The following is a 141,042-nucleotide window of genomic DNA, read 5'->3' as shown; positions in this document are numbered from 1 at the left end:
TGTCACAAACTCCAAAAGACAGGGGGAGAGGGAGTGAGGAGTGGGCTGGAGCGGAAAACACAGGGGCCAGTCCACGGGGGATAGACAGAAATACAGCTCTCAAGGAAACCCAAATGTTCTTACAGCTGAGGACAAGGAAAAGCCTATGGCTCTGAAAACACCACGTTTCTGCCATTACCATACAAGTCTTACAGATGCGCGACGAGTCACCTGACTTGAGGCCAGAGGCTGCGCTTACAGCTCACTGCGACCGTGAACACGCAACCCTTTCCGTTGAGGATTCAGCAGTGGGGTTAGCGCAGTCCAGAAGCTCAATGTTGGATTTGCAAATACAGTTTATTTTACAGAAATTCAACATTATAAACAGCAGGCACCTCCCACCCGCCCGCCCCCCTCCCCCACCCGTCCCACAGGGTGCAGGCCATGCGATGCGAGAGTGAGCAGTGATGCGGCCCTACTGCTTTGGAGTGAGATTCGAGAACGGTGGAGCCGGCCTGCACCACGTTGTGCCTGCCCCGCACACGCACACGCCTGCCCGCTGTGCAGGCCACCAGAGTCTGTCTGGGCCCAGCCGCGCTGGACCAGTTACATGGATCCGGCCCAGTTCTCTAGTTCCTTCATGTCGTCGTCTTCCTCTTCCTTCTTCTTGGCTGTGTGATGAGAGACAAGGCTATTTAGAGGGTGGGGGCAGTGCTTTCACCACAGCCTGGCTGGGCGCTAGGGCTGCGCCACACGGTATCTGCTTGGCAAACGGCCTCTTGGTGCCTAAAAGCTGTGCAACAAGGCTCCAGGACACCAGGCACTTTCCCTGCACCTGGCAGAGTGGGACCAGACAGGCTTCACAAGCGCGCCCATCGGGACTCCGTCAAAGCCTCCAACCCAGAGCACCCAAGGCGGGATCTGGGGACAGAACAGCACAGACAGCTGAGCCTGGCCAGCCCAGCTCCTCAGGTGGCCTGACCCACCCCTCCACACGCCTCAGGGGGAGGTGACTGCTCTTCGGGCCACATCACACTGCCCCTTCTTTCCTAGAAGCTGTGTGTGGAATCCTTCTACCCAGGGAGAGATGTTGTGGGAGGGGAGGAGAGAAGGAACAGGAAGAAGGAAGTGAAGGTTTTGCAGAGCATGTCTCTGAAAGAGCCGAAGCTGTTTCCTTCCTATCGAGGGGGGGAGGGGTCCATCCCAGGGCCTGGGCTTTTACCACTGTGCACAGTACAGGGCACCACGCAGGCACAAGAGCTGCCCTGGACTTGAACTCTCGCACCTCACAGTGACCGGAGCTTTCTCTCGTTTGGTAACACAGAGGGGAAAAAGAATCACTCTAGAATAGAGGCTTTCAACTGGGTGTGGCTCCTGCTAGGGACATGTCTGGAGACATTTTTGGCCCTCACAACTCAGGGGAGGGTGGGTTGCTATTGGCATCTAATGTGTGGATGCCAGGGTGTTGCTAAACACCTACGGTGCACAGGACAGTTTCCAGCTACTAGGCTAAAGAATTATCTGGCCAAATCCAAGTACCAAGGTTAAAAAACTATGTTCCTGGGATCAGTGTTGTGGCTCAGCAGGTTAAGCCACCACCTCTAACACCAGCATTCCATACGATCGCAGGTTCAAGTCCTAGCTGCTCCACTTCCAATCCAGCTCCCTGTTTGGGCCCCTGCCACTCACATGGGAGACCTGGATGAAGCTCCCAGCTCTTGGTTTTGGCCTGGTCCAACCACAGCTATTGTAGTCATTTGGGGAGTGAATCAGTGAATGGAAGATCTCACGCCCTCTCTCTGCTTTCTGTAACTCTGACTTTCAAATTAAGAAAGAAATCTTTCTTAAAAAAAAAAAAAAAAAAAAAAAAGCTGTGTTCCAGAGAGAAATCAGGAAAAGGGCGTTTGACATCGTTTCTGTGGCCATCACACAAGTCCTGTCGGTTCTCGACCCTGGGCAAGCTCAGAACCCACACAGAAGTGTGGTCAAGATCGCCCACCACACACACCAGGACTGTGCCTGGGCTCGGGATAGGCAGTACTCACTGGGTTTTGACGGTAGGGCTATAGAAGGAACATTTGGTAGAGGGACTGTTTCGGGTCCACTGATTTCCAGCAAATTCTTGTCTAGCTCCTCCTGTTCTAGTTCTTCCAATTCAGCCATGAGTTCATCCTGGTAAAAGGACACACAAGAGTGAGAGCCCTCCCTGGATTCCCAGCCCCTGTGCCAGGCCTCTGACCTGAGGCTCGGTGCACACACATCCCCTTCTGAAAAGGCCAGAGAGGAAAGAACTCCGGGTTCTACTCCGAGACTCAAACGCCCCCAACAAGCTCCTTCTGGTGGAGGAACACACTGTCGAGCAAGCACTGAAGTACACGTCCGGGTCTCACACCTGGGGAAGGGGCTGGGGTCTTCTCATCCCCGTTGCTTTATCTCAGAGCTGGGTACAGCAAGTGACGACTCAGGAGGGTTTGTTGAACTGAAACTAGCTTGATGCTCAAACTCTAATCCAAAAACATGGAAACCATGGTCCTGGGAGCTAAGGGTGAGAGCGTTTCCTCTCCTATCCAATGGGAGGCAGGCAGGACAAAGGACCAGGTTCTGAGGAGAGGAGCTGACCTCCTGGTGACTCAAATCTAAGACATAATGGGGGGCCAGCATTGTGGCACAGTAGGTTAAGTTGCTGCCTTCAATGCCAGCATCCGATATGGGATGCAAAGATGGCCCAAGTGCTTGGCCACTGTCATTCACACTGGGAGACCCAAATGGAGGTTCTAGCCCTCTCTCCCTCTCTATGTAACTCTGTCTTTCAAGTAGATAAATAAATCTTAAAAATAAAATCTAAGATATAATGAAGCACCACCAACAAAGGCCATTATTGTATTTAAAAAACTGAGAGACTGGGGCCAGCTGTGGCACAGCAGGTAAAGCCACCGCCTATAGTGCCAGCATCCCATATGGCCACTGGTTCGAGTCCCAGCTGCTCCACTTCCCATCTAGCTCTCTGCTATGGCCTGGGAAAGCAGTGGAAGATGGCCCAATTCCTTGGGCCCCTGCACCCACGTGAGAGATCCAGAAGAAACTCCTGGCTCCTGGCTTTGGATCAGCACAGATCTGGCCGTTGTGGTCAACTGGGGAGTGAACCAGTGGATGGAAGACCTCTCTCTATGCCTCTCCTTCTCTCTGTGTAACTCTGACTTTCAAGTAAAATAAATACATATTTAAAAAAAAAAAAGAGAGAGAGAGACTGGGGCCAATGCTGTGGCGTAGCAGGTAAAGCCACTGCCTGTAGTGCTGGCATCCCACATGGACGCCAGTTCGAGTCCCAGCTGTTCCACCTCTGATCCAGCTCTCTGCTGTGGCCTGGGAAGGCAGTAGAGGATGGCCCAAGTCCCTGGACCCCTGCACCTGCATGGGAGACTCAGAAGAAGCTTCTGGCTCCTGCCTTTGGATCAGCCCAGTTCCAGCCATTGAGGCCATTTGGGGAGCAAACCAGCAGATGGAAAATCTCTCTTTTTTTCTCCCTCACTCTCTCTGCCTCTGCCTCTCAAATAAATGAATAAATCTTAAACAAACAAACAAACCTGAGAGATGCAAAGTTCCAACCTGCTATAGTAGAAATTGCAGGCAGCCATGGTGGGTCAGATGTAAATGCCCTCTCCTTAGCTTTACCCTGACTCCAGTGCAGGGCTCTCTGAGGGCAAATCCTGTAAACTCCCCCAGGGCTCACCACTTCTGCCACTGGAACTCTGCACACAAGGATGCACCTTGGAAAGGTGCAGTGTAACTACTTGCAAAAACCAATCAGTGACCCGGGGCCTGCCTAAGCGTCCTGATGGAGGCTCCTTCAAGCCACCCTCTGCCAACCGGGGAAGCATCTCTCCCATCCAGAAGTCAGGGGGGTGAGCAGCACGCCTGGTCTACACCCAAGCCTCTGCAGAGGGAAGAGCTGGTACTTCCCAAACCACATTCCCAGTGCCTAAAGCCTTCCAGAACATGTAAAGGGGCAGCCAGGTGTCACCTGTCAGGCTTATGAGATCTGTAGGAAGCCACTCACCTCGTCAAACTCTTCTCCAAAGCCTACAGGTTTGGAAATAGCTGTGGAAATCTCCTCTGCGAGCTCCTGCTGGTCGGCAATGTCCTGCATTAACTCATCGACTTTATCGATGTCCCTGTAAATGAAACGGACACACTGTCACACGGGTGGATGGGTCTGGGGAAAGAGGGTCTTCGAGGCAGGGAGAGAAACTCCACTCCGCACAACCTGCCTCCCAGCCCCCCATGCCATCACTCCCTGTGACCATCACTCTTGTCTTCCTTACTCCTTTTGTTAGGTAGGAAGTTAGGAATTAGTGGGGGGGAGGGGGAGGTTTGAAGAAAATAAAAATTTCTTCAGAGAGGAATGTCACAGCCTCAAAGCGCACCTTGGAAGCAGCCCAGTATTTTACACTACAAAGTCCTGCCCATACCCAATATCTTTACAGGTGGTCTCGGCCTTTCCCCCCAGGAGAATCCTCCCAGCACCACATTGGCTACCTGACCTGATAACACCGGGCGATAAAGCCTCCAAAGCTTCCCCCAAGGATGGCACCCTAGGGGAAGCTCCTCTGCCCAGCTCCACTGGGCTACCCAGTCTGACGGCACCCAGGTGAAACCTTGGGAGGAATTTTACCTAATTCACACTCAGCAAACTCTTTGTCCTGGAGAAGGAGGAAGAAGGGAAGGAGAAGCAGCAGGAAGAACTGGACCCATTCCCTTATAAGCCTCAGCCTGCATACAGACTGCATGCTCAGCTCTCAGCTGTTTCCTGAGCTGCCCGCCTGGCCTGCCAGGTGTAGCCTCTCCACTAAACCATGTAACCTTGCTTTCTCCAGGCTGATTGACTGGGCACACTCTCTCTGATTTGGTCTGGAGAGGGGCCCATTGTTCTGATGGATTCCTTACCCCACTAAACCTTGCCACCTTGCTCATCACCCCTGTCTGTCTCATGTCTGAATTCTTTCTTAGACAAAGACAAGAACCTATACTATATTACCCATCTCGGCTAACATTTTCAAATCAAGAGTCAGCGAATCCAGGGGGAAGGAAGTGTCTGTAAGATAATTATTTCATCCAACACCCTAAGGAAACAAGGCTTAGCAAAGTCAGAGGGCAAGGTGCCACATGCAAATCAGTTATGTGTCAGATGACACCACAGAACTTTAACTTCTGGGCCAACCACTCTTCTTTCAAGGGCAACTGTCTACAGGGGGAGGTAAAATCATCAAAGGTAAAACACAGTCATGCACCTGGCAGGCCATTCCCATCTACTCAAATCCATTCTGGCTCCTCCACTAGGTCTCAAAGTAAAGGCAAATATGCAGAATTTTTATATTCACTGTCCATGCCAGCACTGTGGTACAGCAGGTTAAGCTGCCGTCTGCAACACCAGCATCTCACTTTTGATCCAGCTCCCTGCTAATGTGCCTGGGAAAGCAGCAGAGGGTGGCCACAGTGCTCCCACAGGCCCCTGCCGCCCACATGGGAGACCAGGATGGAGATCCTTGCTCCCGGCTTTGGCCTGGCCCAGTCCCAGCTGTTGTGGCCATATGAGTAGTGAAGCAGCGGATGGAAGATCTCGTTATCTCTGCCTCTTCCTCTCTATCACTCTGCCTTTCAAAAAAATAAATAAATCTTTTTAAAAAATATACTGTCAGTCAGACCAACAGACACATGTACTTCAAAGCATACCCAGTCCTGACTTGTCAGGGACCATGCAGTAGGTGGCCTTACCTCTTGGTAATAGAAAAACCTGGCGTGTCAGATAAAATGTACTATAAGCCATGCGCCTGTAACCGCCCTGCCCCCCTCCCTAATCTTGTAGAAGCCATGCGCCTGTAACCGCCCTACCCCCCTTCCCTAATCTTGTAGCTTCCCGTAACAGGGCCCCTTCCCGTAATAGGGCCCCGCGGGTTTTTCTTGATTGCGTCAGCACTGCAGTAGCGAAGACAAGCCCTTCCTCTTTCCCATGCCTCAATGATATATAGTGAGCAGTTCAAAAAATAAAGTTGCAGCTTGATCAGCACTTGTCTTGCTGCCATCCTTGTGTCTCCTGCCCCTCTCATTTCTCCTTCTAGGTACTCGACCCCAGTTGCTGTCCCGCGGGTCGGGACACTGACTGAGATGTGCTCTGGGAGAACAGAATGAGGCAGACGGGGTCCCATGGAGCAGCGCAGTCCAACGGACTCCCACCCTCAGGCAACACCTCACCTATCTGAAGGCTGCTTTTCCTGAAGCCTCATGCTAGAGAGGATTCAGCAAACCTGCCCTGTAGGGGCCAGAGAGTAAATATTTTAGAATTTGTGGGCTATAGTCTCTGTTGCAAACACTCAACGCTGCTGCACAGCACAAAAGCAGCCCCAGCCAATATGCTAATTAATGGGCATGAGTGTGTTTCAAAAAAACTTTATTTACACAAAGAGGCAGCAAGCTCCCAGGTTGTATTTTGCCAACTCCTGTTCTAGAGCACAGCTGAGCACCCAAAAGGAACCACAGGGTTCCAAACCCCTGGGCATGAAGACCTAAACAAACGCAGGAGCAGGATCTCCTTCACAGGAGAAGCCCTCATTTGGAGCCTGGCCACCCTGGCCTTTATTGCAACTGTAGCAAGCTTGATCCTCTTAGGCTTCTCTTAGTTTCTCAGGCTACTGTATGCGAGAAATCAGTGGCCAAAAAGAGGAAGAAACAAAAGTACCAGGAAAAGCGGTGTCAGAACACAGAGATCCAAAGCCCCGAGATAACCAAAACATTTCAAGGCCCTGACAGCATCAGGTTAAGTCACAAACACTGAGTCTAACCCCAGTTCTGTGCAAGCTCCCTCACAACCCAGGACAAGTCAGCTGCCCCCTCTGGGACCCAGGTCTCTCCACCTTGGTAAGGGGCTGGGGTGACAGGACATGGAAGGCTTCTCTGGCTATGAGCAGGCTCGTCCCAACAGCCCAGAATTACTCAGGTGGTCTTTTTCCGTTCCATGAGATACGCTTCCAGAGGCAGAAAGGTACATAATCCATGTAGAAAGCTCCAAAAAGAGAGCACAGTAGAATAAACTCGGGTGTCTGAACGGGGAAATAAAGGGCTCCACCCAAGGCCACAGCATGGGCGCCAGGTATTGCCAGCCAGCAGTGCCCTGCTGAGCGGGGGTCTCCCGCCACCAGTGGTGAGCACGTACATGTTGTCGTGGGCCGCCTTCATGGCCTTGGCAGCGTAGCCCATGTTCTTGAGCACCTCGGTGTTGGTGTTGGCATTCTCCAGGGCCTCCCGCTGGAACTCGATGGTGGACAGCGTACCGTCGATCTGTGCCAGCTGCTTCTCATACCTCTTCTTGCGCTTCAGAGCCTGGAGGGCCGCTGCAGGAGACAACACAGGCTCTCAGAGAGTGCAGACCCCAGGGAGCCCGGCAGCTCACCTTAGTCTTCTCCCCAGTTGTACTGGATACCACTGAGCTTCCACCCCAACAGAGGGTTGATAATCTCTTCTATAAAAACAGCACATTCAAGTTGCTAAGAAAATATCCCAAATTTACACTTCAAAACGTAGCCAGGAAACAAGCACGGGATCAAAAGGTGACCAAACACTAAATCAAAGAACAGACTGTGCCCAGAGACAGAACGTGTTGAGCACAACCTGCCTTAGGTCCAAAGCCCAAGTCAGACCTCAGTGAGCTACTTAACTTCTCTGATAGTGTGCAGTGAGGAATAAATGAGATAACATACGCAAACACCCCATTCCTTAAACATAGTGGATACCCCCAAAACCCAGGCAGCTCTAATTATTACAAAGCAATTTTAAAGTTCCATTGTGGGGCCAGTGCCGTGGCATAGCAGGTACAAAGCCACCACCTGCAGTGCTGGCATCCCATATGGATGCCAGTTCAAGACCCAGCTGCTCCTCTTCTGATCCAGCTCTCTGCTATGGCCTGGGAAAGCAGAAGATGGCCCAAGTGCTTGGGCCCCTGCTACCTGTGTGGGAGACCTGGAAGAAGCTCCCGGCTCCTGCTTTTGGATTGATCCAGCTCTGGCCATTGCGGCCACTTGGGGAGTGAATGAGCAGATGGAAGATCTCTCTGCCTCTGCCTCTTTGTAACTCTGCCTTTCAAATAAATAATAACTAATGGCCATACCAAATACTAGATCAATTTGGATTAAAATGATCTTTCATGCATCATAGGAGGCAGGAAATGACGTCTCAGGTCCTTGGGTCCCTGCCTCCCATGTGGGAGACCAGGATAGAGTTCCTGGCTCCCATTCTTCAACTCCCCAGCTGTTGTGGGCATCTGGGGAATGAACTCCTCTGAGGAGTGAATCAGTGGATGGAAGATCTCTATTGCTCTGCCTTTCAAATAAGGAAAACTGTTTAAAAAACAAAATGCTACACAAAGCCAACTATTCTTTTTTTTTTTTTTTTTTTTTTGACAGAGTTGCAGTGAGAGAGAGAGAGAGACAGAGAGAAAGGTCTTCCCTCTGCTGGTTCACTCCCCAAATGGCCACCACGGCTGGCACTGTGCCGATCCAAAGCCAGGAGCCAGGCGCCTCTTCCCGGTCTCCCACACAGGTGCAGGAGCCCAAGCACTTAGGCCATCCTCCACTGCCCTCCAGGTCCACAGCAGAGAGCTATACCAGAAGAGAAGCAACCGGGACTAGAACCAGGTGCCCATTATGGGATGCCGGTGCCGCAGGCAGAGGATTAACCAAGTGAGCCACGGCACTGACCCCGCCAACAATTCTTAAACTGTGACAATACTTTTGTGAAGTTAATACAGTGACACCCAGGAATAACCTAATGATGTTCCTGTACTGATACAGTAATTTCTTCTTGGAAATGTCTTCAACAAAAGTGAAAAGTCCTAGGCTGAAAAAAACATTATCTATCACAAAAAAAAACAACAACAAAAAAAAAAAAAAAAAAAAAAAAACAGAACAAAACAAAAAAACACCACGACTAGAGATAGAACTCCCTGCCACAAGCAAATCCAAAGTGGGACCACTTGGTCAAGTCATCTGTCTTAGCCGCTTAGCACGTTAGGGCTGTGGAGATCACCTGTTCTAAGGTGCAGTCAAGACAAGCAATTGACTAAGGTAAATCTATGGCAAAGTTGGGGCCAAAACCACATCTGTCTACTTGAAACTCAGGCTTCCTGTCTCAATTCCCTTCTTTCCACTTAAAATTTTCTTCAACACACATCTTAGATGGTCGTCAAAGCCAGGGGGTGGGGCTGGAGTTGTGGCACAGCAGGGATGCTCACGCCCTGTATCAGAGTGCCTCTGCTTCCACTAAAGCTGCCTGCTAATGCACACCCTGGGAGGCAGCAGATGGAGGCTCAAGTGCTTGAGCATCTGCCACCCACATGGGAGACCCAGAGTTCTAGGCTCCTGGATTTGGCCTCACTAAACCCTGGCTATTGCTGGCATTTGGGGCAGCTCTGCCTTTCAAGTAAACAAACATTTAAAAAACAAACAAATAGGGGTTGGTACTGTGTTAGACCCAGCAGAAACTCCTGGCTTCTGTCTGGCCCAGATCCAGCTGTTGGGTCTATTTGGACAGTGAACCAGTGGATAGAAGACCTCTCTGTCTCTTCTCCCTCTGTAACTATGTCTTTCAAATAAAATAAATAAACCTTTAAAACAAACAGGAAAGACAACCTAGATTCAACTAGAAGGAATGGCTGAGCTAGACTGGGCAGTGTCAAGAAAGCTGCCCAGCCCTGCTGCAGGCTTGGACAGCACAGGCCTCACACACTCACATGCACATTCCAGAGTAGCAGACCAGTCATATCCTGGCTGTGGTCACAATCACCTCCCCCACAGGGCTGTGGTTTCTCCCTATATCACATGAATAGCTCGCATACTTCGTCCACACATACTCTGGGAGCCTAGGGCTCTCTCCTGAGAACCATATGCCAAGGGAAAATGCCTGGGCCTGAATGTAAAAGCTACCCCACTTGCTCCAAAAGAAACATAAAACCAGGAGAGGGGGCAGGCATTCAGCCTCACTGGCTAGGACACCTAAACCCTGATCAGAGTGCCTGGGTCCCATTCCCAGCTCTGCTCCTGATTCCAGCTTCCTGCTGCAGATCCTGGGAGGCAGCAGGGACAGTTGGGTTCCTTCCACCAACATGGAAGACTTGGATTGAATTCCCAGCTCCTAGCTTCGGCCCCCTAGCTGTTGTAGGCATTTGGGAAGAGACTCAGCAGATGAGAGCACTCCTCTCCCTCCCAGCCCCATCTCAAATAAATAAAAAACAAAACTACCAGCAAAAAATCCCCCTGGCTAAAAGGTAAAGCAAGCTAAAGAGAACTTGCAAGAAACCCAGAACAATGAAATGTTCCATAATCCAATCTGAAAGGTCAGCTAATCTGTTATCTCCTTTGATTCTGATATGAATGGCCAAAATGGCCCATGCCTTCAAGAAATCCATCCTGCACGCAGTCCTTGCATCTCCAAAACTCGCTGTGCACACTACACAAGTGTCTGTGAGCAGCAGCCCTCTATGTAGGAAAGACCACTCCTTCCAGTAGAGAGGAGACTGAGGTTCCGTGCAGTCATGGAATTCAGCCCAGGACACCCAGGTGGTAACAGGCAGAGAGGGATTTAGGCCAAGGGTAGAACCCCGAAGTCCAGGCCCTGCCATTCCGTTTTACCTCCCACCTGATGAAAACTGCAGGCCACTGGGGAGGGTCATTTGGTCCAGTGGGGAGTGTCCAGGGGACCATGGGAATGTAGAAGGAATGCAAATCCAGTTACTTTGTTTCAAGGTCCTGTGGAAGCAAGTGACAGACTGCCCTCCACAAGCCCAGGTCCTGCAAGCCCAGCATCAGGTCTTAAGGACGCCTTGACAACCACAGCAGAGAGAAGACATCCTGGGAGAGGCCACTAAGTGCCTGGTACTACTGACCAGCGTCCTTGATAACTTCTTTGCGCTGTGTTGTCTCCACAGGAAATGAGCTAGACACACCCTAATCACCAGGTGACTCTCAAGCCTTCTCAGGCCAGGTACCTCTTTCCCATGGCCCAACACAGCACTGTCCACCACAACAAGGTGAATGCCTACTGCGTGGTAAGCAAGCAAGGTGGCAGCCCCATCACCTCATTTCTTTAATCCTCCAGCCCCAGTGGCTGGGCAGAGACCCCAGGCCCATACTAATGAAGACACTGGGGAGCAGAGAGGTGAAGCAGCTTATCTAAGCCATCCTGCTGTGATGAGAGCTGGCAAGAGCTCAGTCACTGGTCTGTTAACCCCCAGCCCTCCACTCTCCCCGCCCCCCAACAGGCTTAGCATGATGGAAGCAACTCTAGACCAGTAGTTCTCAGGAACACACACTGAGAGCGACCGATCAGCCCTGCACTGCAGTGTCCTGAGAACGGCAGGAGACTGTGAAAATGCTTATGAAAGTGACTTCATACAGTCAGCAAAACCTGACTCTTAAAACTGAAGTGATTTCCCTGGCTTTTGTTTGTTTCTTTAAAAGATTTATTGGGGCCCATGCTGTGGCTTAGCAGGTAAAGCTGCTGCCTGTGGGGTGACAGCATCCCATGTGGGCGCCGGTTCAAGTCCTGGCTGCTCCACTTCCAATCCAGCTCTCTGTTGTGGCCTGGGAAGGCAGTGAGGGGATAGCCCAAGTCTTTGGGCCCGTGTGCCCACATGGGGGACCTGGAGGAGGCTCCTGGCTTTGAATCAGCTCAGCTCTGGCTGTTGTGGCCATTTAGGGAGTGAACCAGTGGATGAAAGAACTCTCTCCCTCCCCCCCTCTCTCTCCCCACCTCTGCCTCTCTGTAACTCTGCCTTTCAAATAAATAAATAAATCTAAAAAAAAAAAAAAAAAGATTTATTTGAAAGGTACAGTTACAGAGAGAGCGCTCGTATGAGATGCCGGCGCCACAGGCGGAGGATTAACCTAGTGAGCCACGGCGCCAGGCCCATATGATTCATCTTTACAGTGGCTGCATGTGGTACACACTGAGTTCTTATATTATACTGAATCTCCAATTTCACCCATATATGTTTTTGTATGTTCTACCCAGGGTTCTTCACATGCGGTGGGCCCACATTTCACTTCCTGTGAACCTCTGACTCAGAGGCACTGATAATGTCAATGTTGAGACACAGGCTAGAACACTCATTAGGCAGGACACTCTCCCTGCATCCTCCCAGAGCACACAGCAGGAAATCATCCCTCCCCCCTGCCCCCCCACGCCCCCTGTCCTGCCTCACCCTACGGCACCCTCTCAGCCTGGCCCCAACACCCCTTCCTGCTGCAGGTCCATGCAGCCTCTTCCTTCCAGGCAGTGGTCACTACAGCCTCATGCCCAGCAGGGACTGTCAGTATTCTTTAAGATCTAACTTCCATCTGTATTTCTGAATAAGCTAAAAGTTCCAAAGAAAAAGAGCACATGATAAGTTCTCCCCTTAGAAGCCCCCAAACATCATTTCTAAGTAAAGTGACCCTGAAACAGACAAGCAGTCAGCACCTGGGCTATAGGAGTCTGAGTAAACCAAACATGCACAGCACACAAGCCACTCTGCATCTTAAAAATGTGGGCACCACGGTGAGGTAGTCTGGGGGCAGACTAAAAGCTTAGAGGGACAAGGGTACTGTGACAAGTAAAATGTCTCTTCTGGACATCACGCATAAAGCAGAACTCCCTCCAGCCCAACTTTATTTTAGACTTCAGAAATTTGCTTCGACGTATAACCAAAGTCCAAAGGACCAAGCCCAGTGTTTACATATACACACTGGCTCTTTCATCTTTTTTTTTTTTTTTTAAGACATTTATTTATTTATTTATTTTAAAGTCAGAGTTACATAGAGAGAGGAGAGGCAGAGAGAGAGAGGGAGGTCTTCCATCTGATGGTTCACTCCCCAACTGGTCACAACGGCCTAAGCTGTGCTGCTCCGAAGCCAGGAGCTTCTTCCGGGTCTCCCATGTGGGTGCAGGGGCCCAAGGACTTGGGCCATCTTCTACTGCTATCTGAGGCCATAGCAGAGAGCTGGATAGGAAGTGGAGCAGCTGGGACTCAAACTGGTGCTCATATGGGATGCCAGCGCTTCAGGCCAGGGCGTAAACTTGCTGTGCCACAGCGCTGGCCCCCACACTGGCTCTTAAAGTCCTGTCTTAACTTTGCATTCCTGACAGCTGGGTTAAAAAACAACAACAACAACAACAAAAGGGCCAGCGTTGTGATGCAGCAGGCTGTTCCACTTCTCATCCATCTCCCTGCTAATGTGCCTGGGAAAGCAGAGGAAGATGGGTACCTGCCATCCATTTGAGAGACCCAGATGGAGTTCTAGGCTCCTGGATTCAGCCTGACCCAGCCCCAGCCACTGCAGCCATATGGGGAGTGAACCAGCAGATGGAAGATCTGTCTGTCTTTGTCTTTCTCTCCCTTTCTGGAACTCTGCCTTTCAAATGAATTAAAATCTTTAAAATTACAACAAAATACCAGGTTAACAAAGAGCTGCTCATCTGAACCAAATATTCACACAGAGGCATCTAAAAAGCTCTCTTTCCTGCTGAAGAATCCCCAGTTTCATTCACAAAAACACAATGGCTTCAATAATTGAAACCTGGGGCCGGCACTGTGGCTAGTAGATTAGCATCTGGATATGAGCGCCAATTTGAGTTCTGGCTGCTCCACTTTCTATCTAGCTCTCTGCTATGGCCTGGGAAAGCAGTAGAAGATGGCCCAAGTCCTTGGGCTCCTGCACCCACATGGGAGACCCGGAAGAAGCTCCTGGCTCCGGATCAGTGCAGCTCCAGTCATTGGGGCCAACTGGGGAGTGAACCATCGAATGGAAGACCTATCTCTCTCTGCCTCTCTTCCTCCCTCTGGGTAACTCTTTCAAATAAATCTTAAATAATAATAATAATAATAATAATAATTGAAACCTAACCCAGGCCAACAGAAGTTTAAGAGGCTATTTTCAGATGGAAAAAAAAAAAAAAAACAGTCCTTGGAATCTCCATATTTAATTATACCTTTGCCAGTTCCAAGAGAGTAATTACAGCAGCAATTACAGAATCTAATAACCAGCTTTATTGGCTCTGAAAGCTGAAGCAAAAACAACTCCAACCAAGTTGAAATAAACACTGGTCTCTCGACAGTTGCTTCATTTAGACCCTCCCAACAGCTATTTGGAAGAAAATACAGAAGATATACCCTAAAAAGCAGAGGCGTTCAGCTGGGGTGGGAAGCCCTTTCTGTCCAGCACCTGTCAGTGACCACACAGAAACCATCTTCAGAAACCTCATCAGTTCAGTACAGCTAGACAGGGCGCTCCTCACTCACAGGCAGAGCAAACCCAACTGCTCTTTAAAGAATTGCTGAGCAGGAGGGCAACTTCACCTGCCTGGATCTGGGGGCAGGAGAAACAAAGAGCCCAGGGCATCCCAATGGAGGCTAACGAGTTCTAAGGGTACTCCCTACCAGCATGGAGGTTCTGGAATGGAGGGCGGGCAGGTCCAGAAATGTGCTCCTGCTAAATTAATGACAAGGTCCACTGTCCTTTCAGACTTAAGATCCCCTAGTCAAAGTCACCAGGGGTAGGTTTGGGATTGGAAGCCAAGAGGAGTACCACTGCCTTTCAACTCAGCACAATGACAGCAAACCCCACACTCTCCAGAGGACTGCTGCACAGGAATATACCGTGGCACTTCTGCTGCAGCACCCTGGCCACACTCAGCAGGGCCACAGGCAGGCCCAGGCAGCCCCACTTTGCCTGCCTCCGCATCATATGGCTCCTCCTTGCTGGTTCTGGGTGCAAATAAGCCTCAGCTGTTCAGGGTACCCTGGGCCAGAAGAAACACACATGGTCCTCAAGCTTTGCCAGGCAAGTGTTACACGTGCACACAGGTGTGCCTCTGTCATCTGCCCTGTGTCTATGAGCCAGAGGCCCAGAGTCAAAACAACAATTTAACCAATGTGGAAGAAACCCACCCTCCTATAGTAACGAGTATTCGTAACCACCCTTGCTCTACACAGCGGCAGGGACCTCACCAAACCTTGAACAAGTTAGAGTCACAATCTTGGTATCAAGAGCAAAGGGGGGGCCGGCGCTGTGGCTCACTAGGCTAATCCTGCGCTGCGGCGCTGGCACACCAGGTTCTAGTCCCGGTTGCTCCTCTACCAGTTCAGCTCTCTGCTGTGGCCTGGGAGGGCAGTGGAGGATGGCCCAGGTTCTTGGGCCCTGCACCTGCATGGGAGACCAGGAGAAGCACTTGGCTCCTAGCTTAGGATCAGCACAGCGGGCCGGCTGCAACGCGCGGGCCGTAGTGGCCACTTTTTGTGGGCTGAACCAACGGAAAAAGGAAGACCTTTCTCTCTCTCTCTCTCTCTCTCTCTCTAACTCTGCCTGTCAAAAACCAACAACAACAACAACAAAAAAGAGCAGAGGGGGACTAGCTAGCACTGTGGCGCAGAGGGTTAATCCTCCGCCTGTGGCGCCAGCATCCCTTGTGGGCACTGGTTCTGGTCCCAGCTGCTCCTTTTCCAACCCAGCTCTCTGCTGTGGCCTGGGAAAGCAGTAGAGGATGGCCCAAGTCCTTGGGCTCCTGCACCCACATGGGAGACCAAGAGGAAGCTCCTGGCTCCTGACTTCGGATCGGTACAGCTCCAGCCATTGCGGCCATTTGAGGAGTGAACCAACGGACGGAGGACCTTTCTCTCTGTCTCTCTCTCTCACTATCTGTAACTCTAGCTCTCAAATAAATAAAATCTTTAAAAAGAAAAAAAGAGCAGAGGGGCTCAAAAGGACACCTGGATACACCAAAGTCCAACCCCCCTCAAATAACTACGGAAACTGATGCTCAGAAGGGCTGGTATAACCCGCCAGGACCCGGGCGAACAGAGGAAGAGTCAGGACTAGAATCCAGGTCTCCAGCCCCGGGACTCTTTCCAGCACCTCAACTCCAATCTCTGAGTGAAGCTGCCATACATAAGCCAGCAATGGCTCCTGTCTTAAGGAAAAATCTTTCATCCAACTGCCCTTTGCAAACACCACTCGAAGGTTCATGATGACACAGGAAGAACCAGAAAGCTACCTGCTTTGCTATTCTAAGTCCCCAGTCAGAAGAAAAAGAAAACAGAACACAAAAGAGGTGCCAGTCTACCTGGTTTGGGAGTATTTTTCCCAGAGAGGTCTGATGATCCTGCCTGCAGAATGGAAACAGGTAAAGGGCTGGGCTCTCGTTTTTCTACCCTCACAAAGTTGACAGGAACAGTGGGCTGACAGGACCGAAAGAAGTTTCTCAAAACTGAAAGTGCTCCTTGGCAGCCAACTGGGGGCAGTGTGCTCAGACAGTGTCCAGGCTCACCTGCAGGGCAGAGGGCTTCATCCTGCCAAAGCCTTGAAATGCTGTCCCCAACACTGTGGCATTTAGGCCCACACAGCGGGCAGTTCAGACGAGAGATGCAGACACATTTTTCAGAGCAGCCTCCTTCCCCATGCTGCCTCTTCCTGTTCCCCTAATTTGCTCTCAGTGGCCCGGAGCTAATGAGCCCCATTTAGAAATGGCAGTGTGACCAGGAAATCAGTCTGAGACCCTGCTGACTTCATCAGCAAACACACAGGGAATACATAGGGAGTACAGTACTTGCTGCAAGGGAAAATTTTAACAGGGACAAAGATGAAGACACCCCACAGCTGGTGTCGTGGTGCATTAGTTTAAGCCATCGCCACCTCCAACGCCAGCATCCCATAAGAGTGACACTTCGCGTTTCAGCTACTCCACTTCCAATCCAGTTCCCTACTAATCAGCTTTGAGAAAACTGCAGAGGATGACCCAAGTGCCTGGGCCCCTGCCACCCTTGTGGGAGACCCGGATGGAGTTCCAGGCTCCCGGCTTCAGCTTGGCCCAGCCCTGTACATTGCAGCCATTTGGGGAGTGAACCAGCAGATGAAAGATCTCTCTCAGGGACGGCACTGTGGTGTGGTGGGTAAAGCCAGCATCCCATATGGACGCCAGTTCAAATCCCAGCTGCTCCACTTCTAATCCAGTTCCTCGCTAATGCACCTGCAAAAGCAGCAGAGGATGGCCCAAGTGCTTGGGTCCCTGCTCCCATGTGGGAGACCCAGATGAAGCTTTTGGCTTCAGCCTGGCCCAGCCCTGGCTGATGCAGCCATTTGGGGAGTGAACCAACAGATGGAAGACTCACTCTCACTCTCTCTGTAACTCTGCCTTTCAAACAAATAAATCTTTTTTTTTTTTAATATTTATTTATTTTGTTTGAAAGGCAGAGTTACAGAGAGGCTGAGAGAGAGAGAGAGAGAGAGAGAGAGAGAGAGAGAATATGAATATGTATCTTCCATCCGCTGGTTCACTCCCCAGATGGCCATAATAGCCAAAGTTGTGCAAATCTGAAGCCAGGGGCCAGGAGCTTCTTCTGGGTCTCCCATGTGGGTGCAGAGGCCCAAGGACTTGGACTGTCTTCCAATGCTTTCCCAGGCCATAGCAGAGAGCTGGATCAGAAGTGGAGCAGCTGGGACTCGAACCAGTGCCTATATCGGATGCTGGCACTGTAGGAGGTGGCTTCACCCACTATACCACAGTGCCAGCCCCTCAAATAAATAAATTTTTTGGGGGAAAACATTTCTCTCTGTAACTCTGCCTTTCAAATAAATAAATCTTAAACAAAAGGAAGTCCCACAATTAACAACTTCACAGAATATCAACAGCTCCATAGTCCCTGAAGAGCCTGCACAGAGTGTGTCCTGTGCAAAGCATGAGAAAACACCTCCACAAACACGCTTGGCAAGGGCTGGGTCACGTCAAGTTACCACGGTCATGTAGGGATCCAGTTGTCCAGCTCCAAGTTTCAGCTCCACCATCAAGTACCCTACACAAGTGACTTAACCTCACTACCCCTCATGATAGCAGTACCACCACCTACAGGGTGACTGAGAGGATTCAATCGAGGGAGAATACATGGAATGGGCTGGCACAGGGCCCGACCTGTGCAAGTGCTCAGTCACTGGTATTAGTAACTACAGGACTTCTCAGAGCCTACTGTAAAAGGAAGAGGACACAGCACCATCACCCTGCTAAAAAGAAAGAAGAAATCCCCACACACGAACACCAACATCTGCCAAACACAGCGGGGGAAAAACTGGTTTGAAACCACTTTGATCATGAGGTCAGCATCTGCCTGATCCTCTACCTTTGGCTGATGCTGTCCAGCACTGGGCACAGGGAAAGGAGTTGGAGGCCTGGCATTGCAGGATGGGCCAGAATCCTGGTCCTGACACAGGTGAGCATCAAGTGAGTTATCCACCTCTCTGAATGTTTCGTTAGATGCAAAATGGGGTGCTCCCACTCACCCTGGGCAGATGAGAAAGAATCCCGATGATGGCACTCCATGACCGCGAGCATTCTGGCCACCCTCCCTCAGCCTCTCTTTTCTTGCCTGTGTGCAACATGTCCTCTGAGGATCTCATCCCATCTCTTAGCTCAGTGCATCTAAGGAAGTGGACACAGCTGTGGCACAATGAGAACCACAGATCACGTCACTGTTTATGAGGGCTCCCTGGGTGCCAGGTGCCGTTCACTGGTCTTCTCAACAATCTCCTGAAAGCCATACTATCACTGCCCCGCCGAAAGGTCAGGACACTGGGCACTCAGAGTTTACCACTGAGGTGGGCATGTGGGGCAGTGGTTAAGACTCCACCTGGCATGCTCACATCCTATATCAGAGGACCTGGGTTTGAGGCCTGGCTTCACTTCTGAATCCATCTACTGCTAACGCACACCCTGGGAGGCAGCTGTGATGATGGCTCAAGGACTTGGGTGCCCACGCCCACCACCCACACAGGAAATCCGCACTGAGTTCTAGGCTCCTGGCTTCAGCCTAGCCTAGCCCTGACCGTCGTGGGCATTTGGGGAATGAATCAGCACATGAAAGACTTCTCTCAATCTATTTCTTTCTCTGTTTTTCTCTCTCTCTACCTGTCAAATAAATAAAAAGAAACACTAAAAAGGGGGTGGGGACGATGTGGCACAGAAAGTTCAGGTGTTGCATGGGATGTCCACATCTCACGTAAGAGTACATGATCTGAGTTCTGTCTCCACTTCGGATCTAGTGTCCTGCTAACTGAACACTCTGAAGGCAGCAGGTGCTAGCTCAAGTACTTGAGTTCCTGCTACCCACCCAAGAGATCCAGATGGAGTTTCTGGCTCCTGGCTTCAGCCTGATCCAAGCCTGGCTGTTGTGAGCATTTGGGAATAAACCAATGGATGTGGCATGTTCTTCTTTTTCTGTTTATCTGCTTTCAAATAAGAGGAAAAATTAATTTTTAGAAGAAGAAAAGGGGGCCGGCACGGTGGCGCAGTAGGTTAATCCTCCGGCTGCGGCGCCAGCATCCCATGTGGGTGCCGGTTCTAGTCCTGGCTGCTCCTCTTTCAATCCAGCTCTCTGCTATGGCCTGGGAGGGCAGTCAGGGATGGCCCAGGTCCGTGGGCCCCTGCACCCACATGGGAGACTGGGAAGAAGCACCTGGCTCCTGGCTTCGGATCAGCATAGCTCCAGCCATTGAGGCCATTTGGGGAGTGAACCAACAGAGAGGAGACCTTTCTCTCTGTCTCTCCCTCTCACTGTCTGTAACTCTCTCTCAAATAAATAAATAAAATCTTAAAAAAAAAAAAGAAGAAGAAGAAGAAGAAGAAGAAGAAAAGAAGGAGTATCTTCTTCCCTTGGCACCTGTCCTATATTCACTGGATCACGAGCTCCTCAAGGGCAGAGCCTACATCCCTGTGCCCCTCACAGCACTGAGACAGACTTGGCCCTGTCATTTCTGCACCTGTCAGTGCCCTTGTTCTCTCATCCAATAATGACCTCTAGATCTTTTCCCAGTTCTAAGATAACCTTCCTCCTATTTGTTGGAAGGAGTTTGTAAGGTTTCTCACACTTGTCACTGTCCATTTTTTTTCCTCTGGGATTCCTAGAACTTTTAACACTAAAGGGGCCAGACCCATGGTGAGCTGGGGACCACCCCTTGACTACACCTGGAGGGCAGAAGCAGACACACAGGAAGCAGCAGACTGTTCAGACTAGGCCAGGAGTGGCCGAGCCATAAGAAGAGACAATGGCCAAGGGGTCAGGCCGACCAGAGGGAACACACAAAGGCCTATGTGTCTCCCTCCTATTCCCAAAAGGGCAGCTGCGGATTCCTATAGTTCTATTGCAACTGGGTTCAATTTGGGTAGAGGAAGGAGATAAGGAACTCTTAGTGACAAGGATATCCGAAGGCCAGATGGAGGAATTAGGATCCTAGGAAAAAATGCTGATTACTAAGGGACACAGTAGGACAGCCTGTGCTCTGGAATCCAAGGCCAAGGTTCTTTTCCTATAGCCAGTTAGCTTGCAGCACTTCATTCAAACAGTTACCAGAAAGTAAAAAGAAGCACCTTGGGCTGAAGTTGTAGGGTAGCAGGTAAAGCCGCCATCTGCAATGCTGGCATCCTATATGGTACCGGTTCAAGTCCTGACTGCTCCACTTACAACTCAGCTCCCTGCTAATGTGCCTGGGAAGGCAGCAGAGGATGGTCCAAATGTTTGGGCACCTGCACCCATGTGGAAGACCCGGATGAAGCTCCTGGCTCCTGGCTTTAGCATGGCCCAGCCTGGGCTGCTGGGGCCATTCCGAGAGTAAACCCAAGGATGGAAGATCTGTTTCTTCCTCCCTCTTGCTGTAACTCTGCCTTTCAAATAACTAAAACAAATCTTCAAAACAAAACAAACAAACAAAAACAAAAAAAAAACAGGGCCCACTACTGTGGCACAGTGGCTAAAACCTCTGATTATGATACCAGCATTCCATATGGGTGCCAGTTGAGTCCTGGCTACTCCACTTCCAACCCAGCTCTCTGCTGATAGCCTGGGAAAAGCAGCAGAAGATGGTCCAAGTGTTTGGGTCCCTGCACCCATGAGGGAGACTCAGATGAAGCTCCTGTTTCCTGTCTTTGGCCTGGCCCAGCCCTGGCTGTTGTGGCCATCTGGGGAATGAATCAGCAGATGGAAGATCTCTTTTCTGTCTCTCCCTCTCTGGAATTCTTTCAAAATAAATAAATCTTAAAAAAAAAAAAAAAAAAAAAAGGAGCACCCATGTGGCCAACAGAAACGTCTTAATTAAGACATGTCTTGAGGCCAGTGTTGTGGTACAGCAGGTTAAGCTGCCGCTTGTGAGGCCGGAATCCTACATGGATGCCAATTCAAGTCCCATCTGCTCTACTTCTGATTCAGCTCCCTGCTAATGGCCTGGGAAAGCAGCAGATGATGGCCCTAGTGCTTCGGCCCCTGCATCCACGTAAGAGACCTGTAAGAAGCTACTGGCTTCTGGCTTTGTTACAGTCATTTGGGGAATGAACTAACGGATGAAAGACATCTCTTTCTCCCCATCTCTAACTCTGCCTTTCAAACAAATAAATACTTAAATTTTGGCCGGCACTGCGGCTCACTAGGCTAATCCTCCACCTGCGGCGCCAGCACACCGAATTCTAGTCCCAGTTGGAGCATCAATTCTGTCCCGGTTGCTCCTCTTCCAGTCCAGTTCTTTGCTGTGGCCCGGGATAGCAGTGGAGGATGGCCCAAGTCCTTGGGCCCTGCACCCACATGGGAGACCAGGAGAAGCACCTGGCTCCTAGCTTCAGATCAGCACGGTGTGCCGGCCGCAGCGTGCCGACCGTAGCGGCCATTTGGGGGGTGAATCAACGGAAAAGGAAGACCTTTCTCTCTGTCTTTCTCTTTCACTGTCCACTCTGCCTGTCAAAAAAACAAACAAAAAAACCACTTAAATCTTTAAGAAAAAAAAAAAAACAACTTAATATATAAATCTGAATGTTACCTATGCCACACAAAGCCTCATCTTTTTGGTTCCTCTGCAAACGCAGAGTAGCTGGCAACTCTGACGCCATGCTGACACCTGGCCTCAAGCCCCTGGAGCAGAGAAGCAGCCATCCCTTTGATAGCCAAGTGCTTGGGCTCACGCACCCACGTGGGAGACCCAGAAGCAGCTCTGGGCTCCTGGCTTTGGATCAGCCCAGCTTAGGCTGTTGCGGCCATCTGGAGAATGAACCAGTAGATGGAAGATCTCTTTCTTTTTCTCTCTGTCTGTAACTCTACCTCTCAAATAAATAAATGAAATAAAATAAAAATTAAAAAAAAAGAAGGGGCACACACATCCCAGTTCACCTCAGAGCCCACAACAGCCCACTTCCTATACTTGGCCATGTGACTCATTTACACGTCCTGTCCAGTCCCTGTAGCACTTGATCTTAATCTTAGATTTTGATGAAACGGTTACGAATCATCTCATATAATTTCTTGCCTTCAGGCAGTTAAGATCGTGCCCAACTTAGACAGACAACTGAAGTCACAAAGGTTCAACAGCGTACTCAATGTCACAAAATTCGAGGTAACGGACAAAGAGGACTCTGAGCCAGAAAGCCAGGAGGGACAGAAGTTGCAACGAGGCTCATGTGATCCTGCATCACGTTCTACTTCCATGACCAAATTATGTCACTGAGGAAGGCTCCTCCCAGGGCCTTGGACTCCTCAAGGAGAAAGGGGGGATTCTCTCCAAGTCTTCCTACAACTCTAACAGGATATGAACACAAAGGTTCTTCAAAGAGCTTATGAAAATGTGTATCATGAAAACTATGCGTGGATTCCAAAAATTTCTTGCATTAAAAGCTTATCTTTTATTTATTTTTTTAAGTTATCTATTAATTTGAAAGGTAGAGTTGCAGGGGGTGGGGAAGAGACAGAGAAAGAGATCTCCATCTGCTGGTTCATTCCCCAAATTGCCTCAATGGCCAGACCTGGGCCAATCCAAAGCCAGGAGCTTCTTCTGAGTCTCCCATGTGGGTACAGAGGCCCAAGCACCCAGGCCATCCTCCACTACATTCCCAGGCTCACCAGTAGGGAGCTGGATCTGAAGTGCAGTATTCAGGACTCAAAGCAGCACCCATATGAGATGCTGGCTTTGCAGATGGCAGCTCTTCCCACTACACCACAGTGCCAGCCCCAAAACTTATCTTTTTTTGTTTTGTTTTGTTTTTTTTTGACAGGCAGAGTGGACAGTGAGAGACAGAGAAAGGTCTTCTTTTACCGTTGGTTCACCCCCCAATGGCCGCCGTGCTGTGCTGATCTGAAGCCAGGAGCCAGGTGCTTCTCCTGGTCTCCCACACAGGTGCAGGGCCCAAGGACTTGGGCCATCCTCCACTGCACTCCCGGGCCACAGCAGAGAGCTGGCCTGGAAGAGGGGCAACCGGGACAGAATCCGGCGCCCCGACTGGGACTAGAACCCGGGGTGCCGGCGCCGCAGGCAGAGGATTAGCCTATTGAGCAGCGCCGGACCCAAAACTTATCTTTTAATTTCACTTTCCTCAATGAACCAAAATTTTGAAGTACTCGCATATGAACCCATGCATATTTGAGATCCCCAGGACTGAAATAAACAGTCTTTTTCTGGTTGACCCTGCTGTGGTCCTCAAAATGTTATTAACATCTTGGAGCTGGCCCCATGGCACAGTAGGTTGATCCTCCATCTGTGCACTGGCATCCCATATGGGCGCCAGTTCTAGTCCCGGTGGCTCCTCTTCCAGTCCAGCTCTCTGCTGTGGCCCGGGAGGGCAGTGGAGGATGGCCCAAGTGCTTGGGCCCTGCACCCGCATGGGACACCGGGAAGAAGGCACCTGGCTCCTGGCTTCGGATTAGCGCAGCTCTGGCCATTGCAGCCATTTGGGGAGTGAACCAAAACGGAAGGAAGACCTTTTCTCTCTTTCTCTCTCATTGTCTGTAACTCCACCTCTCAAACAAATAAATATATTTTTTTTAATCAGCAATTTTTTTTTTGACAGGCAGAGTGGACAGTGAGAGACAGAGAGACACAGAGAAAGGTCTTCCTTTTCCGTTGGTTCACCCTCCAATGGCTGGTGCGCTGCGGCTGGCCAGTAATTAATTTCTTAAAAAAAATGCTATTAACATCCATGTACTGCATTTCCTGAGTATTTCACATAGTTGAGCTTTTCTTGCCCAATGACATTGCAGCCTTTTCTTTTAACTGGCTTTACAAACTAAGACCAGTGACTCCTACTGGCCTCTGAATTCAGCTGCTCAGCTGGGCACAGAAGTCAGCTCTTGGGTCCAACGGCAGCTACAAACATCACTGGGGAAGGTGTCACTGTAGCTACAAGGTGCATCCAGAAGCCTGGCCTTCTCTCCTCTGTTGCCCATCCCAGCACTGTCCACCTTCACTCTGAAATTCTGGCCAGCCAGCACTGGGGACACCTGAACCTGGTCCTTGCCCCCACTGCCATGTCTTCTCGAGTGTTTTTCTCCATCCTCCCCTCTCTTCTCTATTCCCAATGCTTGAGCTCAAACATTGGCATGGGCTCTTTTCTCATTAACTTGAACTAACACCTATTCAGAGCCTTGTGTTTTCTTCTTTCATTTAGTCCTCACAATAAGGAATTAGTTATGCTGGCCCATTCTACAGAGGAAGAGATTTGAGACCTAGAGAGACAAGGAACTTGTTTAAACTTAGAAAGCAGTCAGGATTCAAATCCACATTCCTCTTCCTGTTTCAGCCAAGTTAGGACGGCAGTTCTAACTTTCCACTCAAGGTCAATGGAACAACAGTTTCAGGACACAGAGTATCAGGCAAAAAACAACAGTGACCCCTTGAAGCTAGGAAACAAACAAGGTGAGCTCTACGATTATCTTTAGCTCAATCATTGCTTTAAAAGTTTCCAGGCCAAGGTGTAACAAGAAAACCCAGACAAGCCTAGACATGTTCCTGAGACAGCAATAGACCTAGAGTCCAAAGCACCCAGAGCTGACAGGGGAGAGGAGGGGAGGGCTGCAGGGAGATGAGGACCCTGCATGGAGGGTCCTCCACAGGGATCAGCAGAGCACAGACCAGCATGAGTGGATGAAGAAGCTACCTACGCCAGGAGAAGAAACACTCAAAAGGATGCGAGAGCAGCAGTGACTGCTCACATGGGGCCGGGGATGGCGCCTGTCTGCAGCCAGACTGGAAAACCCTCGTAATTCAATTCTTCAGGAGGGTCTTGTCCCAAGAGTAGGAAATAACTAGGCCTACACGAGATGAACACTGTTCTGGGTCTTCTTATAAGGAAGACCCAAAAGGACAAACTGTAGCCAAGAAAATTGTGCCCAAAACAGAAGTAAAGAATTTCTATAGGAACACAGAAACATCCAGTACCCAGTAAGCTAAAATTTACGTCACATCCAATAACAAAAATCATCAGACATGCAAAAATGTAAAGAATACTCATAATGTGAAGGAAAAAAAAATTGTCAAGTAACCCAGAACCAACGAACAGGTAGGAATGTGTGCTAACATTCTCTTTCTCTGTCCCTCAAATAAATTTTTTTTTTTTGGACAGGCAGAGTGGACAGTGAGAGAGAGAGAGACAGAGAGAAAGGTCTTCCTTTTGCCGTTGGTTCACCCTCCAATGGCCGCCGCAGCTGGCGCTGCGGCTGGCGCACCGTGCTGATCCCAAGGCAGGAGCCAGGTGCTTCTCCTGGTCTCCTATGGGGTGCAGGGCCCAAGCACTTGGGCCATCCTCCACTGCACTCCTGGGCCATAGCAGAGAGCTGGCCTGGAAGAGGGGCAACCGGGACAGAATCCCGCGCCCCGATCAGGACTGGAACCTGGTGTGCCGGCGCCGCAAGGTGGAGGATTAGCCTGTTGAGCCACGGTGCCGGCCCTCAAATAAATATTTTAAAAATTAAAAAACAATGGCCAGCGCCCCGGCTCACTAGGTTAATCCTCCGGCTGCGGCACCGGAACCCTGAGCTCTAGTCTTGGTTGGGGCGCCAGATTCTGTCCCAGTTGCTCCTCTTCCAGTCCAGCTCTCTGCTGTGGCCTGGGAGTGCAGTGGAGGATGGCCCGGGTCCTTGGGCCCTGCACCCCATGGGAGACCAGGAGGAAGCACCTGGCTACTGGCTTTGGATCAGCCCGGCGCGCCGGCCGCAACACACTGTCTGCAGCGGCCACTTGGGAGGGTGAACCAACAGAAAAAGGAAGACCTTTCTCTCTGTCTCTGTCTAACTCTGTCAAAAAAAAAAAAAAAAAAAAATTTAAAAAAACTGGGGTAAGTGTTGGAGGATAGTGGGTCAAGCCATTGCTTGGTACATCCACACCCCGTATCTGTGTGCTGGTTTGAGTTCCAGCTACTCCACTTCCAATCCAGCTTCCTGCGTAGGAGATGTAAATGGAGCTCCTGGCCCAGTCCCATTTGTTGTGAGCATTTGGGGAGTGAGCCAGTGGATAGAAGATCTCTTTCTATCTCTCCCTCTCTGTCACTCTGCATTTCAAATAAATAAATCTTAAAAAAAATACAAAAAGCAAAAACCTACAGAATTGCAATGAGAACCAGACATATCAAAATTAAACTCAGATTTCAATACTCCTTCTCAACAGATGAAAGAATGAATAGCTAGGAGATCAGAGAGGCTACAGAGGGGGCCAGCGCTGTGGTGCAGTTGGTTCAAGTCCTGGCTGCTCTACTTCCGATCTAGTTCTCTGCTATGGCCTAGGAAAGCAGTGGAAGATGGCCCAAGTCCTTGAGCCCCTGCACCCAAGTGGGAGACACATTAGAAGCTCCTGGCTCCTGGCTTCAGATCGGCGCAACTCCTGCTGCTGTGGCCATCTGGGGAGTGAACCCAGTGGATGGAAGATTTCTCTCTGTTTCTCTCTCTCTCTGCCTCTCTGTAACTCTGCCTTTCAGATAAATAAATAAAACATTAAAAAAAAAAAAAAAAGGATACAGAAGCCTTGTACCGAACAGTCAAGAAACTTGACCTAACCTACACCTATAGAACACACCACCACCACCAGCACAATACTCATGCTGTTCAGATACACAGAGAACATTTCCCAAAACATACCACACCTTGAGCCATAATACAAGTCTCAGTACATTTTAAAAAAATATTTATTTATTTATTTATTTATTTGAAAGGCTGAGTTACAGAAAAAGAGGAAGAGACAGAGAGAAAGAGATCTTCCATCCACTGGTTTATTTCCCAAATGGCTGCAACAGCCCAGGCTGGGCCAGGCTGCAGACAGGAGCCAGGAACTCTATCCAGATCTCCCACATGGGTGGCAGGACCCCAACTACTTTAGCCGTCCTCTGTTGCCTTCCCAGAGACATTAGCAGGGAGCTGGATCAGAAGTGAAGCAGCCAGGACTCAAACCATCTCTACTCATTTGGAATGCTACGTCACAATGCCAGCCCCGTCTCAACACATTTAAAAAGATTTGAGTCATACAAAGTATATTCTCTGGGACCAGCAACTACAGCGTAGTGGGTAAAGCGGCTGCCTGCAGTGCTGGCATTCCCACTGGTTCAAGTTCCAGCTGCTCTACTTCCAATCCAGCTCTCTGCTAATGCACATAGGAAAGCACTGGAGGATGGCCCAAGTCCCTAGGGCCCTGCACCCATGTGGGAGATCTGTAAGAAGCTCCTGGCTCTCTCTTAGCTCTGGCTGGGACAATTTGAGGAGTGAACCAGTGGATGAAAGTTCTGTCTCTCCCTCTCCCCTCTCTCTTTTTAACTGTACCTTTCAAATAAGTAAATAAATCTTTAAAAATAAAAAGTATATTCTCTAATGACAATGAAATTAAGCTAGACATCATAAACAGAAGATTTATAGAAAATCCCCAAATACTTGTAAACTGAAGAATATACTTTTGAATAACCATGAGTCAAAGAAGAAAGGAAATGGGGAATTCAAAACTATTTTGCACTGAATAAAAATGAAAACATCCCAAAATTTGTGGGATGCTGCTTACATAGTATGAAGAGGAAAATGTGGGGGCTGGCGCTGTGGCGCAGTGGGTTAACGCCCTGGCCTGAAGCGCAAGCATCCCATATGGGCGCTGGTTAGAGTCCCGGCTGCTCCTCTTCTAATCCAGCTCTCTGCTATGGCCTGGGAAAGCAGTAGAAGACGGTCCAAGTCATTGGGTCCCTGCACCTGCATGGGAGACCTGGAAGAAGCTCCTGGCTCCTGGCTTAGGATCGGCACAACTCCGGCCGTTGCGGCCATCTGAGGAGTGAACCATCGGATGGAACACATGTCTCTCCCTGCCTCTCCTCTCTCTGTACCTCTGACTTTCAAATAAATAAATAAATCTTAAAAAAAAAGGAAAATGTGTAGCACTAAATGCCTCTACTACAGAAAAGATCTCCAATCAGTGACCTCAGCATCCACATTAAGAAGCTAGAAAAACAGCTAGTGAAACTGAAAATAAGTAGAAGGGAATAAAGATCAAAGTGAAAAAAAAATAAAATAGAAACCAAAAGCAACAGATAATTAGATAATGACAATAAACATCTGGCTCTTGATTTGAGCAGGTCAATGAAATTAAACTTCCAGGCAGATTTGTCAGGAAAGAGATCACCAATATCAGGAATAACGGATATGATGGCACAGAGTCCAGTCCACAAATATTAAGAGGGTAAAAAAGGAGTATTATGAATAAATTCATGCCAATGAATCTGACAACTCAGATGAAACAGAAAAATTCTCTGAACATTCCTTCTACTGTATCAGGAATCATATCTTGCTCAGGACATTAGGGAACCTGGGTCAAACATTATCTAGGCTCAAGTCTGCAGAAGCTCACAGGCCAGCAGACAGGCATCGTGATGTGATGACAATGCAAGTACAGGGCACTGTGGGAGCCCAGAGGAGGGGAACCTAACCTTGGACGTCATCACAGATTGTGAAAGACGGTAAAGACAGCCTGGAAATACCTATCCTGAGCAGGGGGAACACAGAGGCATGAGGGCGCGGAACGATAAAAGGTGAAGAACAGACATGGAGGCCTTGTTGAAGAGATGTTGGACTTTCTCCCAGGGTTAGTGGGAAGCCCTTGAAAGATTCTAAGCAGGACAGGAACGTGATCAGATTTGCATTTCAAAAAATCCCTCTGGCTGCTGTGGAAAGAGAAGACTGGCAAGCACTGCAAGAGTGTAGTGGGTGTGGACTTAAAGGGCCTGAACTGAGGCAGACCAGGAGAGAATGAACTTGAGATGCATCAAGAGAGAAGACTCCATGGCCTGACCCACCTGTTTGAATGTACAAGGAAAGAAAATGGAAAGGGAACACCCTCCAGGTTCCTGGCTGGGGAAACCAGCTAGTGGACATGGCACTTCTCAAAGTAACTAGTGACCTGGGGAGGACAGGGTATGGAGGGGAAATCATTCTACCAGGTCTTTTTGAGTAACTGGAGGCTTCAAAATGCAAACTAGCACCTGAAATTAGAATTAACATTCTCTAGGGGGCTGGTGCTGTGGCGTAGTAGGCTGAGCCTCCACCTGTGGCGCCAGCACCCCATATGGGTACCAGTTCGTGTCCCACCTGCTCCTCTTCTGATCCAGCTCTCTGCTGATGGCCTGGGAAAGCAGTGGAAGGTGGCCTAAGTTGATTGACCCCTGCACCCACATGGGAGACCCGGAGGAAGCTTCTGTCTCCAGGCTTTAGATTGGCCTAGCTCTGGCCATTGCAGCCATTTGGGGAGTGAACCAGCTATGGAAGACCTCTCTCTCCCTTTCTGTCTGTAACTCTGCCTCTCAAATAAATAAATAAAATCTTTAAAGAAAAAGATTTATTTATTTATTTGAGAAGCAGAGTTACAGACAGTGAGAGGGACAGACAGAGAGAAAGGTCTTCCTTCCATTGGTTCACTCCCCAGGTGGCCCCAATGACTGGAGCTGTGCCGATCCGAAGCCAGGAGCCAGGTGCTTCTTCCCGGTCTCCCATGCGGGTACAGGGACCCAAGCACTTGGGCCATTTTCCACTGCTTTCCCAGGCCATAGCAGAAAGCTGGATTGGAAGAGGGGCAGCCAGGACTAGAACTGGCACCCATATGGGATGCTGGCACCGCAGGCGGAGGATTAACCTATTGCGCCACAGCACCAGCCCCATAAATAAATCTTTAAAAAAAAAAAATTAACATTCTCTAAATCCAAATGACAGAGATGGAATTCCAGGACTTCTGAGTGGGTCAAATCTAAATAACTTCTTACAAAACTATCAAGAGTCCAGAATTCAAAGGTAGACGAATTGCTAACATACATGTGTGTGTGTGTTCTTGTCAGAAGAATACACAGGTTTGCCTGAGTGTAAGCACAGAGACTATCTCAGGGAAGGGCAGAGAGGTGGGGGCAAGGAAAGCACCCTTCAAATTGTGTACCATTTACAAGACTACCTAAAAAAAGGACCAACAAAAAACTCACAGCCAATTTCTACCTCATCCCCAGACATGGAAAGGAGCTATATTTAAAGCAGCAAACATTTACTAAGAACAACCTAACTATGGTACTGGAGCTGTCTGAATTGAGCTCCTGCCTCTACCCACCAGGTCCCGGAAGGAAGCTCTAAGCCACACTTACTGGAGGTGACCAGATTCTTGGCTTGCCTGCCCTTGGTTTCCGTTCCCAGGCCAGGATACACTTTCTTTTCCAATTGGCCTTTTTTTCCTCGGCTTCTAGCTTGAATCCATGCCAACCAGAGCCCCCTTCTTCCTAAGCAAGCATGAGCGCACCCTGGCAACGGAGACCTCAGTAGAGGTCTGGAGGCCAGGGACAGTTGCGGGAAGTGGGAGAGAATGAAAAGTCAGCAGAAAAATACCCCCAGCAGGTGCGCTTGTCAGAAGAGCAAAGCAAGAGGGAAACCAAACCACAGTCAAAGGAGACACAGAAGCTGGTTCTCTTCTGGAAAGAGCTAGTCTTACCTTTGTCTACTAAACACAGGGCACAAACTCCCAGAGTCCTGAAACCCTTCTGCAATATCTCTTTTTCATACTTATGCAATTTAATCAGAGTGTGAGCTTCAGGAGGGTAGAGATAGAGTCCTCCTGTTCACCTTGGTATCTGGCACACAAGAGGTGCTTCGGGAGAATGGCTGGTTAGACAAGCTTTCTTTCTTTTTTTTTTTTTTTACTCGACAGGCAGAGTTAGACAGTGAGAGAGAGAGACAGAAAGAAAGGTCCTCCCTCCCCTGGCTCACCCCCAAAATGGCTGCCATGGCCAGCGCACAGCACCAATCCGAAGCCAGGAGCCAGGTGCCCCCTCCTGGTCTCCCATGCGAGTGCAGGGGTCCAAGCACTTGGGCCATCCTCCACCGCCCTCCCGGGCCACAGCAGAGAGCTGGACTGGAAGAGGAACAACCAGGACCAGAACCCGACGCCCATATGGGATGTCGGCGCTGCAGGCAGAGGCTTAACCAAGTGAGCCAGGGCGCCGGCCCCTAGACAAACTTTCTTACAGAGTAAACCCAACCTTGTATACAGACAGGAGCCTCGGCCTTCCCAGGGAGGGACAGGGAGGGACAGGTACTCAGTAAACTGAGGCAACTGAAGGAAAACCTGGTGGAGAGGTGGGTCTAGGAGCAGAACATAGGGCTCTGCCTAGCCCACATGCTCTGCTGGGGCTGGGAAAGAACAGGAGCAAGTGTACTGTGCTCTATCAGGCAGGAGGAAAAAAGTGAAGGAGCCACTGTTTTCTTAAAAAGCAGCCCCCTCAAACTCTAAGCGTTTGCAAATAGGCCCTGCTTCCCGGGTCACAGGGTGGGGGAGGCATGTGATCCAAGCTAAGCTACAGAACACCCCCCATTATGGTCACTGGTCTGGTTGAAGCACATGATCCCAGAAGCCAATCAGAATCCCTCCCCGGGATTGTTCTGATTCTGACTGGGCTAGAGAGACGTGGGTGAAGAGAGGTGAAGACTTCCCCCCAGAAACCAAAGCCATAAGCCAGAGTTGCCTGCAGCCCTGGCCCAGACTCATGGGGAAGTATGACAAATGAAGGCAACTGACAGTGGAGCTCCACCCTGTTATTTCCCAGTCATGTGAATCGATAAATCCCCTTCCTGAAAGGTAAGATGGAATGAGCTGCGGTTGTGTCACCAGCAACTAAAAAAATTGCAGCTATTACAAGTGATGCAGCCAGCATTCAAACTCAGTTTGTCTGACTCTCAAGCCCTTCTTACTGTTATATTCCCATTTTATAGATGAGGATATAGGCTCAGGGAAGCCAAACAGCTCATCTTAATGGCAGAAACCAAACATAAGCATTATTCCTCAGAAGAGTAAAAACAGATGGGGCACAACAATGTGGATGAACCTAATACCACAGAACTAAACATTATGCATGGCTCAAGTTGGGGCCAGCATTATGGCGCAACAGGTTAAAACCCCAGCCTGCAGTGCAGGATCCCATGAGCACCAGTTCGAGTCCCAGCTGCTCCACTTTCGATCCAGCTCCCTACTAATGTGCCTGAGAATGCAGCACATGATGACCCAGGTCCTTGGGCCCCTGCACCTGCATGGGAGACTCAGAGGAAGCTCCTGGCCTCGGATCAGCTCAGCTCCGGTCATTGTGGCCATTTGGGGAGTGAACTAGCAGATGGAAGATCTCTGTCTGTCTTGACCTCTCTTTCAAATAAATAAAATAAATCTTTAAAAAATAAAAAAAAATGGCTAAAATGATCAATTTTATGCTATGTATATGTCACAACTGAAAAATAAGAACAGGAGCTAATATCATAGCACAGTAGGTTAAGCTGTTGTTGTCCCATCTGAGGCTGGTTCGAGTCCCGGCAGCACTACTTTTTATCCAGCTCTCTGCTAATGCACCTGGGAAAGCAGGGTAAGATGGTCCAAGTGCTTGGGCCCCTGCACCCAGATGGGACACCTGAATGAAGCTCCTGGCTCCTGGCTCTGGCCTGGCCCAGGCCAGCAGCTGCAGACATTTGGAGGAGTGAACCAGCAGATAGGCAATCTCCCTATCTCGCTGTCTCTGTCTCTCCATCTCCCTGTGACTCTGCCTTTCAAATAAAGAAATAAACCAAAAAAAAACAAACCCAGAATGGTTGCTAAATTTGCGATTCTGGTTCTACTGAACACTTTGGTTAATGTGAAAGTTGTCAGAATCAAGATGGAGTTGTTTGTGTCAGTCCTAACAAAAAACAAAGCCAGGAGGCTATGAAAGAAAGGTACTTTCGCATGACTGAGTGACTGTGATTATCACAAAAGACAGCCAGAACCACAAGCTTACACAAAGACCATCACAACCTCATTACCGAAAGTACTTCTGCAAGGACATCTGCCAGCAACTGGCTGTTCAACCTTGGACTGATGTCACTCTTGTTACTAGTCACTGTGACCCGAGATCATTGTTTCAAAATACCTTGTGTAATCCTCATTTTGCCTTTAAAAACTTCCTCTTATCTCTTCGAATATGCCCATAGTTTACTATGGCACATGAGTTCTCACTGAAATTCCATTCTCAGTAAAATTAAAATTTGATTGTTAGCCTCTTTGTGTTTCTCTCGTTCTGCACTTAAAACTGTGTATGTGAGAATAATAAAACTGGAGGACTAACTCCAAACTGCACAGAATTACCAGACCAGAAACACAAGGCAAACACAATCTCTTTTCTCAAACAATTCATAGCAGTGCTAGATTATAAATTGTTTAGAAAAGAATATAAAGTGTCAGAAAGCAGGCTTCTGACCAAAGAAAACAATGCCTAAAGGATTCTTAAGTGGTTAATCAGAAAACAAAAGGATCGAGTGCCATGGACTGAACTGTGTTCCCCCCACCATCCCAATCACATGCTGAAGCCCTGACCCCTACATGACTGCATTTGGAGACAGGCCTTTAAGAGGTAACTAAGGCTAAGTGGCCCTTGTCTGACAGGACCGGTGGGCTTATAAGGGAGGCCTCTGTCTACTTACTCCCAGCAGTATGTACACATCCTAAGGAAAAGCCACATGGCGACACAGTGAGAAGGCAGCTATCTGCAAGCCCACCAGAAACCAAATCCCCCAGCACCTTGATCTTAGACTTCAGTCTCTCCAGAACTCTGAGGGGGCAACATTCTGTTGTTGAAGCCACCCAGTTTGCAGTATTTTGTTAAGGCAACCTATGCTAACAAATACAAGGAAGGTAAACAGTGAACATTCCCCAGCGTTCCAAAAATCTTTTTTTCCCACGAAAAGATAGGTTTATTTCAACAGTAATTTTGAGACTCTTACCTTAAGCAAGGCTGATACAGTAATTATACCAGGAGTAGATAATTTCCTACACTGTCAAAAATGGCAAAGTTCCTCTCTTCAATGCTGATCAACAAGCAGATTCATTTGTTCTATCTACTGAGTTAACCTGAGCCGCTGCTTCAGACTCTGGCCTGAGGGAGACCTCTCCGAGTCACAGACGAGCCGCTACAGTGCCAGCAGAGTCCCTTCCATGCACCTGTAAGTCCTACTCTCTGCAAGGCCTGAGAAGCACTGCTACCCTTCTCTATTCAACAGGATACCACAGAACCAGCAGGATGAGGAAAAGTCGCAGATTCCAGCTACGTAACCTGCCACAAATGTCAAAAATCTTAATCCTGGCCATAGCACCCCCATACCCTCTTGCTGTGGGGGCTCCCAAGGTGCTCCTTTCAAATGACTGACAGCCTCAAGGTCTTCCCTGCTTCCCACTGTCGCCTCCCCAACCTCCTTCAGCACCTCATTCGTCCTTGCTCCAAACACACTGGCAAAGGAGAGGCAGGGAAAGCTTTCACCACCCCATTCACCCCCATCCTTGCCATCAGCCTCTCCAGCCAAGCTGCCCTGCAGACCCTCCAGAGCACCTTCACATCCACTCGCGTGAAACCTGGTTCTGCTTCCAGCTCTGCTGCCAGCCAGCCCTGGTCAAAGAAAAGTCTTATACTATGGCCAAAAAAAAAGATCCTATATGAAGGATCTCGGTTAATGAGACCCCAGTGGAAAGAAGGGGCCATCAAAGAAGTATGTACTTTTCTCTGAAGGGAGGAGAGAACTTCCACTTTGCTTATGGCCTTGCCTAAATACTGACAGAGACTGTGGACTTAAAAGGCTTCCATAGCCTTGGCAGCGCATGTCAAGAGCCTTGGGTGGGGGCTGGCGCTGTGGTGTAGCTGGTTCAAGTCTTGGCTGCTCCACTTCCAATCCAGCTCTCTGCTATGGCCTGGGAAAGCAGTGGAAGATGGCTCAAGTCCTTGGGCCCCTGTACCCATGTGGGAGACCCAGAGGAGGCTCCTGGGCTCCTGGCTTCAGATTGTTGCAGCTCCGTCCGTGGCAGACATCTAGGGAGTGACCTAGCGGATGAAAGACTCTTTCTGTCTCCCCCTCTGCCTCTCTATAACTCTGCCTTTCGAATAAATAAATAAATCTTAAAAAATTTTATAAAAAAAGAGCGTCGAGTGATCACTGACATCATATGTAAGAGTGCTAATTGTTAAATTAACAACAGGAGTTATTGTGCACTTACTTCCCATGCAGGACCTCTGTCCTCAATGAGGTGTACTATGAGAATTAACTGTAAAACTTCTCAGTTTTCATATTTTGTGTGTATGTGTGCAAATTATTGAAATCATTACTTAATATAGAGTTGGTTTTCTGTGTATAAAGTTAATTGAAAACAAATCTTAATGGAGAATGGGACTGGGAATGGGAGAGAGAGGAGGGGATGGGGTAGAAGTGATGGTAGGAGGGTGGGTATGGTGGGAAGAATCTCTATATTCCTAAAGTTATACTTATGAAATTTGTACTAATTAAATAAAAGGTGGTTTTTGTTTTTTTTTTAAAAAAAGCAAAGTCTTGGTTTCCTCATCTGTGAAACTGGGTCGGGGAATGGGCCAAATGATCCCTCAAGTCCCTGTATTTCAGACACAGTAACTGAACCAGGTTCAGCCTTCTGAGCCATCGCCCTCCCACCGCTCCTATCTACTATCTACACATGTGCCAAGATACGGCTCTACAACACTCAGATGTCCCAGGCTGTTATCTCTTCATGGTTACCCCAGCCTGGACACTGGTCTTAACTCCCGTAGCAGACTTTCTTTAAAGAGAAGAATCACCATGTGTCTGTCCACTTGGACATGGCCTTCTTCCCTCCTACCAACCACAGACCCATATACTTTGAAAACAAAACAAAACCTGCTTCTCATATCTGAAAAGAATCAGAAAAGTCTTTCATGGGTCTATTTTCACTTAAGAGGTAGAAATTTTTGTATTTTAAACTATTCCACCAAAGGAGGCAGAGAAATTCAAGCCACAAATAAACTCACAGAAGATTTATAGTCTGACAGGCTTAAGCCCCTTGACAAAGCAAGTCATCTTAGAGCCTGTAGGGCAAAGAACGGTGGCAGTGACTCTTGACTGCTTTCCTCCCTGCAGCCCGGGACCGCTCCTGCCTCCCAGGGAAGACAGGCTGAGCAAATAGCCTGGATGTGGATTTTCAGCTGGGCCCACACCTCTCTAAGTGCCCTAAGTGCTTCCAGGTGGGCGGAGGACACACAGAACTAACTGAGAGAGCTGGAGTTCCTAGTGTTTTTTTTTTTTTTAAATCATTTATTTAGTTGAGAGGCAAGAGAGGAAGAGTTCCCACCCTCTGGTTCACTCCCTACATGCCTGCAACAACCCCCGACTGGGGGGCAGGAACTTAATCCAGGCATTCCACAGGGTGGCAGGAACCCAGTCACGGAAGCCATCACCTCTGCCTCCCAGGGTCTGCATGAGCAGGAAGCTGGAGTCAGCAGCAGAGCTGGGGACTCAGACAGGAGACACGGGCATCTCAACCTGCATCTCTACTGCTAGGCCAAAAGCTACTGCCCCTGATGTTCATAATCTCGGTCCCTTTCCCGTGTTTACAAACACTCAAGGCACTGGGAACAACTCCGCATTTACAGATACACATCCGGTCCTTTCCTGGCAAGAGGCAGCCACTCTCCAGTCTTCCTCTGAAAGCCCATCACACTTTTTCCCTTGGGTTCCAGTCATTATCCTTGACGGGCTGTGAGTCCAAGACAGCTAACAATTCCTCTTTCCTGTACTCCTGGCAACACCCTACACAGTGCCCTGCACTATAAGGTGTTTGGGAAACACACGGACAGAATAAATGGCCTCTGAGATTCTTAAAGGGGCCAGAGTAAGGAAACACTGCTCTCTCAAGACCTGAGCAGCTGGGGAGCTGGAAACATTCCCTGCCTTGATCTGGGTGGTGTTACACGGATATATACATTTGTAAAATGTATTGAACTGTGCACTAAACACTTGTCTGCTTGACTATAAATAAGTTATACCCCAATACAACAGGGAGGAAAAGGCACCAACTTTTCACCAAGATGGCAATGAAGGTGAAGAAGGAAGCTCTTGTCCCTCCCAAAGCTGAAGCAAAGCCAAGGCTTTGAAGGCCAAGAAGGCAATGCTGAGAAGTGGCCACCGCCACAAAGAAAGATCTGCAGGTCACCCATGTCCCAGAGGCCCAATATACTACACCTCCAGAGGCAGGCGAGTATCCTCGGAAGAGCGTCCAGAAGACACAAGCTTGACCATGAGGACGCCATCGAGTTTCCCTGGACCACTGAGTCTGCCATGAAGAAACAGAAGACAATAACCTGGGGCCTTCACTGTGCCACAGCAGGTTAACGGCACTAGCACTCCACATGGGCACAGTTGGAGTCCTGGCTATTCCACTTCAATCCAGCTCCCTGCTGATATGCCTGGGAAAGCAGTGGAGGATGGCCCAAGTCCTTGGGCCCCTGCATCCACATGAGAGAACTGAAGGAAGCTCCCGGCTTTGGCCTGATCCAGCCCCAACTATTCCAGCCATTTGGGGAGTGAACCAGCAGATGGAACCAATCTTGCGCTCGCTCGCTCTCTCTCCTTCTCTAACTCTGCCTTTCAAATAAAATCTTAAAAAATAATATGACGATAATAACACACTTGTGCTCATTGTGGATGTCAAGGCAACAAGCACCAGATCAAACAGGATGGGAAGAAACTCTGTGACACTGGTGTGGCCAAGGTCAATACCCTGATCAGACCCATGGAGAAAAGAAGGTCTATTCAACTGGCTCCTGATGATGGTGCTCTGGATGTTGCTGTCAAAACTGGGATCAGTCCAGCTGGCTAATTCTAAATATGTTTTCTCACCATAAAAAAAAAAAAAAAAAAAAAGGCCGGCGCCGTGCCTTAACAGGCTAATCCTCCACCTTGCGGCGCCGGCACACCAGGTTCTAGTCCCCGTTGGGGCGCCGGATTCTATCCCGGTTGCCCCTCTTCCAGGCCAGCTCTCTGCTATGGCCAGGGAAGGCAGTGGAGGATGGCCCAAGTCCTTGGGCCCTGCACCTGCATGGGAGACCAAGAAAAGCACCTGGCTCCTGGCTTCAGATCAGCACGATGCGCTGGCCGCAGCGGCCATTGGAGGGTGAACCAACGGCAAAAAGGAAAACCTTTCTCTCTGTCTCTCTCTCTCACTATCCACTCTGCCTGTCAAAAAAAAAAAAAAAAAAAAAAAAAAAAAAAAAAAAAAACCACCAAAAATTGCTGTTGATATACTAACTCTCTTAGGTCTTTATTTTATAGATTTCCCAGTCCTCTCTAGAGTCCTGTAAAATGGGCTAAAAGTAGGAAATATTCCAATTCCTTCTATACGAGGAAGCTACAATACAGAAAAAGACAGTACCTTGTCCAGCTTGGCCACATAGAGTCAGAAACTTAGGAGCAACCAGACCCTGAGGGTTCTGATCCCCACCCAGGCTGCTCCAAACCACCAACAGCCAGCTAGGACCTAAAAGAAAACAATCCCTAAAATAGCCACTGTTTGCTCCACCTCTCCTGTCAACTGGCTTTCTGCATGGCAACTTTCTTTTCTTTTTCTTTTCTTTTTTTTTTTAACAGGCAGAGTGGACAGTGAGAGAGAGAGACAGAGAGAAAGGTCTTCCTTTTGCCGTTGGTTCACCCTCCAATGGCTGCTGCAGCCGGCACACTACGCTGATCCTAAGGCAGGAGCCAGGTGCTTCTCCTGGTCTCCCACATAGGTGCAGGGCCCAAGCACTTGGGCCATCCTCCACTGCACTCCCTGGCCACAGCAGAGAGCTGGCCTGGAAGAGGGGCAACCAGGACAGAATCCGGCACCCCGACCGGGACTAGAACCCGGTGTGCCAGCGCCACAAGGCAGAGGATTAGCCTATTGAGTCACGGCGCCGGCTGGCAACTTTGTTTTCAAAACCATTCTGGCAGGGTTGGGGTCATGCCACACCAACATCTGCTGAAAGCAATGAGGCAGCAGAACTCGCTGGAATGAGAAGACAGGAGCATGGGATCCAGTCCCAACTTTGCCAACAATGAGCTGTGTCACTTAAAACAGTTCTCCTACTGTCTCTGGACCTGGGAGTTCCTTATCTATGAGTTCTAAAGTTGTGATTTTCCAGAGCTGCTAGGATGCTCCCAGGAATGTTCTGTAAAAATTAATAAAAGCAAGACAGGTGGGGGCCAGCGCTGTGGCACAGTGGATAAAGCTATCGCCTGCAGTACCAGAATCCCATATAGGTGCAGGTTCAAGTCCTGGCTGCTCCACTTCTGATCCAGCTCTCTTCTATGGCCTGGGAAAACAGTAGAAGATGGCCCAAGTCTTTGGGCCCCTGAACCCAAGTGGGAGACCTGGAAGAAGTTCCTGGCTCCTGGCTTTGGATCAGCGCAGCTCCAGCTGTTGAGGCCATTTGGGGAGTGAACCTGCAGATGGAAGACCTCTCTCTCTCTCTCTCTCTCTCTCTCTCTGCCTCTGCTTTTCAAACAAATAAATAAATCTTAAAAAAAAAAAAATAGCAAGAGGGAGGCCATTTGGCACAGCAGCTTGGGATGCCCACACCCTTACAGACGTGCCTAGATTCAAGACTTAGATGCACTCCTGAATCCAGCTTCCAGCTAATGTGCACCCTGGGAGGCGGCACAGGTGTTGGTTCAGGTACTTGGGTGGGTCCCTGCCACTCACACAGGAGTCCTGACTTGAGTTCTAGGCTCCTGGCCTCTGTCTAACCTAGCCTTGGGCATTTAGAGTACAAATCAGCAGATGAAAGAATAGACAACACCCCCAGCCCAGTGCCTCTTTCAAATAAACAATTAATTAAAAATTGTGTATGTACTGAACATATATAGGCTTAAGAAAAAAGAAGAAAAGGGAGGGCTGTTTGAATGGGCCCTGGTAGGGAGCTGAGGTTTGAATGGCCCTAATTTAGAACCAGCTGGGTAAACATGTTCCATATTCCTAAGAGGCTCAGCTGCTGCTGGTGGAATAGGGACCTGAGCACAAGACCTCTGCAGAAAGGCCACAGCTCTCCCCAGCACTCCCAGTCTCACTGATCGACAAACAGCCATCCTAAAGGGCAGATTAAAATAACTCAAGTCAGGCCAGCCCTTAGAACCTGGTGTTTCTTCTCCTTACAGAGGAGACAATCTCCTATATCCTATGCCCTCAAAGGTGGGTCACTGAGGAAGTCAAGTCCTGCCATAAGGATGCACCCCAGTGCGTTTAACTAACTGGTCCCTGCTGGGTTGTAGGCCAGCAGGATTTGAGCGTACTCAGTCCAGCAGAAATGCTTCATTCACTAAAAAGCCACAGCAATGGCTGAAGCAGGCTACTGATCCGAACGAGGCTTAGGTGCCAGAAGAGATGCCCTCTGGCATCCAGGCTGCTTCCATGCACAGGCTCAGGAGAGCAGCTAAAATCCATTATTCAGCTCTGGCCTCTGAACCAGGGACTCAAAATGGGAAAATGTCCAGCAACTTTGACAAAACAGCCTGTGGCTGCCCTCCACTTTTACAATGAGCAGGGATGTACCCAAGCTGTTAACAGACAAAACAAATGCTGAGCTACTATTTTTATGCAGCAAAGCTGCTTGGAGCAACACTTGGCTCTCTGGAGGGTTACCGTGATATGGCACTTGTTGACTCAGAGTGTTAGAGCAGAAAGGAATCTTCACATTCATTTAGTCCATCCTTCTGTGGTGTTGAGAAAACAAAGGCCCAGTGAGAGCAGGCATTTACCCAAAGGCACCCAGTGGCAGAATCAGAACTAGAATCTGGGTGTACACTGTCATAAAGCCCAAGGGCCCTGCTTGACCATTCTGGGCGATGGAGGCAGCACCCAGGGAGAGGAAAGCTAACAGGAAGCTGGGAGCTCAGAAGCTGGGGGAGAGGAGTTCTCAAATTTGGGGGAATGGGTCAGCACACAGTCTGGGATAAACCTGAAATGTATGGCCTCAGAAACAGGACACAGTCACCCAAGAGAAGTAACTAGCGCTGTCTCCAATCACAGCTAAGCATGAAGGGAAGATTAAATAATCCCCAAGATCAGAACTAATTGAGCCAGGCAGGCTGCAGGGAGTGAAACACACAACATGAGGCAGCTGTGGACTGGATTAATAAACGAGGCTGGGTCAAGGTAGTTTAAACAGGGAGGAACTGCCTGCTCACCTCTGGCGTGTGACCTGAGATACTCCTGGAGTGGAGAAAAGTCACTGCTCTGCCTCTACCCAGCTGTCAGGAGGTGCTGGGCAGAAGGGGGAGCCAGGAGAAGTAACAAGAAGGGGTTTTGATCCACAGCATTGCCCTTCCATGGGAGCAGTCCCTCTCCCCGCCTCGCTCCCTTAGGCTTCACATGGGGGCTGCAGAGAGGGCTGCTGGTCCCCAGCCAGCTGCTCTCTAGAGACAGAAAGCAGCCATTTGTGCCTCACTAAATTCAACCTCAGACAAACTCTTCAACCTGGCAGCCAGGGCCTTCTCAGGAAGATTGCAAACTACCTTGTCAGGCTCCAACCCTCAATTACCTGGGTCATGGCTGCCCCTCCCCCACACCTTCTCCTGGAGACACACAAGCACATGCTAATCTCTGTACCTTGGCTCCCACAGTTCTCTCTGCCCAGAAAGGTCCTACCCCCCTTCCTCTGTCCCAAATCCCATTTATCTGTCAAGTCCCAGTTCAAAACCCCACCCATCCCTGGCACTGACCCAGAGGATCCCCATTGGAATTCACTGCTCCCTCCCTCCTTCTCCTGCCAGACTTTGGCTGAACACCAATGTGTCTGCTCTCCCCAGCCCTCACCAGACTGGGAGCTCCCAGACAGTAAGAACTCTGTGGCCCATACAGTCCCTCCATGTGAGCTTGTACAACAAACACTCAAAATGTCTGCCCATTTGAGAGGAACTGAATTTAACAACATTTTTCCTTTTGCCACAGTCATCTGATAGAAACAAACAGCCTCACCCTGGGATGTCGGAACCAGAGAGGAGCTGGGCCTCTTTCAGGGACATTTGTGTGGCCAGGCCACTCTGCCTCGTACCTCAAGATAATAATAATACTTCTTGTCAGAGGACCAAGTGCTTCAGGACAAGAAGCTCTGCAAACACAGATTCTCAAGTTCGAGGCCATTATTTTAAGCTCTCCTTAGAATCATGCATTGGGGCCGGCACTGTGGAGTAATAGGTAAAGCCACTGCCTATAGCACCAGCATTCCACATGGGCACCAATTGGGGGCCTGGCTGCTCTGCTTCCAATCCAGCTCCCTGCTAGTGTGCCTGAGAAAGCAGTAGAAGATGGCCCAAGTCCTTGGGCCCCTGCACCCGCATGGGAGGGATTTGGATCAGCTCAGCTCTGGCCATTGCAGCCAGTTGGGGAGTGAACCAGCAGATGGAAGACCTCTTTCTCTCTCTCTTCTCTCTGCCTCTCTTTTCTCTCTGTAACTCTGGCTTTCAAGTAAATAAATAAATCTTAAAAAAAAAAAAATACTGAATGTATTTCCATGTTCCTGGCTTTTCTCCTCAAAAAACTTTTCCTATTAATTCTAAGTTCCAAGCACTCACATATTTTACATTCTTTCCACTCTTATATTCCATTACTCTCCAAAATAATGATTCAATAAAATATAGACTGCAGCTTTCCAACAAGTCTGTTCTGACTACCTCTACTGAATAGCACATACTCTGAATTCTGAATATGCTTCTAGAACATATTACATTGTACCCTGATTATCAGTTGTCTACCACTCTAACTACACTGTAGGCTCCTCAGAAGTAATCACCTGTGGGGCTGGCGCTGTGGTGTAGTGGTTAAAGCCACCGCCTGCAGTGCTGGCATCTCATATGGGCACCGGTTCCAATCCCGGCTGCCTCACATCCGATTCAGCTCTCTGCTATGGCCTGGAGAAGCAGCAGAAGATGGCCCAAGTCCTTGTGCCCTTGTACCCCTGTGAGAGATTCAGGAGAAGCTCCTGGCTTTGGATTGGCATAGCTTTGGCCATTGCGACCATCTGGGGAGTGAACCAGCATATGGAAGACCTCTCTCTCTACATATGCCTCTGCCTCTCTGTAACTCTGTCTTTCAAATGAGTGAATAAATCTTTAAAAAAAAAAAAAAAGGTAATGACCTGCTTTCATCAGCATTTACCCAGCAACTAGGACAGTATCTGGCACACAGCTCAAGTTAATACTTGGCAAGTGGATTCATGAACTAGGAAAATTGTCCCGCTACCTTCTTTTAAAATGCACCACCTGGAGCAGGCATTTGGTGTAGCAGTTAAGACACCACTACATCACTTGGGATACCATATCCCATATCAAGGTGCCTGGGTTCGAGTCCCAACTTCATTCTTCATTCCAGCTTCCTGCTGACGTGCATCATGGGTTGTAGAAGGTGACGGCCCAAATATCTGGGTTCCTGGTACCCACATGGGAGATCCAGATTGAATTCCTGACTCCTGGCTTCAACCTGGTCCAGTCCCAGCTGTGTTGTAGGCATTTGGAGAGTGAACAATGGGATGGGAGATCTGTCTCTTTCTTTTTCAAATAAATAAATAAATTTTAAATAAATAAACACACCATGTAAAATTAAATGCAAATGCCTAAGCATTAAGAACAAAGATTTGGCATCTCAACATCAGAGCCCTCAAACACTGCACAATATCCAAATCTGTTCCAAAATCTGTCAAACTTTAATGGGCATAGAGACAACTTGGGGAACTCATAATAAGGTAGGCTCTGCTTCAGTAGGTCAGGATGGAGCCTAAGAGTTGCATTTTTTTTTTTTTTAAAGATTTACTTATTTCTTTGAAAGGCAAAGTTACAGAGAGGGAGAGGTATCTTCCATACACTAGTTCACTCTCCAAATGGTTGCAACAGCCAGGGCTGAGCCAGGCCAAAGCCAAGAACCAGGAGTTTAACCTGGTCTCCCACATGGGTGCAGGGACCAAACACTTGGGTCATCCTCTGCTGCTTTCCAAGGCCATTAGCAGAGAGATGGATCAGAAGTGGAGCAACTGGGACTTGAACCGGTGCAAATACGGAATGCCAGCACCACAGGCAGCAGCTTAACCTGCTATGCTACAGAGCTGGTCCCTAGCAGTCTGTATTTCTAAGTTTCCCAGAGGTGACCACACTTGGAGTGGCAAGGCTGAAGATACTACAATCGGCCTTTGTAGCTGATGAAACTGACACTCACACATGTGAGGGAGCTTGCCCAGGATCACAAAAGCAGCAGTGGCAAAGGTGGAATAAAAGCTCAGGTCTTCTGAGCCCACATCCAACACCTTTCACACTGTCCACACCACTAGCCTTTTGAACCAGCCACAGCAAAGAGATTTACAGCCTTCCTCAATCCCTCCTCCGATAAGCTCCCCGAAAGCTCTGCTCTGTAAGGAGGGAGGAGGGCAAGCTAGAAATACCAGCCATGGGAGAATCAAGCAAGCCAGACGCTCTTGCTAAGAACTTAAATCATTCAATCCTTCAGCTAAGACTCTTTAAGAAGGCCCAAATGAACGTAAGGGGTTCCTAGATGCTCATTCCTCTACTAAGAAATGACCACAGGAAAATATTATTGCTTAAAGAAAAAAATCTGGCACACAGGAATTATCAGGACTAAAGGGCACACAATCAAATTAACTATCAACAAATGGCTCGGACCTGTGTGTTGCTCCAGCCGTGGCTGGAATATTCAGAGTATTCAGCTCTGCCCACTCCACACCTTAAGAGCAACACGGATGAATAAGAGCACAACCAATGGAGGGTAACAAGAAAGGAACAGAAGCTGCAGGCAGGGCAGGTGCTGTGGCACAGCGGCTAAAGCCATTGCCTGCAGTGCTGGCATCCCCTATGGGCACCAATACGAGTTCCAGCTGCTCCACTTCCAATCCAGCTCCCTGCTGTGGCCTGGGAAAGCAGTGGAAGATGGCACAAGTCCTTGGGCCCCTGCACCCATGTGGGAGACCAGGAAAAAGCTCCCAGCTCCTGGCTTCAGATCAGCATAGCTCCGGCTGTTGCAGCCATCTGGGGAAGTGAACCAGCAGATGGAAGACCCATCTCTCTCTCTCCCTCTCCCTCTCCCTTTCTCTCTGTGTAACTGACTTTCAAATAAATAAGTCTTTAAGAAAAAAAAAAAAAAAAAAAAAAAAGAACCGTCACCAATGTCACCAATAAAGGGAAGACAGGCCTTACAGCGATGCATGCAAGCTTGAGACTTAAGCACCAGCTTTCTCCATCTGTGCTGAAGGGGATCAGACCTGCTCTTCATGGTCCCAACAGGCAGAATTAGAACCTGTTTCCCAGTTCACAACTGTTTGGCATGAGAGCTGGGACTTGCCCCCAGCCTACTGACCCCAAATCCCACATTCCTTCCACCAACCCAGGCTGCTTCCCTAGGTAGCTGCACTCCGAAAGACAGAACTTATGCCAAAGAAAGGTGAGTTCACAGAGCTGCCCACAGACAGGACTGGAGTGCAGAGGGCAGAGCCCCTAACACAACTCCTGTCAGCAGAGGAGTTCAGTCAGAGGTTAACCGCTTGGCAGGAGTACCATGAAGGGAATATGGGCACCGGACGGGTGGCTGGGTGAGATGAACTGGTCAACCTCCGAGAGGAATTAATCTCTTCCTGGTGCGTTTTCTCTAACACCTCACTCACATACTGACTACGGTTTGCCTCTCATCCTATCTTGTACCTGTGTGTGTCTTCCTCACTGTTCTGTGAGCCCTGTGGGGAGAAGGTGGTGTCTTATCTCTCCTTACAACCTCACGGTGCCAAACACCACAAGTGGTAGAGCAAGGGGACGTTCACATCTCTGCGCACGGGCACTCTGCACACGTCAACTTGGACCATCCTCACAAGAACCCTATGCAGTGGTGGCCGTCCCTTTGTAACAGACGGGGAAACTACAAGTCAAAAGAAGCTAAGCAACTACTATATGGTAAAGGTGCAAACAGAATCCTTTGCCTCCCGCCTTAAAGGAAGACAGTAAACGTCTGCCGACTTGAGCAAACACCTTAAAAGCAACCACAGCCATGTCCAGCTAGGTCTGCTGCTTCCTGCTGCTGCGCTCAAGTCCTCCTCCTAAATATAATCATCCACGTTCAAGGTGATCCATCTGAAGTTGCTGGGTTTTGAATATCCTCCCTCACACAGCCTTTTTTTTTTTTTTTTTTTTTTGACAGGCAGAGTGGATAGTGAGAGAGAGACAGATACAGAGAGAAAGGTCTTCCTTTTTGCCGTTGGTTCACCCTCCAATGGCCGCTGCGGCCGGCACATCGTGCTGATCCGAAGCCAGGAGCCAGGTGCTTCTCCTGGTCTTCCATGCGGGTTCAGGGCCCAAGGACTTGGGCCATCCTCCACTGTACTCCTGGGCCACAGCAGAGAGCTGGCCTGGAAGAGGGGCAACCAGGACAGAATCCGGTGCCCCAACCGGGTCTAGAACCTGGTGTGCCGGCGCCGCAAGGCGGAGGATTAGCCTGTTAAGCCACGGCGCCGGCCTCACACAGCCTTTTAAAGACAACAGCCCAACACAAAACAATTTTGGGTAAGAGGAGAAAGGTTTCGTAAACCTCTTCCACCCAAAAGAGTTGCATCCCTTCCTCCCGGTGGGCTGACTCCATGCCGGCCGGGGCTCTGGACCACGGGAAGCAAATCAGAGCTGGCTTCTGCCTCAGAGATCAGTGGCCGGCACACACCCACACAGGCTGTGCTCCGGGACTTCGCTCCCCACACTCAAACCCAACGCCGAGCAACTCTAGGTTTCCCCCAGGAAAACAGGGAACTCTAAGGGCCTCACATTGAAACTGCCAAACAAAATCTTGAATTTCAACTCACGTCACAAATCTACAGTGACAGCCGCTTAAAAATATGTAATCCCCCTGCCAAATGGGGCAAAGAAAAGAGTTGTCATTTGAGTCAAAAGCGCCAGCATGTTTGGCCAGTCCACACACAGGGCCTCTCTGGCACTCCATCCGTCTTAAATAAACTAAACCCAATCTGGCCGACCATTCCTTTGAACAAGAAACTTAATCATCACCAAGGGAACTTCCCACTGCTCGGTTCCCTGGGTGAACTTCAGGTTTGCCATCCCTGGGCCTCTGGGATAGGAGATCCTGCTGGTACAGGCACCATTAAGATGTTGTGCTTTATCTGAATTCCAGAGAGTGAAAAGGCCACATTCACTATAAATTTAACTTATTAAGATGTCTTCCCACATACTAACGTCTTACAGTGACTTTATTAAACATGAGAGCACCACCCTGGCTCCAGCAATGAGCAGCACTTAATGAAGATATATTTCCCAGGAGCTCCTGGCTTCTCTGCATCCAACAGACATTCTCAGCTGAACCTAAATTAACCTGTAAATGAATTGATTTGCATCCATAAATCCACAGAAATGCACCAGTGTAGAGCGTTTAAGATACCAGACTCCATTTCCCAAGGTAATACAATTCTCTGGTTAAACTAAAATATGATTCGGTCTACAAAGTGTTTTCATCTTTAGTAAAACTGGAATAAAAGAGAGAAATCTTAACCACCTACAGTAGGTATTTCCTTAACTAGCTAGCATGTCTTGAAAAGAATCAGGGTGGGCACTGCGGCACAGCAGGTTAAGCCAGCTCTTGGGACACCCTCATCCTATACTGGAGTGCCTGGAATGGAGGCCCACCTCTGCTTCAGACCCAGCTCCCTGCTAATGAGCCTGGGAGGCAGCAGAGGATGGTCCAAGTACCTGAGTCCCCGGATGGAATACTGGGTTCCTGGCTTTGGCCCAGCCCAGCCCTGGCTGTTGCAGGCATTTGGGAAGTTAACCAGCGGATGGAAGATCTGTCTTTTTCTGTCTCTCCATCTCTTTCCTTCTGTCACTCTACCTTTCATATAAATAAATCTTTTTTTAAAAAATCTTTGATATTTGATTTTCTTAGGGAGAAAACCACTGTTTGGAAAGGTACCAAAAAAGACCTAAGTTAGGATGACTCTTGTCAGTTCACCGAGAATGCAGCCCTGGTTCTCAGCCAGCTTGACAATTAAACCAAAGAAACTTGATCAACAATCACTTTATCAGAAAAGAAAAAAAGGATAATATTCAATATCCACAATGTGCGACACTCTTTGTTATATTATCTTAGCTGACCCTTGCCATAGCCATGTGAGAGGAATATTATTTCACAATGGGTGATATTTAAGTCCCTTGGAGGGAAGAGACCATCTCTGTGTTCTCAACACCGAGCTTGGGACCTAGCACACAGAAGAGCCTGGCACATGTGTGAGGAATGAATACATGAATAAAGAGAAGGAAAATACATTTGGCAAAAATATGCAACGAAAATTTTGCTCTATGCCCCTAACTGAAACCACTGTCTGGACACACCTACATACCGCAAATCATCTCACTCAAGGTTCCAAGATTTGTTTCAAAGGGCAATTTATCATCTTTCCAATGTGCTGTGCTGTAAAGATAGCATCCACAGAGCCTGGTCCTGTCTCACTTCCTTTTTTCCCCCACTCAGTACCACACCTTGCACAGGTAGGCGTTTAATGAGCTAAGTGATGACAAAGGTCATGATGACGCCTTTGGCCATTATGGGAGTAAACAGAGCACAAGGTGCCCACAGCTACCAGAAGAACTGGTCTCTGAATTGAGTTATATCTCTCTTGATCCTCATTTTCCTCTTTGTAAAATGGAATAACAGAATGTATCGACAAAATTATGTTTATTCATTCAATACATAGTTTCTGAGCATTAGCCACGTGCCCTGTACTACACTAGGTGCCGGAGACTCAGCAGTGAACACACCACCATCTGGCCTCATGGAGCTCCCAGTGGATTCTGTGAGACAAACAAAAAGGGAGTTTTACAAACTTCACAGGACAACACAGGAGCATTGCTTCTCCTGTTTCTCAACCTGGTTAATGGCATCACGGGCAACTCGGTCTCCCAAGCTCTAAACTTGAGAATCATCCTCAACTCTCTCTCATTCATCCTACCCACACCCACAACTGCAATAAATCACCATGTGTCTTTTGATTCTCCTTCTGAACGTTCTCTGGCATGTATTATTTCTATTCCAGTTCGCCATGTTTCTACTCCAAGCCCTTAGTTCCCACCTGAAGTTTCCTTGCAATGACAATGGCAAGCATTTATCAATCACTTATCATATAGCTGACCCTGTGCTTTGCATGTATAATGTATTTTAATTCTATAAAGGAGATACGGGTACCTCATTTGTAAAGGAGGAATCTGAGGGGCTGGCACTGTGGCGCAGTAGGTTAATCCTCTGCCTGCGGCACCCGCATCCCATAGGGGCGCCGGTTCTAGTCTCGGCTGCTCCACTTCTGATCCAGCTCTCTGCTATGTCCTGGGAAAGCAGAAGAGGATCAAGTGCTTGGGCCCCGCATCCATGTGGGAGACCTGAAAGAAGCTCCTGGCTCCTGGCTTCAGATCGGCCCAGCTCTGGCCATTGCAGCAATTTGGAGAGTGAACCAGTGGATGAAAGACCTTTCTCTCTGTTTCTCCCTCTCACTGTCTGTAACTCTACCTCTCAAATAAATAAAATCTTAAAAAAAAAAAAAAAAAAAGAGGAATCTGAGGCCCACAGTACCAGGATAACATGACCCACACACATAGCTCGTAAGTAATGTAGTCACAGTTCAAACCCAGCTCTATGAGATAATAGCCTTATCCCTTACCAGACTGCTGTGTTCAGCCCTTTGGATGTACACATGGCACAGTGGTTAAGATGCCACTTGGCATACCCACATTCCATCATCAGAGTGCCTGGTTCAAGTCCTGCCTCTGCTTCCGATCCAGCTTGCTGCTAATGCGCACCCCAGAAGGCAGCAGGTGATGGCTCAAGTACTTGGGTCCCTGCCACCCTCACGGGAGATCCATACTGAATTCCAGGTTCCTAGCTTCAGCATGACCCAGCCCTGAATGTTCCAGGCATTTGAGCACTGAACCAGCAGATGGAAAATCAACCTCTCTCTCTCTCTCTCTGCCTTTCAATGGGGAGGAAATTGTACTCATTTTTGCTGAAATGCTCTTTCAAAAACCTCAAGGAGATATGACTGCTTTTTATTTTAAAAGAGTCATTTATCTATTTGAAAGGCAAAGTTACAGAGAGAGAGAGGTCTTCTATCCGCTGGCTCACTCCCCAAACAGCCACAACAGCCGGGGCTAGGCCAGACTGAAACCAGGAGCTTCATCTGGGTCTTCCCGATGGGTGCAAGTACTTGGTCATCTTCTGCTGCTTTCCCAGGCGCATTAGCAGGGAGCTGGATCAGAAGCGGAGCAGCAGGGACTGTGCCCACAAGGGACGCCAGCATTGCAGGCCACAGCTTAACCCGCTGTGCCACAATGCCAGCCCCGTGACTCTGCTTTAAGACAGTCATTGGCTCCTCACCATCTCCAAGTCAAGGTCCAAAGGTTCAAAGGCCACCCTCCAGTGTTATCTATCCTGTTCTGCTCCACAGACTCCAACTAGAGGCACTCTCACTGCTCCCCAACACACCAAAGTCCTTGCTCACCCACTTCCCATTCCCCTTCCTCATCAAAGTCTCCTTTACCTTGACCATCCTCACAGAAACCTCCCACTACACAGTCAGGCCTCAGCCTGGGCCCAGGCACGCCCTCAGGTTTCAGCTCTGACGGTGAGGATCCCCCCCCCCCCCATCCCATGTTTCCAATCCCAAGTTCCTGGAGGACAGGCATAGTATATTTTTATGTCTGATGCTCAGGGTCTCGGCACAGTGGTGAGTCAACAGGAAGACTAAAAGAGTGGTATGTGGCGGTAACCTCACAGCACTGTTGCAGTGGGCAGGTAAGACCTGTCTCCCAGAGCACAGCAAAAAGAAATGCAGGGGCCAGGCGTTGGCCACAGCAGTGAAGACTTTGCTTGGGATGCCTGTGTCGCACACTGGAGTGCCTGAGTTCGAGTCCTGGCTCCACTTCCGGGTCCAGCCTCCTGCTAGTGTGCACCCTGGCAGCCAGCAGGTGATGGCTCAAGTACCTAGGTCCCTGCCACCCATGCAGGAGATCTGGATTAACTTCCAGCTCCTAGCTTCAGCTTTGCCCGATCCCAGCATTTAGGGAGTGACCCAGAGGATAGGAGATCTCTGTTGGTCTCAACCTCTACCTCTCTCTGCCTTTCAAATAAATAATACAAATTTAAAAAAAAAAAAAATTTTTTTTTTAAAAGGACAGGTTCTAGTAGCTCCTGCCCACTCAAGCAAACTCTAGATAGGCTGCTTGCAGCCAAGTTATCACAGCTGAGCCTGCTCCGCCACTGTCTGCCAGCAGCCTCCGAGTCTCCCGCAAGCCAATTCAATCACCTTCCAAACTGCAGAAACTAAGCTGGCTCCAGCCCAAGAGACCACAGAGCTGGCCTCCTGATAGACAAGGAGGTAAACTGCCACCCTCCTCCACTGCCACAGAGAACGCGCCAAAACGCAGACTGGTCAGAACGGCTCTAATTACCGTTGGTGAAGACGATCCTCCTTGTGAGACAGTCCGTCAGAGAAAAATAGCCAGGGACAGCAAAACAACCCTGCTCTCCATCTCCAGAGCTACAGCTGGAGGCCAGGCCACTAACAGATGAGGATACAGCCTCGTTACGGGTCTCCCTGCTCCCACCTTCACCCCTTCCCACTCTCCAAAGAGCAGCCAGATGATGTTTTTAAAACTCAACGATTAGGACACATTCCAGCACATCACCCTCCAACAGCCTTCCATCCACCTGGAATAAAATCCAAACTCTACCAGGAAGTTCAAGGTCCACCCCCACCTCCCTTATTTCATACCACTCTTCTTTAATCACTACATTCCACACACTGGCATCTTCTTTCTATTCCTAAAACCGGCTGCCCTCTGGGGCTCTCCCCCTGCTGGTCTCCCTGCCTGGAAGACCCCTGCCCCAGATTTTCCCAGAGTTGGTACCCTCTCAAGGCTCAGTCCGAACTTCAGCCTTCCAAAGCCGTGTCCCCTGACCACTCCATCTGAGGTGGCACCCCCTCCCAGCCCACCACTCCCTAGCAGCTCAACTTCCTTCTTGTTTAGAACGCAGTACCACTAGTCAAGATTTTCTTTTATTTCCCTGTTTCTGACTTCTACCCCCTTAGGGTGGAAGTGCTCTTTTGCTCACCCCCTCTGCACGCATCTGGCTTTCAGAGAATTCCCAGAGGGGCATCCTCAGGCTAGACTACTTTGAAGACAGCATCCATGCAACCCCTACTGTGTGCCGGAACCTGCAAATCCAAGTTCTTCCTTCCAGAAGGGTAAATTAACTAGCTCAAGGTCACACAGCTAGTCACTAGCACACTTCTGAGTCAATCACCGATTTGTGTGGCTCCTAAATCCCCGTCACCTTTGTCCCCCTCTCAGGGGACAGAGCTGTCACTCTGATTCACCAGCTACAACAAGAAAAACCAAACATTCCTAAAGTGTTGCCCTATACAGTTGTCGAAGCATTTTCACAGTCATCTCACTTGCCCAGAAAGCCAACAGCAAGCGAAGTAAGCCGACCCTGCCCCAGCAGCGGAGACAGGGGAGGGGTCCAGCCCACGGAGGCATGGAGCCCGCGATTCGGGCTGGGAGGGACGGGGAAGCGGTGAGTCACCAGGTGAAGGCTTGCGCCACGGGAAACTCTCCGAAGACCAGGACGTGAGGCAACAAGAAGCGAATCAGAGCCGAGACACCTCGGGCCTCATGGAGGACGAATCCCTGGCTGATCGGTGGGGGAAACTAACTTGCTCAAGTTCCCTCGGCGCGGGAGTCAGGGGGCTCTCCTCTCCCCATCGAGGAAGCGTCCCGAGAATTCGGAGTCGGGCGACGGGGACAGGCCAGGGGCAGCTCCCAGGACTCCACGGAGGGGTCGGAGAGGACGGGGTGGGACCAGGAGGCTGGGAGGCAGAAACCAGACAGACGGCCGCCGTGGCCGCGGCTGGGAAGGAGGGCGAGGCCACAGGCAAGGGGCAAAGGCGGAAGAGAAAGGAAAAGAGTGAGGGCGGAGGAGACCGCTGCGAGCCCAGGGTGTGCAGGGGCCTGGCAGAGTGAGGGGACAGGGGGAGACCGGCGGTCCTCAGTCCAGGGCCCCGGAGACAGCTGGGGAGGGGTCCCGTCCCCGGGAAGGGGGCCAGACGGGGGAGGGCTCCAGGGTCCGCGCAGACCCCGAGGCGAGCCGGACCAAAGTGAAGTCCGGCCCTGGGAGTCCGAGGAGAGCCTGCGGGGGGTCTGGAAGGGCAGGGCGGCCTCACCGCGCTTGTTTTTGGTGCCGTGCTTCTTGGCAGCCGTCAGCTCCTGCTCGATTTTCTTCTCCAGGAACTCCTGCTTCTTGCTTAGCATCTCCTCCGTGTCCCGCAGCCGCTGGATGGCCTCCTGGGGGGTCGGGCCGCCCTTGCCGGCCTTACCCCCTCCAGCCCCGAACAGTTTCCCAAACACCGACATGGTTGCTGCTCGCCGCGCCGGCCTTCGCCGCCCGCTCCGGCTCGGCTCAGATCCGGCGCCCGCTCCCGGCCCCGGCCGCTCCTGCCGCCGCAGGCCTCGCCTCTGCCTCCGCCCCGCAGCTGGGCCCAGCCGCACCACCTCCCACAGGCCCCCACGCCCGGCCAGGCCGGCGTCAGGGCAACGCGCCGCTGACTACAACTCCCAGCGGGCGACGCGCCGGTCGCGCCTCAATTCTAATGGAAAGGGGCGCGCTGCATGCCGGGAGACTATAGTCTTCCGGCTTGGGGCGCTTGGCGGCGCGTCTTTTTTGGTCTCGCTGGGGTCAGAGGGCGAGGTGGCAGGCTGGGAAATGTAGTCTCCTTGGACCCCTGCTCTGTAGAGGTGGGCGAACTGGAAGAGAAATAGCAAACAATGATGATACTAATTAACACTGTGGACAGTTTGTGATCCAGGCATTGTGAAGAGTGCTTTACACGCATCAGCCCACTGAGTTCGCATGAGCAGCCTGACAAATACTGCTGTCCCTATTTTAGAGGTGAGTAAACCAAAACTCAAGAGAAACTGAGTGATGGACTAGCTTAACTTACTGGCCCTATCTTTGCAAATGCTGTCCCCTCCGCGTGGAATGCCTTTCCACTCTGTATTCACCCAGGAGCATCTCTGAAGCTGATTAGGGGCTAATACCATTGGCACTGGACTTTTACTGCAAAGGTTCAGAATCTGCCTTGACTACTTTTGTGAGCAGGTAACTTCCCCTACTCTGCCCTCCCTTCCAGCAGCTGGCTGACAACGGGGCCATCTCGAAGCTTGCATGAGATAGGGAAGGGAAAGTGTTTCTCAGCATCACCTGGCACACAGCAGGTGCGCAAAACTGTTTTATTCCCAGCTATTCTGCACCATCATTAGGGTAGTAATAATTGTGCTGGGGGAACCACAGCATTCTCAAAAGAAGTGTTAAATAGAGTTTTTTGTCCCTGCAGCAGACAGCCCCTGCTGGTGTGGGCTACATTTCCTTGTCTCTGCTGTCAAGAATCACGTCATCCATTAACTATACTAGGTGTAGTAAGACTACACCTAGTAGCCAGTACTTCCCCCAAGTCCACCATTCTCATTTGCTGCTTCCAATATTTTGCATTTTTAAAAGATTTATTTATTTATTTGAGAGGCTGAGTTACAAAGACAGGAAGAGGGAGAGAGAGAAGGAGAGAGGGAAGGAGGGAAGGAGGGAAGGAGGGAGGGAGGGAGGGAGGGAGGGAGGGAGGGAGATAGAGAGAGAGAGAGAGAGAGAGAGAATGAACCTTCCATCCACTGCCTCACTCCCCAAATGGCCACAATGAAAAGGGCTGGAACAGGCTGAAGCCAGGAGCCTGGCGGTCCAACTGGGTCTCTCCTACGTGAGTACAGGGGCTATCTTCTGCTGATTTCCCAGGCATGCTTACAGGGAGCTAGATTGGAAGTGGAGCAGCCAGGACTCATTCATATGGGATTCCAGCTTTGCAGGTGGCTGCTTAATGCACTGTGCCACAACACGGAAGCCAGTTCTAAATGAGTATCTCAGGTGATCTTCACTGAAGAAATGTAAGACTTCTCAGGAGTCTTTTATGATCCTTCCAGACCTTTAAAATATGTGAAATTGCCCAAGAACAGAGTTTCACATAAGCAGGAGCTCACTTGGACTTTTCCTCTATTATTTTACATACAAGAATCTCATCTACAAGTGAACAAAATTCATGCCTTGGATGTTGTTGTTTTTGTTGTTGATGTTTTAATTCACCAAAACCCCAGCCTGCATGTGCAGGTAACCATTCCCAGAGGATGGTTGAGTTCATTTCATCCAACTTTCCAAGTTTCAAGAGAAAGTTCAAATGTGAGAGAGGTGCTAGAAGCGTCAGGAACTCAGAGAAGGATGAGCTGTGAGACCTAAGTCCCTTGTGTGTTCTATAATTGAAACACTGCAGTGTTTTTATCAAAGCATGAAATAAAAATAAGGATCCTTCGATCAAGCCACCTCCTAGATACAGCAACCTCTCCACTTCTAAGCAAGATGCTCCCTCTTATGTAAGTCATGTTGCACACAGGTGCAAAGTAGCAATATACTTGCTGGGTTCATGTGTTCTGGTACCCAAAGAACACATGAACAGGCAGATGGTATAGATCTCATCACTGCCAGTCTCATACTGTTATGGGGCAAACTGTGGAAAATACTAGACCCTCTCATGTCATCACTCTGGGAGCCCTGAAAAACATCTTGGGGATTTGATGAAAACTCACTTTGGTGTTGGCTACCTGGACTGTAGGGCTGAGAAGAATTTTAAGGCTGCATCAAGATTCCTTGTTTAAAAAAAAAAAAAAAAAAGGCGTGGTGGGGGGAGCCAAACATAGCTCATGATGTCTGTCAAGGGTGTGGGATGTGAAGTGGGCAAGGTAGCTGCCATGCTAGCTGAAGACTCAACAGCCTTGATAGAGACTCGAGAGTGGACTGGCTCAATACCAGAGAGCCCTGGGCTCTCCTTGGCTTTCATTTTTCCAGTTTCTGGAGAAAAGGCACAGCCTTTTCAACCTTGACAAGCTGATATCAGCTCACTAAACAGTGTGTGGAAAGGAATGAGTCATCAGTCCACATAATAAGTTGGATGACTCACAGATATCATGCTGCATGAAAGAAACCAGACACAAAGGCCTTTATGATTCCATACACACACAATGCAAAAACAAGCAAAACTAAGCTACCATCGTGAGAGTCAGGATAGTGGTCATCGGGGCCAGCGCTGTGGCACAGCAGGTAAACCTGCCACCTGCAACGCTGGCATCCCATATGGTCTTCCTCTCTCTGTCTGTAACTCTTTCAAATAAATAAATAAGTCTTTTGTAATGTCATCAAGCAATGTTAAATTAGTAAAATCTTAATTATCATGAAACTTGGTCTTACATAGTTCTTCCAAGTTAAATACAGAGGATTTTGCTGGATTTTAGTTCTGAAAAACATTTAGGTCTATCCAACGTCATTTCCTAAGAAAGAGGTGGGGGCGGGGGGAGGAGAAAGAAAACTCCGTGAACTAGGAATGGGAGAGAATTGCTCAACCTGATGAAGGGCATCTACGGAAAAACCTGCAAATAACATCAAACTTAGAGGGAACAGACCGAAAATTCCCACCCCCTAAGTCAGAAATAAGATAAGGACACCTACTCTCACCATTTGTGGTTTTGTTTTTTTTTTAAGATTTATTTATTTATTTAATAGAGTTAGAGAGAGAGAGGGAGAGACAGATTTTTTTTTTTTTTTTGACAGGCAGAGTGGACAGTGAGAGAGAGAGACAGAGAGAAAGGTCTTCCTTTTTGCCGTTGGTTCACCCTCCAATGGCCGCCACGGTTGGCGCGCTGCTGCCGGCGCACCGCGCTGATCCGATGGCAGGAGCCAGGTGTTTATCCTGGTCTCCCATGGGGTGCAGGGACCAAGTACTTGGCCCATCCTCCACTGCACTCCCTGGCCACAGCAGAGAGCTGGCCTGGAAGAGGGGCAACCGGGACAGAATCTGGAGCCCCGACCGGGACTAGAACCCGGTGTGCCGGCGCCGCAAGGCGGAGGATTAGCCTACTGAGCCGCGGCGCTGGCCTGAGACAGATCTTTCATCTGCTTGCTCACTCCCCAGATAGCTGCAAAGGCCAGGGCTGGGCCAGGCCCAAGCCAGAGCCACGAACTTTATCTGGGTCTCCCACATGAGTGCCAGGAGCCCAAACACTTGGGCCATCTCCCACAGCCTTTCCCATACCATTAGCATGGAGCTGAATTGGAAGTGAAACAGCAGGGACATGAACAGGCATCTATAGGGGATGTCGGCATCACGGCAGCGGTTTTACCCACTACACCACAATGCAGGCCTCTCACCATTTGTTGGTGGTTTTTTTTTTTTTAAGATTTATTTATTTATTTGAAAGGCAGACTTACAGAGAGGCAGAAGCAGAGAGAGAGAGAGAGAGAGAGAGGTGTCTTCCATCCACTGGTTTACTCCCCAGATGTCCGCAACGACCAGAGCTGTGCCAAACTGCAGCCAGGAGCATGGAGCTTCTTCTGGGTCTCCCACACGGGTGCAGGGGCCTAAGGACTTGGGCCATTTTCTACTGCTTTCCCAGGCCATAGCAGAGAGCTGGAATCAGAAATGGAGCAGCCGGGACTAGAACTGGCACTCATATGGGATCTAGCACTGCAGGTGGCAGCTTTACCGGCTATGCCACAGCGCTGACCCCACCACTTGTTTTTAACATTGTACTGAAAGTTCTCACCAGGGCCATTAAGTAAGAAAAGGAAATAAAAGGCATTCAGATGGAAAAAGAAAAAAAGTGAAACTATTTTTTTTCAAATTCCAAGATCTGATAAATAGAAAACCCCAAAGAATATACAAAAAGCTATCAGAACTAAAAATCAGTCCAGCAAGGTTGCAGAATATAAGGTCAACACACAAAAGACAGTTGTATTTCCATATATATTAGCAATGCACATCTGGAAATGTTATCAAGAAGGCATTTCCAGGGGCTGGCGCTGTGGCGTAGCAGTGTCAGCATCCCCTATGGGTGCCAGTTCTAGTCCCAGCTGCCCCTCTTCTGATCCAGCTCTCTACTGTGGCCTGGGAAAGCAGTAGAAGATGGCCCAAATCCTTGGGCCACTGCACCCGCATGGGAGACCCAAAAGAAGCTTCTGGCTCCTGGCTTCAGATCAGCCCAGCTCCAGCCATTGTGGCCATTTGGGGAGTGAACCAGCAGATAGAAGACCTCTCTCTCTCGTTGCCTCTGCCTCCAGCTCGGCTTCTCTGTAACTCTGCCTTCCAAATAAATAAATAAATGTTTTAAAAAAGAAAGAATAAGACACTTCTATTTACAATAGCATCAAAGAGAAAATATTTAACCAAGTAAATGGAAGGTTTATGTTTTGAAAATATAAAATATTGTTGAAAGAAATGAAGACCTAAATAAATGGAAGGATACCCCATGTTCATGGATTGGAGGACTTAATTTTAAGACAGCAGCACTCTCCAAATTGAGCCACAGATTTAATGCACAAAAACATGAGCTGCCCTTTTTGCAGAAATGTACAACCTGATCTTCAAATTCATATGGAGGTGCAAAAGGCTCTGAATAGTCAAAACAGTATTCAAAAAGAAAAATAAAGTTGGAAGACTCACACTTCCTGATTTCAAAACTTACAATAGAGCTACAATAATCAAGACAGTGTGGTGCTGGCATAAAGATAGGCAAATAGATCCGTGAGAGAGAATTGAGAGTCCAAAAATGCAGGGGCAACATTTTGCATAGTGGTTAATGTCACCTGGGATGCCCACGTCCCATACAGGAGCGCCAAGTTTGAGTTCCTGCTCCTCTGCTTTGGATCCCATTTCCTGCCAACGCACATCCTGAGAGGCAGCAGATGATGACTCGAGTACTTGGGTCCCTGCCACCCATGTGGGAGACCTGGATTGAGCTCCAAGCTCTTGGTTTTGGCCAGGCCCAGTTCTGGCTGTTCTGGGCATTTGAGGAGTAAACTAGAAAATAGAAGCTCGCCTAATCCTCCGCCTTGCGGCACAGGCACACCGGGTTCTAGTCCCGGTCGGGGCACCGGATTCTGTCCCGGTTGCCCCTCTTCCAGGCCAGCTCTCTGCTGTGGCCCAGGGAGTGCAGTGGAGGATGGCCCAAGTGCTTGGGCCCTGCACCCCATGGGAGACCAGGAGAAGCACCTGGCTCCTGCCATCGGATCAGCGCGGTGCGCCGGCCGCAGCGCACCAGCCGCGGTGGCCATTGGAGGGTGAACCAACGGCAAAAAGGAAGACCTTTCTCTCTGTCTCTCTCTCACTGTCCACTCTGCCTGTCAAAAATTAAAAAAAAAAAAAGAAAATAGAAGCTCGCTCTCTCTCTCTCTCCCTCACTCCCTCCCCCTCTCTTTCATATAAAATGAAAAGAGATGAAAGAGATAAATAAGTAGGTTAATCCTTGGCCTGTGGTGCCTGCATCCCATTTGAGTGCCGGTTCTAGTCCCAGTTGCCTCTCTTCCGATCCAGCTCTCTGCTGTGGCCCAAGTCCTTGGGCCCCTGCACCTGCGTGGGAGACCCAGAAGAAGCTCCTGGCTCCTGGCTTCAGGAGCCGTTGTGGCCAATTGAGGAGTGAACCATTGGATGGAAGACCTCTCTCTCTCTGCCTCTCCTTTTCTCTCTGTGTAACTCTGACTTTCAAATAAATAAATCTAAAAAAAAAAAAAAAAAAAAAACAAAAAAACACCTCTACATCAATGGTCAATTGATTTCCAACAAAGATATCAAGACCATTCAATGAGGGAACATAGATGGTTGGGCTTCTGTTATTGGACTGAGTTCCTGGCTCTCAGGTTCTACACAGAATACTTATTCAATAAGCAATGATGGGGGCCAGTGCTGTGGCATAACAGATAAAGCCACCGCCTGCAATGCTGGCATCCCATATGGGTGCTGGTTCAAGTCTCAGCTGATCCACTTCCAATCCAGCTTCCTGCTCATGCACCTGGGAAAGCAGCAGAGGATGGCCCAAGTGCTTGGGCCCCTGCACCCAAATGGGAGATCCAGAAGCATCTCCTGGCTCCTGGCTTCAACCTGGTCCAGCCCTGGTCATGGCAGCCATTTGGGGAGTGAACCAGCAGATGGAAGATCTCTCTCTCTCTCTCTGTCTCTCCCCCTCTCTCTCTGTAACTCTGCCTCTCTCTCTCTGTCTCTCCCCCTCTCTCTCTGTAACTCTGCCTTTCAAATAAATAAATAAATATTCTTTTTTTAAAAAAAAGATGAAATAATAAAATATTTGACGCAGAATATTTATTCAATAAATACTTGTGAAATCAAAAGGAATAAAAACAGGGAGAGTAATCATTGATTCTTGCCTGACCCTTACTGTGACTCACACAGCTGTCACACAAAGTCTCTCTTAGTTATCCAACTCCAACCCTCTGAGGCAGGTGCGGATTCCGGCCAAGAAAACAGAAGCTAGGGGAGGGTGTGGTGGTGCAGGGGGATGGACTGCCACCTGTGACGTCCTCATCCCATATGGGCTCCACTTCTCATCCAGCTCCCTGCTAATGCCCCTGGGAAAGCAGCAGACTATGGCTCAAGTGCTTGGGCCTCTACCACCCACCTGGAAGATCCTGGTGGAGTTTCAGGCTCTTGGCTTTGGCCTCGCCCAGTCCTGGTTGCTGTGGCTATTTGGGGAGTGAACCAGCAGATGGAGAATCTCTTTCTTTCTATCTCACCCTTCCCCTTCCCTGTAACCGTACCTTTCAAATAAATAGAGAAGTCTTAAAAAAAAGAAAGGAAGAAATAGAAGTTTAGAGATGTTGAATACCTTGCCCATTATAAACTGGTGTGGTGCTCTTGAACCCTGAGAATGGAAGCTCTGCTCCACACATCAGCTTCCCAGTGAACGTAAGTGCAAGTTTTCTATGTGGCATTATGTGGGTTTTTCCAAACTTTTTTCTTTTGCGGGTAGCTACGCTATGTGCCCTTTTTGCCTGAACCATCAGGATTCTCTTCAGGATAAGACGTGTCAGATATGCTCAGTCAAGGACTACAGGGCTGGAATGCGTGCAATCTGTGGTTATACACAAGCAAACATACTTGGCCTTTGCAGTATTTACATAGCTTTGTGCCTTATGAACAAAACTTTGACTGTTTCATGTGATCCCAACACAAAATAGTGAGTAAGGTGTAATTGTTGAAAACAAAATTGGGGGTTGGTGCTGTTGGTGTTAATCCTCAGCCTGCAGCACCAGCATCCCAGAATCCTGGTTCTAGTCCTGGCTGCTCCTCTTCCAATCCAGCTCTCTGCTGTGGCCTGGGAAAGCAGCAGAAGATGGCACAAATGCTTGGGCCCCTGCACCCGCATGGGAGACCTGGAAGAAGCTCCTGGCTCCTGGCTTCAGATCAGCTCAGCTCTGGCCATTGTGACCATTTAGGGAGTGAACCAGTGGATGGAAGACCTTTTTCTCTGTCTCTCCCTTTCACTGTCTGTAACTCTATCTCTCAAATAAACAAATAAAATCTTTTAAAAAATCAGAAACATTTTTGGAGCACTTTCTGCTATGCCACTGTTGAGCTGAGCATTTTACATGCAGTACCTCATGCAGAACCTGAGAGTAGAGACCAGGGGGCAGACTGTAGGTTGGAGGGGGCTCTGCACTTGAGCCAATGCTGGGTTACAGGGACCACTCCGCCCCGAAGTCCTCATCGTGTGCATTGGCTCACACAACTACATGGGTGGAAACTGGAGAAACAGAGAGGTTGAACAGTTTGCCCAGAGTCACACAGCTTGCAGGGGGCAAAGATTTATCTATTTATTTGAAAGTTAAAATTACAGAGGGCCTGTGCTGTGGTGCAGTAGGCTAAGCCTCCGCCTGCAGTGCCAGCATCCTATATGGGCTCTGGTTTGTATCTCAGCTGATCCACTTCCAACCCAGCTCTCTGCTATGGGCTGGGAAAGCAGTGGAAGATGGCCCAAGCCCTTGGACCCCTGCACCTGCTTGGGAGACCCAGAAGAAGCTCCTGGCTCCTGGCTCCGGATCGGCTTAGCTCTGGCTATTGGGCTATTGCAGTGATTTGGGGAGTGAACCAGTGGATTTAAGACCTGTCTCTCCTTTCTCTGTCTGTAACTCTACCTCCCAAATAAAATCTTAAAAAAAAAAAAAAAAAGTCAGATGGGGCCGGCGCTGTGGCACAGCAGGTTAACACCTTGGACTGAAGCGCCAGCATCCCATATGGGCGCCAGTTTGAGACCCGGCTGCTCCACTTTCCAATCAGCTCTCTGCTATGGCCTGGGATAGCAGTAAAAGATGGCCCAAGTCCTTGGGCCTCTGCACCTGCATGGAAGACCTGGAAGAAGCTTCTGGCTCCTGGCTTTGGATCAGCGCAGTTCCGGCCATTGTGGCCAACTGGGGAGCGAATCATTGGATGGAAGACCTCTCTCTCTCTCTCTCTCTCTCTCTCTGTGTGTGTGTGTCTGTGTGTGTAACTCTGACTTTCAAGTAAAATAAGTAAATCTGGCCGGCGCCGCGGCTCACTAAGCTAATCCTCCGCCTTGCGGCGCTGGCACACCGGGTTCTAGTCCTGGTCGGGGCACCGATCCTGTCCCAGTTGCCCCTCTTCCAGGCCAGCTCTCTGCTGTGGCCAGGGAGTGCAGTGGAGGATGGCCCAAGTGCTTGGGCCCTGCACCCCATGGGAAACCAGGAGAAGCATCTGGCTCCTGCCATTGGATCAGCGCGGTGCGCCAGCCGCAGCGCACCTACCGCGGCGGCCACTGGAGGGTGAACCAACAGCAAAAGGAAGACCTTTCTCTCTGTCTCTCTCTCTCTCTCTCTCACTGTCAACTCTGCCTGTCAAAAATAAAAATAAAGAAAAAAAAAAGTAAATCTTAAAAAAAAAAAAAAGAAGGATTACAGACAAGGAGAGAGATCTTTCATCCCCTAGTTCACTCCCCAAATGACCACAACATCCAGACTGGGCCAGGAGCTTCTTCCAGGTCTCCCACCTGGGTAGAAGGGGTCCAAACACTCGGGCCAGCTTCTGCTGCTTTCCCAGGCACGTAAGCAGTGAGCTGGATTAGAAGAGGATCAGCTGGGACTTGAAACAATGCCCACATGGGATGCCAGCACTGCAGGCAGCGGCTTTACCTGCTATGCCATAGTGCCGGCCCCAAGGAATCTTATTTTAAAGCCAACCAGTTTAAGCACTACGCTATTTTGCCTACATGCAAATGGATGAATGGACACAGAGAGACACACACATGCACATAAACACATAAAGAAATAAAGTGCAGTGGGCATGGGAGCTGGCGTGACCTCCCTGCGGAGAAGTGGAAAGTGAGCAATGGGGTGGGACACAGCCAGCCCGGCAGAGGATGAGAAAGATGAGCTGGGAGTAGAGGGGCGATGTGGACTGGAGGGGCCCTGGCACTGGAGTTAATGGAGGGTTACAAGGCCTACTATTCACCCACGCATCTGAGCTCCTGCAGATGTGCAGCAGGCACTGAGCCCTACAGGGCGCAGGCTCCAGAAAATGACTTACAACTTCCTGGACCTCACCCCAAAACCACCTCCTAACCCAGAGTTAGACCAGAAGTCTCCCCCATCAAGGAAAGCAAAGTCTACACCCAGTCCCTTGGATTATCCCAGTATCCCAACATTGTCCAGTATCCCAAACCCCACCATATTTCATCATCCTCACTGCTGTCACTCTGACCCGAGTTCCCATCATCCTTTGCCTGGATGATTGTAGTAGCTCCTAGAGCAGGCAGAATAATGGCCCCCCAAAGATCCTACTCCCTAGATGTCACCTGACGTGGAAAAGGTACTTCACAGGACTGTGCAAGCAAGGGAAGACTATCCCGGATTTACCTGGCTGGGCCCAGTGTAATCACAAGAAGGAAGTGGGAGGGTCAGAATCAGAGACCGCAAGATGCTGCTCTTCCGGCTCTGAAGACTGAGAAAGGAGCCGTAAGCCAAGGCACGCAGGGGGCTCCTGGGACTGGAAACGGCCCAGGGAACAGATTCTTCCCTGAGCTTCCAAGAGGAACGCGGTCCTGCTGAGCTCTTAATTGTGGTCAGGTGAGAATCACGGCGGCACGACACATGTGGGTGGTTTTAAGCCACTAAGTTCATGGCAATTTCTTATGGTGGCCATAGGAACCCAGCCTGTGGCCTCCCTGTCACCATCCTTACCTGCCCCTCCCCTTGCACCCCCAGCTCCTTTTCTGCCAGGCGACTGGAGGGCTCCTTTAACAAACGTGTGTCACCGATGCAGGTGTTGTAGCGCAGTGCGTTAAGTTGCGGCCTGTGATACCAGCATCCCATATGATAGTATCAGCCGAGTCCCAGCCACTCCACTTCCAATCCAGCTTCCCGCCAATGCGCACCCTGGGAGGCAGCAGTGACGGCTCAAGTCCTTGGTCCTCTGCCGCCCCCCCCCCCCCCCCCAGGACACACTGACTTCCAGGCTCCTGGCTTTGGCCTGGCCCTGGCCCAGCTGTTGTAGGTGTTCGAAGAATGCAACATTAGATAGAAGCTCGCTCTCTGTCTCTCTTCCTGTCACTCTAACTTTCAAATAAATAAACACTAAAAAAAAAATCCCCATCAGATGCACTCACCACACTGCTCACAACCCTCCAACGGCTCTGAGTCCCCCAGAGCAGAAGCAGAGTCCTCTCAGGGTCCCGGCTGGCTGTGTCCCGAGCCCCTGCTCCCCCGCTCTCCTCCCCACGCAGGCCTCTTTGCAGCCTCTCAGACACAGCAGGGCCCCTGCGCGCCCCAGCCCTCTCCTCCCTTCTTTCTCTCCTGCTGCTGCACTGCTCACCAGCGTCTAACGCCCTCCTAACTCACTTGCTGACCTTGCTCGAGGTTTATCTTCCGCTTCCTCCCCCCCATGGGACCTCGGAGATCACCGTTTGTTTTGCTCACAATGCATTGTCAACTCTGCCCGGCACAGCAGGTGCTCCACACATATTTGTTAAACCAGAAGTGATGGAGCTGAGGCGGCAGTGACCCGGGAGGCCTGGCTTCCCACCATGAGACCGCGAGACCTGGATAGGACCCAGACCCTCTCTGGGATTCTCCAGGATTCCACGAAGGGCCCTGGGCCGTGCAGCTGTGCCTCGGCCTGCACTCTGAAGAGTTCTGTGCCAGAGTCCACACCAGGCACCCTGAGCAAACAGAGGTCCCACCCACCCCGCCAGGCTCCCGGATCACCACCCTACAGGCCTCACAAACCGCGGGGTGGGGGACAGGGGGTCACTTGCTGGGAGCTTTGGGGGTTGGGGAGCACCTGCAGCAGCAGCTGCTGCCTGCACTCCTCCCTCTCCCTCTCCAGAGGAGACAAAACTGGTCCAACCTGTTTTCCTGGGCCACAAGGACACCTGCTCTGTCAACCGAGACTTCCAAGCCACCGCCTCAGACATTTGTCCCAGATAGTCTCTGATCTTTCTTCCAGACAAAGAAGGTGCCCTCACATCAGACTCCGCTTCCCAGGACCCTGAACCAGCCGGTCTCAGCCTACGTGGTGGATTCTTATGGGGGAAGACTTGCCCTTGGCCTCCCTGGCGTAGGAGCAGGGGACAGGGGACAGGTCAAGTGGGCCTTGTTCCCTCGAAGTGCTGTTGTGATCCATGCATTCAACAAATATTGACCAAACAATTCCTAGGCAGCTGTAGGCACTGCCTAAAGTTACATACCAGTGAGGCCTTTTTGTTTGCAATGGGACAAAAAACAATAAAGAAATATCCAGCAGCTGCATCTGAAGAAGTTATGTGTCAATCAGAACAGCTGAGGGGCAAATGAATGTTAACAACCCAAAATGAGCATCTTACCCAGGATGAAGGGTGTCCACACGTCTTGCATGAGGTCGAATCTGTATCAGTGAAGACAGAAAAATTAACAGACACTTCACCTGACACTGGAATAGAAGATGGAGAAAATACTACCTTCTGGGGTCTAGATGGTGACTTACCAATGATAAAGGTGTCCCCAAATCTAGGGAATCAGTACACAAGAGCAGTGCTGTCACTGTACCCTCAGCTGAGACATCTAATCATTTATACGGCACCTTAGGTGCGGAAATTCCACCCCAACTTTGAACAGGTGTGGACAATGCTCTCGGTCAGACTTCTGTGCAAAGGAAGTCTTTGCCATCCAGTTTTGTGTTGGTTAAGGACTTGGGTCAGGACATACAGAATCCAGTAGCAGACAGGCCTGAGACCAGAGAGAATCCCTGTCCTGCAGCTGCAAGACCATTTCTTGAATTGGAATCACCTACCAGCGTCCCTGCATTCTTCCACCACTAGGTTTCCCCAGGCTGGCTTCACTCTGCGGGAAGCTCTTGGGACTTTGCATCCAGCTGGTGGGGAATGCAGACCTTGCACCTCTTGTTTTTTTTTTTGTTTTGTTTTGTTTTTGGTTTTTTTTTTTGTTTGTTTTTTTTTTTTTGACAGGCAGAGTGGATAGTGAGAGAGAGAGAGACAGAGAGAAAGGTCTTCCTTTTTGCCGTTGGTTCACCCTCCAATGGCCACTGCAGCCAGCGCATTGCGCTGATCCGAAGCCAGGAGCCAGGTGCTTCTCCTGGTCTCCCATGCGGGTGCAGGGCCCAAGCACTTGGGCCATCCTCCACTGCCTTCCCGGGCCATAGCAGAGAGCTGGCCTGGAAGAGGGGGCAACCGGGATAGAATCCAGCATCCCGACCGGGACTAGAACCCGGTGTGCCGGCGCTGCAAGGCGGAGGATTAGCCTGTTAAGCCACGGCGCCGGCCGCACCTCTTGTTTTGCTAGCAAAGAACATTGTAGTCCCTACATAACTGTGGAAAGTAGGCTAGACCATACTCCATTCCTTTATAAAATACTCGCTGTTTGCACATGCACACTCACACACACACACTCACCACATATACAGTACATGTAGAAACCTGCAAGGGAAATGTTGAGCCAGATTTTTTTTTTTTTAAGATTTTTTTCAGCCAAAGTAATTTATGATCTCTTGTCTGGTGAATTTGTCTCTTCTACTTGTTAAAATCTGAACCTTTGAAAACGTATTGGCAGTAGGTGCATACAGAAGATTTTATTCTCATTAAGTGAGAACATGATGTGTTCTGGAATAAAAGGGATGGTTTTGTGTACAAAAACCAAGGGTGGTGAATAAAAGCAGAGCAGGGTAAGGAACTAGAGACTGACTGGGGCGGGGCTACTTCAGATTGGCTAAGGGAGGCCTTTCAGGAACGGACTTTTGGACAAAGGTGAACAGAGGCAGGAAGCCCAGACAGAGGGACTTGCATGTGGAAAGGCCCTGAGGCAGGAATGAGTCCAAGTGATAGGGGAGCAGCAAGAGGGTAGGAGTAGCTGGAGTGCAGAGGAGGAAAGAGTGATGGGAGACAAGGCTGAAGAATAGGGAAGGGATCACATCATGTAGAGCTTTGAGAGCCACAGGAAAGCCATTGGGTTTTGTCTGGGGAGAGATCCGAAGCTATAGAAGGTTTTAAACAGGAAAGTGGCATAATCTGATTCAGGCTCCAGGGTTACGTGGCCAGCACTGTGGCAGAGCAGGGTAGGCCACCACTTGCAATGTCAGCATCCCATATGGGCGCCGGTTCAACTCCTGGATACTCTGCTTCTTGATCCAGCTCTCTGCTAATGCAGCCAGGAAAGCAGCAGATCATAGCCCAAGTTCTTAGGCCCCTGCCACCCATGTGGGAGACCCAGATGGAGCTCCTGGCTCCTGGCTTTGGCCCGACCTAGCCCTGGCTATTGTAGGCTTTTGAGGAGTCAAACAGTGGATGGAAGATTGATCTCCCTCTCCATCCCCTTCCTATCACGCTGACTTTCAAATAAACAAATTACTCTCTGCATTTTCCGAAAAGAGGACAGTAAATAGAAACTTTAAGCACGGGCCCAGCTGCCCCACTTTGCCAGTTAGTCCATTTTTCAGTAAAACTCAGATTTTATGTGCAATGTCCACGTTTTTAACTCCATTTTCCAATTATTTCGAGAGTGCAGGAACATAGTAAGTCTGCATATACTGCTCGGGTTATTATCCCACCTTCTCTGTTTACTTGTCTCACCTTACTGCTCTCGCCTCCAACCTAGGGTGACACAAAGGGAACACATCTCTAGCTTCCCCACTGCATTGCATGTTAAATTTCATACTTTTAGGGGCCGGCGCTGTGCCTCAGTAGGTTAACGCCCTGGCCTAATGTGCTAGCATCCCATATGGGCGCCGGTTCAAGTCCTAGCGGCTCCACTTCCGATCCAGCTCTCTGCTGTGGCCTGAGAAAGCACGTCCTTGGGCCCCTGCACCCGCGTGGGAGACCCAGAAGAAGCTCCTGGCTCCTGGCTTCGGATCGGCGCAGCTCCAGTCATTGCTGCCAATTGGAGAGTGAACCAGCAGATGGAAGACCTCTCTCTCTCTCTCTCTCTCTCTCTCTCTCTCTACCTCTCCTCTCTGTGTAACTCTGACTTTCAAATAAATAAATAAATCTTTGAAAAAAATTTCCTACTTTTAAATGTTGGCTCAGGGTAGGAATTCAGCACAGTGGTTGAGGTGTCTCTTAGGATACCACATCGTCTATCAGAACACCTGCTGTTTGTGTCTGGACTACTGCCACCTTGATGGGTGGCAGATGATGGCCCAAGCCCCCATGGGGGAGACTTCAATTGAATTCCAGGCTCCTGACTTCAGCCTGGCCCAGCCCCAGCTGCTGCAGGGATTCGTGGAGTGAACCAGTGGATGAAAGATTTCTCTCTGTGTCTGTGCTTTCCAAATAAAGGTGAAAACAAATAAATAAAATGAAACGTTGGCTCATGTGTTTCTAACATCATGAGTGCTGAAGAGCGGGTTCGCTGCCTGGCTTCAGCCCATACACCAAGCTGTGATGTCGGCTTCCTCTGGACCATCCCCGCCCTGGGACAATGACCTCATCAGGAAAGCCCTGTAACTCTCCCCATTCACCTGGGAAACAGGTTCAGAGGTCAGGTGACTTGCTGTCACACAGCTGGGAAAGGGAGGGGCCAGGATTCCAGCCCAGCTGTCTGACGCCCAAGTCCGTGATTTTTCTGGGGGCAGAGTGGGACCCCAGGTACCCAGGCCGCCCTCCCATCCAGCATCCTTGGGCTCTGTGAGGGCCCTGGGGGCCTGGAGCAGCTCTGTCTGTGACCCTCGGCTAAGGGCCTTCCCCCTTCTGAGCCTCAACTCTCCCCATGTGCTACCGAGGAAGGGATCAGCTAGGGGAACCTAAATAGAGCCCCAGCCTCCTCCCCCGCTGTCTAACCCTGTGGCTGCTGAACATTCACCCCGATCGTGACGTGTCCCTTCGCTGCGGCCCGGCTCTGCCTCTTCCCTGCTGCATGTTCCACCTCAGCTGCAAAGTGGGATTGAAAGTGGCTCCTTGGGCCGGCGCCGCAGCTCACTAGGCTAATCCTCCGCCTTGCGGCGCCGGCACACAGGGTTCTAGTCCCGGTCGGGGCTCCGGATTCTGTCCCGGTTGCCCCTCTTCCAGGCCAGCTCTCTGCTGTGACCAGGGAGTGCAGTGGAGGATGGCCCAAGTGTTTGGGCCCTGCACCCCATGGGAGACCAGGAGAAGCACCTGGCTCCTGGCTTTGGATCAGCGCGGTGCGCTGGCCGCAGCGTGCCAGCCGCGGCGGCCATTGGAGGGTGAACCAACGGCAAAGGAAGACCTTTCTCTCTCTCTCTCACTGTCCACTCTGCCTGTCAAAAAGTAAAAAAAAAAAAAAAAAGAAAGTGGCTCCTCGCTCAGCACGTGGAACAGGTGCACACTCAGTGTCCACTCTCACCAGCCCCAGTAAGTGCGGGTGTACAAGGACAGTGACAGGCAGAAGCAACCCAAATGCTACTTTCAACATTTTCCATTTGTCATCGTCACAGTTTTAAACAGTGTGTATCACCTCCCTTGATTCCTCCATAATGTGGAAAGTTCAGATTCCTGAACTCAATGTTCAAGGCTCTCTCTGCTTCAACACCAATCCCTATTTCAATAGAACGAAGTGGAGCAGGCTGCCCTGGCCTGAGCCCCAGCCCTGGCTGACTGACTGTGTGACTTGGGCACAGAGCTCTGGTTCTCTGCGCTTCCACTCGGGCAACTGTGAAACAAGAAGAGGAAACGCACTCACGACAGGTTGCAGCAACGTGGCGTAAATGTCCTGGGACAGTGCCCATCGTGTGCAGGAGGCGTGAAGAATCAGTGATGGCCTTACCCACGTCCTCCTCTGAAATCCCCAGACCCCAACAGCCCCTGCACTGTTACACTCCAGGGCTTTGCTGGTGCCTTGCTCTGAACCTGGCAGTCCCTCCTCCACCCATGCATCCACCACTCTGTGCCAAGGCCCGGCTCAAACGACACCCCCTCCACGCAGGCGTCCTGGCCTCTTTTTCAGGCAGAAGTGCATATGGCCCTCACCCTCCCACCACATCTGACCTTTCCTGAGGACATGGAAGTGGGGCTTGGCTCTGAGCTCCAGCCCTGGGTCCCAAGACAGTTACCTGCGGGGCATGCGGCCTTCAGGGGAGCTTGGTCATCACCCTGAGCCTGACTGCTCTGCTGGGTCCTGCCCTGGCCCCTCTCCAAGCCTCAGCCTCCTCTCCTGCAACAGATAAAGTGGGTCAACAGGGGCCAAAGTCCCACTACTCTTCCCTGCCTCCCCAAGAGCCTGGTTTGCTGGGGGTGGGGGCTGTGGGAGCTGCGGGCACTGAGGGCCCCCTGCAGGCCCGCCTGGAATGGGCTTCAGGTTCAAGTCCGAGCTCGGGGACCCTGAATTTTCACAGGTGACTACACCCCTGGGTGTCTCGTCGATCACGCTCTGCAACAACCATTCAGGGGCCGTCAAACCTGCTCCCCTTTGTGACCTCTCCATGTACCAGGGCCGTGGGACCCATCAGCCTTCAAGTGCTGCCACCTAGGGGCTAATCAAGAAGCTGCCAAGGCTCAGGTCTGAGCCCTTTGGACAAGCGTTGTAATCAAACATTTATTGAGCACGTTCTGAGCCCGGGCACCACGCTAAGCCCTTTGCACGGCTCTCCACACCGGATCCCCATGACAATCCTAGGAAGCAGCACTATACAAGCCCCACCGTACACATGCGGAGCCGGCTCAGGGAGGGGAGGTGACTTGTCCGAGTTCACAGAGCAACTCCTGGGATTGGAAGCAGCTCTGACGCACGGCTGCACTCCAACCGTGACACCTGAGTGCCTCCCAAACACCTCCATCGCAGTGCTGTCTGGGAATCTGTGAGGAGCCGTGGGGAAAAGGTCCAACAGAGGACTCCGGACCACGCCCCACCATGGAGGGCGGCCTGGAGGAGGGTGGGCTGACCCCTGGACTAGACCAGCCAGACCCTGGGCATGCAAGCATGGCCTTCTCATTCGCCACACTCCGCACAGGGCACCGTGGCAGCAGAGGGGCAGTGGAGGGCAGGCCAGGCCAGGCCAGACACTCCAAGTGGATTTCTGCCCGCAAGGCTCCAGACGCTGGCTTGAGGCCGACCCACGGGTGCGAACACCATGGGTCCCTCAGTCACTCGGAGGCCTGGATATAGACAGGCACAGCGAGCATGGCACAAGAGCCCTCGGCCCCGGCCTGCAGTTCGGCCAGTGCCAGGTTCGAGCCCAGGCCCTCGGGGTGCCCAGGCACCACCAGCTCAGGGTCCCCGCCTACCGTGCCACCCACCACGATGGACAGCACCGCGTCTGGCTCCGCAAAGGGCGTCTTCCCTGGGGCAGCCTCGGCCACCGGCCCAGTCCCGGCATCCTTCAGCTCCTCCAGCCCCAGCGTGTCGGGCAACGAGGTCCCCACTTTGTGTCCACTGGCGCTGCCGCCGCCACCGCTGCCGCTGCTGCTGCTGCGGGGTGCTGCCCTCCTCCGGGGGGGCCGCCGGGCTTGCAAGTCCTTGTCCTTTGGGGGGCCCAGGCGGCAACGATGGTCCTTGAGGTATTTGTGCCGGGAAAAGCCCTTAGCGCAGCTGGCACAGCGGAACTTGTAGTTGCCAGTGTGGGCGCGCTGGTGCTCGGCAAGGTGGGCGCGGCGGCTGAAGGACTTGCTGCACAGGGCGCATTTGTGGAGCTTCATGCCTGGGGAGGGAGGGGAAGTCGATGGGAGGCTCCCAGACCCTCACCCTGCAACGGTGGCCTCCACTGGGAATACCATCCAATCTCCTGTGCCGCTGGCCGGGCTCCCCTCCACTCATCCCCGACCTCCTCCTTGCCACACTTTCTGTGCCAGCCACACTCACCACTCACTCTCCTCAAAGGCGCCACGCTGGCTGCTGCCCCTGGGCTTTTTTTTTTTTTTTTTTTTTTTGACAGGCAGAGTGGACAGTGAGAGAGAGAGAAAGAGAGAAAGGTCTTCCTTTTGCCATTGGTTCACCCTCCAATGGCCACCGCGGCCAGCGCATCTCGCTGATCCGAAGCCAGGAGCCAGGTGCTTCTCCTGGTCTCCCATGCAGGTGCAGGGCCCAAGCACTTGGGCCATCCTCCACTGCCTTTCCCAGGCCATAGCAGAGAGCTGGCCTGGAAGAGGGGCAACCGGGACAGAATCCGGCGCCCCAACCGGGACTAGAACCCGGTGTGCCGGCGCCGCAAGGTGGAGGATTAGCCTGTTGAGCCACGGCGCCCGGCCACCTTTCAAAAGCCTTCCAGCTCCTTAGCCTCCTGGGAATGGAGGCTCAGAGAAGGGCAGCGCCTTGCCTGAGGGGAGGGTAGCAAGGCCAAGACTCAGCCCCGGGGGGCTGGGGCTAGAAAGCAGCGGAAGATGGCCCAAGTCCTTGGGCACCTGCACCCCTGTGGGAGACCCAGAAGCAGCTCTGGGCTCCTGACTTCAGCCTGGCCCAGCTCCAGCTGTTGTGGCCATCTGGGGAGGATCCAGTGGATGGAAGTTCTCTCTCTCTCTCTCTCTCTCTCTCTCTCTCTCTCTCTGCCTCTGTTACTTTGCCTTTCAAATAAATAAAATAAATCTTTAAAAAAAAAAAAGGAAAGGAAAATTTCCTTCTATCCAGAGTACAGGAAAGTGGGGAGCGCTCAGGAGACCCCTGCCCGGCCAAGGAATCCTCCGGCCACATCTTGGAGCCAGCTGGAACCTGATCCCCTCCACTCCGGATCTGCATCCCTTCACTCCGGGCACCACCCCAGCAGATGGTCAGCCGCCCCCTCGGCCTGGGCGGCCGTGTCTGCTCCACTGCTGAGCGCCCCAGCTGGCTCCAGCCACATGAATGCCAGCTGGGATGCTCCAGGCAGGGACCGGACGCCTCAGGGGTGTGTCTGCCTACCCCAGGGAGCCTGTGAGCTCTTACCAGAGTGGGACAGGATGTGAGCCTTCAGCTTGTCAGGCCGGTTGAATTCCTTACTGCAGCCGGTGTGCGTCCTGGAACCCAAAGCCACTGGTCAGGGGCAGTCACCACGCTCAGGACCCCCGTGCTGGCCCCTCCGCTCGGCAGCAGGGTGGGGAGAGAGGCAGGCAGGGGCCAGGACAGGATGACGGGAGAGAGGCCTTTTGCTCTCGGGCCCGATGTCCTTCTGTGCCACCTGCCCTGGCAGTCCTCCTGGGGCCCCGCCCCCAGCCCCCTCCCCAGCCCCTCGGCGTGGCCTCTACTCACGAGAACGGACACTTGTATTTCTTGAAGGGCTCATGGATCAACATGTGCCTCTTCAGTTTGTCCTTGCGGTTGAACGCGGACTCACACACCGAGCACTTGTAGGGCTTCTCTCCTGCAGGAGACACAGTCAGGGAGGGCGAGGGTCCCCTGAGAGCGAATCACGGGGTCCCCGGGGCCCTTGGCACAGCAGCTCCTCTAGGGAAGTGTTCGGGGGTGCAGAAATAGTCTGTCTCATTGCTTGTGGGTTTTTAAAGAATTATTTGAAAGGCAGAGAGAGAAAGAAATCTTCCACGCACTGGCTCATGCTCCAGATGCCCACAACAGCTGGGGCTAGGAACTGACGCAGGTATCTGGGGAGTGGACCAGTGGATAGATCAGGCTTCTCTCTGTCTCTCCCTCCCTCTCTCTCTGTTGCTCTGCCTTTCAAATAAGTAAATCATCTTTAAAAAAAAAACATGTAAGAGTTTATCATTATCCAATTTTGTCGGTGAGTTCAGAGGGGCGCTGTGACTTGCTTGTGGTCTACACCCTGCGGCTGGGGGAGCCAAGACCCTGGCCCGGCAGTTCTCCAGAGACCGCTAAGCTACACCAGGTCTTCTTGCTGCTGAACCATCCTGGGGGCTGTGGGAGGAAGGGCAGCTCTGACCTGGCGGGGCCCAGGGCCGCCTGACTAGGCCTCCAGAAGTCCAGGGAGGGACCTGCACATCTGTGGGGCCACCGCCTGCCCTTCAGAGAAGGCAATTCCAGGACAGATCTGATTTCCTGCCACTGTTTCCCCTCTGATCTCCCTGTGGGATGAGTAAAAGTACTCGTGAAAAATGCCAACCCAGTCGGTTACAGGAGTCTGGTCCTTACCACGGAATGTTCCGCAGTTATTAAAAAGGTGAAGGTCAATCTGTGTCCCCTGACTTGGAGAGACTTCTCAGACAGACTGCTGGGGGCGGGGGAGCTGGCGTGGTGCAGCAGGGTAAGCTCCTGCCTGCAACCAGCATTCCGTTTCGGCTGCTGCACTTCCGATCCAGCTCTCTCATGTGCCTGGGAAAGCAGGGGATGATGGCCCAAGTACTGGGGCCCCTGTCACCCACACAGGAGACACAGATGCAGCTCCTGGATCCTGGTTTCACCTGGCCTAGACCTGGCTGTCGTGACCATTTGTGATGTTACCAGCAGATGGAAGAACTCTGTTACCCTGCCTTTCAAATAAATAAATCTTAAAAAAAAAAAAAAAAAAAAACCTGCCAGGGGGAAAAGAAGGATGTAGAACAGCTTGCCAGTCCAGTTTTTGTTGAAAAACATCATCCCCACACACCTCTGACCCCTGCGGCAAAGCCCTGGCCACGTGTGTTTGTGTAAACCCCAAAGAGGCAGGCAGGAGGGTGGGGAGCGGGGACACCAAACTGTCAGTAGCAGCGAGGCGGTGTGGGGTCTAACGTCTCACTTTGTGCTCTGTGCTGCTTCCATTTTTACGGTAAGTACATAGCACTTCTGAATAAGAGTTTTAAAAACGAGAGAAATTTGGTAATGTTTATCAAAATTACCATCCATAGGCTTTGCTTATTTCTTACAGGGATAAAATAGTCCTGAAATACAGACACCTGTTTTGCACAGCTTCAAATGCCCAGTTCCGTTGCACAGAGAGCAGCATTTTGGGCCACCATCACCACCATCTGCCCCCAGAGCGTTATCCCCCAGACCGACTCAGGGGACGGCAGCCCAGCAGTCGCGCGGCTAGGAATATGCACTACAGATAACGCTGCCCGGAGCCTGCCAAGGAACCTGCAGAGCACTGTGTGCGCAAACCAAGGCAGAACGAATTCAGGGACGCGTGCACAGGGAACGAGGAACACTCCGCCGCTGTGAAACGGAAGGTGCTGTGAGGGAACCTCTTCAAAGCACACCAGCTGCTCCTTGGTGCTGAAGTAAGCAACTATGCCGTCCGGATGCAAAATAAAGCTAGACTAACCCAGACAGGCCACTAACAAAAGTCACCCTTGGGGAGGGGAATTAGAAGTATTTTGAGGCCGGCGCCGTGGCTCAACAGGCTAATCCTCCGCCTTGCGGCGCCGGCACACCGGGTTCTAGTCCCGGTCGGGGCACCGATCCTGTCCCGGTTGCCCCTCTTCCAGGCCAGCTCTCTGCTGTGGCCAGGGAGTGCAGTGGAGGATGGCCCAAGTGCTTGGGCCCTGCACCCGCACGGGAGACCAGGAGAAGCACCTGGCTCCTGGCTTCGGATCAGCGCAGTGCGCCGGCCGCAGCACGCTACCGCGGCGGCCATTGGAGGGTGAACCAACGGCAAAAGGAAGACCTTTCTCTCTGTCTCTCTCTCACTGTCCACTCTGCCTGTCAAAAATAAAATAAAAAATAAAAAAAAAAAAGAAGTATTTTGAAAGGGCTGGTGCTGTGGTGTGGTGGGTAAAGCCACCACCTGCAACGCTGCCATACCATGTGAGTGCCAGATCGAGTCCTGGCTGCTCCAGTTTTTTTTTTTTTTAAGATTTTTTTATTATTTACTTGAAAGTCAGAGTTACACAGAGAGAGAAGGAGAGGCAGAGAGAGAGAGGTCTTCCATCTGCTGGTTCACTCCCCAGATGGCCACAACAGCCAGAGTTGCACCGATCTGAAGCCAGAAGCCAGGAGCTTCTTCCAGGTCTCCCACACAGGTGCAGGGGCCCAAGCACTTGAGCCATCTTCTACTGCTTTCCCAGGCCATAGCAGAGAGCTGGATCAGAAGTGGAGCAGCCAGGACTAGAACTGGCGCCCATATGGAATACTGGCACCAAAGGCAGTAGCTTTTCCCGCTACGCCACAGTGCTGGCCCCTGCTCCAGTTCTGATCCAGCTCCCTGCTAATGGCCTGGGAAAGCAGCAGAAAATAGCACAAGCCCTTGGGCCCCCGCACCCACGTGGGAGACCCAGATAGAGTTCAAGAATCCTGGTCATTGCAGTTATTTGGGAAGTAAACCAGTAGATGGAAGACCTCTCTCTCTCTCACTCAGCCTTTTAATTAAACAAATACATCTTTTAAAAATACTAGTTTGCAAACTACCAATTATAAGTTACAATCTGTTGGTGGCTGTTTTAAAAATTAAAATTGAAGGGTGAGCCCCACAGTGTGGTGGATTAAGCCACCACCTACAACATCAGCATCCTACATCAGAGTGCCTGGTTAAAGTTCCGGCTGCTCCATTTCTGATCCAGCTCCTGAAAACAGCAAATGAGGACCCCTGTGGGACATCCAGCTGGAAATCTTGGCTCCTGGCTTCAGCCTGGCCTAACCCTGCCTGCTGCGGCCATTTGGGAAGTGATTCTCTATCACTCTGCCTTGCAAATAAATAATAAATCTTTTTAAAAAAATTAAAATTGTGGGGCTGGCATTATGGTGTAACAGGTTAAGCCTCTGCCTACAGGGCTGGCATCCCATATGGGAACTGGTTCAAGACCCTGCTGCTCCACTTCTGACCCAGCTCTCTGCTAATGTGCCTGGGAAAGCAGTGGAAAATGGCCCAAGTGCCCGGGCCCCTGTTCCCATGTGTCCGGGCCCCTGTTCCCACGTGGGACACCTGGAGGAAGCATCTGGCTCCTGGCTTCAGCCTCGTCCAGCCCTGGCCGTTTTGGCCGTTTGAGGAGTGAACCAGCAGATGGAAAATCTCTCCCTTTTTCCTCTTTTCTCTGTAACTCTGCCTTTCAAATAAATTTAAAAATTAAATTAGATTAAAATTGAACAGGACAGCATTGAAAATACTGCTTTTGTTAAACTTTTATTTCAATATGCTTTGTGTGTATATATGTGTTTCCTGGGTTGCAATATGAAGTCCCCAATGGCCACTGCGAATGGCACACTGCAGCTGGCGCATCGCGCTGATCCGAAGCCAGGAGCCAGGTGCTTCTCCTGGTCTCCCATGCGGGTGCAGGGCCCAAACACTTGGGCCATCCTCCACTGCACTCCTGGGCCATAGCAGAGAGCTGACCTGGAAGAGGGGCAACCAGGACAGAATCTGGCGCCCCAACCGGGACTAGAACCTGGTGTGCCGGTGCCGCAGGCAGAGGATTAGCCTAGTGACCCGCGGTGCCGGCCTATATGAAATATTTTTAACCACAAATCACAGTTTAAAAAAAAATTCAAAAATACTATCCATCTGAGAGGAGGGAGGATTTGTTTTAATTATGTATGCTTTTGTTGTACCAAGAATTTCCTCAATATTTAGATACTCTTCAATGAAAAAAAAAGTTAATTAAAAGTTTTAATTGATAAAAAGCATTTAAAGATAAAATGTCAAAGTGTTTCAACTGAGGAGCCAAGGAAACAGGGTTTGGTATAGGTGCGAATCCAGGGTCCAGGGTGGTCCGAGGGTGCTGAGCGCCGAGGGCACAGTCCAGAGCCCCCCACCTGCCTCCAGCTGTTCATCTCTGCTCTGGAGGTGATGGGGACCCCACGTCAGGAAGGGAGGCAGGGGAGCAGGAGGCCGGGAAGGAGAGGAGCAGAGGTGGGCAGGTGCCGGGGAGCGTGGCAGGAGAGGGCCAGGCAGAACGCCGGAGAAAGGAGGCGGCGAGGGCTGGTACCCACCTGAGTGGATGTGAGCGTGCAGTTTGAGGTAGTGCTCCCGCCGGAAGAATTTCTTGCACACCTGGCACTTGAACCTGCCCCCACTGCCATGGGTGGGCAGGTGGCGCCGCAGGTACCGTTCACAGGGAAACACCTAGGGAACGAGACGCAGCTGGTTTCGGCTCAGACTCACCAGGCACCCCCTTCCCCCGTCACCTTCTGAGCTTAAGGGGTCCCTGGTTTCCAGCCCCTTTCTGTCCACCAGGGCCAGGGCCACCGCGTCAGCCAGCCTAAACGTCCTGTTCCGAGCTCCTGCCCAGGACAGCGTTCTCACACACAGGGCCTTGCTCTCTCAGCCTGGAGAACTCCTCCTCCTCCTCCTCCAAGGCCCAACTCAGGTGTCACTGCTTCTGGGAAGCCTTCCCTGATGCCCAGGTGCTCTGCCAGCCAAGGCAAGCTCTGCCTCTGGCTGTCCACCTGGCCACGGTGAAAGTCAGCACTGAACCCACAGGTTACAGCTCTCTGCTTACGCCGGAGACTCCAGAGGGCAGAGGGGGGCTCTTACCCCCAGCACAGGGCCTGAGTCGAATGACTGACAAGTAAAGGAATAAAGGGAAAAAAATGGAGACATCCCTAAAGAAATGAGTGGGAAGGTATTACAACACTGGAAAACACAGGGGCCAACATCTCTTTCCCACCCACGCAGCACAGAGAAGCGGTCAAGGGCACAGACCCAGCCACCCCACGTCCTGGCCTCATCATTTCCCAGCTGGGCCATCTTTCTGTGCCTTGATTTCCCCGCCTGTAGACAGGGATAGGAACAGCCCACCTACCCTCGAGGGCGAAATGAGTCAATTCAGGTAAAAATGCTTGGATTCGATTTGTGACACTCTTACTCAGACCACAAATTCCAAAGCCCCAAATGAGGCTGTATAATTAGAAACATCTAGAATGATGCCAAAGTGAAGCCAGGGCTGTCTCGGAAAGTGTGCCGCATCGGGTTGCAAGAAAATGAGGAGCTGAACACACCAGCGAGACGTGAGCAGCACAGTCCAGGCTGCAGGGAACGCCAGGGGACCCATGGCCCCTTTTCTGCCGTAGATAAATTAAGTCAACAAAAAAAGGTGGTGGGGAATCTGGAGATCAGTGGGACTTCTGTGGTGTCAATCAGTCGCACCCTGCAGACAGGATTTAAATGAACTTTACACAAATGACAAGGCTTCATGACGATGGAATATGGAATGCTTCCTGGATGGCAGATGATATTGGGAACAGACTTTTGGGAGCGCCTTTGGGGCCACGGAAAAGAAGAACCCAAATAACAAAGACAATGATGCACAGGGAAGCTAGGAGGCCACTCATTGGCCCCGGGGCGGGCCCTGAGCCCTGCACGCCCTGTGCAGGAGCGGAGAGAGGGAGCAGGCGTGCGCCCCGAGGCCCAGGAAGAGGGGCGGCAGCACCTACCTTCTGGCAGTGCGGGCAGGGGAAGTTGTGAGTGGCCGTCTGCAGGTGGTGCTCCAGGGCCCCGGGGGTGGAGTACCTGTTGACGCACTTGACACACCTAGGGGGAGAAGGAGCAGGGCAGGTGAGGGAGGAGACCCAGCAGCCAGGGAACTGTGCCCCCCACCACACCCCCAGTGCCCAGGCCCAACCCTGCAGGCAAAATCCTACTTAATTCATTCTCTAACCTGTCCCCTTGGCTCACTTGCCACTACCTCCATCCTCCTCATCATCGTCACTCATCCGACATGTGCAGTAACCCCAACACTGGCCTCTCTGTCAGCATGTGTCCACTGTGGTCCATCCACCACAGAGCAGCCAGAGGGAGACTTTGAAAATAAAACCGGGGAGGGGGAGCGGGGGGGGGGGGGCAGGTAAAGCTGCCACGTGCAGTGCCGGCATCCCACATGGGCACCAGCTCGAGTCCCAGCTGCTCCACTTGCTATCCAGCTCTCTGTTATGGCCTGGGAAAGCATCAGAAGATGGCATACGTCCTTGGGCCCCTGCACCCGCATGACAGACCTGGAAGAAACTCCTGGCTTCTGGCTTTGGATCGGCGCAGCTCCAGCCATTGCAGCCATCTGGGGAGTGAACCAGCAGATGGAAGACCCCTTTCTCTTTCTCTGCTTCTGCCTCTCTGTAACTCTTTCAAATAAATAAATAACTCTTGAAAGAAAGAGAGAGAGAGGGAGGGAGGGAGGAAGAAAAAAGAAAAGAAAACCAGGAGCCACTGCTGTGATGCAACAGGCTAAGCCGCTGCCTGTGATGCCGGCATCCCATATGGGTGCTGGATGGAGGCCCTGCTGCTCCACTTCTGATCCAGCTCTCTGCTGTGGCCTGGGAAAGCAGCAGAGGATGACCCAAGTGCTTGGGCCTCTGCACCCACGTGGGAGACCCGGATGGAACTCCAGGTTCCTGGCTTTGTCCTAGCTCAGCTCTGGCCGTTGCTACCATTTGGGGAGTGAACCAGAAGATGGAAGATCTCTCTCTCTTTCTCCCTCTGTCTGTAACTCTGCGTCTCAAAAAAATAAATAATAAGTCAATAAATCTTAAAAAAGAAAAAGAAAAGAAAATGCAAGTGGGCATACAGCATGGCAGTTGAGACGCCGTCACCCACGTCAGAGCACCCGGGTGTGAGCCCGGGTTCTGACTCCTGACTCTGGCTTCCTGCTATTGTGCACCCTGAGGGCAGCAGGTGACGGCTCCATGGCGGACCTGGACTGAGTTCCACGTCCCAGCTTCGACCTGGCCCGGCCCCAGCTGTTACGGGCACTTGGGATATGAACCAGTGAATGGAAGATCTGTCTGTTTCTCTGCCTCTGAATGAAAATCTAAAAAAGTTTTTAAAAAATGAAAACCAGGGGCCGGCGCCGCAGCTCACTAGGCTAATCCACCCCTGCGGCGCCGGCACCCCAGGTTCTAGTTCCGGTTTGGGCGCCAGATTCTATCCCGGTTGCCCCTCTTCCAGGCCAGCTCTCTGCTGTGGCCCGGGAAGGCAGTGGAGGATGGCCCAAGTGCTTGGGCCCTGCACCCCATGGGAGACCAGGAGAAGCACCTGGCTCCTGGCTTCGGATCAGCGCGGTGCGCCGGCCGCAGTGCGCCGGCCACAGCGGCCATTGGAGGGTGAACCAACGGCAAAAGGAAGACCTTTCTCTCGGTCTCTCTCTCACTGTCCACTCTGTCTGTCAAAAAAAAACCAAAAACGAAAACCAGTCACACTCTTGCTTATAGCTCCCCAGCAGGAGTGCAAAGCCCTCCAGCCTGAGCCTCGCACACCTCATCTGTCCTCAGTCCCCACCTCACCCTCTGCCACCTCGGCCTCCTGCCACTCCTTGAACACGCTGAGCTCATCCCACTTCAGCACCCTTGCCCTGTGCTCCTGTACCTGGAACACTCCTCCCTAGGTCGCCCAGGCAGTAACCTCTCTTCCTGTCTCAGCTCAGACGCCACCTCCTGAGAGGCCCTCCTCGGCCATCTCAAGTTGTCCCCAGGGCCCACCCTACGCCACTCTCTGTTGAGTCACCCGGTTTTATTTTCTTCTGAGCACTTATTATCTGGAATCGTTTATTTGCTCACGTGGCTACGATCTGTCTCCCCCAGTAGCAAAGGGTCACATCTTTCCTGACCACAACTTGGTCGGAGCATTGGTGGGAATCTGTTACAGGAAGGAGATCCGGGCCCGGCTCCCTCCTGTGACCCTGCATCCTCAGCCACAGAGTGGAATAGGGCTCCCAACGGGCCGCCTTTCACTCATACGTAAGATGATCATCGAGCCTTTCACTCATACATAAGATGATCATCGAGCCAGAGGACACTCCTGTACCAGACGCGGTCTTTCTTCTCACTGCTGTGACGGCAAGAGCACCTTTAAAACAGCAGTTCCAGGCCAGGAGCCACTAGGAAGGGATAGAAGGGGACCCTCTCCAACAAGGAACAGGCGAGGACAGTCGCGGGTAGGCGGGTGAATCATGCTGAACACAGAAACACGAGCCCTGTTTGGAACCCAGGAAACCCCAGACAGGCTGCACCTGCGGCACCACACTAGGACGCCCACACACTAAAAGTCCCAGAGGGCAGGAGAGGAAGAGGAGTCGGGTGGGAGGGCGGCAGGACAGATCTCCCAGGGTTCAAGGGGACGAGGAGACAGGTTGCGTGGTGCAGCAGTTTAGCAATAACCACGAAAATTAAAAAGCCCTGCCAGTGACGCCACCTTAACCAGGTCACCCGAGGTGGCGTCCCCAGCGATGGGACAGGTCTACACCATGTGCCTCCCGAGCTGGGGCACAAAGCAGGACACCGCGTCACCTCTGATGATCCCGCCCCAGGCGAAACCAGGCCATGCCAACCCCAGGACGCGCTCTGTAACTTGTCTGTACTCGTCAGTAAAGCCAAGGTCGCGACACACAAAGGCGGCATGAGAAAGTGCTCCCACTTAAAGGAGGTCAAAGAGACTTGACAACCTGAACGCGACATGTGGCCCGGGGGTGGCTCCTGGGCCAGAGAAAGCAAGGTCTACTTTTTCTGTAAAGGATGTTATTGGGAAAACCAGAAACTTGTGAGTAGGGCCTGCAGATGCGCTAACAGAACTGTCCTGTGTCACCTCCTGATCTTGAGAACCCCACAGCGCTTACGTAAAAGGTTACTCTTGCTTCAGGAAATGCACACCGAGAGGGCACCGTGTCCACAGGTCCCTCTCAGTCGGCTGCGGCACGGTGCCTGCAGCCGGGAAATCTGGGTAAAGGGCACCTGTGGGAATTCTCTGTCCCATCTGTGGAACTTCTCTGGAAGTCTGGAATTATGCTCAAATAAAAAGTTTAGAAAGAACACTTCTGGGGGCCGCTGCTGTGGTGTAGTGGATAAAGCTGCCACTGGCAGCACTGGCACCCCTTATAGGTGCCAGTTCGAGTCCCAGCTGCTACACTTCCAACCCAACTTCCTGCTAATGCATCTGGGAAAGCAGTAGAAGATGGCCCAAGTCCTTGGGTCCCTACACCCACATGGGAGACCCGGAAGAAGCTCCTGCATCCTGGCTTTGGTCTGGCTCATCTCCGGCTGCTGTGACCATCTGGAGCGTGAACCAGTGGATGGAAGACCTCTCTCTCTCTCTGTCTCTCCCTCACTCTAATTCTGACTTCCAAATAAATAAATAAATAAAATCTTTAAAAAGCTTTACAAAAAGAAAGAACACTTCTAGAACAAGACCGCCTGTGATATGGGGAAGTGAGTCAGAGTGGATGGAGACCCCACGTGCACAGAGCGGTTATTTTGTGAAGTGGGTTATTAATCTTTTTTAGGACCCCCTTGGGTCTCTGACCCACAAAATCACTTCTAGGAACTGGCAAATGAGCAAAGATGCAAGCCTGAAGTTGTTCCCTGCAGTACCGTTTATAATAACGACAAACTGGAAGCAGCCCAATTACCCAGTAACCAGGGAGGTTTAAATAAATCACCGCACATCCGTGTGCGACAGAATCCTGCGGAGCCGCTTCCCAGAGTGAGGCGGGTCTGTGTCGTGCAAACACAAACACGGCCACGCTACAGGTGTCGGAAGCGTCAGCGCCAGTGTACACGGCGGCCATGAACTTGCCGTCTGTCTGTCTTGTGCAGCAGGACGATGGGGTCAGGCATTTCAGAAAATGCAGCAAGTGCTGGGGATCACCTGACTCCTGATCTGTGTGTCTAAATGTCGCGGAGCCAGACCAAAGGACAGAGACCCAGAGGTAACAGTGTTTTCTTCAGGTAACAGCGTTTGGGTTTTCATGAGAGCTAAACCCTTTTCTCTGTATGGAAAGTAGACAATTTTCATTAAAAAAAAAATCAGTATTATTTTTAAAGGAAAAACAATCTGGCACAGGAATAGCGGCGTACAGAGACTCCACTTCAGCGCTTTGGGAAGGTGCACGAAAGCAGGCCAGGGCGACCCGGCCCGGGGCCTGGGTCTCTGAAGATGCCACACACCTGCTCAGATGCTGCTGTGGGAGACCAACTCGCACCTTGCTGAAGCCACAGTTATTCCGGTTCTCTACTGCACGCAGTTACACCAGTATCTAAACAGTATGATAGTAATAATTGCAGCAACCACATTTATTGGGCCCCTACTATGACCCGGGCACCGAGTCTACATGGCTCGTACTTGATCTTTACAAATATTCCAATAGGGCAAGCACTAAGGTGATCCCATCCCACAGATGAGAAGATAGAGGCCGACAGGGGACAAATACCCTGCCCAACGGAGCCCTTTCTGTTACCTACGGCGTCATTCCCACCCCAGGCTGCCCAGCTGGTGTCCTGGCCCGCCTCCTACTTTTGGGCCAGGGCGGTATCACATTACAGCAAGCACTGTGCCGTACCTGCCTCCCACGCATTCACACTGGACACTCCAGGTATTTACTTATCTGTGAATCCCAGAAGCCTCCCCCAGGATGGGAGGGGGCCCCATCAACAGAGGTGACCAGCCAATTCCCTGCAGGTACAGGTGTGCCCAACAAAGTAGAAGCCATCCTAACACGAGAACTGGAACGAGTCCCCGAACTCTGCACCACGCACCGGGCTTTGTGAAGCAGTGGCCCCCAGATGACAGGTGGCACACGTAAGGATGAAGTCACGAAATCGATGTTGCATACCCGCAGCTATGGCCATCGCCTAGGGAGGGCCTGGAAGAGGGGCTGGGAGACCACCAAGGGGGAAAGGACAGCAGAAAAAACAGCCCCGCAGAAAACCTGCACGCGGCAGCCATCGGAATACAGCTTCCACTTCAACCAAAGCAACAGGTGGTGTAACACAAACCAATCCTAGCTGTATGATTTTCTGCTTGCAAATATGTCCTTGTTCCTTCCTTTCCCATCCTAAGAAAGCAGTATACTGTGCCGACTGTCACCTAACTTTGACAGCTAATAAGATCAAACAAAGGCTGAATCTTTCATTTTTTTAGTTTGGAAAAAATACATACTGAATCTTTTTGCTCCTATGTATGAGGAAATGGTGCTTTCTCCTTTTAAGATAAAGTTGAGGGGCTGGCGCTGTGGTGCAGTGGGTTAATGCCCTGGCCTGCAGTGCCAGCATCCCATATGGGCGCCGGTTTAAGACCCGGCTGCTCCTTTTCTGATCCAGCTCTCTGCTGTGGCCTGGGAAAGCAGTAGAAGATGGCCCAAGTCCTTGGACCCCTGCACCCACATGGGAGACCCAGAGGAAGCTCCTGGCTCCTGGCTTCAGATTGGCGCAGCTCTGGCCATTGCGGCCATCTGGGGAGTGAACCAGTGGATGGAAGACCTCTCTCTGTCTCTCTGCCTCTCCTCTGTGTAACTCTGACTTTCAAATAAATAAATAAATACATCTTAAAAAAAAAAAAAAAAAAAGATAAAGTTGAAGGACAAGCTAAGGAGAGCCAGGATCTTTTCCTCCACCAGTGCCAACGGCCAGAACCCACTCTGGTGACACAGACCCGAGCCTCAGGCCAGGTCCCCTGTGGGGCGTCTGGTCCTGGGGCATGAGAACCCGCAAGGCCCCGGAGTGCGGGCCTCCCTGCCTCCCCACCGCCCGCCCGCCCCGGGGAGACGCTCACTTGTAGACAGTGCTGTCCTTGCGGGGGCTGTGCTGCGGCAGGAGGCTGTGGGAGTACTGGTGCACGCCCAGGTCGTACAGCGAGGGGAAGTCCTTGCCACAGAGGTGGCAGCGGTAGCTCAGCTCCTCCTGGTGGCTCTTGATGTGCTCCAGAAACGTGTCGAGCTTCGGGAAGGTCTGCGCGCAGCTGGCGACCACGCACTTGTACACCTGGAGGGGAGACGTCGGGGCTGGGGAGGGGCAGCACAGCCGCCGGCCGGCAAGCCTGGCCCAGCTCAGCACCTGCCCCTAAGGTGTCACCGATGGGCGTCATGGGTTTTTGCCAGGTGGAGGAGGTAACCCCAAGGGCACAGGCTTTGTCGTCCGAGGACACCGACCCCACTGCTTCTAACTCCGCAGACTCCAGGCTTCCTCTCTCCCCCGCCGAGTCACCCATAGTGTAGACAAGCACTCACGTCCTCCACTCAACCGGCTTTGTCCTCCTTCAACTTCCCCCACTAACGAGTAAAGTGGAGTCCTGACTCCCGTTAGGAGTATCCTTTGTACGTTTTTATTATTTTGAAAACGGTACTTTGATACGCAGTGTAGACTCCCAGCTGTCTACACAACACTACACACTCCTCCTTCCTAACAGACGAGCCCTGCTATCCCCAGGGGGCCACCTGCCGGATTTCAACTCTCAATCCCTTTGGCTCCCTCACACCTGGAGCAGCTGCTGGCCCCTTGCTTGCCAAGGATACATAGGGAGCAGTCTTTGGGGACAGCATCACTCCTTCTGCTTTTGGCATTTGACCTGATCGGAATACAGATGTGATAGAAAGAGATACAGCAGCCATTCTGCAACCCTGAGGATGAATGGTAGCGCAGACAGCTAAAAAAAACCGTGAGTCCATGATAACATATCTAACCTGCTACACAAGGCCATCACTGCCTAATCATGGGCTTCTTTATGACAGGGGAGAAAGAAACCCCCTTGAGCTAGTTCTCTATCACAGTATTTGCAGCACACTAATGTGTGCCTAAGTGACAGAGAAATGCACTGGCTCCGGGAAGAGGGATCCGCAGCGGGCTTCCAGGAAACATCTCCTCCCTCCCAAAAGACACAGAAAAGATGACCCCTTTTTGCTCGTGGGTAGTACCAGGCCTGGACCACCATGCAAGGACACAGGTGAGGCACCAGCAGAGGACAAAGCAGAGATGGCCGAGACCAGAGATGCAAAGACACAGGTCCCTGCTGCTGGGCCGTCAACCTCGCCCAGCACTTTCGCCACGTGAGAGAACAAACGTTCCGACTGTGCGAGCCAGCGCGGGTGAAAGCTTTCTGTGACCCGCCCCAAGGTGGTCCTACCTGAATCTCATCATCCCCCACTGGGGATCCTAAGGAAAAGGATCTGACTGGCTGACTGCTGGCGCCTGCCAGGCAGCACCCACGACCTGGGTGGCACCCACCCGCCATGACTGGGGCGATCGTGGAGCCCACGCCCGGCACCCACCTACCTGCTCGTTCTTATGCTGGGTCATGTGGGACTTGAGCTGGAAGTAGGTGCTGAACTTGTTGGGACAAAACTGGCACAGGTAGGAGCTGTCGATGAGGACCACCTGCTTGGTCTCCAGCTTGTCCCCCTCATCTTCGGCTGCCGCGGGCAAGGCCTGTGGCTGTGGTGCACTGGACAGGGACTGGCCCAAGCCTATGAAGAAAGCCAGGGAGAGAGGTCTCTGAGAGGGGCCAAGGAAGAGCAGGAGCCGTTCCACGGGAATTCACAGAACACCTGCTGCGTGCTCTCTGCAGCCTGCCCCCACCACGCACTCAGCGCTGACTCACGTCCAGCTGGCGTGACGCTGGCTGAGAGGGCCACCACCTCAAGTCTGGTCCCCCACCCCACCCCACCCCCAGCCTTCGTCACCCCCAGGCTCTCGTCCCAACTAGTCATTTAATTCACGGTCTTTCCTGCCCCAGGCTGCTCCTTGCTCTTCTTGTCGGGGGGCCTCTGACCTCACCCTGGGAGGCCCAGGGGCCTGGCACACAGTGGGTCGCTGTGAACATTTGCTAAACGCATGGTTGAACCTTTGGTGCTAGGTACTATAAGAGTTTCAAAAGAAATGGAGCAAACCGTTTCTTCTCTAAGGAGCTCCCAAGAACACAGAAGACACACAGCAGAGCCAGTTCCAAAGGGAAGAGCAGCTGGGAGGTTGGATAACAGTGCTCCCGTGCTGCCTGGTCAGCTAGAGACCCCTCCGTGGGCTGGTACATGGCTGGCACTGCGTGGAACTGCACAGAAAGGGCTTAGGCTCTGGCCCTGTGCTGTTCAACACAGTGGCCAAGGCCACGAGTCTCAGAATGGAGCCACTCTAAATCCAGAAGTGCTAGCAACATAAATAGATTTGAAAAAATCAGTACAGGAACAGGAGCCTGGCGTGGTGGTGAAGATGCCCCCATCCAGGGCCATCGCTGTGGCACAGTGGGCCAAGCCTCAGTCTGTGGTGCCGCTTCCCATGTGGGCACTGGTTCGAGTCCCTGCTGCTCCTTTTCCAACCCAGCTCTCTGCTGTGGCCTGGGAAAGAAGTGGAAGATGGCCCAAGTGCTTGGGCTCCTGCCCTGACGTGGGAGACCTGGAGGAAGCTCCTGGCTCCTGGCTTTGGATTGACCCAGCTTCAGCCTTTTGGGGAATGAATCAGCAGATAGAAGATTCTCTCTCTTTCTCCCTCTCTCTCTTTTTCTCTACTTCTTCTCTGTAGCTCTTTCAAATAAATAAATAAATCTTTAAAACATTACTGCTTCATAGATTTTTAAAAATTATTTATTTGAAAGGCAGAGTGACGTAGAGAAAGGGTGGAGGTGGAGATAGATCTTCTAAACAGTAGTTCACTTCCCAAATGGTTGCAACAGCTGGAGCTGGGCCAGGCTGAAGCCAGGAGCCTGGAACTCCACCCAGCTCTCCCACACAGGTGGAAGGGGGCCAGGCGTTTTGGGCCATCTTCTTCTGCCTTCTCAGGTGCATTAACAGGGAGCCGAATGGGACTCACAGCTCCAGTTCCTGGCTTCAGTTCCCTGCCAGTACAGATCTTGGAGGGCAGCAGGGGATGGCTCAAGCGCTTGGGTCCCTGCCACCTGTGTGGGAGACCCGGATGGAGTTCTAGGCTCCTGGCTGCAGACTGGGCTACCCCCAGCTGTTGTGGGCATTTGGGTAATAAACCGGCAGATGGAAGACCTCTTTCTCTGTATCTCTTTCTGTCTTTCTAATAAATTTTTAAAAATAAAAAATAAAAATTATGTCTAAGAGGGGAGCTTCAGGCTCAACAACCACACACACACACACACACAAAGATAGGTGGTGGACAAGTGATGTCTGCTGTGGGTATAGTAGCTGTCATCCTCCCTTTCACCTATGCCCCATTTTCTGAAGTCAACTGAAGACAGACATCAGGGAGGTTGCTAGAGGCCACAGAGCCAGCAACAAAACCTGGGAACAGCAGAGGAGAGGCGGGGAGGAACTGCATTGCCCACTTCCACCCACCTGTGTTTTCCTCATCCTCCTTCTGATTGGGGTTCAAGGCCATGACCTGAACAGTCACTGAGTTTCGAGAAACGGTGCCGCCGCTGCGCCCTGGAGGCCACACCTTGTGGGTCTGCATGTGCTTCTTGACGTTGGACTTCTGGGCGAAGGCACGGCCGCACGCGATGCACTGGAAGGGCTTCTCCCCCGTGTGGCTGTGGGGACAGTGCCGGTCAGTGCCCTTGGTCTGGGAGCTCACAGCCACCAAGACTGTAGGGAGGCATCTGCCCAACGCTGCTGGCCACCACCTGACACCACAGGGCCACATCCTCTCGCTGCAATGAGCAGCCCAGGAGGGATAGACCCTGGGCTCCTGACCAGATTACTGAGCCGCTGAATAGCCGGGCCCTGGGGCCCCTCCTACCACCAGGCAAGGCAGCTCCTCGCCATTCAAGCTCATTTCAGTGGGACTCCTGCCGCTCAAATAAGAAAACCTCCTGGGTAGCACAGCACCTGAACCACTAGTTGACATTTTTCTTAAAATAAACTCACTTTTTAAAAACTTAAAACCAGGGGCTGGCACTGTGGTATAGTGGGTAAAGCCACCACCTGCAGTGCCAGCATCCCATATGGGCGCCGGTTCAAGTCCTGGCTGCTCCAATTCCAATCCAGCTCTTGCTGTAGCCTGGGAAAGCAGTAGAAGATGGCCGGAGTCCTTGGGCCCCTGCACCCACGTGGGAGACCTGGGAGAAGCTCCTGACTCCTGCCTCCTGTGCGGCTCCGGCTGTTGCAGCCAATTGGGGAATGAACCAGATGATGGAAGACCTCTCTCTCTCTCTGCCTCTCCTTCTCTCTCTGTGTAACTCTTACTTTCAAATACATAAATAAATAAATCATTGTAAAAGGAAGCTTTTTTTTTTTTTTTTTTTTGACAGGCAGAGTGGACAGTGAGAGAGAGAGACAGAGAGAAAGGTCTTCCTTTTGTTGGTTCACCCCCAAAATGGCTGCTATGGCCGGTGCGCTGCGCCGATCTGAAGCCAGGAGCCAGGTGCTTCCTCCTGGTCTTCCACGCGGGTGTAGGGCCCAAGCACTTGGGCCATCCTCCACTGGACTCCCGGCCCACAGCAGAGAGCTGGACTGGAAGAGGAGCAACCGGGACAGAATCTGGCGCCCCAACCAGGACTAGAACCCAGGGTACCGGCGCCGCAGGCGGAGGATTAGCCTAGCGAGCTGCGGCACCGGCCAATAAAAGGAAGCTTTCTATTGTTATTGGATTTGGAAAACCACTTGTCATATCCACACAATAACCCAAAAAGTGTGGTAATTATAAAACACTGTTACTAAGATCCAGAGCTGCCCTAGGGCCCGTGTTGTGGCATGGCAGGTAAAGCTGCCACCTGTGACGCTGGCATCCCATGTGGGTGCCAGTTTGTTTCTCAGAGGCTCTACTTCCAATCCAGCTCCCCGCTAACAGCCTGGGAAAGCAATGGAGGATGGCCCAAGTGCTTGGGCCCCTGCACCCACATAGGAGACCCAGATGAAGCTCTAGGCTCCTGGCTCCAGCTTGGCCCAGTGCTGGCTGTTTCAGCTATTTGGGGAGTAAAATGGAGAGGGAAGATCTCTCTCTCTCTCTCTCTCTCTCTCTCTCTCTCTCTCTCTCTTTCTCCCTCCCTCCCTCCCTCCCTCCCTCCCTCTCTACCTCTACCTCTACCTCTACCTCTACCTCTACCTCTACCTCTACCTTTCTTTCTCTCTCCCTCTCCCTCTCTCTCTGAAACTCTTTCAAATAAGTAATCTTTAGGAAAAGAAAGACAGATCTAAAGCCGCCATGCTTGGTGGGGCCGACCCCAGCCAGGTGGGCTACTTCTACATAGATTTGTGAAAACACAGGCTTGGGTCCCAGCTGCACCAGCCACACCCCACGTGCTCGGCAGCCACACTGCCAGTGTGGCTGCCACACTGGCCAGGCTGATGTGAACGCTGCCATCACTGAAGAAGAGGCCTGTCGCTCAACAGGCGTGTAGGCTGGCGGTTCTCAGCTGAGGCCAGTCTGGCCCTGCGGGGCACACCCGGGATGCCTGCAGAGACATCTGGCTGTCACAGCTGTGGACCAGGGTCTGCTGGCACCTGACAGGGGCAGGTCAGGGGCGCTGCATGGCAGGGACCTCCCACAACAGCGCCAAGGTGGAGACGCCCTGGTGTGGAGAGGAGCTGTGCCCCCTTGCTCTCCCGTTCTCTGTGACCGGGGCCCAGCGAGCACGCGGGCGGCGCTGCAGATGGACTAGCACCACACTGCGGCTCTCTCCTCCGACCTGCCAGCCGGGCAGCGCCAAGGGCGTAATCTCCCTGCAGCGTTTAGAACTTGTCCCCACCACACCCACGAGCCACCTACGGTTGTCTCAGGTGCTAGAACACTGATCAAGTCCAGCCCTCCACTTCACAGATGTAAACACGGAGGCCTGGGGGGCTCCGGGCACACTCTGGGGACCAGAAGCATGGTGTGTGTGAGTGTGCACAGCTCGGGCAGCTCTGCCGGCAAAGCATGGCAGAGGTAGGACGAGGGCAGCCCTCCCACATCTGCAGAGACCTCTGAGCTCAAGCACCTTTCCTGCCCGACCCTGACCTTCCCACAGCTCCCACAGGTCCCTCCCACAGTGGCAGGCCTGGACCCAGCATGGGACAGATGGGGCCATGGCCACCAGCAGGCTAAGTGGGCTGAGAAGGGAGCCTCTTTCCCCTGCACACAGCCCCCAGCCAGGGCTTCCGGGGCCCCCGCCCCACCGTGCCTGGGTACCTGCGGATATGCTGCTGCAGGTCGAAGTTTTTGGTGAACGACTTGTCACAATACGAGCACTTGAGCTTCTGAGCCTTTGGCTTTCCTGCAGCTGAAAGACAAAATGGAGAGAGAGGGATGGTGAGGCTGGGGGCATCGCTGAGGGTGCCGCGGGCAGCCCGTGACCACTCCATCCCCGACCAGGGGCCACACAGCCCTGACTCCGTCCAGACAGGGCGAGAGGCAAAGCTGAGCTTCTGGAAATACCTGGGGAGGAAAGAGAGGAGGTGCCCTGGCTGGGGAAGCAGGGCCGATCTTAAAGGCTCCCTCTGCCCTGGGATGCAATCCAACCTCTCTCTGTGCACTGCAGCTCTGTGTCCCGCGATTCCCGCCACCCTCTTCATTCTCCCCACCCAGCTGCTGTGGGAACCTCACTAACCTTAGTGGACCTCAAGTGTGGTCCCACCCCAGGACCCGTGCACCTGCGGCACCCCCTTGCCTGGAGTGCTTGGCCCCAGATACCCACGAGGCTGCCTCCCTCTCCTCCCCAGAGGGACAGCGTCCTCCCAGTGATCCTAACCCTGTTGATGTTCTTCCCAAAAATACTGATTTATTCTCTGTCTCTCCCACTAAACTGTGAGTAACCGAGGGCAGAACAAACCAGGGACCAAGAGGCAAATGCTGGGGCCTGACCCAGAGTCTTGCACACAGATGTTCAACGCCTATGCATGGTAGGAAGGGAGGAGGAAGGGGGTGCTGGCAAGCCCCTGAACAAGTCTCACTGCCTCTCCCCTCCATTTACCCCGCCCCCTCCCCATTCTTAACATCCCCAAAGGGACGGCAGATACCGATGCCTGCCCAGCTAATCCCCACCTCTCTACCTAGAGGGAGTATCAGTGTTCCTGGCTAAGGGAGACATGTCCCAGTTTCCCCTGCAGCTGGAGATGGCCATGTGACTAAGCGTTCACCAATGAGATAGAAGCAGAAGTATCGCACGGAACTTCTGAGGGATGAGAGATACCCCTTATTATATCCCTCCTTTCTTCCTTCTTCTTACTACCTGGAATATGAGACTGATGACCAGAGCTCCAGCAGCCTCTTTACAGGAAGAGGCAACCTCATAAGGAAGCCATGCTCCAGGCACAGTGGAACAGAAAGGCAGAAGAAACACGGGTGCCTGGTGGCCATGCAGTCACGTGATCCCTAGGCCATCCTCTGTGGACCTCACGTTACACAGGAGAGAAACACCATTCTGCCATCTAGAAGTCATTGCTATTTTAGGTCGTAGAATACACACAACCACCGCAAAGGGAAACGGGAGCCATGCGGCCTGGGCGAGGCAAGTGCAGAGGAAAGCAGCCGTGTGAGGCCGGCGCCCACCTTCCGTGGCTCCGCCGGCACCTTTAGCCCGTCGGCTCTTCAGCGCTGGTGGGGCCTCGAAGGAGGCCACCGCACCCCCCGTGGCACTGGTCATGGGGGCAGCAGGGTTTGGTCCTTTTGGCTTGAACCCCTGCTTGCCGGGGCTATACACTGGGGGTGCTGGGTACACTGGAGCCTCCACGCACTGGCTTGGCACCTGCAAGGACAGCATGGTCAGGGAAGGGCCCTGTGAAGGGGGAGAAGAGCTGCCCAGCCAGGGGACCCTCATGTGGCCCTGGGTGATCTCAGCCACGCCCCATCTGCACCACCAGCCTAACCCCTCCCCCGGTGCGGCCACCCCAGTCACTCCCAAGACCCCTTTGGACTTCATGTGGACAACAGGACAGAGGTAGCTTTGGAGCCATGCTGCGTGTGTTCGAATCCTGACTACCACTTAATCCCTATGTGACCGGGGCCATCTTTTCTCTCAGTTTGCACAGCCGTAAAACGGGGCTATTTATAGAATCCCTCCCATGGGGGTCGCAGCGAGGATTAAACACGTTAAACAGGTAAAGGGCTCAGAGCCGTGCTGGCACACAGCAGTCACTTAAGAGCCATCAGCTGTTCCTGCTGCCATTATTTCTGCTGTTAGTGGCCGCGTGTTAGCACGAGAGCCAGGCGGTCAGAGGGTCTGTGCCCTTGCCAGCCACTCCGCTTCAGGACACCACCGGATGTCACAGCAGTAGGCTTGCCTGACCCACAGCTGACAGTGAAGCCACAAGAAATTACCAAATGCATTCTCAGCCCTTCAGACCCAGCACGGGGCTGACATCACGGCCCTGCGCAGAATCTGCTTGGCCACCCATTTACTGGTCACACACCGGTCTCCCTGGGCTCTCCTGCCCCAAATCCCGCTTCCTGGCTCAGCTTTATTTTTTCTCCTTAGGCTCACCATGATCTAAGGCAATTCTTTTACTGATTTAATTTACCCATTGCCTGCCCAGTTCCAAGTGGGCAGGGATTTTTATCTGGCCTGGAGCAATGCTTGGCACAGAGCGGGCGAACTCATTCAGTATTTGGTGAACGAATGAATTCACGGACGCGTTTCTGGGCACCTGGCCTGGCACTGGGGGGCGCTTCCGCTGGCTCCCGCCTGCTGGCTTTTAGCTGGGTTCCAACCCCTCCGCACCGACCCAAAACCCACAGGGGCGGGAGGTCTGCAGGCACAGCCCCTTGCCTGCACGGTTCTGAACACGGGTGAGGCTCTGCTCTGGAGAATTCTGGCTGAGATTCGGAAGGCAGAAGGGAGGCAGGGAAGGTTCTCCTGTAGCAGCTGTGGCAGGAGATGGCGGAGCAGCCGTCACAGATTTGCAGTGCTGGCTGGACTCCACTCGCCTCGGGACCACCACCCGGGGGGCCGAGGACCGCCACAGCCTCAGCAACAGAAGCCTCCAGGCTCCGCACCTGCCACGTCCAGGCTCTCTGGACCAGGCCACAACGCTGAACCGAGAAACCAGGGGAAGCCGCACCCCTGGCCTTGGTTCCTCCGGCCCTTCCGTCAGCTTTGTAAGCACGCAACTTCCTGTATGAGATCCCTCAGTCAGAAGCACCCAGCGTGGTTTCTACTTCCCTGGCCAATGACAAGTTTTTCCCATTCAATAAGAAGTCTTCATTTGAATGAATGAATTTCCCATCGCTCAGGGCACTGACAGAGTCTGTGACAGCCCCCAGGTTAGGCTCTCCTCCTTCACAGCCCTGCAGGGACAGTCCCATTTCACAGGGGAGCAAACTGAGGGCACAGGTGCCATTCGAGACAGCTACTCTAGCTGCACAGGCCAGCGCCTCTGCCAGTGCCCAGTGAGACTCCGGCCGGCAGAATGCACCTTCATCTGCATGGAGGACAGACTGCTGCCTGTCTCGGCACCCACTCGCTTACTTCCGTAGGAAGCCGGCCCGGTCTCCCAGGCGAGGACACACCCGCTGCAGGCTCTCGGAACACCACATGCTTTGTGCTGGGATCTTCACCCACCCCGCCCAGGCCCTCGCTGCACACAGATCCACCTGACGCACAAGAGCTGCATGGCTGGATTCCAGGGTGAGCATGGAGTGGTCATCTCAAGAACAGGCAGGCTGGGGGCCGGCGTTGTGGCGGGGCAGGTGAAGCCACTGCCTGTGACGCCAACATCCCGTATGGTTCGTGTCCTGGCTGCTCCACCTCCAATTCTAATGGCCTGGGAAAAGCGGAAGGTGACCCAGGTGTTTGGGCCCCTGCCACCCACACGGGAGATCTGGATGAAGCTCCCGGCTGCCGGATTTGGCATGGCTCAACCCTGGCCATTGCTGCCATCTGGGAAGCGAACCAGGGGATGGAAGATCTCTGTCTCTTCCTCTCTCTCCATAACTCTGACTTCAAATAAATAAATAAATAAGTAAATAAGTAGGCAGGCTGTGTCAGCCATAACCCCTCTCCCATGCTGGTTCTCTGAATTCAGTGCCCTGAGCGCAACCTTAGCTCAGAGCTCGTCGGCAGGGATCGGTACGCTGATGGTGGAGTGGCCCAAGTGTGTCACTCCTCCCCACACCTCGCTTTGCAGTGTGATTTTCGCATCAATTTCACCATCCCCTGGATGGAAGCGGCCTGGGGACCCACTCTGGCCAAGAGAAGTGACACTGTGTCACTTATAAGCCTAGGCCTCAGAAGGCCATCAGCATCGCAGCCTCCACTTTGGCAATTCTGCCGTGGCCACGAGACCCTGCTGCAGGATGAGAGCCACGCGGAGCACAGTTAAGTCATCCCACTGGTCCCAGCCAGGCCGCCCCAGAGCAGCCAATAGTCAGCCAGTCGCCAGCCACGATTAGCAGAGTTATGTAGCTGACCACCCTAAACATGGGGACAATAAACGCTCTGTGTTGACAAAAGTTTTATGGATATTGCTTATGTAGAACAGCTAACTGATACTTGGCTTGGTAAAATGTAGGAGGTCCAGGCATCTGTCAGTTAAGCCAGCCCTCAGGATGCCTGCATCGCACATCCGAGTGTCTGAGTTCGGAGTCCCAGCTCCAGCTACCTGTTCATGTGTACCCTGGGGGCAGCGGGTGAAGGCTCGGGTAGCTGTGTCCCAACCACCCACGTGGGAGATGTGGATCGATCAGCCTGGCCAGCTCCGGCTGTTGAGGGCATGTAAGGAGTGAACCAGCAGATGGAAAAGCTCTCTCTGTCCCTCTGCCTCTCCAGGAAAGAAACAGAATCTAAGCATCTTCTTCTGAGCACCACCTGCGGGCAGCGTGTGTTTCTGCTATTAGCTGGCGCTCACGCCACCTTCCCATGGCTTGTACTTGCTGTCTGCAGGTGCGATGCTTCCACCCATGTCCCCTGCTCCCAGGCAGGGCAGGAACTGGGGCTGTGTTTGCTAGCCGCGGCATCCCCTGCACAGTGTCTGGCACACAGCTGGTGCTCAGCAAATGTCCAGGTGGCCCATGATGGACACCAGCTGTCACCCCCCACCCTGCCCCCGCGTCCTGCCTCTGCTCACCTCCAGGGGTGGGTAGGGCTGCATCCCCAGAGCCTGGATCTCCACAGTCCCAGCCCCGGCCAGGGGTGCTGCAGCACTGTAGACCTCCACCACGCTGTTCCCACCAGGGTTGGGCCGCCCGGGAGGGCCCAGGCTCTGGGGTGGGGGGGGCGGGGGCTGTGGGGGTGGGGGCGGCGGCAGAGGCGGCGGGGGCGGAGGCGGCGGGGGTGGCTGGGTGAGGTAGCTGGGCACGGAATGCATGTTCAGGCTGCTCTGAAATCAGAAGAGAGAAGCGATCGTTAGAGCCTCTGGGTGCCAGCTCTCTGGTTCACCAGCAAGGACACTGACCCTAGACAGACATTCGGGCTCGCCAGCTACTCACAGGGCAGCTCAGAGGACAGGGCTGGGTGGCGGCAGGGGAACAGAGTCACGGGACAGCTCAAGGAGGCGTCCGCTTGGGGCTGCCACTCCTCTTCTCTAAGAACTCAGCAAACACGGCCCAGCTCATGCAGGAGAGGGTTCGTGGGAGGGGACTTTAAAAGGCTCAGAGAAAAATGTGCATTTCGAAAAAACTAGACAGGGATTTCTAACTTTTTTGTATCCAAACAAACTTATCTTTCCATTCCATTTTCCATGAACTTTTGAAGTCCCCTTGTAGAGCAGGCCTAATGTTGCCACCTTGAGAAGGGCTGGTTGACAGCTGGCTCTCGACTGGCAGCTGGGGCTGGGCCTGTAGGACATTCCTTTGTTGAAAAGGCGGCTTTGCCCTCTGGGGGCAGGGACCACACTGTCCCAGCTCAGCCAGACTGTCTGTACACATGGGGTAGCTTCTGGTGAGGGCCCGCTCCTTTACCACATTTGCAATCTTGTTCGCAGTGGCTGGTGAGCGGACCCCAGCCTCCGAGCAGAGAGCCCGTGTGCGTGCTGCCCGGCCGGTGTTTCTGCAGCCTCTCCCCACTTCCCCAAGAGCCAGGACTTTGGAGTCCCCCGGATCCGCACGAGGTGTCATTTCCCCCTGCAGGTTTTGCTCTGTGCGCCTCTGCCCCGGGGGACAACCGCATCTTTGTCTTTGTAGGGACTCACTACATGTGGGGGTGGTCACGGCCCCCGAGAACACAGCCACTGGCTTCAAGAAATGTATCTTTAAAGACCACCACGCAGACGGGCAGAGCCATCTGTGTGTGAATGGTTACTCCAGCGGCTCCCTGACAGCAAAGCCCGGCAGTGACCCGAGGGAAACCCCTGTGGCTGCTAAAGTGAAGATGCTGATCAGTAGCCCACAAACGGCTGCTCTTCACTGTTGCTCTGCGGTTCCGTGAGTACATTCGAGAAAAAAATCTGGAGTGGCAAAATCTACTGCAGGAAAAACCCAGGGACACAGCGAAGAGACGGAGACTTTCTGTACTGAAAACCCCAAGGAACCACTGTGTGTTTTCTGATGTTTTTCTAACGGACATGTCTTTATGAACAAGATCCCCGGGCTGTGCCTGTGAAAGCCCACGTGCTCTGGGTCCCTACTTGAATGTGGCAGCTTGCGCACCTGCAGCAGAACTGGCCAAGGGGAGGGCTGACGGCCCCTCCCACCACAGGGCATGGCCAGGGCCAGGCCTCGGCTTTGTGCAGGATTCGGAATCCACAGCGGTTAGCAGGGAATCAAGGGCACGGGAGAAGCTATCTGCCTCCTTACCTGCACAGGCGGGGAGCCCTGCGGCATGGGCTGGTCCAGGGACGTGAAGGCCGACATGGCGGACATGAGCACGTCGTCGCTCACCAGGATGTTCCCCTGCACCAGGGTCTGGATCAGCGGGGACGGGGGCACCGTGATGTACGTGGAGATCTGGACATCAAGACAGTGAGACAGGAGGTGGGGGAGGGGCGACGCGCCAGGCATCTGAGGCTCCGCAAAGAAGCTGAGGGCAATGTTGCAAAAGAGCCAGGTTCTGGGGTCTCACAGGCCTGGGTTCCAATCTCACCACTGCTGCTCTCTGCTGCGTGACCCTGGGCAGGTCACTCTGCCTCTCTGAGCCTCCATTTAATCATCCACCAGACGAAGAGAGTAAGTCACTACTAGGCACATCCCCTGAGATCCGGCAGTAACACTTCCTGGTATCTGTCCTGAAGAAACATCCACACATGCGCCCAGGAAGCCGACCAATCAGAGGACTGCACACAGCCTTGTCTCTAATAGTGGGAAACTGTACACAATCTACACAGCCACCCAAAGGAGGATGGATTAAAAAACAATGCAAAGGAGTCATGGGATTGGCGACGACACAGCAGGAGGCAGGCGTCTGACACAGCAGTTAAGTCACCACTTGGGACAACTGTACCCCATACAGGAGTGCCCCTAGAGCCCCGGCCCCCCCACACTTGCAATCCAGCTCCCTGCTAATGCACCCTGGGAGACAGTGGATGATGGCTCAAGTGCTTGGGTCCCTGCCACCCACCTGGGAGACCTGGATGGAGTTCCTGACTCCTGGTTTCGGTCTGGCCTAGCCCTGGCCATTCAGGCATTTGGGAGTAAATTAGCACATGGGAGATCTCTCTCTCTCTCTCTCTCTCTCTCTGTCTCTCTGCCTTTCAAACAAGTTTTAAAAGGAAGGGAGGGCGGTAGGGAGCGAGCACCAGGTACCAGTGGCTGCTGTGCTCCGTGGCTTAAAGGGCGCATGGCTTTGTTCCCAGTTCTCTTCGCTGACAGGCCCTTGGCATCTTCCTAGCGCACCTATCTCCTCCAAACCCCTAGGCAAGCAGCAAATGAAATCCCTGCTCCAGATGCGATGTCCTTGTCCTCCCAAACAAGGGCAGCCCAGGCAGGTGGGGAGATGCCCCAGGTTAGGCCGGGAGAGGCAGCGTGGATTCAGCTCACTTGCGCGTTGACAACGTCACACGAGTTAGGCTGTGATGGAAAGAGGGAAACACATCCGTGTCCGTCCACGTCACTGGGGCAGGGGGGTTCGTGTTGGCCCCAAACTGATTGCTTTTCTTTAAATTAAAAAAAAAAAAAAAAAAAAAAGACGGATTGACTGATTTGGAAGGAAGAGTAACAGAGAGACAGGAGAGACAGGGAGACAGAGAAACCGTGAACTTCTATGCACTGTTTTACTCCCTGAGTGGCTGCAACAGCCAGGTTGAAGCCAGGAGCCTAGAACTCCAGCTGGGTCTCCCCTGAGGCTGGCAGGGGCCCAAGTACTTGGACCATCTTCTGCTGCCTTCCCAGGTTCATGACCAGGAAGTTGAACTGGAAGCAGAGTAGCCATTGCAGCACAACGCTGGTCCCCCAACTGCTTGCGATTTTTCCCCTCAAAGACAACTTTAGGAATACAGTGATTCTTCCCACCATACCTGCCCTCCCACCCCCACTGTTTGTGTTTTAAAGAGTTTTTTGTTTTTTGTTTTTTGTTTTTTTTTTGCCCAGGGCTCTGTATAGAGATTTCTCTTTCCTTCTCTCAATCATTTATTTGAAAGGCAGAGACATGGAGAGAAAATGAGCTTTCATTTTGCTGGCTCACTCACCAAATGCTGGCAACAGCCAGAAATGGGCCAGGGTGAGAGCTGAGATCCAGGAACACAACCAGGTCCCCCAACTAATAGAGCCAGTCATTTCCTGCTGCCTCCCAGGGTCTGCACTGGCAGGAAGCTGGAGTCACGGGTTGGGCATCAAACCCAGATGGGATGCAGGAGTCTCACCTGCTGTCCCACACACCAGTCCGATGTCCACTCCCGGAGCGGCGTTCTGGACTGAGAACTCTAAAAGCTTCTCCTGAGGCCTCCAGCCTGGCCCTCCGCTCTGTCCTCCACGTGTGGAGACACATGTCATCTCCACCATCACCGAGGCCACTTAAAGGTCCAGGGTATCCCAAATCTAGCATGTCCAGCTACACACCTGATATCCCCAAAGCCTTGAATTTTCCCCGCTTCGGCTGATGGCTACTCCAACTCCAGAGTCACCCTTGTCTCCTCCTCATCTCACACCCATTGCCCAACTGATCCACACCTTCAACGACACCTTTGGAGTGTTTCTCAAATGTCACCCCTCCTTGCCACCTCCACAGCCACCACCCTGGCTTTCTCCCTTGACACTCGTCAAATGATTCTCTGTACAGTAGCAGTGACCTGGCTACTGTGTACGTCAGACTATTATCTTCTCTCAGACCCCCCAGTAGCTGCTGTCTCCCTCCAAGTAAAAGCCCACAGGAGGGGCCAGCACTGTGGTGCAGCAGGTTAAAACCCTGGCCTAAAGCGCCGGCATCCCATATGGGCGCAGGTTAGAGTGCCGGCTGCTCCTCTTCTGATCCAGCTCTCTGTTATGGCCTGGGAAAGCAGTAGAAGATGGCCCAAGTCCTTGGGCTTCTGCACCCACATGGGAGACCTGGAGGATGCTCCTGGCGCCTGATCGGTGCAACTCTGGCTGTTGCGGCCATCTGGGGAGTGAACCAGTGAATGGAAGACCTCTCTGTCTGTCTCCACCCCACCCCATAACTCTGATTTCCAAATAAATGAATATTTAAAAAAAAAAAAAAAAGAGCCCACAGGGCCCACATGATCTGCAGGACCCTCCTGCTGACTGTCTGACTTCATCACCGCCCACCCTCCTCCCCAGCCACTCTCACCTCAGGGCCTTTGCACATGCTGATCCTGCCACCTGAAACAATCTACCCCAAACTAGCTGTATCACTCATTCCCTCACTCCCTCCCCTCCCTGGATCTCCTCTTCACAGAGCCCTTCCACAGCACATATGCCAGGCTGTCTGCATTTAACCTTCCGAGGGAAGAACATCTTCCTACATTTGTTTGCATATGATTGACTCCACAAGGGTGGTGATGTGGGTCTTGTCCACTGCCATACCCCTAGTACCAGCACAATGCCTAACACACGGCAGGTGCCCAAGAAGGACTTTGTGAATGGGTGCACAGACAGATAAAGGGATGGGTGAATACCTGACGATTGGCAGGAGGCGGGGCCTGCTGGACCGCTGCGGGCGCTGCCGAGGGCGGCGTGTAGATGCTGTTGGTGGCCAGAGAGACTGTGGCCAGGGCCGGGGCATTCCCCGGGCACTGTTCCCGCTTGTGGGTCATAAATGCCGGCAGCGCATTGAACTGCTTCTTACACTTCCCGCACAGGAAGACATCCTCGTCATCTAAGGGTCGCCAGCGTAGCGGGAGGGGGCCGCAGAGAGAGTGGAGTCATGGGGGAAAAAAGGCAAGAATAAGTCAGAGGGCATCGCAGTGAGGAACAGGACACCTGTGCTGACCACAGGGACGGCAAACGCGGATGGCATCTTGTGGCCTGACATGCTTCTGGGCTTCCCAGGAATTTTCAAACCACACACAGGCACCTGTGGGGAGAGCCAGCCCTGGGAAGCCAAGTATTAGAAAATCAGAGGAGGCTGCTACTGCGGCATAGCAGGTAGAGCCGCTGCCTGCAGTGCCGGCATCCCATATGGGCACTGCTTCGAGACTCGGCTGCTCCACTTCCTATCCAGCTCTCTGCTGTGGCCTGGGAAGGCAGCAGAACAAGGCCCAAATCCTTGGACCCCTGCACCCACGTGGGAAACTGGGAGGAAGCTCCTGGCTTTAGCCAGGCCCAGCTCCAGCTGTTGCCACCATTTGGGGGAGTGAACCAGTGGATGGAAGATCCCTGTTTCTCCCATTCTCTCTCTCATCTGTAACTACCTTTCAAACGAATAAAGATAATTCTTTAAAAAAAAAAAAAAAAAAAAAAAAAAAAAAAAAAAAACACCTCAAAGCCAGGTGTTGAGCCCTCTGTCCCTAGTCTGGTTCTCAAGGACACACCAACTACTTGTGGAATGAATACTAGACACAGACTCACAAAGCGGCTTCCTTAAGTCCCTGGCCCTCTCTGGGGTCTCCTGCCCCAGTCTGTAAACTGAAGAAGCCCATGCTCTGTTCTCTCCTTAGAGAGGAGGCTGGGAAATGATTTCCAGGGCAAAGACTCACGCTACCCAACATCCGAGCTCCTCACTGCTCCCTGCATCCTGATCCAATCTCCCCATATCCAGTAAGTAGTAGGGAGAGGGTGCCCTTAGAACCAGGCAGAGCAAGGCGTGAGCCTGAAGATCCAGGCTGGTGACCAAGCCCTCGCGCCAGCCCCGCCTGTTCCTCCCAGGGAGCCACTCACTTCACCGGGGCACGCGACAGATACTCACCCAGCGGCTGGATAGCAGCAGGTGTGCTCACGCTCTGGCCTGTGGGATCAGGGGCCGCTCCTTGGCCATCCAACAGCGACTGGACGGCCAGAACAGTCTGATTGTCCATCCCTGGAAAAGAAACACAACCTCTGCAGATGAGTCCAGCATCCTGCTCTGGCCACACCCTCACAAACCAGACCCATCGCAAAATGACCGAGCCAAAGCCAGATGGCTGTGCCCAGCGACATTCTCTCCTGCCTCCGCTGTAATACAGCCCGAGGTCTAAGGTCTGGGGCTGGACACATGGTCCCAGGATATCGGTTACACTTGCCAGCCTCCCCATCAGCTGGAGATGGACGACATCCTGGCCACACGGATGGAGGGGAAGGCATCATATGGCAGCTGCCGGGAAGTTTTTTTTTTTCTTTTTTTTTTTTTTTTTTTTTAATTTTTGACAGGCAGAGTGGACAGTGAGAGAGAGACCGAGAGAGAAGGTCTTCCTTTTGCCGTTGGTTCACCCTCCAATGGCCGCCGTGGTAGGCGTGCTGCGGCCAGCACACCGCACTGATCCGATGGCAGGAGCCAGGTGCTTCTCCTGGTCTCCCATGGGGTGCAGGGCCCAAGAACTTGGGCCATCCTCCACTGCACTCCCTGGCCACAGCAGAGAGCTGGCCTGGAAGAGGGGCAACCGGGACAGGATCGGTGCCCCGACCGGGACTAGAAACCGGTGTGCCAGCGCCGCAAGGCGGAGGATTAGCCTAGTGAGCCGCGGCGCCGGCTTGGGAAGTTTTCTTAAAAGCTGCCTGGTACAGACCCCTTTCTCTGCCCCATTTTCCATTCTGCTTCCTGAAACAAGAACACGGTGGTGGGGACCCTACCCAGCATCCCACAAGAGGACAAAAAGCTGGAAGGATCCTGAGAACCGGAGAGAACACAGCCGCCCTAGACTGTCTTCCCCAGGCTTTCACAGGAAAGGAATAAGAATCCAGGCAGGGCGTTTCCTGCAGTGGTGAAGACGCTGCCCGCGGTGACCACAGTCTGTACTGGAGCGCCTGGGTCCACGTCCCAGCGGTGACCCCAGCCCGTACTGGAGTGACTGGGACCACGTCCCAGCGGTGACCCCAGCCCGTACTGGAGCGCCTGGGTCCACGTCCCAGCGGTGACCACAGCCCGTACTGGAGCGCCTGGGTCCACGTCCCAGCGGTGACCACAGCCCGTACTGGAGCGCCTGGGTCCACGTCCCAGCGGTGACCACAGCCCGTACTGGAGCGCCTGGGTCCACGTCCCAGCGGTGACCACAGCCCGTACTGGAGCGCCTGGGTCCACGTCCCAGCGGTGACCCCAGCCCGTACTGGAGCGCCTGGGTCCACGTCCCAGCGGTGACCACAGCCCGTACTGGAGCGCCTGGGTCCACGTCCCAGCGGTGACCACAGCCCGTACTGGAGCGCCTGGGTCCACGTCCCAGCGGTGACCACAGCCCGTACTGGAGCGCCTGGGTCCACGTCCCAGCGGTGACCCCAGCCCGTACTGGAGCGCCTGGGTCCACGTCCCAGCGGTGACCCCAGCCCGTACTGGAGCGCCTGGGTCCACGTCCCAGCGGTGACCCCAGCCCGTACTGGAGCGCCTGGGTCCACGTCCCAGCGGTGACCCCAGCCCGTACTGGAGCGCCTGGGTCCACGTCCCAGCGGTGACCCCAGCCCGTACTGGAGCGCCTGGGTCCACGTCCCAGCGGTGACCACAGCCCGTACTGGAGCGCCTGGGTCCACGTCCCAGCGGTGACCACAGTCTATACTGGAGCGCCTGGGTCCACGTCCCAGCGGTGACCACAGCCCGTACTGGAGCGCCTGGGTCCACGTCCCAGCGGTGACCACAGCCCGTACTGGAGCGCCTGGGTCCACGTCCCAGCGGTGACCACAGCCCGTACTGGAGCGCCTGGGTCCACGTCCCAGCGGTGACCCCAGCCCGTACTGGAGCGCCTGGGTCCACGTCCCAGCGGTGACCCCAGCCCGTACTGGAGCGCCTGGGTCCACGTCCCAGCGGTGACCCCAGCCCGTACTGGAGCGCCTGGGTCCACGTCCCAGCGGTGACCCCAGCCCGTACTGGAGCGCCTGGGTCCACATCCCAGCGGTGACCCCAGCCCGTACTGGAGCGCCTGGGTCCACGTCCCAGCGGTGACCACAGCCCGTACTGGAGCGCCTGGGTCCACGTCCAGGCGGTGACCACAGCCCGTACTGGAGCGCCTGGGTCCACGTCCCAGCGGTGACCACAGCCCGTACTGGAGCGCCTGGGTCCACGTCCCAGCGGTGACCACAGTCTATACTGGAGCGCCTGGGTCCACGTCCCAGCGGTGACCACAGCCCGTACTGGAGCGCCTGGGTCCACGTCCCAGCGGTGACCACAGCCCGTACTGGAGCGCCTGGGTCCACGTCCCAGCGGTGACCACAGCCCGTACTGGAGCGCCTGGGTCCACGTCCCAGCGGTGACCCCAGCCCGTACTGGAGCGCCTGGGTCCACGTCCCAGCGGTGACCCCAGCCCGTACTGGAGCGCCTGGGTCCACGTCCCAGCGGTGACCCCAGCCCGTACTGGAGCGCCTGGGTCCACGTCCCAGCGGTGACCCCAGCCCGTACTGGAGCGCCTGGGTCCACGTCCCAGCGGTGACCACAGCCCGTACTGGAGCGCCTGGGTCCACGTCCCAGCGGTGACCACAGCCCGTACTGGAGCGCCTGGGTCCACGTCCCAGCGGTGACCACAGTCTATACTGGAGCGCCTGGGTCCACGTCCAGGCGGTGACCACAGCCCGTACTGGAGCGCCTGGGTCCACGTCCCAGCGGTGACCACAGCCCGTACTGGAGCGCCTGGGTCCACGTCCCAGCGGTGACCACAGTCTATACTGGAGCGCCTGGGTCCACGTCCCAGCGGTGACCACAGCCCGTACTGGAGCGCCTGGGTCCACGTCCCAGCGGTGACCCCAGCCCGTACTGGAGCGCCTGGGTCCACGTCCCAGCGGTGACCCCAGCCCGTACTGGAGCGCCTGGGTCCACGTCCCAGCGGTGACCCCAGCCCGTACTGGAGCGCCTGGGTCCACGTCCCAGCGGTGACCACAGCCCGTACTGGAGCGCCTGGGTCCACGTCCCAGCGGTGACCACAGCCCGTACTGGAGCGCCTGGGTCCACGTCCCAGCGGTGACCACAGTCTATACTGGAGCGCCTGGGTCCACGTCCCAGCGGTGACCCCAGCCCGTACTGGAGCGCCTGGGTCCACGTCCCAGCGGTGACCCCAGCCCGTACTGGAGCGCCTGGGTCCACGTCCCAGCGGTGACCCCAGCCCGTACTGGAGCGCCTGGGTCCACGTCCCAGCGGTGACCCCAGCCCGTACTGGAGCGCCTGGGTCCACGTCCCAGCGGTGACCCCAGCCTGTACTGGAGCGCCTGGGTCCACGTCCCAGCGGTGACCACAGCCCGTACTGGAGCGCCTGGGTCCACGTCCCAGCGGTGACCACAGCCCGTACTGGAGCGCCTGGGTCCACGTCCCAGCGGTGACCCCAGCCCGTACTGGAGCGCCTGGGTCCACGTCCCAGCGGTGACCCCAGCCCGTACTGGAGCGCCTGGGTCCACGTCCCAGCGGTGACCACAGCCCGTACTGGAGCGCCTGGGTCCACGTCCCAGCGGTGACCACAGCCCGTACTGGAGCGCCTGGGTCCACGTCCCAGCGGTGACCCCAGCCCGTACTGGAGCGCCTGGGTCCACGTCCCAGCGGTGACCCCAGCCCGTACTGGAGCGCCTGGGTCCACGTGCCAGCGGTGACCACAGCCCGTACTGGAGCGCCTGGGTCCACGTCCCAGCGGTGACCACAGCCCGTACTGGAGCGCCTGGGTCCACGTCCCAGCGGTGACCCCAGCCAGTACTGGAGCGCCTGGGTCCATGTCCCAGCGGTGACCCCAGCCCGTACTGGAGCGCCTGGGTCCACGTCCCAGCGGTGACCCCAGCCCGTACTAGAGCGCCTGGGTCCACGTGCCAGCGGTGACCCCAGCCCGTACTGGAGCGCCTGGGTCCACGTCCCAGCGGTGACCCCAGCCCATACTGGAGCGCCTGGGTCCACGTCCCAGCGGTGACCACAGCCCGTACTGCAGTGCCTGGGTCCACGTCCCAGCGGTGACCACAGCCCGTACTGCAGTGCCTGGGTCCACGTCCCAGCGGTGACCACAGCCCGTACTGGAGTGCCTGGGTCCACGTCCCAGCGGTGACCCCAGCCCATACTAGAGTGCCTGGGTCCACGTCCCAGCGGTGACCACAGCCCGTACTGGAGCGCCTGGGTCCACGTCCCAGCGGTGACCACAGCCCATACTGGAGTGCCTGGGTCCACGTCCCAGCGGTGACCCCAGCCCGTACTGGAGCGCCTGGGTCCATGTCCCAGCTCTGCTTCCGCTGCCAGCTTCCTGTGGACGCACACTCTGGAAGGCAGCAGGGACAGCTCAAGCAGTCGGCTCCCCCCCGCCCATGTGGGAAGATCCAGACTGAGTTGTGGGTTCCTGGCTTTGGCCCCACTCAGCCCCAGCTGTAGTGAGCATTTGGGGAATGAGCCAGCAAATGGAAAATCTCTCTCCGCCTCTGTGTCTCTGCCTTTCAAATAAATTTAAAAAGTTAGGGACCAGCGCTGTGGCGTAGCGAGTCAAGCCACCATCTGCAATGCCGGCACCCCATATGGGCACTGGTTCAAGTCTCAGCTGCTCTACTTCCAATCCAGCTCTCTGCTGTGGCCTGGGAAAGCAGTAGAAGATGGCCCAAGTCCTTGGGCCCCTGCTCCCACGTGGGAGACCCAGAAGAAGCTCCTCGCTCCTGGCTTTGGATTGGTGTAGCTCCAGCCATTGTGGCCAACTGGGGAGTGAACCAGCAGATGGAAGACTTCTCTCTCTCTCTCTCTCTCTCTGCCTCTCCTCTCTCTGTGTAACTCTGATTTTCAAATAAATAAATAAATAAATCTTTTTTTAAAAAAACAATGCATTTTAGCATATAGGTACAAATATGTACATAAATATACACAGAGCATTTATTCATGATAGTAAAAAACTGGAAACAGTTCAGATATCCTTCAATGGGTAAATAATCTGTGGTATATCCACATTATAGAATACTATTCAGCAATAAAAAGGAACAACTGATTGACAGACACAACAACTTACATGAATCTTCAGCGAATTTTTTTTAAAATCTTTATTTGAAAGGCATAGTTACAGAGAGGCAGAGGCACAGAGAGAGAGAAAAAGAGAGGTCTTCCATCTACTGGTTCACTCCCCAAATGGCCACAATGGCAAGAACTGAGCCAATCTGAAGCCAGGAACCAGGAGCCTCCCCCAGGTCTCCCATGTAGGTGCAGAGGCCCAAGGACCTGGGCCATCCTCCACTGCTCTCCCAGGCCACAGCAGAGAGCTGGGTCAGAAGAGGAGCAGCCAGGACTCGAAACACACCCACAAGAGATGCCAGTGCTGCAGGCGGTGGCTTCACCCACTACACCACAGTACAGGCACATCCAGGGAATTTTTAAAAATATTTATTTTCAGGGCCAGCGCTGTGGCACAGTGGGTTAGGCCTCCACCTGCACTGGCATCCCATATGGGCGCTGGTTCAAGTCCTGGCTGCTCCACTTCCAATCAAGCTCCCTGCTCATGGCCTGAGAAAAGCAGAAGATGGCCCCAGAACTGCCACTTGTGTGGGTGATCCAGAAGCGGCTCCTGGCTCCTAGCTTTGGCCTGGCCCAGCCCCAGCTGTTGCAGCCACCTGGGGAGTGAACCAGTGGATGGAAGATCTCTCTCTCTCTCTCTCTGTAACTCTGCCTTTCAAATAAATAAATAAATCTTTAAAAATAAATTATATATGTATATATATTTTACTTTATTTGAAAGACAGAAAAACACAGAAACAGAGAGATCTTCTATCCACCGGTTCACTGCTCACATGCCCTCAACAGCCAGGCTTGGATCAGGCCAAAGCCAGGAGCCAGGAACTCTATCTGGGTTTCCCATGTGGGTGTTGGGACCCAAGGACATGACCCATGACCTGCTGTCTTGCAGGAGGTGGAGTAGCAGCAAGCTATGTTGAAATGGAGGAGCCAGGACTCAAACGAGGCTCTGATATGGGAAGTGGGCATCCTAAACAGGGACTCAGCTACTGCAGCCGACACCTGCCATCTACAAGATCACATACTCGCGTTCACGTCACGTTCCCGGAATGATGAATTTTAGAAACAGAGAACAGAGGAGTGGCCGCCAGGCCCCAGGAAAGACGGGAGCAGGAAGGGACTGTGCTGTGTCCCGACTGGGAGAGAAGTGCTGCAGGTCTGTGAAGTGCTGCCTCTGGGGCAGGCAGGATACAGGACGCGAGGGGTCCCCCTGAATTACAGCTTACAGTGCACGTGGGTCCACAAGGAGAAGAGGGATTTCAGAAAAGGGTAATTTTCCAAAAACTCAGCCTAAAACTGGACTCCCATGAAACGGTCATGCCCCACCCCACGTCTGTTCCTTTTGCAGAAACCCTAACCTGGAAGAACCACTCAATGGTCCCTCAACCTACTGCTCCCCTCCTCCCATCTCTGGGCCCCCCGTAAGTGTATCCCACTCTGCCTCCCAGATGCGTCTCTAAGCCACTGCCTTTGCACCCCCACAGCTGTCCCCTGTCCCAGATCCCCACCAGTTCTCAGCAGGACAAGCCAGGCACCACCACCCCCTGCCCCGGTCTATCCCTGGAGCTGCCAGGGTGAACTTTATAAAACATAGATCAGATCCTGCCACTCCCCTGCTGCGAGAAAACCTTTTCTTAGCTCCACGATGCTCTCAAGGTAAAGTTCAGCAGCTCCATCAAACCCGCGGAGGCCCCATCGCTCACGGCTCACAGAGAACTTCTGTGCATCCCAGGGGATTGCTCTATCGCCAGGGCTTTGCAAACAGTTCCCACCATCTGGGTCAATCTGACGCCCCCTTCCCTGGACCACCGCCCCCCCCCCGGCCCTGCTGCCTTCTGCTTGCCCGGCACCCTCACACGGACCTAGGAACTGACCTCTCACTCTGCTCATTACTCGACACCAGAACACACTGTGGGAATGAACACCGAGGGGCCCAGCAGCCTGAAAAAAGGCCTCCCCCGGCCTGCTGTGCTCCCAGAGGGAAAGGCCGCTGGCTCCTGCTGGCCGTCCTCAGAGCACAGGACACCAGCTGAGGTCATCGGTCACCATTTTCCTTTTCTACAGCTCTCATTTCTATAGTTGCTTGCTCTATAATTTCTCTCTCTCTGCCACCAGCATGCGGGGAGCAAGGACCACGTCTGGCTCAACGAGCAGCCTTTGAAAGGAACCCCTGCAAACCCAGGCGCCCCCATCTCTGGGTGAGAACTGGGATCCTGGGGGCCGGCGCAGCAGGTAAAGCCACTGCCTGCAGTGCCGGCATCCCATAGGGGTGCTGGTTCAAATCCCGGCTGCTCCGCTTCCGATCCAGCTCTCTGCTGTGGCCTGGGAAAGCAGAAGACGGACCAAGTCCTTGGGCCCCTGCACCTGTGTAGGAGACCCAGAAGAAGCTCCTGGCTTTGGATGGGCCCAGCTCTGGTTGTTGTGGCCATCTGGGGAATGAACCAGTGGGTGGAAGACCTCTCTCTGCCTCGCCCTCTCAAATACATTTCTTTTAAAAAAGAACTTCTTGGATCCTCCAGGAAGTAGAGTGGCTAAGATCTGCTAGGGGGTGCAGGACTCACACCTCGGCGGCAGCCACGGGTCCAGCCTGCCTGCTTACAATCCAGCTAAAAGCTCATCTCAGCACACCCTCTGTCTGCCCCTCAGCGCGTCCTCTGTGCCACCGCCCTCCGTCGCCCAGGCCGCCTTCCTCTCTGCAGGTGCACACGGAGCCGCGCAGGGTTTGCCCACAGACCCCTGAGCCTGATCTTGTCCGGCCTAAGACAGCAAGTCGGCAGGCAGTGTTTGCTGGCTTGGGTCTAGCACTGGTGCCCGTCGTTTCCGGATTAGAGTGTGCAGCTCGGTGCACACAGCAGGCGCCCAGTGTTTGCTGGTTTGGTCTGTGAGCTCCAGGACCCGGTTTCGCACACAGGTGGCGCCTGTTCTTCCTTGATCTGAATTTAAAGCACTGTGTCCCAGCACCCAGGGCTCAACAGAAGTCCTCCCAGGTCAGGACAGCTGGCTCAACCGCTCACGCCGCCGAGGCCCTCTGGTTCCCGCACCAGTGTCCCCCGGGCCGGCGCCCCCGCGGCGGCTGTTCCAGGCCCGGGCAGCCCGCGAACCCTCGGGCTGTTCCCTCCAGGGCACCCCTCCCACGGCGGCCCCAGGTCCCAGCGGCTCGGCTGTTCCGGTCCTGAGCCCCCTCCCGCTGCACCAGCCCTCGCCGGCTGTTCCGGTTCCGATGCCCCCCGCCGGGCCTCAGCGCCCACGGCTGTTCCGCGCCGCCCCCGCCGCCGCCGCTGTTCCGGTCCCGCCGCCCCCCTCCCTCGCCAGGCCTGCGCCCCCGCGGCTGTTCCCGCCCGCGCCCCTCCCGCCCCGCGGCTGTTCCGGCCCCGGCGCCCTCCACCCCGCGGCCGCCGCGCGCCCTGGGCCCAGCGCTGCGAGGGCGCGGCGGGAGGGGGCGCACCGCGGAACAGCCGCCTCCCCCGGCCCCGCCGCCGCTCACCCTCCAGGGCCTCGAAGATCGCCTGCGCCATCTTGGAGCCGCCGCCGCCGCCGCCGCCGCCACCGGAGGCGAAACAGGGCTACACGAGCATTGTGGGAGCCGCCGCCGCCGCGACGGTGGGGTCGGGGCCGCCAGGGGGCGCCCGGGAGCCGCCGCCGAGCCCCCCGCCCCGGAAACCCAGGCTGGGCTTGGGGGACCCCCAGCATTCGTGGACTTCCCCGACCTGGCGCCTGGGGACCTCTGACCCCACCTCGCTTGAACCTCCAGCCTTAGGCCGACCCTCCGTCCGCCGCCACGGGGCACCTGGCAGCCCCTCCGCGCCTCAGCACACACGACACTCCCCGCCATGCCGCCGCGGCCAGCCCCCAGCCCTGCGTCGCCGCACCTGCCCGTGGGCCTCAGCTGTGCCTGGTGGGAGCCCCGCTCCTCCTCCCTCCGCTCCGGCCTCAGTGCCCCCCATGCTGTTAACCCGCATTTCCCCTTCACACAGACCGCCCCTTGCCTGTCAGGGCCCCTTTTTTCTGTCTCATAAACCCCCAACACCCACCTCAGCCAGCCTCCCCGGGGCCCCATCCTGGTCTCCCGGGATCCTCCCGCACCCCGTTCTGCTACCCCATGTCACGCACACCCCACTCTCATCTTCATTCGTGTCCCCTCAGCTGTTCATGGACAGCCCGGGATGCACCAAGTCCTAGGACGCCTCCTATGGAGGTAGGGGTACAGGAAGAAGACAGATGATCTGAAAAATGACTGGTGGCGTCTAATGCTGCTTTCCCTTTGTGAACAAACAGCTCCATTCCCGAAAGTTGCCTCAGACCCTCTACCTGGGAACCCCCTCCTGGCCCTTTTGTGCCGGTGAACTCGCTGTCCTGCCTTGGACGCAACCCTTGTATACCCTACTGCTCCCTGCTCCCCAGTCACCCCTGGCTCTGTGAGCCCTGAGCAAGTGTCCTCCACAGAAAACCCTTATTGGGGCCGGCGCTGTGGCACAGCGGGTTAACGCCCTGGCTTGAAGCGCGGGCATCCCATGTGGGTGCAGGTCCTAGTCTCAGCTGCTCCTCTTCCAGTCCAGCTCTCTGCTATGGCCTGGGAAGGCAGTGAAGGATGGCCCAAGTCCTTGGGCCCCTGCACCTGTGTGGGAGACCCAGAGGAAGCTCCTGGCACCTGGCTCTGGATTGGTGCAGCTCCAGCCGTTGCGGCCACCTGGGGAGTGAACCAGCAGATGGAAGACCTCTCTCTCTCTCTGCCTCTCCTCTCTCTGTGTAATTCTAACTTTCAAATAAATAAATCTTTAAAAAGAAATAAATAAAATGCCTTATTTATTTGAAAGGTACACAGAGTGATCTTTTCATCTGCTGGTTCACTCCCCAAAAGGCTATAATAACCAGGGCTGGGCCAGGCTGAAGCCAGGAGCCTGGAACTCCATCTGTGTCTTCCACGTGGGTGACAGTGACCCAAGGATTTGGTCATCATCCACTGCTTTCCCAGGCACATTAGCAAGGAGCTGGATTGGAAGCTGAGCAGCTGGGACTGGAACAGACACCCATGTGGAATTTACATGGATGTCAACGTTCCAGGTGGTGGCTTAACATGCTGTGCCACACCAGCCCCATAACTTTTTTTTAATCATTCAAGTAATTAATTAGTATATCCATATTCATTTAATCCAAAATTAAAATATTGGTTGAGGAGCAGTTAGTGCAGCAGTTAAGATCCCATTTGGGACACCCACATCCCATATTGGATTGGCTGCCTTCAAGTCCTGGCTCTGCCACTCCAGCTTCCTGGGAGGCAGCAGGTGGTGGCTCAAGTCCTTGGGTCCCTGCCACCCACAAGACAGACCCAGATTGAGCTCCTGGCTTTGGCCTGGCTCAACCCTGGCTTTTACGGACATTTGGTGAATGAACCAGTGAATAGAAGACCTCTCTCTCTCTGCTTTTCAAGTAAAATAAAAATAAGTAGTGGCTGGCGCTATGGTGTAGTCGGTTAAGCCGCCTTCTGTAGCACTGGCATACCACGTGGGTGCCAGTTTGTGTCCACTTCTGATCCAGCTCCTTGCTAATGTGCCTGGGAAGCCAGTGGGGCATGGCCCAAGATCTGGGGCCCCTGTACTCACGTCGGGGACCTGAATGAGGCTCCTGGCTCCTGGCTTCAGCCTGGCCCAGCCCCCAGCTGTGCGGCCATTTGGGGAGTGAACCAGCAGACGGAAGGTATGTCTGTCTGTCTCTCTCTAACTATACCTTTAAAATAAATGAAAAATCTTTTTTAAAAAGTTATAAAATGTTTAAAAATACAGTACATGTTGAGCACCTACTGTGTGCCAGACACTCTCATAGATGGAGGAGATATGACCACGAATAAAAAGACAGTAATCCTTGCATTCATGGAGTCATAGTCCATCAGAAAGATAGGCTGTAAACGAAAAAATGTTCTGTGACTTTAATTTTTTTTTCTGGGAGGATAAGCTACTTTTCTTTTCTTTTTTTCATTTTATTTGAAAGGCAGAGGGACAGAGAGATCTTCCATCCTTGGTTTCATTCCCCAAATGCTCACAACACCCAGAGATCAGCCAGGCTGAAGCTAGGAGCTGGGAGTTCAATCCAGGCCTTCCATAAGGGTGGTAGGGAGCTCAGGGACTGCTTAAGCCATCACCTGATGCTTTAGGAAGCTGGATCAGAGCTGGAGTAGCTGGGACTTGAACCAAGCACCCTGATACGGGATGGTGGAGTCCCAAGTGGATACTTAGACCCTGCACCAGACACCTAACCCTAAAGGTACTTCAGGCAGGGAGGGTCTCTCCGAGGAAGTGGACTCGATACATGAGATGGAGTCAGCTGTGTAAAAAGGGAACAGAGACAATAGCAAGTGCAAAGGCCCTGGGGCCAAAGTGAAAAGTCAGGAATTATAAAGGGGGACCGGTGTTACAGCTGGTAGGCCACTGCCTGGGATGCCGGTCTCCCACTTAGGAATACAGGCATTCCAGGTGGTAGCCTAGCTCTGCGCGGCGATGCCTCCCCACACGCACTACGTTCTTACCTGTTCTCTAGGCCTTTTGCACCTGCTGTCCTCTCGCTCTTCCTGAGATGTGGTTTCCAGAGCCTACCTGGGACAGGAGGAACTTGCCCTTCTGCCTCCCTGAGACGCTTTTCCTGCCTCACATTCTCTGCCGCCCTGGGCCCTCCTGTCTTTCGGGGACAGAGCAGGAGCCCTGTGAGCAGGGGGTGCCGAGTTCACTCACAAGGCTTCCTGGGAATTGTGTGACGGAGGGGACAACCCAACAGGCTTCGGGGTTGTAGAGCCCCACACCGGCAGGTTCCACAGCCAGTGCCCCCTGCCCCTAACTCTCTACCCCTTATGGTCATTTCTTCATCCACCAAACTCTTATAAGTCCCCTCCTACCCCCTCAGGGTCACCTGGTTGGCCCTGAAAAGAACCTAAGGCCAGCCTGAAGGCTTGGGCACTGTGAGTAAGTCATGTAGAAACGCCAGGCACAGGGCCAGCAGAAAAGAGGGAAGTTCTGAAACATTTCCACTGCCTGCCCAGTGCCCCAGCCGCACCGGGAGAGCTAACTTCTCCGTGGGGAGGGGGAGTGATGATCAGCTCAAAGCAGACCCCCAGCGGCAGGCAGGGCAAAGGCAGCGCAGACCCAGACGGCCAGGCTGCACATGACTGTTACAGATGCCTGTTCCTGAGAGCCTATGTGGATGTCACCACCCCACCCCCCACCCCCGGTATCTCTGACTGTGCTCAGAGATGGGGCCTCTAAAGAGTGATTAAGACCACAAAGTTTACAGGTGGGCCCTAGACTGGTGTTTTTTCTAAATTAATTACTTTTTGAAAGGCAGAGCAAGGGAGAGAGCATTTCCATCCGCTAGTTCACTCCTCAGATGGCTGCAACAAGCAGGACTGGGCCAGGCCGAAACCAGGAGCCAGGAACTCCATCCAGGTCTCCCACATGGGTAGCAGGGGTCCAAGTACGTAGGTCATCTTCTGCAGCCTCCCCTGGCACGTTAGCAGAGAGCTGGATGGGAAGAGGAGCAGCGAGGTCTTGAACCTGTGCTAATATGGGGTGCTGATGTTGCAAGCGATGGCTTACCCTGCTGCACCTCAATGCTGGCCCCGTGACTAGTGTTTTTCTAAGAAGGTGAGATGAAGACACGCACAGAGATGGGAGCGACCACGTTGGGACACAATGAGAAGGTGGCCATTTGCAGCCAAGGAGAGAGACCTCAGGAGAAACCAAACCTGCTGATACCTTGGTCTTGGACTTGTGGCCTCCAGAGTCGTTTAAATCCATTCCTGTTTAACTGCGCAGTCTATGGTGTTTTATTATGCAGCCCTAGCAAGTTCATATAGTGATTAAAATCAGAGACTTTGGAGCCGGGGAGCCTGGATTCAAACCTTGGCCATTGCTTACCGAGTCTGTCATCTCTGACAGGGTACTTTGCTTTCCTGTGCCTCAGTTTCCCATGGAGCCTGCCTCATAGGGTGCTAGGAAGATGCAGTGGCCCCTGAAGCATCCAGGAAACAAGCATGGTGCACAGGAAGCAGTCCCGAGGTGCTTCCCGCCTACAATTCAGTTCTCTGGGCAACGCTGAATAAACAGAGCCTGCCCTGAGGAACTCAGGTGAAATTGTTCAAGTGTTGCCAGGCACTGAGTGTTCCCACGATGGCTTCTCTGTAGCCTGAGCACCTGTGAGGAATCTTTGCGAGAAGAAACTCCCAGCGCAAGTGAAAGGTAGAACCCAGGAAGAACTTGCGGGGGTGGTTCCCAAATACCCAGTGCCAATGAGGGCCAAATGTCAGGGCTGAGTGACTCACTCTTCAGGGTGATACTTGTACCAGTTCTGCTAGGGGCGTGGCAGGCTTCCCACAAGGGTGGCAGGGGCCCAATACTTGGGCCATCTGCTGCTGCTCTTCCTTGGCCTTTAGCAGGGAGCTGGATCAGAGGTGGAGCAGCTGGGACTTGAACCAGTGCCCATATGGGAGGCCAGCGTTGTTGTCGACAGCTTAACCCAGTACGCCACACCACCAGCCTCCTATCTGGGATTCCTTGATCTACTCCCTGGGATCCTGGGATACAAAAGGACTCATCAATGGTCCCAACTTCTCAAGGAAGAAGTTTTAAAAGTGCCTCTTTCTCATTCCTTGAACCGCTTTGCTCAGCTCCAAAGCCATCTTTTCTGCAGCTCCCTGGCTCGAGGCACGGGGTGTGCAGAGGCTCAGATCACACTAGGCTGAAGCGTCCAATCCCTGCGCGTCTCGGCTGACTGCGATCAGATTGCATTTCAAGACTTCACTGTGGACATGCCCTGAACTTTCACTTTCGTGCCTCCTACCTTGTGTGGTTGTTGAACTGAAACCCGCAAATGCCCTCATGTCCTAGGAGGCTTCGGTGCTCCAAGAGTCACGTCTTTGTGTTAGCAGTTACCAGCTTAATAATCGGCCTGATCACTACTCATGTGTGTAAGTATTGCAGAGCTTTTAAGAGAATACTTTTGTGTATTATCTACCATAGTCACTGTTTTCAGTGACAAATTAGACTACCATTATTTAAAAAAAAAAAAAAGCAAATAGAAAATTCAGTTCCAGTGATAAAATACACCCAATATTCTCTTCTTCTCCGACCTTTGACAACAATATTGCAGGTAGATACGACGTGGCCAGAATACCAGAGGTGGCCCTCACAAGTCACAGCCACCACTCCATATGTAGCAGTCACCCAACAGGAACCTCACACAGTAACATAGTATGTAAATGTCACCCATCCATGGCCCAAGTGCTCGGGCCCCTGCACCCACATGGGAGACCCGGAAGAAGCTCCTGGCTCCTGGCTCCGGATCAGCGCAGCTCCAGCCCGGGCGGCCATCTGGGGAGTGAACCGACGTAAGGAAGACCTCTCTGTCTCTCCCTCTCACTGTCTGTAACTCTACCAGACAGACAGATAGATAGATAGATAGATAGACAGACAGACAGACAGACAGACAGACAGGAGGCAGGCTGATCCCGCCAGGTCGTCTGTCGCCGGCCTTGGGAAGGAGTTTGTACTTTAAGTGGAAGCCGCTGAGGGTGCCATGTGATTTACGCTCCGAGAAGATCGCTGTGATAAGGACTGCACGGCCGGAATTGTCCTGTGTCAAGACGAAACCCGGTCTTCCCGGTGTCGCCACCTAGAAGTCGCCCATCCCAGCTCCGAGGAGGGCGGCTCCGCTCCAGCAAACGCCCTTGCTGCCAAGTCCACAGGTGACACGCCTCCCTCCGAACCCGAGGCGAGGTTGGACACGCCCCTAAGGAAACTGCCTTATGATTGGACAAACCCAGGCGTGTGACTTTCTTGAGACGTCAGAGCCCACTGTGATTGGTTAGAAGCTCTCCCTTCGCTCCCAATCAGACAGGTATTCCGAAGTGCGAGAGAAGTCTCATTCGCCTCGTAGACGGTTGCGTTCTGTGATTGGCTTTCCTTGTGTATGTGACAGCCGATTCAGCCTATGGGAGCAAAGCCGAGGCGGCGTTGCCCTGGCACTTTGGGCTGTGCAGCAGGAACCAGGGGCTGTCAGTGCGAGTCCGGCTCCGTCCCTCAACCTCGCGCGCGTCCCGCGCTATGGCCGCCCCGCCGCAGCTGCAGGCTCTGCTCCTGGCCGTCAACACGCTGCTGCGAAAGCGCCGCTACCACGCTGCTTTGGCCGTGCTTAAGGGCTTCCGGAACGGGGCCGTGTAAGTGGGGCGTCGGGCTGGCAGGGGCCGAGGGGCGGGCCTGGCATGGGTCGGAGGTGCCAGTTCGAGGCCTGGCGCCGCCGCACTGGGCGCCCTTGAGCAGCGCTCGCATGCCCCCAGGTCTCAGTGTGCACCATCCGTGCAGCGGGAGCTGGGTTTTGGGTACCGGGCACCTTGCCCGGTCTGATCTGGGGCTCCCACCGTGCTGTTTCGGGGTCCTCCGCGTTTTACAACTGGGCCTCTCCGTGCCAGCTGCTGTATTCCTTCATTTGGGTCTGGTTGACCCCACCTCATGGTGTACCCTTGGCCCTGTCAGGCCTCCGTGGCCACATCTGCATAGCTGGGAAACTGGACTCTGACTCGCCTCCAGCAGGCAGGTGGACGCCTAGGCTCCCCACATGCCGCTGTCCATGGGCTTCCATCCTGTGTCTCACGCCTCATCTGTAGGACTCCAGCGCTAAGTCCCCATGTGGCACCGGTATGTCTGGGCGTGACAACAGGTGTAAAAGAAGCTGGGGAAACTGATCTCACCCTGGCCTTCATACCTGCAGGACAGGAAGTATGGGGGTCATTTTGCCTGGGTGATGCCTGGAAGGGAGCCTGGCCTCCTTTAAACCTCACGCACAGCAACCAGCATTGATTGAGGACCCAATGTGCCAGAGCTGGGGACAGAGCGACACCAAGCCTGAGAAGGCCCCCTGTGTCCCTGCAGCCGGCATCCTCACGGCAGCTGGGCTCAGTGGTGAAGCTGTGGACTGCCCACTGCCTCCCACCTGGGAGGTCTTGGGTTCGTCATTTCACCTCAACTTCTGTAACATGGGCAGGATGATTGCACTGATGCTATCAGATGATTGTCCATATGTGCGAGATGTTTAGCACAGCACCTGTGTATGTATAACTGTTGGCTGTTGTTCCTATGTCATATTCACCTGATGTCCACCTGGTTTACCCCATCACCTTTTTTAAAAATATATATATTTTAAAATTTATTTGAAAGGCAGAGTTACAGAGAGAGGAGAGACAGACAGACAGACAATCTTCCAACTGCTAGTTCACTCCCCAAATGGCTGCAACAGCCAGGGCTGGGCCAGACTAAAGCCAGGAGCTTCTTCTGGGTCTCTTCTGTGGGTGCAGGGGCCCAAGGACTTGGGCCGTCTTCCACTGCTTTCCCAGGCACATTAGCAGGGAGCTGGATCGGAAGTGGAACAGCTGGGTCTCAAACTGGCGCCCCTATGGGATGCCGGCACCGCAGGCAGAGGCTTGACTTGCTACACCACAGCACCAGCCCTACTCCCTCACCTCTTTGAGGACTCTGCGTAAGGGTCATTTCCTCACTGAGACCCTCCCTGAACGCCCCACCTGATGTTTCTCTGTAGTACTGTCAGCATCTGACACAAGCAGTTCTGTCATATATCTTGTTTTTATAATGTGTCTCTTTCACTACAAAGTGAGCCTCATGAGGACAGAAATGTCTCTGCTTTGTTGCTTGGAGTACCCCCAGCACCTCGTATATAATCGGCTCTCAAATAGTTATTGAATGTATTAGGAAGTGTGCACGGTGGGAGTTACCATTGTTCCATTTTCCGGATGACAAGACGGTGGCTCAGAGAAGTAAACTCATTTGCTCAGGGTCACATCCCTTGGCCGGGGTTGGAGCCAGGGTTCAAACCCAGGGTTGCCCAATCCCAAAGCTGAGCTGTTGGCTTCCACGGACACTGAGAGTCAGGTAGAAGCTGGTTCCGGCTGGGTCTGACCAGATCCTATCAGCCACTCCTTGGTGTGAGCAGGGTGCGGTGGACCCTGAGATGATTACATCAGTGGCCCCTTTGCCAGGGTATTCACAGGGCAAAGTAAGAGGGAATAGGAGCCACATAATCCTGCCACCAGCAGGCATTGCCCAATGTTGACTTTGTACACCCGCCCCCACTCCAGCTCTCCCTGCGCCTCCCGTGGGCCTTCCAGGCTGGGGCAGGCGCTGTCTGCAGTCAGGCCCTTGGGCTGCAATCCCAGTTGCTTCATTTTAAAAGCTGAGTGGTCCTTCGCTTCTGGCCTCGGTTTCCTCTCCTGCACAATATAAGCGACAAAGTCATCCATGCAGAGGCAGTGTTCCCATTGCTGGTTAGTGCGAAGACGGTGTGCTCATCTCTGAGGATCTCAAGTTCAAGAGGAGAGACTGACAATTAACCTACTATACCACGGGGTGGGTATTTGGCTTGGGACGCCCACATCCCACATGAAGTTCCTGAGTTCAAGACTTGGTTCCTCTTCCGATTCCAGCTTCCTGCACATGTGCACCCTGGGAGGCAGCAGCTGATGGGTCAAGTACCTGGGCTCCTGCCACCCATATGGGATATATGGATGGAGTTCCAGGCTCCTGGCTTTGGCCTGGCCCCACCCTGGTTGTTGTGGGCGTTTGGGGAGTAAACCAATGGATGGAAGACCTCTCTGTCCGTCTGTCTCTGTCTCTCTTCATTCCAAATAAAAATTAAATAATTAAAAAAGTATAAACCATCATGACAATACCAGGTTATCAGGAATGCTTTACAGAGGAGGTGATGGTGATATTTTTGAAGGAGGTGATGGTGATATTTTTGAAGGAGGTGATGGTGATATTTTTGGAGGAGGTGATGGTGATATTTTTGAAGGCTGCCTTGGAGTTTGTCAGAGAGAAAAGGGCATCCAAGGTAAGGCAATGGCTTGAACAAAAGCCCGGAGGTGGAATAGAATATGCTGACTGTGATCTGTTCAGGGAGGCCAACATGGATGACTGAGATACGTGACCTTTGTAAAAAATTTTTTTAGATTTATTCATCTATTTGAGAGGCAGAGTTAGAAAGAGAGGGAGAAAGGGAGAGAGAGAGATCTTCCATCTGTTAGTTCACTCCCCAAATGTCTGCAACAACTGGAGCTGGGCCAATCCGAAGCCGAGAGCTAGGAGTTTCTTCCAGGTCTCCCACATGGGTGCAGGGGTCCAAGCACTGGGCCATCTTCCACTGCTTTCCCAGGCCATTAGTAGGGAGCTGGATCAGAAGTGGAGCAGCTGGGACTTGAACCAGTGCCCACATGGGATGCCATTGCCACAGCGCAGGCTCCAAACTTTGTATATTTTAAGTTACTTTGATATTCACCTTTACATATTTTATTTATTTATTTGAAAGACAGAGTTATGAGAGAGAGGCAGAGAGAGAAAGATCTTCCATCTGCTGGTTCACTCCCCAAATGGCTGCAATGGCTAGGCCTGGGCCAGGCCCCAACCAGGAGCCAGGAACTCCATCAAACCACTTCTAAGTATTTTAATATGCATTTATAAAAATAAGAGCATTCTCCTATGTGGCTAAATTATGCTGATGGCACTGAATAAATTAATGCTAATTCTATAATAGTGGCTGTCACCTGGTCGGGAGTCACATCGTCCCAGTCGTCCCACGAAGGTGCTCTACAGGTAGTTTGTTCAGGCCAAGGCTCTCCAGAACATCGCGCTGCACTGTATGGTGTCCTGCAAGTCCTGTCTAATCCAGGCGTCCCTTTTCCCAGGAGTGATGCTGTGAACAGGAGAGTGACCCACTCCTGTCTGAGTGTGAGGACTTCAGGGAGGGGCTTGGCAGGTGTAGGGAGTTTGGGGCACTGTTCAGAGTGAGTCTGGGGTAGAAGGAAGGACCATTTTTTTTTTATTTGACAGGTAGAGTTAGACATTGAGAGAGAGAGACAGAGAGAAAGGTCTTCCTTCCATTGGTTCACCCCCCAAATGGCCGCTACAGCCAGAGCTATGCCGATCCGAAGCCAGGAGCCAGGTGCTTCCTCCTGGTCTCCCCCACAGGTGCAGGCGCCCAAGCGCTTGGACCATCCTCCACTGCCCTCTCGGGCCACAGCTGACAGACTGGAAGAGGAGCAGCCGGGACTAGAACCCGGTGCCCATATGGGATTCTGGCGTTGCAGGCGGAGGATTAGCCAAGTGAGCCATGGCTGAAGGACCGTTTATTTAGCTGTGGCCAGTGGAGGTGGCTGAGGACCTCTTGGATCAGAAGAAAGAGAGGTGGCTTTGGCAGGTGCTGGGGGAGGCAGGCTTGCTGGGGTGGAGGGCCCTGGGCCTTCTGCCCACTGCCAGGCAGGGGAGAAGATGAGAGATGCGGGTGCCCTCTACAGCAATAGCACCAGCTTCAAAGAGTTAACAGTGTAAATTTCTCCCCCCCCCCTTTTTTTTTTAAGATTCATTTATTTATTTGAAAGGTAGAGTTACACACAGAGAGAGAAAGAGACAGAGAGAAAAGTCATCCATCCACTGGTTCACTCCCCAAATGGGCACAACGACCAGAGATGGACTGATCCGAAGTCAGGAGCCAGGAGCTTCTTTGAGGTCTCCCACACGGGTGCACTTGGGCCATCTTCTGCTGCTTTCCCAGGCCACAGCAGAGAGCTGGATCAGAAGAGGAGCAGCCGGGACATGAACCCGTGCCCATATGGGACGCCGGCGCTGCAGGCGGAGGCTTAGCCCACCACACCACAGTGCTGACCCCTCCTGTTTACATTAGCTAGCACATTTACTAGAGACAGAAAAGGTTAGATGCTAAAGCTTCCTGCCGCCTCCCTGTCCAGTCCCCTCGCCTGGTGGCCACCTCTTATTCATTCTCACGTGTCTTCCTGCAGAAATAGGAACCATGCAGATACCTGTACTCCTCCCTATATTTAGTTTTCAGATTTTTATTTATTAGAGAGAGTTCTCCCAACTGCTGGTTCACTCCCCAAATGCTCACAACAGCCAGAACGGACCCCATCTGAAGCCAGGAGCCAGCACTGGCTGGAGTCCTGACTGTTTTGCTTTTGATCTGGCTTCCCTGCTAATTGTCCTGGAAAGGCATTGATGGCTACGCCTACACCCACCTGGGAGACCAAATGGAGTTCCAGGCTCCTGGCTTCAACCTGGCCCAGCCCCAGCTGTTGAGGCCATTTGGGGAGTGAGGCAGCAGATAGAAGATCTCTCTTTTTCTCTCTATCACTCTTTCAAATAAATAAATAAGTCTTTTAAAAATGTTTAATGACTTTAAAAGCAATGCACAGGCCGGTGCCGCAGCTTAATAGGCTAATCCTCCACCTGCGGCGCCGGCACCCCGGGTTCTAGTCCTGGTTGGGACACCGGATTCTGTCCCAGTTGCTCCTCTTCCAGTCCAGTTCTCTGCTGTGGCCCAGGAGCGCAGTGGAGGATGGCCCAGGTCCTTGGGCTCTGCACCCCATGGGAGACCAGGAGAAGCACCTGGCTCCTGGCTTCGGATCAGCGCGGCGGCCATTGGGGGTGAACCAACGGCAAAAAGGAAGACCTTTCTCTCTGTCTCTCTCTCACTATCCACCCTGCCTGTCAAAAAAAAAAAAAAAAAAAAAAAAGAATTCCTACCTCTGCCTCTGGCCCAGCTCCCTGCTAATGCTCCTGGGAGGCACCAGATGATGGCTCAAGTACTTGTGACCCTGCCACCCATGTGGGAGACCTGGATGGAATACCTGGATCCTGGCTTTGGCCTGATCCAGACCTGGTTATTGCAACCATTTGGGGAGCAAACCAGTGGATGTAAAATCTCTCTTCCCTCTCTCTGTCACTCTGCCTTTCAAATAAAATAAAGAAATAAAAAGATAACAACAAGATGGACCAAACTAAGGGTAGAACCTCCCAGAAATTACTTTCCTTCGTGGCTCATTTAGGACTATACTGGAAATCAGTCAGCAATCATCTGTTGAGCACATACCGTATGTCAAATACTGTGCAGGGTACCAGGGACTGTTCAGGGGAGAAGCCAGACTCCCAGAGGTCACAGCAACAAGTGAGCCATGAGACTGGGAGTGGAAAGTGATGAACACATCGCCTGGAGCATCCCAGCTGGGACCAGGGAGCTGAGGGAAAGGAGGCTGTGTAAGGAGTAGGGGCAGGGGACTCAGGCACAGGGAACGGTCTGGGCCAAGGTCGGGAGGTAGAGAGGAAGCTGGTGGTCAGAGGAACCCCAGGAAGGCCAGGGGAGCTGGAGCAGGATTCAAGGGGCACAGGGAGAGGTGAGTAGGGGCCAAGTCCTGTTGCACAATTTTTTCTTTTAGATTTATTTACTAAAAAGGCAGAGAGAGAGAGAGAAACAAAGACATCTTTCATCTGCTGGCTCACTCCCCAAATTGCTGCAACAATTGGGTCTGGGCCAGGCCAGTGCCAGTGCCAGTGGTTTCTTCCTGGTCTCCTATGTGGGTGCAGAGGCCCAAGGAGTTGTGCCATCCTCTGCTGCTTTCTCAAGAGCATCAGCAAGGAACTGGATCGGAAATGGAGCAGCTGGGCCTCAGACTGGTGCCCACATGCATCGCAGGTGGAGGCTCAACTTGCTCTGCCACAATACTGGCCCCAGGGGTTTGTGTTTTTTAAAAGATTTATTTTATTTTATCTATTTGAAAGGGAGAGTTGGGGGGTAGGGAACAGACAGAGAACGAGGTCTTCCATCTGCTGGTTCACTCCCCAAATGGCCTCAATGGCCAGAGGTAGGCCAGGCAAAAGCCAGGGGCCTGGAGGTTTTTCCCAACCGTGGGTGCAGGGGCCCAAGCACTTGGGCCATCCTTCACTGCTTTCTCAGGTGCATTAGCAGGGAGCTGGATTGGAAGTGGGGCAGCCAGGACTTGAATCCATATGGGGTGCTGGCATCACAGGTGGTGGCTTAACTGGCTATGCCACACACCAGCCCCAAATTTATGATTTTAGAAGGAGAATCTGCCTGCAGGGGGACCATCAGACGGAGGCAAGGGAGCAACTCCACAAAGCCAGTAGAGCAGGAATGGTGGTGACCTCTTACCCACATCGTCTCCCTCCGCTGAATCACAACCAGCGCTCCGAGACTTCACCTCCCTTTTACAGATGGAGAAATGGAGGCTCCGCAGAGTGTCAAGCCCGAGGCTGCACCACCACGAAATTTAGAGCTGGAATTTGAATTGAGAGCCAACTGCGAAGCCAGCATTACTTCTCCAAAAGTGGTGTTGGCGCGAGGGGCGGGAACAAGGGGCTGCAGGGAGCAGCCGGGGCAGGGGGAACTGGGCACCGCGATGCCGTGGTAACTGCCTTCCTCTGTTCCTACAGCTATGGAGTCAAAATCCGGGCCCCTCACGCGCTGGTCATGACCTTTCTCTTCAGGAGCGGCAGGTACGTGCCCCCCTCTCGGGACGCCCTGCCAACTGGGACAGAATGGGGTCAGCTCCCAGGGCCGGGACAGTTGCAATAGCTCTGTGGCTGGATCTAGCCTGTCCCCCAGTCACACCTCTGACCCCATTACCTCTGCCTAAAAAATGCCCCTGGCTCCCCAGTGTCCTCCCAAAGATGCCCAGCTGCCCAGCCCGGCCTTCTACAGCCTTGCCTGGGCCGTATCCGTGCAGGGTGCACCCCCGGCTGCCCGTGGCACTGTACAGAACCTGCCGCCATCCCACACATGTGCCCCAGCAGTGCTCAGGCACCGCCCCCTTCCAGGAATGCCCTTTCCTCTTCGCCCTGCCTTTATTTCCCTCCTGGCACCCACACCTGTTCTCTGAAGAGCTCGTCTTCTGGGAAGCTGTCCCTGACCTCTAACACTGCCTCAAGGCACCTCTCGGAAAATGTCTTCTCATGGAAACAGGTGTAGAGACTCACCTGGGGCGCTCTGAATTTTTTTTTTTAAGATTTATTTATTTGAAAGGCAGAGTTACAGAGAGGTTGAGGCAGAGAGAGAGAGAGAGAGAGAGAGAGAGAGGGAGGGAGGTCTGCCATCTACTGATTCACTCCCCAGATGGCCGCAATGGCTGGAGCTGCACTGATCCAAAGCCAGGAGCCAGGAGCTTTCCCCAGTCTCCCACACAGATGCAGGGGCCCAAGAACTTGGCCATCTTGGCCATCTTCCACTGCTTTCCCAGGTCATAGCAGAGAGCTGGATTAGAAGTGGAGCAGCTGGGACTCAAACTGGCTCCCAAATGGGATGCCGGCACAGCAGGCGGTGGCTTTACTCGCTATGCCACCACTGCGCCGGCCCCTGAATTTTTTTTTTTTTTTAATGAACTCATTCATTCAGGACAGCAAGGAACAAAACAAACCAGCACTCTCGGTCCTCCCAGAGCGTATGGTCTTGCATGGGGTAGTGGAAAAGAAACAGAAGGAAGGTGTGTGGTGCCTTGAAAGGTAATAAACACGGCAAAAGGCAAAACAGGAGCAGGAATATGAGGGGAGGGGAGTGGAGGTCGGGGAGGTGGGGAGGGTTGCAGAGTTCAATGGGCGTGGTCTCTGGGAGGGAGTGACATGGAAGTAAATGAAGCACTGTCGGGGGGAGAGTGCAGGAATGGGGGTGCAAGGGTCCTGAGGTGGGATCCTGCCTGGTGGGTGTGAGGAGGCTGGAGCCGAGGAGTCAAAGGGGAAGGCAGACAGAGGGGAGGCTCACGGCGGTACCTGGGACTCGTCCTGCCCAGATTTAAGCTGTGAGGGGAGTCTGGCTTTTCCTTTAAGGGGAGCAGGGAATCATAAGGTTCTGAGCAGGGAGGTGCCCGTGTCTGACTTTGGTTTTAACAGTGTGAAGGTCAAGAATTTAGGAACAGATTGGTGGGGTGAGGGGAGCACACGGGCAGAAGTAGGTAAACCTGAGGTGGCAGTGGCTCCAATCCAGGTGAGTGGGGTGTTGTGACAATGGATTAAGCTTGCGACACTGGAGTCCCATATCAGGGTGCTGGGTCAGTTCACAGCTAATGTGCCTGGAGGGTATTTGCATTTCAAATAAATAAATAAATCTTAAAAAAAAAAAAAGACTCAGGTGAGCAGTATTAGTGGCTGGGACCTTGGTGGTGGCGGTGGGGTGAGGAGTGTGGTCAGTCCCTGGGACCCCTTTGAAGGCAGGGTCCACAGTGACATTGACAAGCTCCGGAGTTCACAGGGAAGTCTAGCCTTCTTGCTGAGAACTGAGGGGCGAGACCCAGGCCGCCATCTGGTGGATTGCCACAGGGCCAAGTGGCCCCCAGCACTCCCGGAGGGCACTTGGGTTTGCCTTCTCCTTGCTGCCCCCTAGTGGTCTTGAAAAGATAAACTGAATCACCTGCTGTGCTCACCTCTCAGGATAAAGACAAAACTGAGCGTGGGTCCACTTCCGCCCCCACCCCCCATCTTTCTCTGTAACAGTGTCCTTTGTTGTCCAGGTCCCATCTGTCCCCGGGCCCCCGGGTCCTTCACAGGTGCTGAGTGCCCTCTTGACTTCATCAACTCCTCTTTATTCTGCAGATCCCAGGACCGTCTCTTGTTAAATGAAAAATTTGGCCCTCATTTATTTCCTTAATTTTTATTTATTTGAAAGGCAGAGAAATAGAGAGGATGAGGGCAGGGGGAGAGACAGAGAATCTCCCACCTGCTGGTTCACTCTCCAAATGCCTACAACAGCCCAGGCTGAAGTCAGGAGCCTGGAACTCAATCCAGGTCTCCCATGTAGGGAGCAGGGACCCAAGCATTTGGGCCGCCACCTGCTGCCTCTCAGGACGTGCTTTAGCAGGAAGCTAGAATTAGAAGTGTAGCTAGTTCTTGAGCCAGGCACCCCAGTGTGGAATGCGGGCATCCCAAGCAGTGTCGTAGCCGCTGTGCCATATACCCGCCCTGTGATTAGTTCATGTTCCCTTCTCCCTTAGATCCTCAGCCCCGTGAGGGCAGCAAGCAGATTTGTTTTGAATCCCAGATCCAGCACACAACGGGGACTCACTTACATATATTACATATGACTCCTTCACATATTCACTCAAAAAAATATTTATTGAGCACCTACTGTGTACCAGGCCCCATTCTGGACCCTGAGGATGAACCAGGCAGATCTAGGCACTACTCTGTGGCAGCTTCCACTGCGTGGGGCAGGGGTAGGGAAAGACAGTGCCGGAGCATCTGCATGACAGGTGGTGACAAGGGCTGCAAAGGGAACAAGAAGCAGGGTAAGGGGACGGGATGTGATGGGCATTCTTCTATGAGGAGAGGTCAGGGAAGGCTTCTTTGAGGAGGTGGCATTCAGTCAAGGTCCAAATGTGGTGCGCGGGCAGCCCTGAGGACAAAGTGGACAGAGGCCTGTGAGCTCTTTGCCTGGTCCAGCGGGCCTGCACTCACGGGGGGCTCCCTATGTTTGTGCAGCCTCCGGGAGAAGCTACGGGCCATCCTGCAGGCCACGTACACCCATTCCCGGAACCTGGCCTGCTTTGTGTTCGCCTACAAGGGTCTCTGTGCCCTGCAGTCCCGCATGCAGGGCAAGACCCACCAGGTGCACTCATTCCTGGCTGCCTTCATCGGGGGCTACCTGATATTTGGAGACAACAATAACATCAACAGCCAGGTAAAGCTCGCTGGCGTGGGCTGGGGGCTTGGACGCGGTTCAAGTAGAGATGGGGGAGGGGGAGATGAAGACGATGAGCCCCTGGCTGTCTGCTGTGTCCGAGCTCCGTGATCCACCAGGCCCTGTGTGACTCTGGGAAATTTACTTCCTCCCTCCTTTCCCCGTTGGTAAACCAAGCAGCTTGTTGGAATTCCACGGCCCCTGAAATGTGTGTTCTGCTCGCTGGATTAAAATGTTCTTTTTTTTTTTTTTTTTTTTTTTGGGACAGGTACAGTTATAGACAGTGAGAGCAAGAGACAGAGAGAAAGGTCTTCCTTCCGTTGGTTCACCCCCCAAATGGCCGCCACGCCGGCGCTGCGCCAATCTGAAGCCAGGAACCAGGTGCTTCCTCCCGGTTTCCCATGCGGGAGCAGAGGCCCAAGCACTTGGGCCATCCTCTACTTCCTTCCCAGGCCATAGCAGAGAGCCGGACTGGAAGAGGAGCAACTGGGATTAGAACCAGCGCCCATATGGGATGCCGGCGCCACAGGTGGAGGATTAACCAAGTGAGCCACGGCACCGGCCCCTCCTTTTCTTTTTTCTTTAAAAAAAAAAAAAAAAAAAAAAGAACTTTATTTTCACTTTATCTGAAAGGCAGAGAGACAGAGAGAGGTCTTCCGTCTGCTGGTTCACTCCCCAAATGCCTTCAACAGTCGGGACTGGGTCAGGCTGAAACCAGAAGCTTGGAATTCCGTGTGGGTCTCCCACGTGGGTGGACCCTAGTACCGAACACACGACTTCCCAGGGTATACATCAGCAAGAAGCTTGATCGGGAGTGGTGGATCCAGGACTTACTCTGATATGGGGGCAGCTTAACCGCCGCACCAGCCGTGTCCCCCAAAGACGTCTAAAATAAAACCTAACGACTCTCTGGAGTGAAATGTGGATAAAATGACCTTAGAGTAAGAGTTTCATAAAACAGTACACTCAAAAGCTTGTCTCTTATCCTGTAACTCCCCCTTTGACTGGGTTCAAATTCCTTTTTAAAAAAATTTTTAAAATTTTTTTTAAAAGATTTTTATTTATTTGAAAGACAGAGTTACAGAGAGAAGTAGAGACAGAGAGGCCGGCGCCGTGGCTCACTAGGCTAATCCTCCGCCTTGCGGCGCCGGCACACGAGGTTCTAGTCCCGGTCGGGGCACCGATCCTGTCCCGGTTGCCCCTCTTCCAGGCCAGCTCTCTGCTGTGGCCAGCGAGTGCAGTGGAGGATGGCCCACGTGCTTGGGCCCTGCACCCCATGGGAGACCAGGAGAAGCACCTGGCTCCTGCCATCGGAAGAGCGCGGTGCGCCGGCCGCAGCGCGCCTAGCGCAGCGGCCATTGGAGGGTGAACCAACGGCAAAAGGAAGACCTTTCTCTCTGTCTCTCTCTCTCTTACTGTCCACTCTGCCTGTCAAAAAATAAAAAAAATTTAAAAATTAAAAAAAGAAGAAGAAGTAGAGACAGAGAGAGAGAGAGAGAGAGAGGTCTTCCATCTGCTGGTTCACTCCCCAAATGCCCACAAGGCCAGAGCTGAGCTGATCTGAAGCCAGGAACCAGGAGCTTATTCCGGGTTTCCCATGCACGTGCAGGGGCCAAGGACTTGGGCCATCTTCCAATGCTTTCCCAGGCCATGGCAGAGAGCTGGATCGAAAGCGGAGCAGCCAGGACACGAACCGGCACCCATACGGGATGCTGGCACTGCAGGCTGCAGCTTTATTTAACCCGCAGTACCGCAGTACCACAGTGCCAGCCCCACCTGTTTTTTTTTTTTTTTTTTTTTTAAGATTTATTTATTTACTTGAAAGTCATTTACACAGAAAGAGAAATAGAGGCAGAGAGAGGTCTTCCATCTGCTGGTCCACTCCCCAGCTGGCCACAATGGCCAGAACCGTGCTGATCTGAAGCGTGGGTCCCCCACGCGGGTGCAGGGGCCCAAGGACTTGGACCATCTTCTACTGCTTCCCAGGCCATAGCAGAGAGCTGGATTGGAAGTGGAGCAGCTGGGACTTGGACGGCACCCATATGGGATGCCGGCACTGCAGGCGGTGCCTTTACCCACTACGCCACAATACCAGCCCTTCAAATTCCTTTTTTTGTGAAATGGTGATGAGTGATGAAGCTAATGCTATTTGCTATTTTTTTTAACATCCTTTTGAAAAGTGAAAAGCTGGTAATCCCTGTTTGTCTCCACCAAATTCCTTAAATATTGTTAAATTACACCAATAATTTTTATTTTCATGTTTTAAAATATGCACACAAGGGGCATAGTAGGTTACGCCTCCACCTGCAGCACCTGTATCCCATGTAGGTGCCAGTTCTAGTCCCAGCTGCTCCTCTTCCAGTCCAGCTCTCTGCTGTGGCCTGGGAAAGCAGTAGAGGATGGCCCAGGTCCTTGGGCCCCTGCACCGATGTGGGAAACTCAGAAGAAGCTCCTGGCTCCTGGCTTTGAATTGGCTCAGCTCTGCCTGTTGTGGCCATTTGGGGAGTGAACCAGCGGATGGAAGACCTCTCTCTGTGTCTCTCCCTTTCTCTGTCTGTAACTCTACCTCTCAAATAAATAAATAAAATCTTTTTTAAAAAATGCACACAGGGGCCAGTGCTGTGGCTCAGTGGGTTAAAGCCTTGGCCTGAAGCGCCGACATCCCATATGGATGCCAGTTTGAGTCCCAGCTGCTTCCCTTGCCATCCACCTCTCTGCTATGGCCTGGGAAAGCAGTAGAAGATGGCTCAAGTCCTTGTGCCCCTGCACCCACGTAGGAGACCTGAAAGAAGCTCCTGGCTCCTGGCTTTGGATTGGCACAGCTCCGGTCATTGCGGCCATCTGGGGAGTGAACCAGTGGATGGAGGACCTCTCTCTCTCTCTGTTTCTACCTCTCTCTGTAACTCTGTCTTCCAAATAAATAAAATAAATCTTTTTTAAAAATGCACACAAATTAAAACAGTTTATCAACATTTGCTGGATGCAGTAAAAGCAATATTTGGGGGTATCCATAGCATTGAACACATGTATTAGAGGAAGAAGATCTAAATCAATCAGAGCTTCCACCTTAGGAAAATTTTATTTAAAGATTTCTTTATTTATTTGAAAGGCAGAGTTAGAGAGAAGGAGACACAGAGAGAGATCTTCCACCCACTGGTTCATTCCCTACACAGTTGAGGCTCGGCAGACCTAAGCCAGGAGCTTCATCTGGGTCTCCCACATGGGTACAGAGGCCCAAATACTTGGCCCATTGGCTGCTGCTTTTCCAGGTACATTATCAGGGAGCTGAACTAGGAGTGGAGCAGTCAGGACTTGAACCAGTGCCCATATGGGATGCCAGCATTGCAGGCAGTGCCTTAACCCAAACCACTTTAGAGAAGGAAGAGCAAACTAAATCCACAGGAAGCAGAAGCAACAATAAAAATCAGAGCAGAAATCTATGAAATTGGAAACAGGAAATCAACTAAAGGAAAAGCTGGTTTCTTGAAAAGACAATGAAATTGATAAGCCTCTAGTAGCTCCTTAAGAAGAAAGGGGAGGATTTACCACCTTCACAAATGAAATGGGGCCATCGCTGCAGATCCCCTGGGCACTAGAAAGATAATAAAGAAACACTGTAAGCAACCATGTGGTCACAAACTTGATAACCTACATTCCTTGAAAGACAGTCTGCCAAAGTCACCTAAGAAGGCAACAATCTGAATAGTAGCCAGACTGTCTGCCAGGCAGGCACATTGGTAGGTGCTCGGAGACACACTGAAGTCAGATAGTAAGTGAACAAGACAGTCCCCAGCCCAGCCCAACTCTCAAGCCACAGTCAGAGCCAGTGACTCTGGGGCAGCCGTTGTGGCTCAGATTGAGCCGCCGCTTTGCAGTGCCAGCATCCCATATCTGAGTGCCTGGTTCAGGTTCCGACTGTTCTGCTTCCCGGCCAGCTTCCTGCTAATGCGTCCTAGGGAGCCCAAGTGGCAAGCCCCTGTCACTCATGTGGGAGACCAGGATGGAGTTCCTGACTCCTGGCTTCAGTCTGGTCCAGCCCTGGCTGTTGTATCCATTTGGGGAGTGAACCAATGGATGAAAGACCTCTCTCCTCTCTGTCTGTCTGTCTCTCTCTCTAGCTCTTTCTTTCAAATAAGTAAATATACCTAAAAAGGAAAAAAGAAACTGCTAAACTTTTCCAGAGTGACTGTACCGTTTTATGTTCCCACCAGGAATTTACAGGTGATCTGGTTTCTACCCACCCTAGCCAGAATTTGATTTATCACATTATTTACTTTAGCTATTCTGATAGATGTATGTACAGTGCAGTGCTAGCTCACTGCAGTTTTAATTTGCATTTTCCTGATGGCTAATGATGTTGAACGTCTTTTCATGCGCCTTTTTGCCATCTGTGTAACCTATTTAGTGAAATGTCTCTGTGTATCTTTTGCCCATTTTCTTTTTTTTTTTTTTAATTTATTTTTTAAGGAGTACAAATTTTCCAAGTACAGCTTTAGGAATAAAGTTATTCTTCCCATCATATCAGTCCTCCCACCTACACTCCCACCCTCCTCCTCCTCCCTCTCTCCTTGCCAGTCCCATTCTCCATTAAGATTCATTTTCAGTTAACTTTGTACACAGAAGACCAACTCTATACTAAGTAATGATTTCAACAATTTGCACACACACACACACAAACTGTTTGAGAACTAGTTTTGCAATTAACTCTTAGTATAACTCATTGAGGACAGAGGTCCTGCATGGGGAGTTAGTGCACAGTGATTTTTGTTGTTAACTTAACAATTAATACTCTTATTATGATGCCTGAGGCTCTTGAAATGAGCATTTTAAGTGCACAATCTCCATCAGTATTTGGACAAGGCCATAAACAAAGTGGAAGTTCTCTCCTCCCTTTAGATTAAAGTATATTCTTCTTTGATGGCCACTTCTTTCCACTGGGGTCTCACAGAGATCCTTCATGTAGGACATTTTTTGCCACAGTGTCTTGGCTTTCCATGCCTGAAATGCTCTCATGGGCCTTTCAACCAAACCAAGAGGCCTTAAGGGCTGATTTTGAGATCACAGTGTTACTTAAAACAACTGTCATTCTATGAGTCTGCTATGTGCTTTTGCCCATTTTCTAATGGATTTTTTTTACTGTTGAGTTTTGAGAATTTTATTTTTTAAAAGATCTTTTTATTTATTTGGAAGACAGAGTTATATATATAGAGAGATCGTCCATCTGCTGATTCACTCCCCTAATGGCCACAGTGGCTGGAGCTGGGCCCATCTGAAGCCAGGAGCTAGGAACTTCTTCCAGGTCTCTCACATGGGAGCAAGGGGCCAGGCACTTGGGCCATTCTTCGCTGCTTTCCCAGGCCATTAGCAGGGAGCTAGATTGGAAGAGGAGCAGCTGGGACTCAAACAAGCACCCATATGGGATGCTGGCACCGCAGTTGGTGGCTTTCCTGCCATGCCATAGCTATGGCACTGGTACCCAAGAATATATATTTTTTTTTTTGACAGGCAGAGTGGACAGTGAGAGAGAGACAGAGAGAAAGGTCTTCCCTTTGCCGTTGGTTCACCCTCCAATGGCCGCCGCGGTAGCGCGCTGCGGCCGGCGCAGCGCGCTGTTCCGATGGCAGGAGCCAGGTGCTTATCCTGGTCTCCCATGGGGTGCAGAGCCCAAACACCTGGGCCATCCTCCACTGCACTCCCTGGCCACAGCAGAGAGCTGGCCTGGAAGAGGGGCAACCGGGACAGGATCGGTGCCCCGACCGGGACTAGAACCCAGTGTGCCGGCGCCGCAAGGCGGAGGATTAGCCTGTTGAGCCACGGCGCCGGCCAGAATATTTTTTTAAGATGTATTTATTTGTTTGAAAGAGCAACAGAGAGGGAGAAAGAGAAGGAAAGGGAGAGATCTTCCATCCTCTGCTTCACTCCCTAAATGGCCACAACAGCTGGGGCTGGGCTAGGCTGAAACCAGGAGACTGGAACTCCATTCAGGTCTTCCACGTGGGTGGCAGGGTCCAAGCACTTGGGCCATTGTCCACTGCCTTCCCAGGCACAGTAGCAGGCAGCTGGTTTGGAAATGGAGCAGCTGGGTCTCAAACCAGCACTCTGAGGTGGGATGCAGGTGTTGCAAGCTGTGGCCTAACTCACTGCGTCTCAACACTGCCCCCTTGTGAATGTTTTGAAATATTCCAGATCCCAACACTTGTCAGATACAGGTTTGTAAATATCTGCTCCAGGTCCCTCGCTTTTCTTTCCCTTCTCTTCACGTGGGCTTCCACAGAGAAAATTTATAAGTTTTTGATGAATTTTTTCCTTTTATGGATATATTGTTGGTGTCAGATTACTTTTTGCTTTGAACCACATAAATGTATTATTTTTTTTAATTTCTAAAGAAAAAGTAGGCCGGCGCCGTGACTTAACAGGCTAATCCTCCGCCTTGCAGTGCCGGCACACCGGGTTCTAGTCCTGGTTGGGGCGCCGGATTCTATCCCAGTTGCCCCTCTTCCAGGCCAGCTCTCTGCTGTGGCCCGGGAAGGCAGTGGAGGATGGCCCAAGTGGTTGGGCCCTGCACCCGCATGGGAGACCAGGAGAAGCGCCTGGCTCCTGGCTTCAGATCAGCATGATGCGTTGGCTGCAGCGGCCATTGGAGGGTGAACCAATGACAAAAAGGAAGACCTTTCTCTCTGTCTCTCTCTCACTATCAACTCTGCCTGTCAAAAAAAAAAAAGAAAAAGTAAAATAAAGTAGAAATATTAAAATGTCCACTATATCCCACTTGCAATCATCTTTTTTTTTTTTTTTCAAGACTTATTTCTATATTTATTTGAAAGGCAGACTGATAAAGACAGACAGAGATCTTCCATCTGGTTCACTCTCCAAGTGCCCACAACAGCCAGGGCTGGGCCAGGCCAAAGCCAGGATCCAGGAACTCCACCCAGGTCTTCCATGTGAGTGGCAGGGGCCCAAGTCCTTGGGCCATTATCTGCTGCCCTCCCAGGCACATTAGCAGGAAGCTGGGTCAGAAGCTGAGCAACCAGGACTCTGATATGGAATGTGGGTGTCCCAGGCAGCAGCTTAACCCACTGCACCACAAGGCCCTCTCCTCACTTCTATTCATCTTGTACGTCTACTTAGGAAAACCCTGAGCCAGTGCACAGTGGTCGCCCCAGGGCACAGGGGAAGCAGGAAGAAGGTTACCAGTAGCTGGGCCCTCCAGTAATCCCCGCTGTTCTCTCCCTGCAGATCAACATGTACCTGACGTCACGGGTCCTGTTTGCCCTGTGCCGCCTGGGCGTGGAGAAGGGCTACATCCCTGAGCTCAAGTGGGACCCGTTTCCGCTGCACACCGCGGTGGTCTGGGGGCTGGTGCTGTGGCTCTTTGAGTATCACAGGTCCACTCTGCAGCCCTCGCTGCAGTCCTCCATGACCTACCTGTACGACGACAGCAACGTGTGGCATGACATCTCAGACTTCCTCATCTACAACAAGAGCCGCCCCTCCAAGTAATGCAACCCGAGGTGCTGACGGGGGCTCCTCCGCCCCAACAGGCTCCAGGCAGTGGCGAGCTGCGGCTCGAGGTCTGGCTCTACCAACAAACCCTCCCAGAGAGTCCTGCCTTCTCAGAACCACGGCCTCACACTCCGCCTCGTGTTACCCGAGGGCTCCACTCGCGCGGGCAGAAGCACTGATCTGCAAGTCCTGGGAGGTACTCGAGTGGCGGAGCAGGGAGCCAAATCGGGCCGAGGAGGCTCGGGCGTGGTTCCCACTGTGCTGCTAGGATCAGGGCAAAGCCACTCCCGCCTCTGGGCTCCTGGGCTCATCAAGCTCAGAGGAGGGCCCTGAGACCCCTTTCTGGTGGGTGCCTTCTTTCTCCACTGTTCTTATGTCATAGAGGGTGCTTTGCTGGTAGACCGTGGGTTACAGCTACTTGTGAAAAACATGGCGCTCCTCGCTCAGGTGTTGTTTTCCTGCAGAAGTTCTAGAGCCCCACTGTCCAATAGAAACACGTGAGCTGTACATGCAATTGGGATTTTTCTTGAAGCCACTTTAAAAAGGGTAGGAGGCAGCAGGTGACATGAAACTTAATTACAGGTTTTAACCCAGCATTTCAAAATGTCATTATTTTAACAGATAATCAGCATAAAAAAATTAAAGAGATATTTTACATTCTTGTTTCTGCTAAGTCTTCAAAATCAAAAGTGTGTTTTTACCTCCAGCACACCTCAGTGTGGACAGGTGCTCATAGCCACATGTGGCCAGTGGCCACCATGTTGGGCAATAAAGACTTGGAGGGCTTCTGTCCTCACAGGAGATTCTAGTGGACAGTGCAGGTCAGGAGCTAGGACGCGTGGGTTGGCGCGCCAACACCACCAGTGAGTAGCCTTGGGGCACTTCTCAGCCTCCCCAACCCTTGGTGTCTCAGAAAATGAAAATAATTATTACAGCACCTGATGGCCACACTGGACTCGTGCAGCCACGGCCGCTGCTCTGCTGCTGGTTACTTCCACCTAGTGAGTTCTTCCTCCCCCTGGGCGCTTTCCGTGCCGTGACCTTGCAAGCATTTCTCATCCCTGTCTCACAAAAGTGGAAACAGGGTCAGAGAGGGAAGGTAACTTGCCCAAGGTCATACAGTGAACATGATAGCCAAATCAGGATTTGAACCCAGATATATCTGATTGTAAAGCCTGTTTTTTTGGTGGTTTTTTTTTTTTTTTTTTTTTTTTTTGGTTTGGTTTTTTCAGTGCCTTGCTTTAAATGGAGAAAGCTAAGCTGTGTTATGGTGTTATGCAAATGTTTGCTAGTTATAGGATCTGGGCTGGAGAGGAGTGGGTGCACACTCGTGCCTCCAGGGACCTGTGGTGGTATAAATGGAAATATTCAGGGTGCTACACAGTAGGGCGTGATGGGAACGTGTGTGCCAATCTGATGTTTCTATTCAACCATCCCAGGACATTAAACAAGTCTCCAAGGAAAATCTGGTCCATGACTTACCAACGTGAGACCCTTGGTCTAGTAGGAATACTTATTAGTAGTCACAGTGCACCAGTCTCTTTTTATATCTCAGATGTTACGATAGAATCGTGCCTGTGAGTCACTGGAGATCTTACCAAGGTGTAGATTCTGATTCAGGGGGCCTGTGGTGGGTGGGGCCTGGCAGTCTGTTTGCATGTCTCTGCCCTGCTCCCAGGTGATGCGCTGCGGCTGGTCTGAGCCACACCTTGAGTAAGGAGGCAGTGGGGAGGATGTGGGGCCAACCACTATCCCATGTGACGCATGAGTCACAGAGCTGATAGGTAACTGAGGGGAGACTTTGTCTGATGTTGCAAGTCGTGTTCTCAGCCACAATGTTTGCCTGTAGGCTCGGAGTGGGCGACTTTGAAGATCTTTTGCTCAGTCTGTGGAGTTTGAGCTCTTGAGGTTTTGCGTTTGAGGGGAAATTTGGTTGTATAGCAGACAATGGGCGTGCCCTCCGCTTCCCCACCATAACTCACCACTACAGCACACACCAGCCGGCTGCCGCCTTGTGTCCTGCAGCCTGCAGACTCGCCCCTTGCCATGGCCCCCGCGTCGCACCCTGCAGCAGGCCTGAAGTGCTGGGAATTTAACACGGCCCCCAGCCCTCAGCTGGGATAACTCAGAGATGCGCCCCCCTGCTGTCACCCAGAGCACCCCAGCAGGCTTGAGCTTCTGTCGCCTACCACACCCTCCCCCTCCCTTCCTCACACCCCAACCAGTGTGTCCTGGGCCCACTTGCATTCAAATCCTTGACTTAGGGTCTGCTACTGGGGAACCCAAACTAAAACTGGCCTCCGGTACTGCAGGTAGACATGGCGGTTAGGGACATTGGCTGTGGAGCCAGAGTGGCTGGGCTGGAGCCCTGGCCCCTCTGTTTCCCTGGACAAGCGACATCGCCATCCTGCGCTCTGGTAGTAATAGCAGCAGCCACCCAGGAGCGTCTGCAGAATTCAAGGGTGTGACACAGATAAAGTGAATCTGCGGTCCCTTCTTGTACCGCGTGGTCTCAGAGCCGAGCGTGCCCTGCTGTGAGCCCGCCCTGCCCACCTGCTGAAGGTGCCGCCTTAGCCTCCTGCCTCCCGAAGTCACCCAGTGCTGCCGGGGGTTGGCACCTCCACCACCGACTGTCTCTGCACTCTAAGAATAGGTTTCCCTCACAGATGGCATCTCTCTGGATGCTGCCAGAGCAGCTGGTGCCTCCAACTGCACACTCCAGGGAGGAAGGCGGGGTGGTCCTCGCTGAGGAGCAGGCTCTGGCTTCCAGCAGACCTGCGAATGGCCCTGCGTGGCTCCTTCCGAGCTGAGCCTCCATTTCCCAAGCTCTGTCAAAAAGCCCTGGGCACGCAGTAGCCTCTGCCATTGCTAAATGCCTCTCTGAAATAGCATAGTGGCTTTGCTATTGTTTTCATTTTTTTTTTTTTTTTTTTCATTTTATTTGAAGGGCAGAGAGGCAGAGAATCTTCCAACTGCTGGTTCATTCCCCAAATGTCCACAACAGCCAGGTTTGGGCCAGGTCAAAACCAGGAGCCTGAAACTCAATCCAAGCCTACCATGTGGGTGGCAGGGACCCAAGAACTAGAGCCATCACCTGCTGCCTCCCAGGGTGCACATTAGCAGAGAGCTAGATTGGGAGCAAAGGAACCAGGACTGAAACCCAGGCGCTCTAGTACAGGATGCAGTTGGCCCAAGTGGCAATTTAACCACCGAGCCAAATGCCTATCCCCCAGCTTTGTGGTTTAACCTGTGTGTTTATATATTTTTAGAAGTAATTTTACTACTTTTTTTTTTTAAAGGTTCATTTGTTTATTTGAAAGGCAGAGTTACTGAGAGAAAGATCTTCCATCTGTTGATTCACTACCCAAATAGCTCTAACAGCTAGGGCTGGGCCAGGCCAAAACAAGCAGCCTAAAGCTCCCGTCTGATCGCCCACAGGAGTGGTAGGGGCCCAAGCACTTGGGCCATCATCCACTGCTTTCTCAGGCACATTAGCAGAGAGCTGGATTGGAAGTAGAGTAGCCAGGACTTGAACTGGTGCTCACATGGGATGTGGGTATCACAGGCATCAGCTTAACCAACTATGCCACAACGCCAGCCCCCTTAGCCTATGGATGTTAAGCACTTGCTATATGAAATCTTTTGACGAGTAGGGCTACAAGTCATTTTTAATGGATAATACATACACAGGTCAGAATTCCAACAGTATAAAAACAGTGCATGCCCCTCCAGAGGTGGCTATGCATGGCACCTGTCTTTGTCTTACAAGAAACTTTGACCTTGCAATGTCCTTTCAATAATTTGGCATTTCCTCCTTCTTTGTGCTTGGTTTCTGTGCTGAACAATCCAACCCAGAGTGAGACCTTTCTTTGGGTCCCCTCCGCCACCAATGTCCTTGCTGGATCCGAATGAATATAAACCTCCCTAGGTGTCCAGAGCCTGGAAAGAGACCAACGCCCAAGGCTTAGGCCCCTGGAGTTTCAAGTGAGAGGAGAAGGCTGACACTGAAGTTAATTTGGGGCCCTTCTGCCACTCCACTCCCAAATTACCACTCGTTAAGTGAACCCATGTGGGAGTGATGATTCACAGCCAAGTCGTCAAGAACTGCCGGGTCTGCTCGCCGCTCTGGCCTTGCACATCCGGGGCCCAGACGGGGCTGCGGCCGTGTTTATACCCTGTGTGAGTGCAGCCGCGTTTGTAAGAACCAGGCCTTGAACAGACACCTTCCTAGAACAGAACACCGTGTGCCCGCCTCCCAGAAGGAACCCACATGCCCACAATCGGTGACCTCAGAGGGGTTGCGCTCTTGGACCAATTAAAGGGTATTTATAAGCAAGCCTTTCTTCTCTCCCTGTGACTTGCTACAGCCTCACGGGCACAGAGTGTGTCTTACTGCAACCTCCAAGAGCATCCGGGGCAAGTGGGGTGACGTTCAGCAGGAGCTGCCCTGCTGTGAGTGGGCCCGGGGGGGGGGGGCGGGGGGGAGCACTGAGCTTTCTCCACGGATTGCTGTGAGAAAGGGCTTCCTGCTGGGAGCTCGCCGTGTGCTCAGAGCTGCAGATGTCACAATTTAATGAGACAGAAACCAGGCAGACTTGAAACTCAGGTCCCAGGGTCTGTGTCGGAAGCCTCTGCCTCTGAGGCAAGTGCTATGGCGCAGTGGGGTGAGCTGCTGCTTGGGAACACTTGTACCCCATATCTGGGTCCCGGCTGCTCCATTGGAGATCTGGC

General features: G+C 52.5%; 3 protein-coding genes across 3 annotated transcripts; 1 reads left to right on the top strand and 2 right to left on the bottom strand.

Annotated features, from left to right (window-relative positions):
- Nucleotides 1-401: 401 nt before the first annotated feature.
- Nucleotides 402-53,675, bottom strand: CHMP4B (charged multivesicular body protein 4B). Its single transcript, XM_062204048.1, has 5 exons — nucleotides 53,401-53,675; nucleotides 7,187-7,364; nucleotides 4,037-4,151; nucleotides 2,025-2,151; nucleotides 402-650 (listed from the first exon to the last, which is right to left on the bottom strand). Exons 1-5 carry the CDS (start codon nucleotides 53,588-53,590, stop codon nucleotides 586-588), a joined length of 675 nt encoding a protein of 224 aa, XP_062060032.1. The 5' UTR covers nucleotides 53,591-53,675; the 3' UTR covers nucleotides 402-585.
- Nucleotides 53,676-71,093: 17,418 nt separating this feature from the next.
- On the bottom strand, nucleotides 71,094-111,834 carry ZNF341 (zinc finger protein 341). Its single transcript, XM_062204047.1, has 15 exons — nucleotides 111,773-111,834; nucleotides 103,132-103,242; nucleotides 101,903-102,102; nucleotides 98,652-98,801; nucleotides 96,986-97,237; nucleotides 93,474-93,669; nucleotides 92,115-92,205; nucleotides 89,342-89,535; nucleotides 87,324-87,514; nucleotides 85,828-86,036; nucleotides 79,731-79,827; nucleotides 78,288-78,420; nucleotides 73,725-73,836; nucleotides 73,422-73,492; nucleotides 71,094-72,204 (listed from the first exon to the last, which is right to left on the bottom strand). The coding sequence occupies exons 1-15, from the start codon at nucleotides 111,801-111,803 to the stop codon at nucleotides 71,651-71,653; spliced, it is 2,592 nt and encodes an 863-aa protein (XP_062060031.1). The 5' UTR covers nucleotides 111,804-111,834; the 3' UTR covers nucleotides 71,094-71,650.
- A 6,480-nt stretch (nucleotides 111,835-118,314) lies between these two features.
- Nucleotides 118,315-140,751, top strand: PXMP4 (peroxisomal membrane protein 4). The gene is made up of 4 exons (XM_062204046.1): nucleotides 118,315-118,486; nucleotides 125,577-125,639; nucleotides 128,610-128,808; nucleotides 136,045-140,751. Exons 1-4 carry the CDS (start codon nucleotides 118,374-118,376, stop codon nucleotides 136,306-136,308), a joined length of 639 nt encoding a protein of 212 aa, XP_062060030.1. The 5' UTR covers nucleotides 118,315-118,373; the 3' UTR covers nucleotides 136,309-140,751.
- The last annotated feature ends 291 nt before the right edge of the window (nucleotides 140,752-141,042 follow it).

This window comes from Lepus europaeus, chromosome 10, assembly GCF_033115175.1.
Source record: "Lepus europaeus isolate LE1 chromosome 10, mLepTim1.pri, whole genome shotgun sequence".
Classification (NCBI taxonomy): Eukaryota; Metazoa; Chordata; class Mammalia; order Lagomorpha; family Leporidae; genus Lepus; species Lepus europaeus.
This window is presented reverse-complemented; position numbering and strand designations above follow the sequence as displayed.

Excerpts from the sequence above, each read along its gene's own strand:
- ZNF341 (XM_062204047.1), bottom strand. The coding sequence starts at position 111,803 with ATGGCGCAGGCGATCTTCGAGGCCCTGGAGG. Across the intron at positions 97,238-98,651 it reads AGGGCTCCCCGCCTGTGCAG|AGCAGCCTGAACATGCATTC; the intron begins GTAAGGAGGCAG and ends TTCTGATTTCAG. Across the intron at positions 72,205-73,421 it reads TCACATCCTGTCCCACTCTG|GCATGAAGCTCCACAAATGC; the intron begins GTAAGAGCTCAC and ends CTCCCTCCCCAG.
- PXMP4 (XM_062204046.1), top strand. The coding sequence starts at position 118,374 with ATGGCCGCCCCGCCGCAGCTGCAGGCTCTGCTCCTGGCCGTCAACACG. Across the intron at positions 118,487-125,576 it reads GGCTTCCGGAACGGGGCCGT|CTATGGAGTCAAAATCCGGG; the intron begins GTAAGTGGGGCG and ends CTGTTCCTACAG. Across the intron at positions 128,809-136,044 it reads ACAATAACATCAACAGCCAG|ATCAACATGTACCTGACGTC; the intron begins GTAAAGCTCGCT and ends CTCTCCCTGCAG.
- CHMP4B (XM_062204048.1), bottom strand. The coding sequence starts at position 53,590 with ATGTCGGTGTTTGGGAAACTGTTCGGGGCTGGAGGGGGTAAGGCCGGC. Across the intron at positions 7,365-53,400 it reads CGGCACCAAAAACAAGCGCG|CGGCCCTCCAGGCTCTGAAG; the intron begins GTGAGGCCGCCC and ends TGTCTCCTGCAG. Across the intron at positions 2,152-4,036 it reads TTGGAGAAGAGTTTGACGAG|GATGAACTCATGGCTGAATT; the intron begins GTGAGTGGCTTC and ends TCCTTTTACCAG.